At 37.4% G+C, this 144,179-nt stretch overlaps 7 protein-coding genes, 2 long non-coding RNA genes and 2 other non-coding genes across 19 annotated transcripts; 5 read left to right on the forward strand and 6 right to left on the reverse strand.

Annotated features, from left to right (window-relative positions):
* The first annotated feature begins 12,988 nt into the window (after positions 1-12,988).
* Positions 12,989-23,816, forward strand: thbs4b (thrombospondin 4b). The gene is made up of 22 exons (XM_051878349.1): positions 12,989-13,272; positions 14,962-15,159; positions 16,437-16,720; positions 16,843-16,945; positions 17,272-17,354; positions 17,468-17,519; positions 17,772-17,923; positions 18,114-18,251; positions 19,159-19,236; positions 19,352-19,504; positions 19,587-19,691; positions 19,796-19,903; positions 20,063-20,222; positions 20,358-20,476; positions 20,581-20,633; positions 20,765-20,958; positions 21,269-21,447; positions 21,528-21,576; positions 21,663-21,859; positions 21,954-22,126; positions 22,880-23,019; positions 23,325-23,816. Exons 1-22 carry the CDS (start codon positions 13,197-13,199, stop codon positions 23,381-23,383), a joined length of 2,853 nt encoding a protein of 950 aa, XP_051734309.1. The 5' UTR covers positions 12,989-13,196; the 3' UTR covers positions 23,384-23,816.
* On the reverse strand, positions 22,833-26,733 carry LOC127504032 (uncharacterized). Its single transcript, XR_007927281.1, has 4 exons — positions 25,774-26,733; positions 25,152-25,222; positions 24,730-24,765; positions 22,833-23,011 (listed from the first exon to the last, which is right to left on the reverse strand). It is a non-coding gene; the product is annotated as an uncharacterized LOC127504032 (long non-coding RNA).
* A 524-nt stretch (positions 26,734-27,257) lies between these two features.
* zgc:122979 (uncharacterized protein LOC641576 homolog) lies at positions 27,258-31,522 on the forward strand. Its single transcript, XM_051878350.1, has 4 exons — positions 27,258-27,436; positions 28,344-28,590; positions 28,817-29,316; positions 30,839-31,522. The coding sequence occupies exons 1-4, from the start codon at positions 27,344-27,346 to the stop codon at positions 31,070-31,072; spliced, it is 1,074 nt and encodes a 357-aa protein (XP_051734310.1). The 5' UTR covers positions 27,258-27,343; the 3' UTR covers positions 31,073-31,522.
* Positions 31,523-35,086: 3,564 nt separating this feature from the next.
* hwa (huluwa) lies at positions 35,087-39,331 on the forward strand. Of its 2 annotated transcripts, XM_051878333.1 has the most exons (4): positions 35,093-35,469; positions 35,557-35,815; positions 36,059-36,245; positions 38,672-39,331. In XM_051878333.1, the coding sequence occupies exons 1-4, from the start codon at positions 35,291-35,293 to the stop codon at positions 38,836-38,838; spliced, it is 792 nt and encodes a 263-aa protein (XP_051734293.1). In that variant the 5' UTR covers positions 35,093-35,290; the 3' UTR covers positions 38,839-39,331. The 2 variants fall into 2 exon arrangements, with proteins under 2 accessions (XP_051734292.1, XP_051734293.1); XM_051878332.1 differs by having other exon boundaries at positions 35,087-35,815.
* Positions 39,332-39,618: 287 nt separating this feature from the next.
* On the reverse strand, positions 39,619-42,935 carry rpl37 (ribosomal protein L37). Its single transcript, XM_051878334.1, has 4 exons — positions 42,773-42,935; positions 41,835-41,970; positions 41,195-41,279; positions 39,619-39,724 (listed from the first exon to the last, which is right to left on the reverse strand). The coding sequence occupies exons 1-4, from the start codon at positions 42,773-42,775 to the stop codon at positions 39,655-39,657; spliced, it is 294 nt and encodes a 97-aa protein (XP_051734294.1). The 5' UTR covers positions 42,776-42,935; the 3' UTR covers positions 39,619-39,654.
* On the reverse strand, positions 39,942-40,019 carry LOC127504404 (small nucleolar RNA SNORD72). The gene has a single exon (XR_007927372.1). It is a non-coding gene; the product is annotated as a small nucleolar RNA SNORD72 (small nucleolar RNA).
* LOC127504405 (small nucleolar RNA SNORD72) lies at positions 41,375-41,456 on the reverse strand. The gene has a single exon (XR_007927373.1). It is a non-coding gene; the product is annotated as a small nucleolar RNA SNORD72 (small nucleolar RNA).
* Positions 42,936-43,976: 1,041 nt separating the features above from the next.
* Positions 43,977-68,100, forward strand: st8sia5 (ST8 alpha-N-acetyl-neuraminide alpha-2,8-sialyltransferase 5). Of its 8 annotated transcripts, none has more exons than XM_051878384.1 (9): positions 43,977-44,407; positions 53,333-53,440; positions 57,836-57,934; positions 62,193-62,285; positions 62,537-62,623; positions 62,806-62,950; positions 64,684-64,796; positions 64,883-64,975; positions 66,452-68,100. In XM_051878384.1, exons 1-9 carry the CDS (start codon positions 44,277-44,279, stop codon positions 66,912-66,914), a joined length of 1,332 nt encoding a protein of 443 aa, XP_051734344.1. In that variant the 5' UTR covers positions 43,977-44,276; the 3' UTR covers positions 66,915-68,100. The 8 variants fall into 8 exon arrangements, with proteins under 8 accessions (XP_051734344.1, XP_051734345.1, XP_051734346.1 ...); XM_051878389.1 differs by lacking the exon at positions 43,977-44,407 and adding an exon at positions 50,175-50,304; XM_051878385.1 differs by lacking the exon at positions 62,193-62,285.
* On the reverse strand, positions 44,717-50,167 carry LOC127504057 (uncharacterized). Its single transcript, XR_007927284.1, has 2 exons — positions 48,856-50,167; positions 44,717-48,626 (listed from the first exon to the last, which is right to left on the reverse strand). It is a non-coding gene; the product is annotated as an uncharacterized LOC127504057 (long non-coding RNA).
* A 5,233-nt stretch (positions 68,101-73,333) lies between the features above and the next one.
* loxhd1a (lipoxygenase homology PLAT domains 1a) lies at positions 73,334-108,914 on the forward strand. The gene is made up of 42 exons (XM_051878767.1): positions 73,334-74,385; positions 77,126-77,240; positions 79,880-79,960; positions 80,052-80,236; positions 81,487-81,585; positions 81,662-81,813; positions 81,919-82,042; positions 83,166-83,416; positions 83,501-83,636; positions 85,218-85,378; positions 85,629-85,715; positions 87,773-87,908; positions 88,130-88,284; positions 88,678-88,838; positions 89,175-89,251; positions 89,553-89,749; positions 90,101-90,293; positions 90,529-90,689; positions 90,805-90,981; positions 91,219-91,360; positions 92,263-92,414; positions 92,485-92,618; positions 94,106-94,257; positions 94,337-94,441; positions 94,520-94,648; positions 95,953-96,117; positions 97,668-97,849; positions 98,225-98,341; positions 99,959-100,121; positions 100,248-100,399; positions 100,585-100,794; positions 100,902-101,025; positions 101,496-101,701; positions 102,119-102,304; positions 103,340-103,467; positions 103,745-103,862; positions 103,940-104,117; positions 104,535-104,720; positions 104,866-105,036; positions 105,346-105,484; positions 107,927-108,082; positions 108,199-108,914. Exons 1-42 carry the CDS (start codon positions 73,698-73,700, stop codon positions 108,677-108,679), a joined length of 7,212 nt encoding a protein of 2,403 aa, XP_051734727.1. The 5' UTR covers positions 73,334-73,697; the 3' UTR covers positions 108,680-108,914.
* Positions 108,915-109,979: 1,065 nt separating this feature from the next.
* Positions 109,980-118,032, reverse strand: psmd5 (proteasome 26S subunit, non-ATPase 5). The gene is made up of 10 exons (XM_051878640.1): positions 117,823-118,032; positions 117,308-117,452; positions 115,501-115,614; positions 115,281-115,409; positions 115,098-115,207; positions 114,873-115,015; positions 113,829-114,020; positions 112,901-113,010; positions 112,685-112,825; positions 109,980-110,457 (listed from the first exon to the last, which is right to left on the reverse strand). The coding sequence occupies exons 1-10, from the start codon at positions 117,993-117,995 to the stop codon at positions 110,200-110,202; spliced, it is 1,515 nt and encodes a 504-aa protein (XP_051734600.1). The 5' UTR covers positions 117,996-118,032; the 3' UTR covers positions 109,980-110,199.
* Positions 118,033-144,179: the final 26,147 nt, after the last annotated feature.

Consider the following 144,179-nt stretch of genomic DNA (forward strand, 5'->3'; position numbering starts at 1 on the left):
TTGGTTGCATCGCCTGGCAAAATTGAAATGGTACAGGTAACAGTTTTCAAAACTCTTATTTAAAAAAAAAAAGTAAGAAACAAAAACATTGTGTAAACATGAGCTGCGTCTCATTTCGAAGGACCCGGAGGTCGCATTTGAAGGCTGCATACGTCATCGAGGCGGTCTCATTTAAGAATATTAACCGTTAGATTGCAAAGTAAGAAAGAAATTACAGTATTTTACACCTCGCGAGGAATAACTGAATTTTATTACGGTTACTTTTCTTAAATAAGACATCCTTGATGAATTAGGCAGCCTACAAATGCGGCCTCCGAAATGAGACGCAGCGATAGTATTCGAACCTGGTTCTGGTTTTATGACCCTGTCGATGAGGTCACTTCAGTTCAATGTCATTTTAGGGCAGTTACGCACATTCTGCCACTAGAGACAGTCAAGTCAATCTAGTTTGTTTTTCATGTCTTTACCACCAGGTGGAGACGGTGCACTTCAGGACACTTGTGATGGCAATGTGCATTTGCTGAAAAACACAGAAGTCCTGAAGTAGCTTTTATGGTTTAGATCACTTAGGCCACATACTACTGGACAATGGCATTGCCAAATAGCTATTTGGGCATTTCTGTTCCTGATGGTTACATTTCTTTCCGCCATCTAAATACATTTACTAAAGTGGGTTGCGAACATCTGTTCATGTTAAAGAACCCAGAAACCAATACTATGATCTGAAGATCCTATATGTATCAAGAATCTCCAAAGCAGCTCTAGAACCCAATAAGATGTATGGTTCTGCTGTAAAGAACCATCGAAGAACCTTTATTTTTAGGAGCATGCACATCTACAGCATCTCTGTAAACTCACATTTGTGTGTCCTCCTATAGCCGTTTGTGTAATCTACCCCAGAAAACACACACAGACCCTCGAGCATCTGTTGACATTACATGTTGTTCTCTCCACATCTCTCATTAGAATCAAACAGCTGGATCCAATTGGTTAGCAAAATCAAAGCACAAATTCCCCTTAAAAAATCATTTTGCAAAGTCTGGAAGAACAAACGCGTAGCTTGTATCTTGGCAAGTGCGTGTCTGTGCATGTATTTATCTACACTCTAAAAAAAAAGATGGTTCTTGACATTCATACCCGCAACCCTCCAGATTTCAGCAGTGGTGTGTAACGCAGTCACTCCTACTAGCCACTTTGGCGGGTTGAATTTTATATATAATATATATACTTTTTTTTAATTGTTGTCTTTTAAAAAGGCATCTGAAATAAATAATAAACTAAGTGCAAAGTAGTGTTCTCAAAAAAAAAATAGATTTTTCAATACATATCGACACTAAAATATTGGAAACGTTTCCAATACTAATTTTCCGCAGAATAGATACACGATACCAGCTGCTCTTTCTCTCTCTCTCTCATTTCTCCGACAGCGAGTCGACACACACCCACCTCCCCTCACTCACTTGTTTCATTTGCTCAAGATGAATATTGTTGATGTTATAGGGCTTGAATTTCGGTGTGGGATTGCACGGATTAAGCATAATTTTACTCATTCCCGCAGATTTTGTGCTCACACCCAAAGTGTGCGCACATAAAGTCATCTCTCAGTACTAAACTGAGTTCTTTTTCGCTGCTGTTTGCGCTTAAACAGTCAAATACACAAAATTATGTCAAAATGCTGGTCTTGATGTAAACACAGTCAGTTATGTTTTAAGTGAACGTAAACAGTTAAGAAACAAAACGCATGTGTAACAGTATAATGGATCCGTGTGTCAGGTCTTAAAGTGACAGCAGATTAATATACCTGCTGCCAAATGATGAGATAATATTAAAAATGTCTATATGGCAGTTTTTCCCCACTGAATCGAATGTCAAAATTGCGGCCAGTGAAAATGCTGAGCAGCTAGTAACTTTGGAAAAACACTAGCTACTAGGGCTGGGAAAATAAATCGATGCATCGCAAATCGAGAAATGATTCTGGATCGATTCTGAGATTTTCTGAATGCATCGCGATTCTCTTTTGAATCGATTCTGAGCTTAGTTTTTAACAGCAGATGGCACTGCGTGCTTTAGAAACTGTACTCGTACTCTACTTGCTTCCAGTTCCTTACACACACCACTTAAACAGTCTATAAAATAATTATTCATAAAGTTCGAAAAGGTTGAAGCGAATTACAGGGGTGTTTGCAGTGTGCTGTTTACATTAATCTCGTGTCAAAAAAGCACTCTGAGGTGCAGGTACATTCTCAGACTCAGCCGAACGCACGAGCGCTCTTCTTCGTGAGCATTTGACCATGCGGTTAAAAACTAGCCTAGAGTGCCATCTGCTGTTAAAAACTAAGCTCAGAATTCGAGAGAGATTCACGATACAGTCAGAAAATCTCAGAATCGATCCACGAATAGAGAAGCATCGCTTTATTGTTGCAGCCCTACTAGCCACAGTGGCTGGTGAGCTAAAAAGTTAATGTCAAGCCTGATAGTAACATTTCTTTTTAAAACCATATCTTCCTGAAGAACCGTTTTATGCTAAAACAAATATTTGTGTTATTGTGTTTGTACCTAACAAAACTAACTAAATTCACTGTAGACCATCCTAATCTGGTAGTTTAGAACCATTTTGTCTTAAGAGTACCAATAAAGAAGCTTCAAGTGTGTATAAGTAAAGGTTCTTTATTGGCATATGGTTCCATGAAGAACCTTTAATATTCACGGAACCTTTCCATTGCACAAAAGGTTTTTTTATGGTGGAAAAGTTTCTTGAAAGTTTTTAAAATGTTCTTTTAAGAACTTTTAAACATGGTTCTTCTGTGGCATCGCTGTGAAAACCCCCGTTTGGATCCTTTATTTTTAAGAGTGTATTTATAAAAAGTTGTGCCTCTTTATTGGGCCACAGGAAACGTTATACACCAGCGGGATACTGTACAAGAGTTTATGATCACAAACACACAAGTCTGCTGATCCCCCATGTGTAAAATGCTCTGCTGCTATATTTACACATGTGTGTAAATGCTCTGGTATTATTATGTCCCATGGTAGAACTTTTTAATATCACAAACACACTCTTGGCACGAGGACTTGGAAGGTCTGATGTTGGAGTATGTATGTGTGTGTCTATAAACCAGACAGGATGCTCCAGGTCTGCTGTATGAGTGTGCGTCATTTCAGATGTGGTTAAACGGTGAATTCACGTCTGAGAATCTAGACATCAGTGTACGTGGATAAGAGAAGGTTCAGGTTTAATGAAGAGGAACAAAGAGACTCAGATATTGACTCTAGATTCTGATTGCATGAGCAGCATTCAGATATTTTGGAAAAAGCAGATATACACACAAGTGTGACTGCACACCAATTGCATTTCGTTGCATTAAGTTGTAAATGGCCTGCAAAAGAATTATTTCTTGATTATTATAATAACATTTGCCTCTGTTATTGTATTGCTGCTGCTGACATTTTAGAAAACAATTAAGCCAATAAAGGCTGTGGGTTTAAGTGATTTTATTTTTACTTAGTGAACTTATTTATATCTTACGGTTTAAAAATTCGAGGCAACTGGCTTACCCCCCAAAAAAACAGCTGGATCTAAACCCACTCCAGGAAAAACATCTTCAAAATTTAGCGAAACAAAGTCTTCTGAACCAAAGCCCATGATTGCTCGACCAACCTCTTGGAAGTTCTGCCAACTTGGTACGGTTTACAATATAGCAGACGTGGAATTGTGATCATTGTGCCATTTTTTTTGTTGTTGTTTGTTTTTTTTTGTTAGATCATTTCCTGTGTAAAATTGTGCATGTATTATGTTTAATCTGTTTGATTAAATGTTTGATGCTCTGCACACCATCACCATTCATTGTCTAAGTCTTAAAGGGTTAGTTCACCCAAAAATGAAAATTCTGTCATTAATTACTCACCCTCATGTTGTTCCAAACCCGTAAGTTCTTCGTTCATCTTCAGAACACAAATTAAGATCTTTTTGATGAAATCTGAGAGATTTCTGTCACATTGACAGCTGCACAACTACCACTTTGAAGCTTTAAAAAGTTCATAAAGAGATCGTAAAAGTAGTAGGAGTGGTTTAGTCCAAATTTTCTGAAGAGACTTGATCGCTTTATATGATGACAAGTTTTAATTTAGGCTTTTATTCACATATAAAATTGATCAGCAAACATAAACAGAAGCTCGACCGAACCTGCTTTACACGAACAAACATAGAACAAACATACTGCGTAACACAAGAATAAACCTCATTGGTTCTTGCTGAAGCTCAAACGTGCTGCGTAACACAAGAATAAACCTCATTGGTTCTTGCTGAAGCTCAAACGTGCTGCGTAACACAAGAATGAACCTCATTGGTTCTTGAGGAAGCTCAAACGTGATGCGTAACACGAGAATGAACCTCATTGGTTCTTGCGGAAGCTCAAACGTGATGCGTAACACGAGAATGAACCTCAATGGTTCTTGCTGAAGATTAAACGTGATGCGCAACACGAGAACGAACCTTATTGGTTCTTGAGGAAGCTCAAACGTGCTGCGTAACACGAGAATGAACCTCATTGGTTCTTGCGGAAGCTCAAACGTGATGCGTAACACGAGAATGAACCTCATTGGTTCTTGCGGAAGCTCAAACGTGATGCGTAACACGAGAATGAACCTCAATGGTTCTTGCTGAAGATTAAACGTGATGCGCAACACGAGAACGAACCTTATTGGTTCTTGAGGAAGCTCAAACGTGCTGCGTAACACGAGAATGAACTTCATTGGTTCTTGAGGAAGCTCGAACGTGATGCGTAACACAAGAATGAACCTCATTGGTTCTTGAGGAAGCTCGAACGTGATGCGTAACACAAGAATGAACCTCATTGGTTCTTGCTGAAGCTCAAACGTGCTGCGTAACACAAGAATGAACCTCATTGGTTCTTGCTGAAGCTCAAACGTGCTGCGTAACACACAAGAATGAACCTCATTGGTTCTTGCGGAAGCTTAAATGGGCTGCGTAACATGAGAATGAACCTCATTGGTTCTCGCACACGTCAATCAAACATGCCTGAGCTTCCGTTTTCCATAACTGATGTGTGAGTTTATGAATGTTTACATGTGAATAAAAGCCTAAATTCAGTCTTTTTATCAAATAAAGTGATTCTCTTAAGAAAATTTGGACTAAACCGCTCAATTCATATGGATTACTTTTACGATCTCTTTATGAACTTTTTGAAGCATCAAAAAGTGGTAGTTGCATAGCTGTCAATGGAGGGACAGAAAGCTCTCAGATTTCATCAGAAAGATCTTCATTCGTGTCCTGAAGATGAATGAAAGTCTTACAGGTTTGGAACGACATGAGTGTGAGTAATTAATGACAGAATTTTCATTTTTGGGTGAACTAACACTTTAAATGTAAAAGAGAAGCATGAACATTCTGCTAAACATCTCCCTATGTCTTTCACAGAAGAAAGTCACACGGCTTTGGAACGACATGAGGGTGAATGAATAATTTTCTGTTTTGTATGCAAAATATTCCTTGAAATGCCCTTTAAATGTGTTGGAGTCTAAAAAAAGGTTAGACTATTTAAAATGTGCTCTCCAGAGAGAGAAGATCATGAGAACGTTCAAAATGTTTTTAAAGAGGCCATATTTCTTGTTCTATTGCTGTTTATCGGCGAGATGAAAGCTTTGAGCGATGGAATCAGTCAGAATGGAGCAACCGTCTGGAAAACTGCTCCATTTCCTGTGTTTTTGCTTCTCGTTCTGTGAAAGCCATTATCTATGTGCCACTATACACACACATACACTATATAATACAAAACACACACACATCAGGTCATTTCCGTTCCATGGTAAAGCAAGATAATCCAGGCAAGCGTTTTGTCTAAACACGCACACAGATTATTTTTTTCTAGCGCACATCATGTGACCATTAGCTCATTACAGCGATGATGTCAGTGTTTTGAGGCTGGTTCTATTTATCTGATAGTGATTTACCTGCGCTGTGTGACCTATTCAGCCTCCATAGACTAAACCTCTCTAAATCACCAGCTTCAGTCCACCTGGCCCCCAGACACCATCTGACAGAAAGTCATGCTTATATATCCACAATATTACACCTCGTGTTGTTTATAAGAGTAGACCTTTGTACTGCTCTAGAACTTTTTCCCCCCTTGTTCATTCCAGGTAAACATACCCATCTGATTTTTTTTCTGTGTTTAGCTGCTTGACTTCCTTTAACATTCCAGGAAAGTATCGTTAGGAGTTACACGTCTTCTCTCCCGATGCCAGTGTTACAAACACTCTGATCCAGACGTCTGTGGGACTAGCTTGGATTTAAGTTGGAACTAAGTGTGGAATGAACGTCAGTGTGTTTGGGTTAAAGGATGTGAGACCTGTTCAAGGCTTCTGGGGTTTCAGCGTTGAAACTTGTTGATGGAGATAAAGATGTTTTACTTGTAATAACTGCAAAACCAGATTTCAAAAGTCACAAAACATTCTGAAAAATAAAATTATTTCCCAACTTCCTAAGACTATTTTGTAATCACAAAAACAAGAATGTTCTCATCTTTTTTTCTTACTCTGAAAAATATAGGTTCTTTGATGGTTCCATGGAACATCCATGGAAACTTTCCATTCCACAAAAGGAATATAGGGTTCTTTAGATTTTTTTTTTTTTAAATGTCTTCAAAAATATGTTTTTTTTAAGAACTGTTTACTAAAAACTTCTTTGGGGAACCAAAAATGTTTCTTCTATGGCATCACTGCAAAAACACCCTTTTGGAACCTTTATTTTTTAAGAGTGTAAGATTGTTCTACAGACAAAACCTGTCATTTTCTTCTTAAGAAAATATTTTCAGTAATCACTGAGGAATGTTTTATAAACTTTGAATCTTTTCATGAACCCTAGTTGTTTCATTTCTTTTGATCAATATTTGTTTTCCAAAATGATTAATGCACACCGATGCATTTGCTTTAAACTCGCCCTGATTTTGTCCAAGCATTTTTCCCAAACACATGCACACTATCCCTGTGTGTTTGTGCGCGAGGAGACTAAGTACCTGAGTAATAGCTTCCATGTGCAACCTACCTCACCACACACACACATGCAGTGACAAACACACAACTCTGAATGTCATCCATCACACACTCTCATCTATCTTAACTGATGTGTCTTTGAGGTTTGTAGCGTGACCGCACATTCAAGCCGCTTGTCTTCTAAAGCTTCACATTTGCCTGTTGATCCACAGCGCCGCGATTCAATCGAGCCTCCAGCATAACACACAACAGAAGCTGATAATCAAAGCCTGTTGTTGTACTTTTACCCCGTACCCTCATTTCTGAGAAAACGACAAGAATAATAGTTTTTTGAAATTACGTACATTTTCTGTTGTTGTAATCTTATGTATTAGTAATGTTCTGGGTTCAGAGAAAGTTGGCATGCTGTTGATTACCACAGGACAGATTTCCGACTCATCCATCAGTTTGTAATAACAAAAAACAATCACATTTACCGGAATTAAATCACAATGGAAATCTGTTTGGGCATGACTTCGCACTGGGATAAATGTTAAATACATGCTGTTTTGAAAATGCTGTGAAGAGTTTGAAACCAAGTTTAAATGATTTAATTAATCCATCAAATTATTTGTAATTTAAAATGTTGCACATGTTAACATGAGACTAGAGTGATGCAGTTACTAATCTTGGTTTATGCAGTTCATATCAAATCAAATATTTTACAATTCTTGTCATGACCACATATAATTACATGTATGTACATTGTAATTTTTTTTTAAAAATCTGATAAGATGAGGTAAAATTATTTTAATCTAGTTATTAGTTTATTATTATGTATTACATTTATTTTATTTGTATACATACATATATATATATCATTGCTCTAGTCAGCAGTTATCAGGATTGAAGCGCTTTAAGGCCTTTAAGCACATGCGTAAAAAGGGATTATGTTTTAATTAGCAAGCCTGTAACCATTTACAGCAAATACAGGCATATAGTTTTTAAAAGCTTTTTAGCAGTTATCGAGGTTGAGCTAAAAACCTAGGACTAGTTCGCCAAAGTTAGTTTTTGAAATTATCTCCAATGTTATATAAGAGGCAAAGTTGATAAGAATGAAGAGTTCAACCATGTGGTACGAATGTCGTGGGCGAAAAATTGCATGATACACAATCCCTTACGCACAAAAAATGCAAAAAAAAAAAAAAAATGCAAAGGCGCCCCCCGGTGGCTGATTTCTTTCAAATTTCTCACAGGCCTCTAGAGCCGTGAGTCAAACAGGCCCAGCGAGTTTCGTTCCGATCGGCCTCCGTTAACCTTGTCTGATAGCTGCTCAAAATTCATTGGCCGATGGCGGACATGTTTTTTGAGATACGTCAATGTCCTCATAGACCATCATGGTATCTTGGACAAAGACACTGCATGCCAATTTTCAAGTCAATCAGATTAACGGTGAAGTAGTTATAGCCATTTTCACATTTTTTTTCCTATTATAGTGCCACCCAAGTGGCCAGTTGCCATGTCCTTTTTCACGCGACCACAGAATGAGCTCTTACATAGGTGTGCTGAGTTTGGTGAAAATATCTTATTCCGTTCATGAGTTATAGCCATTTTAGTAAAGGTGGCTCCGGCCACTTCAAAACTTTTTTTTGATAATTACAATCGGACTCCAGAGAATCTTGCTGCACTGGCTTGGTTTTGATCGGGACGAAAACCTAGGACTAGTTCGCAAAAGTAGGTTTTTCACAAAATCCAAAATACCCGAAAATTTCACCAGAATGATGAGCAAATCTGGCATCCTTGAGCTTGAGCCAGTGATTCCAATGATATAAGACACTTGAGTCTACACCTTACGGTGTAGGAGTTATGAACGATTTCCTAGTTTTGACCACTGTAGCGCCCCCGTCAGGCCGATTGGGGTGAGCCTTGGTGACATTGTAGGCAGTGTGAGTACTACCAGCCCTCAAAGTTTCAAGTCTCTATGACTTACGGTTTGGTCTGCCTGATCACTTTTAGGGGAGAATGCTGATCCTTGGAAATTTTGACAGTTACAATAGGGTTTCAGCGCTACATGCTTAAACTCCTTATAATAATATCTTCTTTTCAAGTAAGTTCAGATCTGCTTTCAATAGAGCTCAACTTATATTGGACCTGGAAGATCCTCCTGAAAAGGCCATTTTAAATCAGTTCAAGTTGGTTTGCTGGTCTTAACCGGTTTAACTGGTCTGGTATTTAGCTGGTCTGCTCAAGTGGTCGAGTACCCAAACTCTAAACACCATCAGACTAGACCTGTGTAAAAAAGTTTGGTGGCCAGACAAGACCAGCAAACCACTTTAGGCCGGTTTTATATGTTTTCTCAGCTGAATAAAAAGCTTCAAAAGTGCCATGAGTCACCGTTTGCAACTTGTAGATGTTGAGAGTAAATCTATCAGCCCCACAGCAGGTTATGAGAACATTCCAGCATCCCGAATGAGGTCAGAAGAATACTCTGCTGCCCCGAGGGGAGGTCAGGGGAAAATTATACTTCCCCAGAGGAGTTCAAGAGAACATATCCCCCCCCCAGTTTACCCCGTCTGAACAATTACATGCTGCTAAAGCCCTGTTACACAGGTTGTTAAAAGCACGACCATAACCAGCCTCAATAAACACATTGAACACGACCTGTGCGCGAGAGGTGTAGCTCAGGTACGAACACTGTCAGGAGTCAGCAGTCTGTTGAAAGAGATTTTGGACTCGAAAACACGATTGCGGCTATTCTTACACAAACATAGATGCGGATATGTGTGCAATCGAACCCTCGTGCTCACACACATGGTAGGATCATTAGTGGGGTCGTCTTACCACAAACTAACAGCCTCTGTCAGGCCATCTCAACCTACAGTGAGAACAAAAGGACACAGTGTGAGTGTGTCTGTCTGTTTCCTGCTGCTCTACTGACAGATCCAACATAACCAGACATTCAGAGAAAGACTTAAGGCCAGATCCTGTTGTAACACACACACGCACGCCAACTGGAGGCGGTTTGAATCAGAACATTCCAGAACTTTGCCCACCTGGGTCTTAACATACCCATAATGCCTCAGAAAGCTTTAATGACAGAGTAGCTTCGGCAAAAGACTGTAATTTAGCTCCTAACACACTTACACACACCGGGCAGCATTCGCCCCTCTGATTAGGATGTGGGATTATGTCACTCACCACAACATCACGTGATTGGTCAGTGGTCAGTGTGATCGGCCAATCGGCGGTATGAATATGAGTATGTGAGCTCTATATCAGTATCAGACAAGTCTGTTATTAATGATACCAACCGCAATGAGTAACGTAGTGGAGCTCCGCCACGAGATGAGTGACAGTGTATAGATTTCTTTTCTCTGTCGTCATTGTCTATCCATATATGTGAACAAAGCATTTTTTCTTCAAAAAAAAAAAAAAAAATATCTTTATGTTCTACAGAAAATGTGCTTGCCTGTAGAAAAGTCATGCTGCTAGGATGTTGTGGGAGGTTACTAAGGTGTTGCTAGGTCTTTGCTAGGGTGTTGCTAGGTGTTTTAAGTGATTGCTGGAGCTTTGCTAGGTGGTTGGTGCGGCACTGTGGAAGGTTGCTAGGAAGATTCTGTGTTGTTGTGGATAGTTGCTTGGTTGGTTTCTATGGCATTGCTAGGTGGGTGAGAGGTTGCTAGGTGGATGCTGGTGTGTTGTGGGTGATTTCTGGGGCATTGCTAGGTGGTTGCTGGGACATTGTGGGAAGTTTCTGGGATGTTTGGGTAGTTGTTAAGTGCTTTGCTAGGTGTGATTGCTGGGGCATTGAAACATTGTGGGAAATTTCTGGGATGTTTTGGGTTGTTGCTAGGGGCTTTTGCTAGGTGGTTGCTGGGACACTGACATTGGTTTATATGGCATTGCTAGGGTGTTGTGAGAGGTTGCTAGGTGGATGCTGGTGTGTTGTGGGTGATTACTGGGGCATTGCTAGGTGGTTGCTGGAACATTGTGGGAAGTTTCTGGGATGTTTGGGTAGTTGCTAGGTGCTTTGCTAGGTCTGATTGCTGTGGCATTGCTAGGTGGTTGCTGGGACATTGTGGGAAGTTTCTGGGATGTTTTGGGTAGTTGCTAGGGGCTTTGCTAGGTGGTTGGTGGTACGCTTCTAGGTGGTTGTTGGGGCAATGTGGAAGGTTGCTAGGAAGATTCTGTGTTGTTGTGGGTAGTTGCTTGGTTGGTTTCTATGGCATTGCTAGGTGATTGCTGGGGTGTTGTAAGAGGTTGCTAGGTGGATGCTGGTGTGTTGTGGGTGATTGCTGGGGCATTGCTAGGTGGTTGCTGGAACACTGTGGGAAGTTTCTGGGATGTTTTGGGGAGTTGCTAGGGGCTTTGCTAGGTGGTTGGTGGTACGCTTCTAGGTGGTTGTAGGGGCAATGTGGAAGGTTGCTGAGAAGATTCTGTGTTGTTGTGGGTAGTTGCTTTGTTGGTTTCTATAGCATTGCTAGGTGATTGCTAGGGTATTGTGAGAGGTTGCTAGGTGGATGCTGGTGTGTTGTGGGTGATTGCTGGGGCATTGCTAGGTGGTTGCTGGAACATTGTGGGAAGTTTATGGGATGCTTTTGGTAGCTGCTATGGACTTTGCTAGGTGGTTGCTGGGACACTGTTGAAGGTTGCTAGGAAATTTCTGTTTTGTTGTGGGTAGTTGCTTAGTTGGTTTCTATGGCATTGCTAGGTGGATGCTGGTGTGTTGTAGGTGATTGCTGGGGCATTGCTAGGTGGTTGCTGGGAAGTTTCTGGGATGTTTTGGGTAGTTGCTAGGTGCCTTGCTAAGTGTGATTGCTGGGCATTGGAACATTGTAGGACATTTCTGGGATGCTTTAGATAGTTGCTATGGGCTTTGCTAGGTGGTTGCTGGGGCATTGTGGAAGGTTGCTAGGAAGTTTCTGTGTTGTGGGTAGTTGCTTGGTTGGTTTATATGGCATTGCGTGTTGTGAGAGGTTGCTGGTGTGTTGTGGTTGATTGCTGGAGAATTGCTATAGGTGGTTGCTGGAACATTGCTGGGAAGTTTCTGGGATGTTTTGGGTAGTTGCTAGGTGGTTGCTGTGCATAGTATTTTTTCAGGATTCAATTGCAGAATGTGGTTGTCATTCTCATAAATTACTGAACTTTGTGTACATAACAGGATTAAGCACTAAAAGGTAAACTGACAACTGAATTTAGCTGCAGTAAGGGTTGCCAGGTTTGTGTAACAAAACAAGCCCAATTGCTATTCAAAACCTGCCCAATCACAGCCAAAACTAGCCCAAATCCCGTTCCGAGGAAGGTGGGGGTTTCAAACCGCAGACTAAAAAAAACAACCCGTGGCAACAGTGTAAAGGTAGGAAAACTAAGGACTTGGCAACACTGGCTGCAGTGTGTACGTGGCCTAGTGTATGCCTAATAAAGGTTAGATACAACAACATCTGTACAACTCAAAGTCTTAGACGTTTCTTTGCTACTTTGTAGAGTGCTACCATGAATGTTATTAAACTGCCATTGAGTTGAGAGATGAGATAACTGGTCCCAATTGCTCCTGTATCATTAAACAGCCGTTACCAGTGTATGTACCTGCTTCACATGTGTATCTGACTTTTTAATTTATTTTTTATTACAGAATCAGACCTTCTTGCGCAAGAATCAGACCTTCACAGAACATTAGCAACTCTCCATCCAGTTATCTTTAAACAATTCCCCAGAGATCCACCCCGGCAGACGTATTTTACGGCACCTGCCAGTCAAAATGACAGGAAAATATGTGAAAACCCGAGAAAGGAATGGAGGGAAAAGGAGGATGGAGAGAAGGATGTGGAACAAATGGAACCTCATAAAAGGTACAAATAAGAGTTCAGACGTGAGCCAGGCCCGCCAATTATACGACACCACTCTTCGCTCCGCCCCCTCAGCATGGGGGCGTCTGTTAGACTCATAACTCCGCCCACCACAGCTGCTGTGAGCTGATAGACAGCCTGCTTCCCCACCAACACACACACATCATTAAAACCCGAATGCGCACAGACCTTGCTCTTTTCTTCTGTCCCTCACTGCTGTGTCCTACTCAATCACACACAGACTTTCTCTATAAAACACACTCGTAGCCAAAAGACAAGAAGGAATCAAAGATCAACTCCCATAAGACTTCTCTTTCACACACACTCCTTCTGTGGGGTGGCAGAAGGTTGTGGTAAAGGATGGCCGGCACAATGCATCTCCTCACTGCTATTTCTCTGATGTTGACTCTCAGCTCAGCAAGCGCAGAATCAACCGGTGAGTACACACAAAGTTTCCCTAATAGGTTAAAATATTTCTTTAATTCATGATTAGTTAAGTTGCCCAGTTTAACTAATATTATGACTATTTATTCTGTAGTTCTATTTAAACTCTTGCTCTTTTTCTCACGCTTCTTTGTCTGGTCTTGTAAAATCTCATGCTGAGCCTTAAATCTGACTCTAAAAGTGTCCGATTTCTTTCATAATGGCTGGTTTCTTCATTTTCTCACATTTTTGATTTTCCTATTTTTTTTGACCCTCCTTCAATGTGGATGTGTTTATCACAAAGTATCAGGCTCTAATTTTGTTTTTTGGTCACTGCCTGTGTATATGAGAGAGAGTTGAAGTAAGTGTGTGTGTGTGTGTGTGTGTGTGTGTGTGTGTGTGTGTGTGAACGGTAGTTCATTCTGGGCTATAGAAGTCATAATGTCTTTTGCAGCAAGGATGAGATTGCATTATTTTATTGAATCTGAAAGGCGGACACATAATACTTAAAGAAAACACACACACACACACACACATACACAAACACTGAGTACTTCCACCTACAGAGGACATAAACATTAATGTCAATGTAATATTTACTTTAAGACATATGACTTGGAGAATGTTTGAACATTAAAATGACAAATAATACATAAAGAAAAAAAATCACACATGTTGACCATTATGGTCGGCATGTAAATCTTTCAGCACACCATGTGTGAACAGAAATAATGCTTTTGAGCAACAAACAGCTCTTTGAAATGGGCAAATTATATTCTTCACAAGAAAGTGAAGATAAACAAGAGGCAAAACAATAGTCTTGGTTTTCGTGGGAATATCCTTAGTTGTATTGAGTCAATTGATGTGATGATTGCTAAGGCATGGAAATGATAGTCAGACCCTCTTTTTCGGTTAAAATATTGGGAAAGACGTCATTCTTGAGTCATTAACATTTTTTCATACAACATTACGTTTGCCTGTTTAGCCAATGGCACGCTTCCATCGCCATAACAACCAACATCTGTATTTGACATCCGGCAGTGACACCACAAAAAGGCTGTTCGTTCACCTGGTTTCCATGAAGTTTTCCACTGAAAATGTTCAATGGATAAGATCCAATTCGATCCCTGTCAATCTCAATTATACAAACTAAGACCAGTTGCTTCAGTTACAGGAGTTTCTGTTTAAAAACTCAAGATATTAATCTGAAATTCAAGCCTTTTCTGCTTATTCTGGAACCCAACAGAACACATTTCTATAAAGTGAAATTTCTATATCTTTGTCAAATGTTTCTCACCAAATTGTACGTCACTCAGCAAGCATGTTAGATATGCTCTGGGTTTCAGCGTTTAGACACAGACCATTATCCCATTCACAACGCCAAAACATTCAAACTTTGAATGCCATCTGCCATTATACTTGTTACAGTTGAGCTGTTATGTATATATAAAAAAAAACACAACTAATTCTTGCCATTTACAAACTTCAAAGAACTATAAATCCTTAAACATTGATTTAGCAACATTCAACTGGCTTAATAAACAGTAACAGTATTTAGTCTAACAGAAATGACATCAACCTAAAAAGACCTGGGCATCACTCCCAGCATACATTAGCCTGAGGAACAACTACATGTTTGTGAACAGTAAACTTTGTGTTTCAGTAACACTTATATAACATTTAAATAACATTCTCCCCGCAGTGTATAACCTCTTAACGTCACCGGACTGTCTACCGGATCTACTGCACGGAGGTTTGGCAGAGCAGGGAGTAACTGAACTCTTTATTCTCACAACGTTCCGTCTCCAGCCTAGAACCGGAAACACCATATTCAGCCTGTACAATCCACGAGACAACAGCAAGTACTTTGAGTTCTCTGTACTCGGAAAACTCAACAAAGGTACGTGATCTTTGACAACACCATACCTATGACTTTCTGCAGGCTTGGGCTTCATTAGTTTTTGTCATTTACTATGAAACTTTGCAGCTGATTTTAACATGGAAACAAAAGTTTTAAGCTCTAAAACAAGCAGAATTTACAGAAATGTGCTGTTAACCCTCTGGTGCTCTTTGCGTATAGGTTTATTTCAATTAAATGATGTTTTTTTATTTAATATTTTGTATTTTTAGGGGATTTTATGGTACTAAATTATATTTACGCTGTAGTTATAATCCAGACTTGAAAATGAAATTTCCAACTTAAAGGATTAGTCCACTTTTAAATTAAAATTTCCTGATAATTTACTCACCCCCATGTCATCTAAGATGCTCATGTCCTTCTTTCTTCAGTCAAAAAGAAATGAAGGTTTTTGAGGAAAACATTCCAGGATTTTTCTCCATATAGTGGACTTCAATGGTCTCCAAATGGTTGAAGGTCAAAATTACAGTTTCTGTGGAGCTTCAAAGGGCTTTAAACGATACCAGACAAGGAATAAGGGTCTTATCTAGAGAAATGATCGGTCTTTTTCTAAAAATCTTTTAAATGTATGCGCTTTATATAAACAAATGATCGCCTTCAAGTGGTTCCGCCAAAACCGCACTTCCGTATTCTTCAAAAAGCTTACGCTTAATGTCCTACGCCTTCCCTATTCTACTTTCGGAAAAAACGGAACTGGCGCCACGTTCGTTCTGTAAGTTGAATAGGGAAGGTGTAGGACATTCAGCATAAGCTTTTTGAAGAATGCAGAAGTGCGGTTTTGGCGCACTTAAAAAAGTTACAGAATTTGAATGAAATATATATTTTCAAAAACACGTTTTACTCTAAAACTGCAAGAATATCAAAGCCATAAATCTAAACAAGTTGTGTTCCAAATTTGAGCTTGATATCTCAAAAAATGAGCTTTCGGTAAGATTTTGTTTGGCCGCAGTACCAAAAGTTTTCGCTAGATGAAATTTGTCTCCCATTCATTTCCAATGTGCTCATTTTCAAGTGTGACTATTTTTTTCAGGACCATTTGACCTTTCAAATCATGTTCATGATTTTTTTGTGTGTGTGTGTTCACATAGCAAGCGCCCAAACCTTTACCAAGTTTCGATTCCGATGAAGTAAAAAAACAAAAAAAAAACAAAACGTAAAATTTTTTGGTCAAAAATGAACAAAAGAGCACCAGAGAGTTAAATGTATAAGCACAAAAGACTTAAAAATATAAAAAAACATAACTCTTTCTCTATCTGTAGCTACTTTACGATACCTGCGCAGAGATGGTAGGATGAGTACAGTTACCTTTAACAACCTGAAACTGGCTGATGGTGAGAAGCATCGGCTGCTGTTCCATCTGAAGGGACTGGAGGTGGGCCAACCAGGGGGCTTCCCGCACGGCCAGGGGGTGTTACCGGTGCCCGGGGTAGAGCTACACCTGGACTGCAGGCTGGTGGAGACGCTGAGAGATCTACCAGCTGTGTTTAATGGCCTAAACAATCACCAAGGAGTGGAGCTAAAAACCATGCAGGGGAAAGCACAAGTATAAAACCTATTAACCAGTTACACACTCACATGTTGAGAGATATATTTGGAGGTCTTTGTTGCATGCACTAATACACTAACATAAACTCCCCATTGTTCTCTTTCGGTTCTGATCGGCAGGAAGAGTTGGAGGAGCTCAAACTAGCATATGGTGATTCAATGGAAAATGTTGCATCGCTGCAGGACTGCCACACTCATCAGAGCGACTCCGTACAGACTTTAGGTAACAACTCGATTTTTACATTTCTGAAGAAAACATGAGTGGTGCTTGCATGTGCAAAAATTTGCCACCACAATGCTAGGGTGATATTGGTGGTTGCCAGGGTGTTGCTAAGAAGTTGCTAGGGTTTTCTGGTTGGTTGCTACTGCTAGAGGTTTGTTACAAACCTCAGCAAACTTTTTCCATCCAAGACGACCGTCATATTGGCCAGCAAAAAATCAGCATAATTACAGAGTGCACCTTTGGGGAAAAGATTCCAAAAGGAATAAAGAAAGAGAGAGAGTATATGTCTGCTGAGATATTAAAAAGTTTTTTTGTTGTTTATAAAGGTCTTAACACGAAACAACTTACGAATCAGATGCTGGAGCTAACAAAGGTCATTAATGAGCTGAAAGATGTTCTTATTCAGCAGGTAAAACCTTTCTGCCCATTATCCTTTTTACCCTTTTGTTTAATGTTCTTAATTTCCACGCCTTCTTTACGACCCAGATTTTTTTGTGTGTGTGTCTGCACATATGTTTACAGGTGAAGGAAACATCTTTCCTCAGAAACACCATCTCTGAGTGCCAAGCCTGTGGTAAGACATTACAATGAGCAAGAGCGTCATATGCATGAGTTTGTTGATGCAGATATTCAGATAAGAGATCCAAACAAGACATTTTTCTGTCTCTACAAATATTCATGGCAACAAATACTCCAGTCATGACTTCAAAGTCACCAAAGCTGAAGCAGATTTAAAGCAGGAGTGCAATCATGGGAGTGTTAAGTTTCAGGCATCTGAATACTTCAAACCACATCATTTATGCTAAATATGAATGGTTAATTCTAGGTCTGGGCGGAACAGAAGTGGTGAAACCAAAATGCACTCCTGGAGTGTGTTTCCGTGATAATATGTGCATAGAAACGGACGAAGGGGTGGAGTGCGGTCCATGCCCTGATGGATACACTGGAGATGGATACAGCTGTGACGACGTTGATGAGGTACGTGCCTATTCATTAAAGGGGACATATCATGACAAATTACTTTTTTCTTGATCTTCTGAAATAGCCTTAGGAAAGTCGATTGACAGAAACGGTATAGAGTTTAGACAGGTCACCCAAGTCACAGCTGCCTCATGGAGCACTAATCGTGTTTGAATGACATTGCCATGCATTTTTGTGTCATTCACAGTGTCAATTTAACCCCTGCTTCCCTGGTGTGAGGTGTGTGAACATGGCTCCAGGCTTCCGCTGTGAGGCATGTCCTCTTGGATTCACAGGCAAACCACTGGAGGGTGTTGGTGTGGCCTATGCACAAACACACAAGCAGGTATGTCTTGGTTTAACCCTTCACATGATTCATGTCAGCGTTCCCTAATGCAATAAAGGGTTGGTTCACCCAAAACTGAAAATTAGAAAGGTAGTAAAGACATTATTAAAATAGTCCATGTGACTACAGTGGTTCAACCTTAATGTTATGAAGCAAAGAGAATACTTTTTGTTCGCAAAAAACAAAAATAATGACTTTATTCAACAATTTCTTCTCTTCCTAGTCATTACCCAATGCTGTTGACTTTGTAGACACAGTGCAGCGCTTCCGGGTTGTACGTCAGAATGCCGGCTCAGTATTGGTCGATGCTGTTCACGTGAGCACCACGATGCATACGTGTGATGCTGATGCAGGAGCTGGCCAATAATGAGCCAGTGTTCTGACGTAGAATACGGAAGCGCTGCACTGCATTCACTACGTCAACAGTGTAGGAGACTGACACAGAAGAGAAGAAATTGTTGATTAAAGTCATTATTTTTGTTTGTTTTTTTTGCGCACAAAAAGTATTCTCATCACTTCCTTGAAAATGGTAATTAAATTGCTGTTTACGGAGGAGTCAGAGAGCTCTCGGATTTCATCAAAAATATCATAATTTGTGTTCCGAAGATAAACGAAGGTCTTACGGGTGTGGAACGACATGAGGGTGAGCAATTAATGACAGAAATTTTCATTTTTGGGTGAACTAACCCTTTAAATCTCTATGTAAAATGGAGTGTCAAGATATATCATTCCCCCAGCGCCACTGCACATCATATGTTGTAACGCAAAGTTTAGACAATTAAAAAAGGACCATTTGCCACTGATATTTTGATGCACAGCCACCGAGTAATGGTGTGACAAGCAAAAAGGGTGCCAAGAGTATGATTGTGTATACGTGTACGTTTCCTAATTTCTACATTTTCTTTAGGTGTGTGATGATATTGATGAGTGTAAAGGACCAGATAATGGAGGATGCACCCCCAACTCCATCTGTGTGAACTCTGTGGTGAGAACCGACATGTTCATAATGCATTTCTATTATGCAAAGTAGCATTATATGTCACACAGACATGCAAAGCAAAAGAACAGTGCCTTAAAGTGTTATGTTATGGTGTGTGTAGGGATCATATCAATGTGGCCGATGTAAGACCGGATTTACAGGTGACCAGATCAGAGGTTGTAAGCCAGAGAAAAGCTGTGGAAACCGCCTACAGAACCCTTGCGACCCCAATGCACAGTGTATAGAGGAGAGAGATGGCACCATCACATGCCAGGTAAACTTCTGAAACACACATTCACACATATGAAGGGAAAAGGGCATTTTGGGCAAATGCTAAGAGTGTATGTGTTTTTTAGTGTGGCATTGGATGGGCTGGAAATGGTTATCTCTGTGGTAAAGACACTGACATCGATGGGTACCCTGATGAGAAGCTGCGCTGCCGAGACCCAACCTGCAGAAAGGTAACTATGGCAACAATGCAATCGATATTGACTTGCTCGGGGCTCTGGTGACATCACTTGCCTGTCTCTGGGAGAGATGATTCATATTTTGTCCTCAATGCCAGGATAACTGTGTTACCGTTCCAAACTCGGGACAAGAGGACGCAGATGGCGATGGGAAAGGCGATGCATGTGACCCAGATGCAGATGGAGATGGAATAGTCAATGAGCAGGTAAACACACAAACATACACACACATTTATGCAGTGGTTGTTTATGTGTTAATCCAGTGCAGAATCTCACACTAATTATTTTAAAAATCTCTTACCTCTTGTGTTTCTATCTCTGGTTATTTAATAAACTTTGTTCCTGTGTATATGTGTGGATTTTAGGATAACTGCTGGTTGACGCCAAATATAAATCAGCTGAACAGTGATAAGGACAGTCATGGCGACGCATGTGACAACTGTGTCCGAGTGGATAACCCAGACCAGAGAGACACAGATTCTGATGGCCTCGGAGATGCATGCGATGACGACATGGATGGAGATGGTAAGAGATGACATACACACACACAAAGTGAAGTACGTCTAAAAGTCTTGATGATTGGGTTCCAACAAAAGATGTCTTTGTCTTTTTGGTACTGAGTCATTCCCATTTTTGGTGTCTGTTTTTATTGATTGTCAGGGGTGAAAAACTTCCTGGATAACTGTCAGCGAGTGAAAAATCGTGATCAGCAGGATCGTGATGGGGATGGTGTGGGAGATGCATGCGATAGCTGTCCTGACATCTCAAATCCAAATCAGGTACATTATTCAGACAGCCAAATATTCATTGTATACTGCTGTGTTCTTTTTTTTTTTTTTTTTTTACTATAATTAATATTTACATTCAATCCTCTTCTCCCCAGTCTGACATTGACAATGATCTTGTTGGAGACTCTTGCGACACAAATCAAGATAGGTATGAAAAGGTCCATCATTTAAGCAACAGAGACACTGTTTCCTTTGCATATCAGTTTCTTCACTGTTAAAACTGAATAGTCTGAATATTTCTGTGAGCATTCCTGTAATACCATTTTTTGTGTCCTTCAGCGATGGTGATGGTCACCAAGATAGCAAGGACAACTGCCCGCTGGTAATTAATAGCTCCCAACTAGACACAGATAAAGACGGACTGGGAGATGAATGTGATGATGATGATGATAATGACGGTATTCCCGATATACTGCCTCCTGGACCAGATAACTGTCGGTTGGTGCCCAACCCTGACCAGATAGATGACAACAGTGAGTACACCACTAATCCTTTCATAGACATAGTATGCACTGCACATTATTCTGTGATCATTGACTCACCCAGAATGTCCATAGAACAAAAATAGAAAATTAACAGTGGCTGTCAAGCTTTATAAAAGTAGTTGACATACAACTTTGCACTATAGTCAATGTCTTCTAAATCCGTACGATACCTTTGTGTAAGAAACAGACAGAAAATGATCCCATTATTCACAGAAAGTCTTGTATTTTTCATACAGAAATTGAACATACAGAAATCATATTACAATCATCCCTCACTCACTTGTTCATTTCTACACAGATGATGGGGTAGGCGACATATGTGAATCAGACTTTGACCAGGACAAGGTAATCGACAGGATTGATAACTGTCCAGAAAATGCAGAGATCACCCTGACAGACTTCAGAGCATATCAGACAGTTGTACTGGACCCAGAGGGTGATGCTCAGATTGACCCGAACTGGGTGGTTCTTAACCAGGTACAGAAAAAGATACACAGAATTTTCAGGAAACTATTTGGGATATACAGTTCTGACATATTCTTTGCCTTGCTGCAAAGGGAATGGAGATTGTCCAGACTATGAACAGTGATCCAGGCCTCGCTGTTGGTGAGTGGATGCATGTTTTTCCATCACGAATAATGACGTATTAAGTTATTTTTATGATTGATGCCATTCCCCTCTCCGATGACCAGGTTACACTGCATTCAGTGGTGTTGATTTCGAGGGAACGTTCCATGTGAATACGGTGACTGATGACGACTATGCCGGCTTCATCTTTGGATACCAGGACTCTTCCAGTTTCTATGTGGTGATGTGGAAGCAAACGGAGCAGACGTACTGGCAGGCCACGCCCTTCAGAGCAGTAGCTGAACCTGGCATTCAGCTGAAGGTTGATTAGCTGAACTGCCAGATATATGATCTCTAAATTTGTGAGAAAGTCTTTCATGGAATTAAAAGTACTAATTATTATCTTTCGCTCTCAGGCAGTGAAGTCCAAGTCTGGTCCAGGTGAGCATTTGAGGAACTCTCTCTGGCATACAGGTGACACTAATGATCAGGTGCGTCTCCTGTGGAAGGATCCAAGGAATGTTGGCTGGAAGGATAAGGTGTCATACCGCTGGTACCTGCAGCACCGCCCACAAGTCGGATACATCAGGTGAGCCAATCAAAATTCAGGTGACTCAAAGTTTGAAGCCAAGCTAATGTAACCCCTCAGGTCCTACTCGCCCCGCTCTGTGTGGACCTCCACATGGGAGGCAGGCGCGCTAACAATGAGGCTAAAGACTGCAGCCTTTAGTGTCAGTTGCTAGTGCACCTCTTGAGGCAAGGGAAGTGGGGTTTATCTGCACAGCTCTTATTAGCTGGCCTCCGTTACACTCACCCTCCTAAACCTGACTCCCATCCGAGTCACGGCACCAATGTTACCCCTCAGGTCCTACTTGCCCCGCTCTGTGTGGACCTCGAACCTGGGTCTCTGGTGTGGGAGGCAGGCACACTAACAAGTTGGCTAAAGACCGCAGCCTTTAGTGTCAGTTGCTAGTGCACCTCTTGAGGCAATAAGGGAAGTGAGGTTTATCTGCAGGGCTCTTACTATCTGGCCTCCGGTACACTCACTCCCCTAAACCTCATTCCCATCTGGGTCATGGCACCAGTGTTACCCCTCAGGTCCTACTCGCCCTGTGCGGGCCTCGAACCCAGGTCTTTGGCGTGGGAGGCAGGCGCGCTAACAAGTTGGCTAAGACTGCAGCCTTTACCGTCAGTCACTAGTGCACCTTTTGGGGCAAGGGAAGTGAGGTTTATCTGCACAGCTCTTACTAGCTGGCTTCTGTTACACTAGCAAAGTTGTTATTAATGAGAAAGAAGTGTTAAAAGTCAAGATGATTTAGTGTGTTTTTTTGTGTGTTCTTAGGGTTCGTTTCTATGAGGGTACAGAGCTAGTGGCAGATTCTGGGGTGACAATTGATACCACAATGAGAGGAGGAAGACTGGGAGTGTTCTGCTTCTCTCAAGAGAACATCATCTGGTCAAACTTGAAGTATCGCTGCAATGGTGAGAACACAAACATATGTTATACACTGAAACAGCAATGCAACAGCTGGAACAAGCATAAACATATACACAACCGTATATATTGAAATAAAGAAATACTTTTATTCAGCAATCATGCATTAAAAGTGACAGTAACAACATTTATAATGTTACAATATATAATTATAACATTACAATTTATGTTACCTAAACTTTTGAATGGTAGTGTTCATACAAGCAAATATAAACTCACACTATTATGTTCAAAATAAACTACAGAACCTATACACTTATCATATTGTATTTTATCATAATCTCTTTTCCAGACACCATTCCAGAGGACTTCCAGGAGTTCAGTACACAACATGGCATGGACCCCCTGTAAATAATCATCTTAATGCTATGTTTATACCAACACACCATTACACACAGTCTTATGTGTGTCTCTGAAAGTGTGAAACACATTTGTACACAATGTGTGTATAGAATTGGGATACGTGTATACACAATGTGTATGCCTTTTTTTTAATTTTTTTAAATCAACTAATTTTTCACTCTGTTTATTAGGTCAAAACACTTTAGCAAATTAGCTAGATCATATAACATTTAGATGAGATGGACTTTATTTCCTGTTATCAGTCAGTTACAAGTTATAGTTATCAGCTACCTGTCTAGGATGCAGGTAGATTTGCATCACATTCATTGTAAAGAGAACATTTACAAGAAAGGATGACACATACTACGATAAGAGATAAGAAAACCTAAACTCGGAGTCTCACATTCATGTTTGGCACTAATAAAAGAACCTATTCAAAACATGTGACAACATTTTACGTCAATCTGTCCTGTGTATAACTGTACTTACATCTGACTAAGATTTGTATGTTCTGTGGACCAGAGACAATAGCACTGTTCTAAAATCTAGTGAGCTGACTACCTAGCTAGCTGTATTCTAAGGTAACATCCTAAATAAAACCTTATAAATGATTTGGAATTGGGATACTTGACTTTGGCTAAAAGGTATCTTAATTGTGCTGCCTATCTTTTGGAACATCAGGAACATATCTATGATGCCTTAAAATGCTGTTTTGGCAGGCAGCTCACTAGGGTTTGGAACAGAGCTTATGTTCAATGAGCATATAAGTTAGTTTGTTCACATAAGAGGCTGTTTGCTCTGCAGCTTTAGTGCCAGAGTAAGTTAACAGCAAAAGTAAAGAGTCTCTCCTGCTGTTTTTGCTCTTAGCTCATGCTAACCTCAGCAGTTCTTTCCTCTGTTCACATTCCTCCTAATGTGGAAGCTGTTTTATTAGAGTTTGAAGGAGGAAAAAAAGCTTTTAAATGCTCCAACACGACTGACCAGAACATTTGCACAACATGGTCAGCAGATGGCAGTATGGCCCTAACATTCACTGACTACTGCTGCTAGGCTATTATTAGAACAGTCAGTTCTCTTTAATGTGTTCTCTCTTCTCCACCTTGCCTTATGTCTGTTTCCTGTCTATTATTTTTCAGACAATCAGTCTGTCAACCAATCTTGGTTGAATTCATTAAAGCATTTGATTATGAAAATAATTACACAACCAAATGATTCTGACTGGAGAGATGGATCTGAAGTGAGAGGTGCTGTCAAATGCCACTTTACTCATTATGAATCACCCCCGTAACCTTTACTGAGAAAGACTGAGGGAGAAAAAGTGAGCACAGAAGGAGATGGTGTAGGAAGAGCCGTACCTGTGAATATCACTCCCCCGCAACACATAGCTTATCCTACAATATGGATGAATGGGGAAAAGGTTAGACAGAAAGACTGTGTAGGATGGTAAACATTTTCTAAAATCATATATGTGGTTTCTTTTACTATTCCACTAGTAAATGATACTGTAGTAGTATTATGGTATGGTCATAGTATCATTATAATAACCCATATTCATATACCATTGCATTTACCTGTCACTTTAAGGTATGAATAACATTAAAAGAATAACATGGTTTTTACCATGGTAGTGTCCAAAAAACATGGTACCATGTCCAAATACCATGGATTTTGTATTTTTTTTTTTTTTAATTAGTTACTATTTTACAAGTGTTCATATTTAGGGTTAGTGTTTTTTTTTTTTCTAAACATGTTACTCGTTTACAAACATGAATGATACCTTAATTTTTGTGTCTTATTGAAGAGAGGTGTGCTATTACTTTTCCAAGTGATCAGATGAATGATCTTCACCTAGAGGACGATAAAAGGGTAAAAATCACAGCTAGACAAGACCATAAATGGGTACTTTTTGGATAGGTTATTTTGATATGTGACGGCAACCACCTAGCAACACGCTAAAAACAAGCACATTTTCTTCAGAAAATGTCAAACTCTAGGTGTTCAGTTAATGTTTTTATTCTAAGGGCCACTGAAGAACGCTTAATAAGTTAAAATCGACGAAACAACAATTAACTCACGGGCTCAGACCTTGTTTGATTGATGGGTTTTAATTTAGTTAGGAACTAATGAGCCATTTAGTCGACGATAATAACGGTCATCCGTCCAGTGCGCGCGAATAACAGACTTCGCCACAATGAGGGCGCGAAAATTACACGGCACAGTTGGGCATCCGCTGGTCACGAGCCGAGTTATTATTAAAAGGACGAGATCACGACTTCTTACGATCCCCTGCAGAGCTTTGTACCGCAGAAGCACAATGTTCCCTGATTGTCCTTGACACTGCGCTTTCACAATGTTCCCAGTTTCCTCACAAACATTTTCACGGCGAAACACTCACAAACCTGATTTCATATTCATCTCTCGAGTCGAGACACAACGGAAATGTCCGGCCGGTCTATAATGACAGATTTCGAGGTGTCATTCACACTACTCATCTCGGTTTTCCTGCGCTCCCTCTCTCTATTTTTCCAAAATGGACGAAATCTGGCTCAGAGATTCTCTGACGTTTCTGACAGGGACATCTACACCAAATTTGTCCAATTTTCCGGTACCAGCGGGAATCCTGAAGCATCTTTCGTCTGTGATTGGCTGAACGCGTAACGTCTGAGGAAATATGGCCATTTATGTACTGAGGAATGCGCGCCAATTCACCTGCACGTACGTTGCGTAATGCGACATTCCCCAAGGCTCCGCTTTAATTCATGGACGGTTAACGCCGAAGAGAGTTTGTGAATGTGCAAATACTTTTATTATTCATGCACAGATGGGAACATTGAACTGTCACCGTGACGAGCACAAAGAACTATTGGTCCACAAGCCACCAACGTTGACAATCACACGTTAATTGCCTGTAATTGCGTGTGTGGGTGAAGCGGTTCTGGCTGTATTTTTCCATCTGTTTTAATTGCACTTTGACACAAAGGGACATTGAAGTGTGTGTGAGAGAGGGTTTATATGCAAATTATAATAAGACTTTATTGCGAGCTCAAAGCTTCAAACATGATTTGACATTTTATAATAAAACTGACATTCAAGCATAGATCTTCCCACATGTGCCCAGGGGTCAGAGACAATAAAGCCTTTAAAACACAGGGCAGTAACCACCAGAGACAATTTCTAACTTTCTAAGTAGTAATCCATTAAACATATATAATTGCGAAAATGCTAATTTATATGAACTGTACAGCTCTATGTCAGGCAGTGAAATTTTCTGTTGAAAGCTCTCTTCAACCCAAATGACAATTACTGTTTGAGCTTCGTGGCTTCTCTATCGATTTTTTTTTTATTATTATTTTAAGTTCCATTTAAAAAAAAAAAAAAAATGTGACCAAGTGAAAATAAGGTGGCTCAGGTGGTGGTGCTTATTGTCAAACTCGCCTTGCACTTTTATTTATTAAAAAATATATATTATATGCAATTTTTTTTCGTGTTCATTTGCTGTCATTTTATATGCATACATTTTCCGTGTTCATTTACTGCCATTCTTTACTAAAATCCACTGTCATTCACAGCTTCCAACCCAAAAAGCTGGCCGACAAGCCAAAAGAACAATCTGTAACAGAAGACCAATTTAGGATGGAAGGATGGAGAGAGGAAGGGAGGGAGGGATGAGACTCATTGTGAATTCCGGAAACGCTCCTCCACATGGAGAGGTGGGCTGCCACATCCGCGTGATGCTCATCTTATTCCGCAGCAGCATCGAGCGTGGATTGGTGGGCACGCGGTATTCCCTCTCGTGTACGTGGAGAATGGGCGTGCTCGGGGAAGCTCGGTCACGCAGCGTGGGCGCCGTGAGTAGAGCGCGGGTATAAAAGCTCGAGCAGAGCGGCGGGAGATGCAGCAGACAGCAGCTCCAACAGCTCACGCGCTCGGCTCACACTCACCGGCACCAACAGCACCAGCACCAGCACCATGGTTCTCATCTGGACTCAATTCGGCGTCAAACACAAGAATGTCAAGTGCAAAGTGAAAGTGATCCACGGAGAGGAGGGATGGACCCCTGAGGTGAGATGCTGCATATAACATTTAAATCAAATATATATGCATCTATATTCTCCACTATATAATATTCAAACTTTGGTGTTTATTATATAGTGGGGAATATAGTATATATAAATTCCTAAATATATATATTCTCCACTATATAAATATATATGCATATTATATAGTGGGGAATATACAGTTATATAGAGATTTGTAAATTATTTATGCCTCTCTATTTTCCAGTATATAATATACACCCCAAAACTTTGAGGGTATTATATGAGAATACAGAGGCATATTTATATATTTATATATTGGAGAATATAGATGGTTTTTTATACATATATCTATATTCTCTACTATATAATAAATACTCAAAGTTTGTGAGTGTTATATAGTGGGGAATATAGACATGTATACATTTATAATTTGTTATATATGCCCTTATATTCTTAACTATATAATATACACCCAAAAATTTGAGTGTATATTCTATAATAGAGAATTTAGAGGCACATAAAAAAATCCCCACTATATAATATACACTCACAAACTTTATAAAGTGGAGAATATAGGTGGGGGAAAAATTTTATTTTGAGTGTAAATGCAATACTTTAGTTATATAAAATAATTGTATACTTTATACTTTAATATATCAAATTATAATAATTACATTAAAATATTATTTCAATTTTATTTTGGTTGTTTTACACCATAAAAATATAATAACCTTTTATTTTCTGCCTATCTGTACAATATTCACAAGAAGAATTGAATTGAAATCTACTCTGAATTTTAGGGGGACTCCCTTCATTGTCTGTGGTGCTTGAAACAGTGAACTTCATCTTTTATTTGGAATCACCTTGTGTAGGAGCTAGAAATGAGCATACTCTAAACTCCTGCCATCTGTCTGTGTGTGTCTATGTAGGAGGTGCGTGAAGAACCTGAGGTGTCTAGCCCCCCGTCCTCACCAGAGTGTGTGGATTACTACTCTATACTCGGTGTGTCAAGTGACTCTAATGAGGAGGAGATCAGACGGGCGTACAAGCGTCTGGCGCTTCGTTACCACCCAGACAAGAACCCAGACGCAGACGCAGAGGACAAATTCAAACAGATTGCACAAGCCCACGATGTTCTGACCGACCCAGAGAAACGCACCATCTATGATCAACAAGGTGAGAAGAAATTGCAATCACAAACATGCAATTATTGCACAAAGCAGATAGATGAACACTGAGTTCAGTGGGTTCCATCAACCTCGGCTGAACTGATTCACACACTCACAGTGCTGCAGACTGATCAATTATTTATCCATACTTTATTAACCAGAGGATGAACCCCTTGCAAAAACAGACAAGCCTAAGACATGCACACTAAAGAAAGCTTTTTATCTTCCTCCAGGTTTGACCAAAGTGGGTGTGGCTCCAGCTGGAAACAAAAGCGATCCCTCCCACAGCAGCTCAAAAGCCGACGCCCACTCCTGGCACGTGTTCTTCAACTTTGAACTTGACTCCGATGACGACCTGTTTAACCCATTCCTGAGGAACCCCCTGCCCCACCTCAGCCGTAACAAGGGCGGGCTAAAGCCATCGGGCGTGGCCGAGGTTCACGAACTCCTCGTGTCACTGGAGGACATCTTGATGGGCGTGACGAAGCGTGTGAAAGTGACACGCCTCCGGCAGGCGGACAAACACGCGTTGAGACCAGAAGAGCGCGTGTTCGACGTGGAGGTGAAGAAGGGGTGGAAGGAGGGCACCAGGATCACCTTCCCCAAGGAGGGCCATCAGATGCTCGGCCACGCCCCTAACGACCTGGCCTTCGTTATTAAGGAGAAGAAGCACGCCCATTTCAGACGAGACGGCTCGCATATTGTGTACACCTCCACCATCACTCTGCGAGAGGTGAGATGTGTACATGTGTACGTGTGCATGGCAGTACGAAATGTTCCCTCGCAGTCGCTGGTACTCAATAAGCCTCTGCAGAGAGCTGCATCTAAATTTAGCATCTCTCCCCCGCAGCCTCAGCGCACACACACTCTCACACACTCCCCCTCCCATCTCGCACACCTCCTCCTCAGCTCTCGGCATCGTCTCGCACACATTCTGTCATTCGCTCCTCTCTAGCAGTGGATTTTATATTGCCTTCACGCCCTCATGCATCTATTTTCTTAGAAAACTATGAATAGACCCATGTTAATATCTGGAGAGCAGGGTGGCCAATATAATGATGATATATACATAAGATAGAAAATTAGAATGGAATTTGCACTTATTTTACATAATTAAAAAAAAAAAAAAAAACAGAAATGGTTAATTATCCCTTATCCCTAACTAGACAAGCAAACATTGATCATTTGATGCTGATAATCTCAAAGGATTAGTTCACCCAAAAATAAAAAAATTCTGTCATCATTTACTCCCCCTCAAACCTGTACACAAAGGAAGACATTTGGAAGAATGTTCGTAACCCAGCAGATCTCAGGCAGATTTCGCCCCCCATTGATTACCATAGTATTTTTTTTTCCTACTATGGTAGTCAATGGGGGGCGAAATCTGCCTGGTTACAAACATTTTCCAAATATCTTCCTTTGTGTTTAGCAGAACAAAGAAATTCATACAGGTACAGGAACTACTTGAGGGTGAGTAAATGATGACAGAATTTTAATTTTTTGGGTAAAAAGGGCTAATTATTTGACATATTCTGCGATTATCAGCATTGATAACTGTGCCTGGGTTCCCGATATGATGGGGATATATACATAAAAATTTTGACAATGACACTTTTAGCTAACAGTTGTAAACTAGCCAAGCGGATATTGATCATTTGATGCCGATAATCTTAAAATGGCCAATTATTGGCCAATTAATTGGCCTATTTTGCCATTTTAAGATTATTGGCTGACTAACAGAAGTGGTCATTAAATCATCCATCCTGCTCTCTAGATATAAGATTTGGCATCGGCTGTTAAAAACAACTGTTTATTCTTTCATTCTTTTCATCTCATTTCCATTCTTACTTTCCACACCAAACCTCTCGCCCTCGTTTGCTCTCTCCCTCTCTCGTTTTCCACATCCACTTCATCTTTCTCTTCCCACGCGCACCCTCTCATCCCACGCAGACTGGAGCATCATTGAGAAATGAGAGCGATTAGCAGCTCTTTTCTGCCGTTGCGTAACAGTAATGTTCAATCTGTCTGGCCTATATTCCGCCCGCGTTCATACTCGCATTATGTAAAAGCATCATATATAGACAAGTGGATTAGACCTCATAACATATGCCGGAGGGGCATTATAGCTCTTCTGCAGAGTGTGATATAACAGATCGTACCTCAAGAAGACTGCTGGAGGATCGATATAGACCTTTATATCAAAGATGATCCTGTGACACAATGTTTAACAGTTTTCTTTCTTTGTTTTTCTCCAGGCTCTATGTGGGTGTACGGTTAACGTCCCTACGCTTGATGGACAGATGAAGCCCCTCCCATGCAGTGATGTCATCAAGCCCGGCTCAGTGAGAAGGCTCATAGGGGAGGGGCTTCCCCGAGCGAAAAACCCCGCCCAGCGCGGCGACCTACTGGTTGAATTCCAAGTGGTTTTCCCAGATCGAATTCCTCCAAGCAGCAAGGAGATCATCAAGCACAGCTTGGGACAGTGTTAACTTAAGACAACCCACACTAATTTCAGTGATGGACTTAACGTCAGCTGTTTGTCTCTGTGAGGCACACACACACTTAAGTGTGAGACGGGATGCTCACACAAACATATTGCACATAGGTATGTAATACCTGCGTAAGTGTGATTCGTACAGAGATGAAGTGTTTGAGGAAAACACACGAACACGGCGCACGCACTGAACACACACCTACACTCCTCTGACTGAAGCGCAGAGGTGTTACTCTGAAGTGTTAGCATACTTCTTTATCCATGACGACCTTGTACTCATGTACAGAACTGTCAGTGATTTAGTCTCTATGAGAGATCCCTGTGTCATGTTCCAATGAATTATTTGTAAAAATTATACAGAGAAAATGTGACTTTAAGATATTACCTGGCATGTAAGATGAACGCATGTTTTGTAAGCAGAAATAAAGTTTTATTATTGAAATGACTGGCATTTGGTGTTGTGGTCTTTAATGGGTTGAGTACTCAAAATGGAAGATTAAATTCAATAAAAGAGGGAGAAAAGCTGTTTAGTGAATGGCAAAACCATTGTTTTTCATCTACTGGTCCATTTTGGTCTAGTAGATAGAACACATCCAAGTGTTTATTTTATTACACATTATTTATTTGCATCTGTAGATTTTGATTACAATACATAATCAAAATGCATTTTGAAATTTCCACTTCAGGAGCACTCAGTTTTATTATATTGTAGTTTTATTATCTATATTCTGAAGGTTTTTGCAGAATTTGTTCATATATCATTTGCCTGGTTTATATAAAATTTTATTTTTATAAAATATTTAGCATTTTTTTCTGGTGTTTTGAAGTATTTTCTGATTTATAAAGTGATAAAAAGAGATATCCAAAATGAAACAAGAATTTTGCACCTTATCCAATATTTAGATTTCTGTTCTGGCAATGTATGCAAATGAGTGCATATTTAATTCGATAATGTCTCCTTTGCATATTTAAACATAATATTTCAGAGAGCTTGTAATACTATCTTAATATACTGTGATTAATCAACAGGAGGAAGTATGGTGATATATATTAGCTTAAAAAAAACTTAAAAGATTTAAAAAAGAATAAAGAAGAACTTTCTGTATTAATCATTTGAGATGCTCATATTTCTGCTCTGTGGATTTGAATACTAATAAACACAAGAGCTATACGAGGCCATGTTGTGGTTGATTAAAAGTCAGTAGCTACCACAAAGTTTTAGCTTTTAAATATTTAATCAGCATGATTTTAATAGTTTCAAAGCCTTCTGTATATTCCCTATTCCTTTCTGAAGATGGAAATAGTAACTTGTATAGCACAAAGTGCTCCACAGGAAAAACTAATGAAAAACTCATCCAAGAGTAATTAATATAGAAAAAATCGAATCTGTTGGAAATGCCCCTGTGCACAAAGTGTGGTTAATGAAGAAATTGTTTACTAAGTCTATAGTGTGGAAGGACTTGTGCAACAGCCAAACTTGAACCCTTATTGAAGACTTTTGGGATGCACCCAGGTGAAAAAAAAGTACATTTCTATAATGTATTTAAATTGCTCTATTTTCGCGCACTAATTTTGTACTTAATATACTAAAAATTCTTCTTTAGTACCTATTAAGATAATCTTAAGAACATCTAAGTGTACTCAACTGTGCTATTTTGAGACACCATGAAATATGAACTAAAATGTGCTTTTAATATACTATCTCTGTATTTAAAAAATTTATTTAGTTACCACTTGTAGTACACTATGGGTTCAAGTATACTATAAGTAGTAACTAAATACATTTTTTTAAATACAGGGATAGTATATTAAAAGCACATTTTAGTTCGTATTTCATGGTGTCTCAAAATAACACAGTTGAGTACACTTAGATGTTCTTAAGATTATCTTAATAGGTACTAAAGAAGAGCTTTTAGTATATTGAGTACAAAATTAGCGTGCGAAAAGAGAGCACTTGAAGTACATTATGGAAGTATACTTTTTTTCACCTGGGGCACTGAAACAGTGAACCAGACAGAACAACATTTCTGTTCAAAAATATAGTCCTAACCCTATCCCTACCCCTAAACCTAAGTAACCCCTAAAATCAGAGGGAAATGATAGGCAAATAACACTGATGTAGAAGCACCTAACCCTGGTTGTAAGCCTAAACTTGACATAAACTGTAAACTTGTACCTCAAATCTTATTGGTTGATTGTAATGTTGTTCCAGAATCAACAAAGATGTTGATCAAGGAACATGTTGTACTTGATGCTTGTGTGAATCCATGTTTCAGCATCCATTGTGGAAAACCTCCACTGAAGACTGGAATCTGTTATAGCAGAAAAGAAAGAACAAACACTTTTTTTCTGCGCTGCATTTTAAGGCTCAAATCTTTCTTCAAATTTGTGTGCACATTATTATTTTTCTGAGAATGTACTGTATATTTGAAAGGAGATACTTGGAAATGATTCCCTCCGGCTCAACAGACTGGGTTTCACAGGCAATGTGCAAATATATGAACTGTCTGAGTGAGAAGAACATTGTCTCGTGTCAGTCATGGCTGCGTTTGTGTCCCATGAATCATACTCACAGCTTAAAATGACACTTACACTTACTCAGGGTCAGAATGGCTGTTTTTAGAAGAGTGTGATCCTAGATATTTCTTAGAAAAGCTAAAAAGGCCAATTCTATATCTGAAGTGTAATATTTGCTCACCATTGCATCCATTTCCACTTGGAAAATCCACCGTTGTGCAGATGCAATTTTAAATTAGTTACAATTTATGCAGAAAATATGTATTTTTCATTTTCTCTAACGTCAAAGGAGGCAATTCATGACCTTTCACAACACCTACAATGATTATGTGTTTGTCCTAAGTGGTGTTCTCTGTGGAATCATTATTCATTTGTAGCCTACATCACTTTGCATAAATGCGCCTGCAAAATGAATCGACGTAAATGTAATTACTTAAGGGACCATCTAAAGAGCCTCAAGTCTACGGGATTCAAGGATAGGTTCACATTTTAATTATTTCTTTGATGGCTACAAAGAAAGAACATGTACTGTGTTTGTGATTGCATTTACATACAACTAAACTAATGGAATCAAAGACGAACAATCTTAAACTGGTCTATACTGCCCTCTCTCGGTCATAAAATGAATTATATGGTTTAAACTCAATCCAATATTTACCATACACTCTAAAAAATACTGTTGTTTTAACCCATGTTTGGGTCAAATATGGACAAACCCAACCGTTCGGTTTGTCAATTTTTGACCCAAACATGGGTTGAAACAACCCAGCATTTTTAGAGTATAATTAAGTCAGTTTTAGTTATTTTAGTAGGCCTACTTTAACTTTAACGTAGGCAAAAAAAAAAAAAAAAAATTTTAAGTTTACTTTTTAATTTAATATTAATATTTTATTTCAGCTTTATTTTAAATAAACAAAATCGCTTTTTGATAGTTTAGCCTAGCCTAGCTTAGCCTATTTCAAAACAAACGTTTCCCCAGTAAAAGTTAACCTCAGCAAAAACTGGTCAAGAAAGAATAACATGTGTCGGAATTTTAAGATTTACTGTACTTTCTTATTTAGAATAATTCGGGGAAAGTTTATATTTTAATACATTTAAAATAAATGTTTACATGTTCTGGCTACATTTAACTTTTACAAACCTGCAAATGACGTCTCGATAGAAGAAGCAAAAGCAAGTTGTGGCCTATACATTAATATTATTTACATTTTATATGGTCACCAACTGATTACTTCCTTATTCTCTGAACTTTCTTGGCGATGTTGTTTTGTTTTCCTGTCAGATATCACAACCTTACACTTGATTTCACCTCAGCTGAAAGTCTTCCAAAAAAGTGCGCGAACTGTCGCGCGACTCCCTGCATACTTGCCTTTACATTTTGAACTTTATTATTGTGCTATTTTGAGGGCTTGCGAACAAAATAGACGGCTAAACACACCAAAAACATTCTCATCTATGAGGTAAGACTGAAAAGTTGTTGTAAACTGTCGATTTCAAGCGGTGAAAAGCCAGAAAGCTCTTGACGCTCCGGCACTCTGGCGGAATTAATTGATGTCAATGGGGCGCACCTGCGGTTGAACTGTCGACTGTCAGTTTTAGTCATTTTATAGATATTATTTTACATAAAACATTAATGATCACAGGTAAAATTGAGTAAACATCAAAATCATATTATTTTATCCTGATTTGTGATGAAATGTCGCAGCTGGGATCGGCTGTGCCCTCATCAAACTTACCCGAGGGCCTCCCGGTGTCCAGTTTAGCCCTGCTGATCCTGGTGCTCATTCCCTGCGTCCTTCTGCTCCTGCTGCTCAACTGCCTGTTCGTGGGATACAAGCTGTTCCGCATGACCCGGAGGAAGAGAGACCGATGCGGGTCGGAAACCTCACTCATGCACTCATCATATTCCACCCGCCAGAGAATCACCCGCTTCTCTGATGAGCCTCTGTTCGCTCCAAACAGAAAGACCAACTATGTTTCGGTCTCGGAACCGATGCTGGCGCCACCCATCACCTCATCCCTGACCTCCTCAGCGGAGAGAAGGGCCACCGGGCAGCGCGCCAGGTTTCTACGCCCGGACACTTACGCCGGGTCCGAAACACTGCGCGTGCCGAACTGGAGGACGAGCGCCCCGGTTCTGGTGCAGTCCAGTGATTCGGACACGGAGCGAGTCAACACGGTGCCACCGAACTCACCAGCACTTCATCTGACTCCAAATGGGGTAGGGTCAAAAACACGAGTATGTTCTTAATTTGAGTATTAATCTTAATTTGAGTGGTGGTTGTGGGCCACCATGGTTCTCTCGTATTAAAACTATGTGAGGGTCATTTTCATATATTGAGGTGTTTACATGGCATTACCATGTAAACATCCCACTACACCATTCTGTACAGTTTTGGCTCCCAGTGAAATAGATGTTTGATCCTATGTAAGTAAGTTAACCATTTAACTGCACTGGTTCCAGTTCTCAATGCCGATGACTTCCATGCGTAGAAGCAGCACTATGGACCTGGAGGGCACTTCTCTGGACAAGATCCATGTGGAGTGTGAGTCCACCAGCATCATCCCGCCGGAGAACTCCTGTTTTGTGGCGTCATCAAGCCCCTCGGCTAGGGGCTCTGGACTAGACAGTGACTTTGGAGCCAGTGCAGGTGGGTTTTGTGATCTTACTAAAGGGTTAGTTCACCCAAACATTAATTACTTACTCTCATGCCGTTCCACACCCGTAAGACCTTCGTTCATCTTCGGAACACAAATTAAGGTATTTGTGATTAAATCCAAGGTTTTTTTATCCCCCATAGAAAGCAATGTAATTACCATCATTCAAGGTCAAGAAAGGTATTAAAGGGTTAGTTCACCCAAAGATGAAAATAATGTCATTAATTACTCACCCTCATGCCTGTTCCACACCTGTAAGATCTTCATTCATCTTCGGAACACAAATTAAGATATTTTTGTTGAAATCCGATGGCTCCGTGTGGCCTGCATAGCCAGCAATGACATTTCCTCTCTCAAGATCCATTAATGTACTAAAAACATATTTAACTCAGTTCATGTGAGTACAGTGGTTCAATATTAATATTATAAAGCGACAAGATTTTTTTGTGCACCAAAAAAACCAAAATAACGACTTATATAGTGATGGCCGATTTCAAAACACTGCTTCATGAAGCTTCGGAGCGTTATGAATCTTTTGTGTCGAATCAGCGGTACGGAGCACCAAAGTCACGTGATTTCAACAGTTTGGCGGTTTGACACACGATCCGAATCATGATTCGACACAAAAGATTCATAACGCTCCGAAGCTTCATGAAGCAGCGTTTTGAAATCGGCCATCACTATATAAGTTGTTTTTTTTGGGCGCACCAAAAATATTCTCGTCGCTTTATAATATTAATACTGAACCACTGTACTCACATGAACTGATTTAAATATGTTTTTAGTACATTAATGGATCTTGAGAGAGGAAATGTCATTGCTGGCTATGGAGGCCTCACTGAGCCATCGGATTTCAACAAAAATATCTTAATTTGTGTTTTGAAGATTAACGAAGGTCTTACAGGTGTGGAACGGCGTGAGTAATAAATGACATTGTTTTCATTTTTGGGTAAACTAACCCTTTAAAGACATTGTTAAAACAGTCGACATGACTGCAGTGGTTCAACCTTAATGTTATGAAGCGGCAAGAACACTTTTTGTGTGCAAAAACAAAACAAAAATAACGACTTTATTCAACAATATCCTCTCTTCTGTGTCATGGTCGGCTCCTGTGTCAGCATCACATGAATGCGTTGTGCTGCTCAGCTTTTGTCGGCGTTCTGACGTAGAACCTGGAAACGCTGAACGTAAACAGTGTATGAGAATGCACAGAAGATTTTGTTGAATAAAGTTCTTTTTGTGTTGTTTTTGCACACAAATAATATTGTCTTTGCTTCATAACATTAAGGTTGAACCACTGCAGTCACGTTGAGTGTTTTAACAATGTCTTTACTACCTTTCTGGACCTTGAATGTGGTAATTTTGTTGCTTTCTATGGGGGATAAAAAAACCTTGATTTCATCAAAAATATCTTAATTTGTGTTCCTGAAGATGAACGAAGGTCTTACAGGTGTAGAACAACATGAGGGTGAGTAATTAATGACAGAAATTTCATTTTTGGGTGAACTAAATCTTTAAGAGTATATAAATGCTCAGCACTACATATACACTAAATTTTTTAAGTTTTTGAAAAGTCTCTTGTGCTCACCAAGTATGTATGTATGTATGTATGTGATCAAAATACAGTCATATTGTGAAATATTATTAGAATTTAAAAGAACTGTTTTCTATTGTAATATACTTTAAAATGTAATTCCTGTATTGCAAAGCTGAATTTTCAGCATCATTACTCCAGTCTTCAGTCACATGATCCTTCAGAAATCATTCTAGTATGCTAATTTGTTGCTCATTCAGTTATTATTGATGCTGAATTATTAAAAATGGTTCTTATTATTATCAATGTTGAAAACATTTCATCTTAGATGAAATAGAAAGTTCAAAAGAACAGCATTTCTAAATGGAAATCTTTTGTAACATTATAAATGTCTTTACTGTCACTTTTGATCAGTTGAATGCATCCTTGCTGAATAAAAATATTAATTTCTTTTGAAAATACTTACCCCAAGCTGTTATGGGGCATAAACTGAATGGAAGCCTATCACAGTTTCCACAAAGTATAAAGCAGCACATCTGTTTCCGACACTGATAATAATAAGAAATGTTTCTTGAGCATCAAATCATCATATTAGAATGATTTCTGAAGGATCATGTGACACTGAAGAGTAATGATGCTGAAAATTCAGCTTTGATCACAGGAATAAATTACATTTTAAATATATTCAAATAGAAAACAATAAAATTGCAATAATAATTCACAATATTAGTTTTCTGGTATTTATCAGATGAATGCAGCCTTGGTGAGCAGAAGAGACTTCTTTCAAAAACATCAAAATATCTTAATTATACACTACTGATCAGTCAAAAGATTGGAATATTTGGAGTTTGTCCATTCTTTGAATTCTCCCAATTGTTCATTTAGGTGTATCTCTGCGTATCCTTTCTATGGACAGTGATGGCTTCCCGGGCTCAGCCTGGGCGTCCGCTCTGGAATGGGATTACTATGACCCAAGTTACGTCACTCAGAACCACGTCCCGAAGCACAGACCCCACGCACCTCCCATCACAACCAAACAGTACTGGGTCTAGAGCCTGTGCTCCATAGAGAGAGCGAGCCTGAAGAACTCCAGTACAAGACTCAATTCAGCCATTCTCATTCTAGAACTTCAGCTGAGCTGAGTCTAGATTTATTCTGTCTGGGTTTAGTGCACTTAATGTTCACTTGCTGTTTTAACTGCAACACATCACATCATCAAAGCACACACAATCAAAAAGATGTTCACGATCACAGCTTCTTTCTACAGCAACTCCAAACACGTTTGTTCTGTTTATAAAAGTGCGTTTACAGAATCACTTCACCATTGTTCTCACTTTCAATCACATTGACACAGTATTTGTTTTACACCCATTCGATTTCTCACTGTTTTTGTCATTTTTATGTTTCCCCACATGATTCTCAGCATGGAGTTTGAGGATTTCAGAAAAGGCTGTTTGAGTACTTTTGACACCATACACACACTTGTATTGAAAAAAAGTATTTAGATTATGCCTGAATTGAATAATAAAGTTTTAAAATATTTTATTGCTGTTGACCCAAGACTACATCCAATCCAGTTGCGGCATAAAAGAAAGTTCTTAACATATTAAAGTTCAGTTTGCAGTAGAATTTTATTCTACAAAACAGTTTAAAGTCTCAAATCTGGTTAAAACTTCCATGAAAGCTGAAAAAATTGTTAAAGACTAACACATTTCACCATGTTTCTCTTCAATGAAGCATTTGGTGTGTATGGAAGTGACAGCAATTCTGTTTTGTCAGATGGTTTGAGAAGTACTGAAAGTGTTTTTGAGAATGAACAAGGAATTCAGACAGATATTTCAAACGTTATTTTTTATTGGAAACACAGTTTACGAGGAGCTGGACGCAGCCACTGCTGCCCGACGGGGCTTGGGCACGGTTCCCTCACGGAATCCATTTCTGAAATGCACAAAAAAAAAAATTAAAGTCAACATAACAGCACACAGATAATGTAAAAAACAAACCTAATATTTAAATGGCCTCCAAGATATTTCACAAGCCCATAACATGATCAATAGATTTGAAATATGCAATCAATCCACTAGTTTGAGGAATAAAAACTGAACAGGAGCACAAGAATACTGAAAATTGAGTCCATCTATGAGTGCATGGGTCAGGCTTACCTCAGTACAAAATTAATATCACTGGACAATCAATTGTTCAGACATTTATGTTTGGACATCATTGGTAAGCCACCTAATCTAACCGGACAGGCACTCGAGTTTTGGGCAAGTATCAGTGTAGAATTAAAAGGAAGATTATATTTAACTACAATTAAATATCATGCTATCAACCTCTACCCCTAAACCCGAACCCTGCTGAGACCTTGTGTGTCAGAGTCATAATACGCAAAAGATAATTTAAGAAAGCATAATATATATAAAAAAAAAAAGATAGAAATCTGTAAAAAATAAAAATGGGCGAATACATAAAAGTTTGAAAATGCTTTATGAAATCTCTGCCCTGAACTGGGGGAAAAACAAAAAATACCCCGACGCTTAGGGGCTGTTTACATGATTGTTTTAAACTAAAAAAGGAAAAAAGCATTTTGTCCATTCGTTTATACCAGTGGTTCCCAAACCGGTCCTGGAGGACCCCCAGCCTTGCACATTTTGTATGTTTCCCCTCATATATCACACCTGATTCAACTCATGTGCTCATTAGTAGAGACAGCAAGACCTGAAATAGGTGCGTCACAAATAGGGAGACATACAAAATGTGCAGGGCTGGGGGTCCTCCAGGGCAGGTTTGGGAACCACTGGTTTATACGACAACAGCGTTTTGAGGGCCTGAAAACACACTTTTGAAAATGGGTTTCAAAGTGCAAGTTTTTGAAAACAGTTATCTCTGTGTAAACAGCAAAAACACAGAACTGTGAAAGCGCTGACGGCATGCACATCTGTATTACGTGTTCAGTCTATAGCAGGGGTTCCCAAACACATTCATGGAGCCTCCCCAACACTGCATGTTTTCCATGTCTCCTTAATCAAACACACCTGATTCAGATCATCAGCTCATTAGTCGAGACTCCAAGACCTGAAATGGGTGTCAGACAAAAGGAGGGAGGCTCCAGGAATGTGTTTGGGAACCCCTGGTCTATAGTGAGCGTTTAGCACGAGTGCTCTGTAAAAAATGCGTATATGCGGAGGCACGCAGCCTTTCCTTGCAAAGTCACATTGCCAACTACTGGCCTGGCAGCATAATAGTGTTTTTAGTCATTTTGGCAGATCCATGTGAACAGGGATCATTTTGACAGCGTTGTCAACTATACAAAGAAAAAAACGTTTCCGCTTTTTTTTTTTTTTTTACATTGTTGCGTAAATGTATCCTCAGAAGCATGAAAATCTGCATTACTCTGCGTTTACTCACCTGAACCTGCGGAAGACAACCTTCATGTGTCTCATGCGGCCAGTTCCTGTGGTGCTGCGTCTCTTGGCCTTAGCGCTCCAGTTGTCTACAAACAAAATCAATCATTACACTTCACACACATGAACACACAAAAATGCATTTCACCAGATGAGCACCGGTGTTCTGTTCATAAACATCTCAGGGTTACCTCAGTTCAAAACTCTTATCACTGGACAGTCAATTGTTCAGACATTTGTTTTTTTTCATGCATCATTGGTAAGTTTTGATATGCCAGACAGAACACAGCTGCTTTTGCAGTTCCCCTATTTTTTCTTTTTTTATTGTTACCTATAAGTACCCCTATTATGCTATTTTAAAGGTTCCTAATTTTGTTTTGAAGGTCTCCTACAATAGGTTTACATGCATTCAAAGTCAAGAAACACTTTCATACAGTATGAAAACGGTTCAATTCAAAAGATTCAGTTTCTAAATCCCTCCTTTCCGCAAGCTTTCTCTGCTCTGATTGGTCAGACAGCCTAGTCTAAATAGCATAATAGGGGGAACTTTAATGTTATCAATGCAATAAAGCTATTTGAACCTGAATCTGTGCCAAGTCACCCCAAACCCTTTGAACTGTGACAGCACATATAAAGACACTTACACTTTCTCTTGCGCTTGGCAGGGTAGCCACACTTCCCGCAGGTGGACTTCTGCAGGTGATATGCCTTGGATCCACAGCGGCGGCACAGAGTGTGCGTCTTATTACGACGCTTACCGAAAGACGACGTACCCTTCGTCTGAAAAACAAGAAATTCATTATTGATATTATTGCTTAAATGGTCTCAATCATACAGCAAGCTGCCTAAGTAGACAGCATTTATCATTATACACTATAATGCTCACTATACTGAGACTATAGTGCATAAACATTGTTTATGTAGACAGCTCACTAGATTCTGAAATAATTCCTAAAGTGCTGTTTAATTAAGTGTTGTTGTCCACAGAAAGATAAACAGGTTGAGACTATGATGCCCTACAATCATGTATAGGAAGACATTCAATGATAGTAGCTAACCAGGGACTATGACTTCCAAATAAACTGTTTAGGGAAGTAACCAAACTAGGCTGTGACACTATAATGCATAAAAATGCTATGTAAAACGCAGCTCAATAAGCTAAATAGATAGAAAGGCAGCTAATTGGCAAAAACACAACTAAACATGTTTGCACAAGCCAACCATGCAACCAGCCGCTATACAACTCGTTTCTTAACGCTGGTTTTAAAGTCTAACGATCTCAAATTTATTAAGACCCAAGACTACGTATTATTAAACAATTTAAACGAATACTGGAGATCGTTTTAAAACTAACCGGTTTATTTTCACGAGCTCGTTACAACTGTACAGGAAGGCTAAGCGTCATGCTAACCGATAAAAAAAAATCATCTATAACCTCTCATCATCGAGGAATCACAAACATAATATATGATACTGAGCCTTGGATATATATGCTTGTGATATTATTAATGGTACAGTGATTAAAAACAAGCCACGAATCAGATGTTAGAGGATTTTGAAGGCAAGGCGCTGTAAGACTCACCATCTTTCCTCAGAGCTGATTCGAAAGAGACCGGAAGAGGGTGCGGTGTACCATTAAAACACCACCGGCGCTTCTTCGGTGCAACAACTAAATACGTCCCCCTACTGTTGCACTGCGGACTTCTCCGTCTTACGGATGAACATATTACAAATATTTTGAATGACAACGACAAAACGTATTTTCACCCTAATAAGTTACTGTTCTGGACACAAAAGGATAAATTAATAAGCAATTATTCCAGAAATGTCAGCTATGATAATAAAGATAAACAAATAGGCCACACTGAAAACATTATACACATCTAAACCCGCTAAAAACATTTTAAGAAATTATGACTTTAAATATCCTAAACTGAACATTGTACGAAAGATTTCTGTTAAGGTTAGGTTTAGGGGTAGGGTTTGGTGTAGTAATTATAATTAGCATAATTTAAAGACAATAAAAGGCTAAATAGAGTGTGTTGCTTATTCTTGGGGGAACAAAGCCAGCAAGTTTTATTGATTTGTCTTTTCCAATGGTATTTTAACCGCAAGGGCTCACAGCCACCGCTGACAGCCATAAACATAAACTACAAAGCTGCCAAAAACGTCTAGACTCAAACTGTCCCTGAGACACACACACACACACACACACACACACACACACACACACACACACACACACAAATGACCTTCATTAGGTGATATCACAATCCTCTGATATCACTGCATGACAAAGCACTGATTCCTTCCCATGAAATTCCACTTTTTGACTTTTTTGTCTCATGTAGTATGATGCCATTAGAGTAAAATAGTTAAATTCTGTTTGTCAGTAAAATAAATAAATAAATAAATAAATAAACAAATAAATAAATAAATAAATAAAATACACATCACCTAAGGTGAAAACATTAAAAGGGTCTTCCCAGAAGAAATAGTTCCTAACTATTAAAAAATCAATTATGTTCTTTTGGCGTAGACTATTTTATTTATATTATTTTGTTTGTTTGTTATATTATCTGCATTATTTAGTTAGCCTATCATGAGTTATCCAAATGGCGTTTTGTGGGTAACCAAATGTCCTACTATCACTGCAAGTTTCCTCTTGTAGGCTAGCTGCAGTCATTGCAGTAAACCCCATCACGTCTATTATTAATAGTTTGATACCAGCCCGGGTCTGCAATTCCTCCCTGCCCCATTGGTGCTGATGAGAGGGAGTGGAGCGCGTCACCGACTGCGCGCGCTCCGCATTCGTGACGCGCATTCTGCAGGAGTGTCGCGTCTTTGCAGGTGATGCGAGATTACTACACTTCCACATACTGAAGATTCACCTCAGTGGGCAGTGATACTATCGCTTTAACTGACATATGCACGGGCATATTACTCAAACTCGATACTGAGGCGAAAGGCAGCTGCTATGGAGACTGAGCGCGCATCAGTGCCTGTGAGGACGGTAAACACGCGCGGGTGTGCCTCGATGTGTCTTCTGTAGGGAAAAAAGCGACCGTGGCTTTCTCTTCTGAAGGATGGGCTACTCAGATCCGACAGCTAGTAGAGATCTGCTAGGAAACAGGTCCCTCTGTTTTATTTTCATATGTGCTTTTGGACTGGTCACCTTATTGCAGCAAATCCTCTATGGCAAGAACTACATTAAAAGGTAAGATGGATTTTGCTGAGTTTATCAATGGTGCATAATGCAAAAAAAAAAAAAAAAAAAAAGTGGGTATCTGTATAATAAAGCAAAATCTGTGCTTATAATATGAAAGTCTTCAGCAATTATTCTTAGACATATTCTAGTCATACTGCACCCATATTGCTCCAAAATCTCTTTTAAACTTGAGCTCCATTAAATCATGCCATACACAGTCCCTTGAATGACTGTCTATGCAGCAAGATGCTTAAGTCTGTTTTTCTTCTTTCTCTGTTTATTTTTCTTGTCTTGATTTGTTTTTTCTATCTTCAGCCCTTTAAACAGCTCATACATCTTGCATAAACCCGTGTGACAGCAAAAAGCCATAAATTGCAGAACCTTGTCATATGCAATTATGTCTATAATATGATATATAGGCTATGAAGAAAAATAGTGCACTGGAAGACTGTGATGTAGCCTCTGTTTTTGCATGAGCACATAGCCTAGATTCAAGCACTGGAAATTAATTATGCATTTAAATCATGGTGGTGTTTCATAAGACCCAGATTTCATGCCTTTTTTGGGACCACTTACATCAAAATGACATCATACTAAGAATAAGTCCCGGAAGGTGAATCATTTTAGAGTTTTTTTGGGAGCGGAGGTAAGCAGAGGGAGATGGCTCAGCGTTACGAGGGTGTTTGAGTGCGTGTGTGTGTGTTTGTCTATGTAAAATGGCGTCTCTCTCTTAAGAAGTGCCCCCAGTGCATTATGGTTCCTGCGTCCCAGCAGATGCCCATATGCTGAATTTGAGCTTTCTCACACTCCCACCTGAACCCCCCTCCTGCGTCCACCCCTAACACACACTCAGCATTCATGACATCAGAGCCTGACGGCTGTGTTTTGATTGCATGAATGCTGTCCTGCACCCCGTATCTATTCTGCTGAAGTGGAGAAAAACAAGCGTAGGGGTGGATGATGGTTTTGGCTTTAATGTAACACGCAGACTGCAGATTCAAGCCTATGCAGCAATGGAAACTAAATGGAGACTTTTAATTTTTTTTATTATTTTTTTTTTTTTAAAAACCTTAATCTCTTGTGTGTTTTCTTAGTGTTTCAGAACAGATCTGAGAATGAAAAACTGAGCTCAGATTAACTAAGAAACCATGTCCTTTCATTATGAAAATTAACTTAAAACCAAGTAATAATGTGAATATGAAACTTTTGTCTTCCAAAACCTGGGTTGTACTATATTTTTAGTGGTGTTTTGCCAAAGCAAATGGTATTTACTATTGCTAAATGGCCAAATGGTAATTGCTATCTCTGTTTATGGCTTTGACCAAATCCCAAACCCTGGTGAATTATAAAAAAAATCCCATAGACTTAAAGAGGGTGTAAAGCCTTATTAAGGTTGATTCTAGTAGAGGTGCTCATTTGACTTGGATCAATAAACATATCTTTTGGAAAGTCATAGAAACGCTATCATGGATTTTTTCCCCCATAGATGTTTACCCTTGATGACTTCCGGTTCTGTGGATCCCTGAAAATTTCCATGGTTCTCAGAAGCGCAAATCATCATATTTGGGTGAACTTCTATAGAGGTGAATTTGAGATGATGACAGCAAATATAAATTTCCATTTGCTCCAGTAACAAAGAAAAAAAATCAATGAGCATTTCCACGACTTTCCAAAAGAGGTAAAATATCGAGAGATTGATTACAGCAGTCAGAAATGAGAAAGATGAATCTGCCATCACTCCCTTAGCTTTAGAAACACCCTCGCAGCTAGTGCTAATTTGTTTAAAAATGAAAATATGAAAAACACTAGATTTGTGATGTTGATATCTGTGGAAACGCGTCATCATGCCTATGATTGGATACCGTGTACCGCAAGATAATGGTAAGAAAACAAGTTTTTATTTTTGAGCTGCATGCAACATGAGTCCCTTTTGATTAATTAGAAAACATTCAATGCGACCGTGTTGTCTGATTCATTAACAAACAACTCTTATGAACCAATTATTTTTAGTAAATCAAAAACTGCATCCGAAATCGTATACTTCCCTACTTTATTAGTAGGCAAAAAAAGAAAAGAAAAAAAGAACAGTATGTGACAAGAGTAGCGTGTCTGAATTCATAGTACTCATAAAAGGATAGGCAAAAAGTACCAGAATGACCTACTTCTTCCGGTGAGATTCTGTAAAATCTAATTAGCTAGATTCTCTTCGTTTGAAACCACAAATAACTGTGATTTTTTGTTGCATCACCTTCATCAATATAGAGAATTATAGTAATATAAAATTATAAATGAAGTTCCAAGTGTCCAACTAAATGGAACACTGATCACCATAATGACGACTTCCAACAAACCCATTTTAGGAAATCCACATTAATTTATGATCTTATGTGTTCTTCTCTCAAAATTTTCAGTTGTATTGACAATTCAACATTCAAGATGACTTTGTATAATGAGTGAATACAATAAGGAACAGATAACTGCAGAAGTGGGGGAAATGAGTGAAAATTAGTGAATTGCCACACCTCAAAAACTCTATTTGCTTGAGAAAATTAGTCAAACCAATCAATAAATCTTAACTTAAGTAAAGTTAACTAAGTTAGAACAACATACTTTTTTAGTGGTCACAAAGTAATTATACTTATTCAAAATAAGTACCTACTCGAGAGATGCCATTTCGGATGCAGCCATATGCCCTTGAAGTATGAGTTGGATCTTTCAATGAATCACTCAAAAGACTCAAGAGGTACCGGTTTGACTCAGTTTGGAATTTGAACTGTTTACTGAATTAACTCCGTAAGAGTGGGTTCTGAATCAACATGTGAGTCATTATGAAATGCAAATTATTTGTGTTTTAGGCATTTTGTGTAATAATGACATGTAGCCTAACACTTTTTTCAATTGTGCCTTTATAAGTATGTATTTATTCTAAAAGCATTGTTTATGTAATATGAGAGAATGTAGGCTACTAGTATTCAGCCATTCTGCCCAAAACTGAACACCACTTATACATTTTCTTAAGAAAATGTCAAAAACTAGTTTTATAGACCTACTTACTGTTAATCAATTGTCTAATTTTTGTCTGTTTTTAATCCTCCAAAGAAATTTTAGAAGAAACAAGATTGAGCACACCATTAAAGGTACAGTAAGTGATTTCTGAGAAATGCTGTTGAAAGTGGATTGGACCGAGTGGAGGCCAGCTAATAGGAGCTGTGTGAGTAATCCTCACTTCCCTGATCTCTAGAGGCGACTGTCGCTAGAGGCTGTGATCTTTAGCTTCCTTGTTAGAGTGTCCGCCTCCCACGCCGGAGACCTGGGTTCGAGGCCCTCACAGAGTGTGGTGAGTAGGACCTGAGGGGTTACATTGGTGCCATGACCCGGTTGGGAGTGAGGTTTAGGGGGGTGAGTGTAACGGAGACCAGCTAATAAGAGCTGTGCAAGTAAACCTCACTCCCCTGATCTAAAGAGGCACTCTAGCGACTGACGCTAGAGGCTGTGGTCTTTAGCCTCCTTGTTAGAGCGCCCGCCTCCCACAACGAAGACCTGGGTTCGAGGCCTGCACAGAGCGGGGCGAGTAGGACCTGAGGGGTTACATTGGTGCCGTGACCCAGATGGGAGTCATTTTTAGGGGGGTGAGTGTAACGGAGACCAGCCAATAAGAGCTGCATGAGTAAACCTCACTCCCCTGATCTCAAGAGGCGCTCTGGCGACTGACGTTAGAGGCTGTGGTCTTCAACCTCCTTGTTAGAGCGCCCACCTCCCATGCCGGAGACCTGGCTTCGAGGCCCGCACAGAGCGGGGCAAGTAGGACCCGAGGGGTTACCTTAGTGCCGTGACCTGGATGGGAGCGATTTTTAGGGGGGTGAGTATAACGGAGACCAGGTAATAAGAGCTGTGTAAGTAAACCTTACTCCCCTGATCTCAAGAAATGTTCTAGCTACTGAAGCTAGAGGTTGTGGTCTTTAGCCTCCTTGTTAGAGCACCCGCCTCCCACACCGAAGACCTGGGTTTGAGGCCTGCACAGAGCAGGGCGAGTAGGACCTGAGGGGTTACACTGGTGCCATGACCCGGATGGGAGTGATTTTTAGGGGGGTGAGTGTAATGGAGACCAGCTAATAAGAGCTGTGCGAGTAAACCTCACTCCCCTGATCTCGAGGTGCTCTAGTGACTGACGCTAGAGACTATGGACTTTAGCCTTCTTGTTAGAGTGCCCACCTCCCACGCCAGAGACCTGGGTTCGAGGCCCGCACAGATCGGGGCGGGTAGGACCTGAGGGGTTAGATTGGTGCCGTGACCCGGATAGGAGTGATTTTTAGGGGGGTGAGTGTATCGAGACCAGCTAATAAGAGCTGTGCAAGTTAACCTCACTCCCCTGACCTCAAGAGGCGCTCTAGCGACTGACACTAGAGGCTGTGGTCTTTAACCTCCTTGTTAGAGTGCCCGCCTCCCACACCGGAGACCTGGGTTCGAGGCCCGCACAGAGCGGGGCGGGTAGGACCTGAGGGGTTACATTGGTGCCGTGACCCGTATGGGAGTGATTTTTAGGGGAGTGAGTGTATCGAGACCAGCTAATAAGAGCTGTACGAGTAAACCTCACTCCCCTGAAATGTCCCGCATTTTCATCTGTCTGTTGGTTTTTAATTATCATATTAAGAAAACGAGCATGCGTTCTTTTGCCTTTTTAAGAAAGCATTATATTTATTCTTTTTGCGGATTAGTTTTTCATCTATATTTAACAGCGCTTTGTCAGAAGTAACATTCCGCCTTACACAAATACAACAGCTGTTTTTTAAATCCTATCCAATGGTTGGAAAGAAAGGAGTAAATATGGTCACTAGTAGGTTGTGACGGCTATCAATCAAAATGTGGAGTGGTGATTCGTTCCATGTGTTCCCTGTCAGAAAATAAATGGATAATTCGGTAAATTAAAATTTTACAAGGCGGCATAATGGCAACAAAAAAGAGAAAATGTTCTTTTAGTAAAGACTGGGCTAGGACATATACCTGGGTGAGGCCGATAGAAGGAGTTACCGAAAGAGTGTTTTGCGGTCTATATAAAAGCAGCTTTTCTATTTCACATGGAGGAGAATATGACGTTAGGCGTCATAGCACATGCTAATCACACAAGAAAAGGGAACAACAGAAAGAAACGTCCAAGTCAATGCTGCCTTTGGGCTCAGTGATGTTGAAATTTAAATGACATGTAAAATAAAGACATATTATGTTACATTGTGATGTAATTGTGTTTTCTGGAAGGGACTAATGGACAAAGTATTTTTATCAGCTGAAAGGCAGAATACAAATGTTTTTATTAACTTAGATAGACATTATATAACAGTTTCAGGTTATGTTTTAGTTTTGGTAACATGTCCCACATTGTCCCACACAAACTTTGTAATCGCTCCACATTTGGTTTGTTTGATTTTGGTCACCCTAGTTACACGACCACTAAAACACTTGTAGCCAATCAGCAGTAAGGGGCTTATACACTCATAATTGGGGTCGTGCCTGTGATGTTTGTGAATTTATGGGTGGAGCTATCAAGATCGGGGTGTGATCCTTTTGGTAGGGGCATGTTTGTACTGGTGATTTCAAATACCAACAGAGTTTCTCAGAAATTGATTACTGCACCTTTAAGTCTTGTGCACTATGAAATAGCAACCTCTGTCAGTCCCATAGTCCTTTACATATGTCTGAGCATGTGACAGTGAGAAGTTATTGTGATATTTACAGCTCAGCATTAAAGCAGTGACAAACACATCTTTATTACATCTCTCAGATTGCTGCTCTCAGGTACACATCGTCCTGGCTGCTGCTGTGGAGACAATGACAAATGCATGCATTAATAATGCATCCACAGAACTGAATAAAGCAACTGAATAAAAAGTCATCTTAAACTCTACTGCCAGGTAAAATTACAACTTAGAATTATTTAAAGCACTTTATGGTGGAATTGGCCTTCTAATGTCATTGCAATAATTCTTAAAGCTGTCAAGTAGTGCAGAGGTTGGCGCGGAGTTATAACTAAAGATAAAATCGCATTGAACCTGGCAAGAAGCGATTGCTGTATATAGATGTTTATGCATATGAATCAATTGCAACAAGGTTTCATCCTAGCTCCGATTACACTGGTGCTAGATTTAGGATCAGCCTCTGCAGTCCTGCACCAGGCTTGAAATTTTGTCCTGGTGGTATTGATTTGCTAAGTGCAGAAAAAGTATTGACATTTAACCACTTCTTCAGCTGTGACCTCTTCATTATCTACTCAACTGCAGAATAGCATCTGTCCTTCATATCCTCCTCCTCTCTCTCTGTCTCTCTCTCTCTCCTCTTCGCATTAGCAGCTGAGTTTGCATTTCTCATCCTGGTCAGTGTTTACAGAAAATTGAATAGCTGATGTCCACATTAAACAGATACTTTAAGGATATGGCTGTGCATGTACTCTGCAAATTTTGTGGCATTTAGTCCATGCCTGTAAGCTCTGAAACTATTTTGCATGCTAGTGTGCTTTCTCTTCTGGGACAATAATGGACCAGAAATAGAGATGGCATCATGTTGTTCACAGATTTTTTTTCCAGTGAAATGCTGTCTATAAGAAACTGACTGATTGGTTTAGGAAAATTGGTACATTTTGTTCTAATACATTCACTAATACAGGTTTTATTATTTTAAAAAATCCTACAGTAGTTACATCTTCAGCTTTTTATTATGATTTTACAGTATGTTTTAAGACAGCAATGTCTTATCTCCTAAATGCCTGTAAATAATCAGGATTATTGTTTTTCTTCTAACCCAGCATATGCCTGATCTCTCTCTCTCTATTTTTGTGTTTTAATCCAAAAAGCATTGAAGCCAAAATGAGCACCAGTGAGATTAGTAAATCCAGAAATGTGCAAAATAAGACAGGGTTAGCATTTGCAACATCTGTCCTCAGTTTTAAATACTATATACATATCGTTCAAAGGTTTGGGGTCAGTAAGAATTTTTTTTTTGAAGGAAATTAATAGTTATTCTGCATGGATGCATTAAATTGATCAAAAGTGACAGTAAAGACATAAAATGTTACAAAAGATTTCTATTTCAAATAAATTCTGTTTTTTTAACCTTCTAAGAATCCTGATTAAAAAGTATCGCTATTTCCACAGAAATATTAAGCGGCACAACTGTTTTTTAAACATTGATAATAATCAGAAATGTTTCTTGAGCAGCAAATCAGTATATTAGAATGATTTCTGAAGGATCATGTGACACTGAAGACTGGAGTAATGATGCTGAAAATTCAGCTTTGATCACAGGAATAAATTACATTTTAAATGTACTCAAATAGAAAACAATTCTTTTACTGTTAAAAAAAAATTTACTCAAATTGATTTGAGTAAAAAAATATTTTACAGTATTACTGTTTTTACTTTAATTTTGATCAAATAAATGCAGCCTTCATGAGCCTAACTACTTTCAAAAGCATGAAGTAAAATCTTACGATCTTCAGATAAAATTATTCATTGTTTTCCTGAATTTATTGTGATGTTTTTAACAGTGAGAGGGTGCTAAGGTGTACAGTATATGTGTAGCCTATATCAACACTCTTGCATTTTTAAGTCACACTTAAAAGTCACACTTAAAAATGTATGAATGTTTGTGCATTATTTAATAAAATAATAAACCGAATGACCATAATTTTAAGGAAAGAAACGACAAGCACGCTTTTCAAGCAAGCAAGGTTAATTGATTGCAAAAATGGCTCAAAAATGTAGAAAAGCTTGTGCAACTTTTGTTTGCAGATGCCACTTGATTTGATACTTTTGTTATAGACATTTTGAAATGTCTATACTAGGGGTGTAACAGAACACAAAAACTGCAGAGGAAAAAAACAAACCATGTTTATTTATTTATTAAACAGTGGTTTACTGAACAAACCATGTCTGTCTTTAATAAAGTCTGTCAGTGTTGCTGCAACTGGCACTAACACTGCAGCTGTTGTAATTACGGGAAGAGAAGAGTGCTTCAACTTTTGGATGCAAAATATGTTAACAAAATATTTTAGAATTCGAATCCGCTACGTCTATTTGATGCGCATGCGCGAGCCGGCAATGTGGAAAAGCGGCTATTGAAGTCTGTGACGTTAAACATAGACCCTTGCTGTTAGGATAATCTTTATGCGCGATGGAAATACTTGCGTAAATGTGTACCATTTACAGGTAAGTATACAATCGTAAGATGTAAGCTGTGACAGTAAAAAATCGTCTCAAACGCATTAAACAACAACACATCTGACAGTAGGGCAAAACAAGCCTCAGTTTCTCATTTCGGAGGCTGCGTCCTTCGGATGGCGCATTTTAAGGCTGCATACGTCATCAAGGATGTCTTATTTAAGAAAAGTAACCGTGATATAATTGACTGTTATTCCTCGTGAGGTGTAAAATACTTTCTTACTTTGCAATCTAACGGTTGCTTTTCTTAAATAAGGCCGCATCGATGACGTATGCAGCCTTCAAATGCGACCTCCGGAGGACGCAGCTATCGAGTTCGAAATTACGTTCCGCACAGATTAAAATAACGCTGTATTCGTTTGGTACACATGAGAAAGGCCCACACCGTAAATGTTTGGTAAGAATACGTGTACCGTTACACCCCTACTAAATACTTTTGGCGCCATTGTAGGCTACATTGTGGACCGCAGCTGATCTGATGATATTTCTGTAGCTTGTTGTTTGCAGTATGTGAAGGGCTGTTCTGGACTGCATCTTTGTCATGTCACTTGTCTATTCTGAAGGATTTTCAGTGACACTCCTGACAACATACACAAACTTTTACATACTTTGATAAACCACCAATGACATACTCAAGCTAATCTTACAAATCTGTGTGTATTTGTATTTTTTGCTGCCTTGAAAGAATAAATGAAACCTTAAACGACCTGCCTCATTTTTTCACTAGTGGGCAACAGTTTTCCCGCCTCAAAGGAGAGGAGGTGGGCAACTGGAGCGGGCTCATTAGTTACCCCGATGATGGAGGGATGAAGCCGGCCAGAAATGGGAGGAAAAGGTACAAAACAGCACAGAAACCTCTTAACAACACCACCAACACTCTAGAGAGACAGTGAGAGAGAGAGAGAGAAAGTGAGAGAGAATGCCACATAGCCAATGATCAGCCTCTTGCATGTCTGGACTGGAGAAACATCTAATCCCATCAGCCAATCAGACGAGCAGAAATAACCAGCTGTGGCAACTAAAACAAATTTACAATTATCAGAGCGAATCAGAGGACCAGGAAGTATTTGTCCCATTCGCTTTCTCCAAACCAACCTGCTGTGAAATGAAATGCAACGTTAAAGGGTTAGTTCACCCAAAACTGAAAATAATGTCATTAATTACTCACCCTCATGCCGTTCCACACCCGTAAGACCTTCGTTAATCTTCAGAACTCAAATTAAGATATTTTTGTTGAAATCCGATGGCTCAGTGAGGCCTGCATAGCCGGCAATGACATTTCCTCTCTCAAGATCCATTAATGTACTAAAAACATATTTAAATCAGTTAATGTGAGTACAGTGGTTCAATATTAATATTATAAAGCAATGAGATTATTTTTGGTGCGCCCAAAAAACAAAATAATGACTTATATAGTGATGGCCGATTTCAAAACACTGCTTCAGGAAGCTTCGGAGCGTTATGAATCTTTTGTGTCGAATCATGATTCGGATCACGTGTGAAACCGCCAAACTGCTGAAATCATGTGACTTTGGCGCTCCGAACCGCTGATTCGACACAAAAGACTCATAACGCTCTGAAGCTTCATGAAGCAGTGTTTTGAAATTGGCCATCAGTATATAAGTTGTTATTTTGTTTTTTGGGCACACCAAAAATAATCTTGTCGCTTTATAATATTAATATTGAACCACTGTACTCACATGAACTGATTTAAATATGTTTTTAGTACATTAATGGATCTTGAGAGAGGAAATGTCATTGCTGGCTATGCAGGCCTCATTGAGCCATCGGATTTCAACAAATATATCTTAATTTGAGTTCTGAAGATTAACGAAGGTCTTATGGGTGTGGAACGGCATAAGGGTGAGTAATAAGTGACATTATTTTCATTTTTGGGTGAACTAACCCTTTAAAAGCTTTGATTTGAAGTTTGAACATCTGAGAAAAAAATAAGTCTGTTTTTTTTTACGGAATACTATCTTACTGTTTATTGCACAATATCAATGTATACTAGTAAATTTCTGTTAAAAATAGTAAGTGAAATCATTTGTATTATGTCATAATACACATTTCAAACAGTCACTAAATTTTATTTCATTATGTTGCATGTTTAATTTAGCAAGTAACATCCAATTATATTGGAAATGTACGGAGCCCCGCACATGACATGCAAGAAAAAAAATTAAATCATGGGCACGATTTACTAATTCGTTCCCTCGATTTAATAAATCGTGCGCACAAATTACTAATTCGTTCCCTCGATTTACTAAATCGTGTGCACGATTTACTAAAATGTGCGCACGATTTACTATTTCGTTCCCTCTATTTATAAATCATGCGCATGCTTTATAAATCGAGGGAACGAAATAGTAAATCGTGTGCATGTTTTAGTAAATCGAGGGAACGAATTAGTAAATCGTGTGGACGATTTAGCCTACTATTTTTTTCCTGCATGTCATGTCCGGGGCTCCGTAGAAATGAATGCAGTTATTTTGCATTTTAATTACATTTTGTTTAGAAATATATTTTCCAGCATAAACAAATAATGAGTAAAACATCTCAGCTGTATTTATTTGTCATACTGGAAAGGAAAGGAAAAGCTGGGCGCATTGCATTGTGGGAAACAGTATTCCATGCAGTTTGCTTTATTGTATACTGCAAGTTATTTGCATGTCGAAATAGCACGATTAGTATGTATTTCTGAACAAAGCCACTGCACTTAAATGGGAATTGACTACTTATCCCATAAAGCATTGCAATTATTGTAGTAAAATCAGATTATGGTACAAAAAAAACAACAACAAAAACAATTTATGATAAGTAATTAATTTTATGTTGAAAATACTATATATTTTAAGGTTATTGCAAAATGCAGTTTGTAAACATTATATTTATTAAATGAAGTATTAAATATGATATAAATGTTACACAGCCCTGCATCTGCTGATTTACAAAAAAGACCTAATATTACCTAATTTGATGATGCTAAGTTCAAAAATATCAAAAACTTTCCATCACATGCATTTTTTTTTTTTTTTTTCACAAAATAAGAATAAAGATTTTACAACTTAAATATATGTATCAGCTTTAATGCAAAATAACAAAAGCAGTTAAATGTCAAATGTTTAAATGGGTTTCTGCAGGTCTTATTTCAGCCTTACACAAATTAAGACCTCAAAAAGTTCTTAAATCGGAGAAGAAAGTCTTAAATTCAAAAAGTCATGGCATTAAATGTTGCATGCACTGCAAAAATTAAATATCTTCCTCAGTATTTTTGTCCTGTTTTCCAATACAAATATCTAAATATCTTTAAATCAAGATACATTTACTTGAGATGCAAATGTAAAATGAAGTCTTGAAAAATTAAGTGGGTTTATACTTAAAACAAGAACAAATATAGGTCAACGAGTTATAAAAACTTCCCCTTGAATTCAGTTAATTTTTCTGAGCCCATTGACAGATATTTGTTCTTGTCTTAAAGGGGACCTATAATGCCCCTTTTACAAGATTTAATATAAGTCACTGGTGCCTCCAGAATGAGTCTGTGAAGTTTCAGCTCAAAATACCCCACAGATCATTTATTATAGCTTGTCAAATTTGCCCCTATTTGGGTGTGTGTCCCTTTAAATGCAAATGAGCTGCTGCACCTGGCCTGCTTTCCAGAAGAGGGCGGAGCTTTAACAGCTCACGCTTCGGTTGCTCAACAACAACAAAGCTGGAGAATCTCACGCAGCCAAAATGAGGATTGTCAGTAACGGTGTTCAGCCTTACATTGTTCAAACCGGAGTCGACACTGATGGAGAGACTCAGGAAGAAGTTACAACTTTTAGAATGAAACTGGACGTTTCTGAACGGTTAGTGGATAAATTTATGTAGTTGCTGTGGAGTTGATTCAACTCATCGACTAGCATGTGCCGTCATGTTAATCTTTTGTGCAAATCCAGCGTTGAATTGACCCTCGTTTGTGAAGCAGTCCGGCGTAAAATGACGGCATGACAACAACACTCTACTACAACAACTCTTCCTCTTCTCTAAAGCAGCCCAATATGGCCTCACCCGCTTTGTTGTGTGTTCTCGGGGGCGGGGTTTATGTAAATTTTAGGGTTAGTGATACCACTAACCCGGGAGGAAGCTTGTTGTAGTCCTTAAAAAGCGATTTCTGAAAAAGAAAATCTCTCCCTTTGCATTGAACTTTGAGCGTCGTAACTTTACAGATGTTGTTTATGATCAAACAGCAACATTACACACTAACTAAAGTTACAAAAGTGAAATCATAGTCAATCAACCACCCCTTTAATCATAAAGTTGCTTCCTTTTGATCAATTTTCAAAAAAACAAGTCTTCTTATTAAGAATCTTTAGACATTTGCACTGGAAAACAAGATAAAAATACTGAGGAAGAACCACTTTTTTGCAGTGTGATCGGAAGGTACAGTAAAAGTTATTTTCGTCTTAAAAACATCTTAAATGTACCTTTATTATACCTGCAGAAACCCTGAGCATTTAAAATGCATCATTTAACTTGGTCTGCAAAGGAGTGGAAAATATGTTCAAATATGTCAAAGAACTTTACATAAACACAAGTTTATAAATAAGCTTTTTCTCACTTTTTTTTACACAGTTAGGATGTAGTAAAACACTCACAGAAGTCACAGAACTATCTATGTACATGTATGACATTATTTTATGCCTAATCCATGGTTTGAAAGTTGGAATTTTGGCCAGTGTTAGAAAATAATGATATTTTCTATTATTTCATTATTTTCTAACACTGGCCAAAATTCCAACTTTCAAACCATGGATTAGGCATAAAATAATGTCATACATGTACATAGATAGTTTGACCTGGCTCAGAGGAAGAATAAGGGAATAATACAAGACTTCTTCACCTTACAAATGGTTGTCGAAAGCAAAAATGCCACGAAATGCACATCATGTTTTGTGAGAAAGCAAAACAGCCACTATTTTTGGAATCAGCATCCCAAAATTAGTAAGAAACAAGTATTGGGTTTCATTCAGCAAATACGATGCAGGATGGTGTTATTTATAGTATTATCACTAATATTTATATAATGCCTATTTAAAGGATCATTTCTCTATGGAGAAAACGGATGGGATTTTTACCTGCTGTTGTGCTCTTTTGTGGTTTTCAGTACTTGGACAGGAACTGAAGGGTCATTGAACCACACATTTAAACTCTAAACCTAATCCACTTGTATGCATCTTGACAGATGTGTCCGTCAGAATTTTCTGCACTCTGAGGCTCAGAACTCCGTAGTTATCACGCCCTGCCTAGCAGATATTCAGAAGAAAAAAAAAGAAAAGCAAAGGTAGGCCACACTGATGGCATCTCCAGTTCACCTCCTTGCCAACCTTACGTCCCCCCTTGAGGATGTCTCTTCGTTTTTTTCCATCTGGTCTGAGAGGGTCCGACTGCTCATGCTCAGTGCTCGGCGCACCGCCAGTCCGTTTGTGCATGTTGTCTGCAACCTTCCATCCGCTCTCAACCTTTGACCTCTGACCCCCATCACCCCCTTCCCCTCTGCCTGAGGTTGGGAAGCCCTCCTTGTGTTCCTCTGGATGTCATGGGTCCCTGTTTCTATGTGTCCCATCATGCATTCCTTAACCCACCTGTGTGTGTCATGAGCACACTTGAGTGTGTGTGTGTGTGCACGCAAACGGTTTGTGTAGTGCAGTGTGAGTGTGTGTGTCATGTGACTTGATTCCCTGCTTGCACATTGCACTGCCTCTTTTTGACCTAAACAAGTATTTTTTTCTTTTACGGTTTTTCTTTTCATCAAAATGATCACAGAAGATTGTAACATGTCGTCGAGGGTGTTTGACTGATCTCACATAAGGTCGTTCATGATTACCCAGTGTGCACCTTTTCAGGCTACAGCACAGTCACATGTCATGACGTCACTCCAGTCAGAGATGTATGGAATCGCTAAATGTGTTTCTTTTTCTTCTGCCTTGCCTTCCATTGCTCCTTCACTTTATTTCTCTCTTCGTTATTTTGTCATTGCTCTTTTTTTGTCATTGCTCTCTCAATTAGCCATTATTTTAATTCTTCAGTATAACTATACCCGCATTAGCATTTAAACCACTAAACAGCATTATATTTATTTATTTATTTATTAATTATTAATATTCATTACTCAGCTTTTTATTTTACAGTATAGTAGTACTACTGCAATACAATAGTATTATTGCAATAGTAATATAATAAATAATATTAAAGTAATACAATTTAAATAATAATAAAATCTAATTATTTTGAATAATAATAATACTTATTATTGTTATCAAATACTTAGCTTTTTATTTTACAGTGCAATAGTATTATTATATGTATAATAATACAGTAATGCAATATTTTTGTTATTATAATGTAGTATTAAGTAGTATTAATAGTATTCATTATTGTTATTATTATTATTAATATATACTCATATTGAAGGGGGGGACATGTTTTCCTTTTTTATGATTTGGCTAATGCTAAGATACAACAGCTAAGACATGAGATTGAGACAACGGAAAGTATGATTTGGAACATGTTATATCACAAAGAAGAAAATATCAAGAAATGGTGTAGTGTTTGTTGCCTTTTACATAAAATAATGTGCTTGTTAGACTCATTTCAGACTGGCGTTACCAGTAGCACCCATTAGCATGGTGGTAGATAGATATATAGGAGGCATTTGGCCTTTGCAAAGACAATTAGCAGCCATTTTGGCTCTGATTTCATTTACAATATCAGTAAGTGGTCTGAAGTAGCAGGCCGTCCACCATTACAGTCCATTTAAAGCCCATTAAAATGGAAACACAAAGCACTGAGTATGTTTTCATAGACGCCATGCCTGAGGCAAGTCTAAAAATGGCAGAGACATATAATGAGAAAAACACTTCTTGACACACTCTATTTTACAGTTTATTCATTTAGTCCATGTTTTTAACGCATATTTTCTGTATTTCTGTTTCACAACCAAGGTGAGGACTCATGTTTCATCCATTCAGTCCCTGCTGCCTCTTCTCATTGTGGTGAAACTGTTATTTCTTTTATATTTCTCCTCAGAGAACATCAGAAAAGACCATTTTAAGCTGAATGTGTCTTGCATATCAGAAGGAATTTGTTTTCAAAGTTGCTTGTCAAGAATCCTCAAGGTTTTCTCATGGATTATAATTTGAAGCCAATCCATATGGGATCAAACAAGAATTCTGTTTTACACCACACAATTAGGGTACGTTTACATGACAACAATGTATTAAAAACAGAAACGTTTTTTCTTTAACGTTATTAAAACTATCCCCGTTCACACGGATTCGCAAAAATGACTAAAAACACTCCATGCCAGACGAGTAGTTGGCGATGCCACTTCAGGCTTGTTCGAGATGCATCGGCGCTGTCATACGCCGATCGGTCTGCGCAGCGCTGACGCATCTCGAACAAGCCTTTTGTAAATAAAGATCACGCGCCTGCGCATACACATTATTTTACAGACCACTCGCTCCAAACGCGCATGCCTATCCACCTTATTTTTACAGTTTAACGCTATTTGATATTCTTCTCATTATTTCCCTATATATATTCCCTGATATAATTCTATCCATGTTAAAATCCATATATTTGCAGATTCCTGAAATTGGTTGTTTTTCATGTGTTTTAATGCATTTTATTACACGGCGCTGTGGAATACTTGATTCTGATTGGTCAATGGCGCCATCCAGCGGTATGTTATTCCCCGATAACAACCGCTAAAAACAGTTAACACAGGCTCATCCGGGTTACTGAAGTCTGCAGCGTTACACGGTTGCTAGGAACGCTTTTTCCTTGTGGAAGTTTTGCCTTTGGTGAGCTAATAAAATATTTAAAAGCAGTCAGATTTTGTGTAGTTATTTAATTATGTCATCCGGTATCGTGGACTCGCTCTCTCGTTTCATACAAACGCAGCTGCTGCCATTTTGCGACTATTTTGTTCACTGTAATGGATTATAACAAACAGGTACGATTTTAAATCAGTTTAATCTCAGATCAGTATCTCTTATCCCTATAATTATTTATGTGGCGAAATGGCGTGTAATATGTTATGACTGTACCGTATCTCTTAAATGTGTTTCTGTCTAGTTTGAACTTGCCGCGTGAGCAACTGCTCTCAAATCTACTCAGATCAATATTTTGTGTCTAATTATTTACTTATGTGGCAAGTAGCCGTGTAATAAGTGGGATAATGTACATCCATCTGGTTGTTATCTCAGAATAAACCCCTTCAGTCTTTTCAGTACCGCGAGAGCGATTCAAAAGCATAAGGAGCCGTTTGCTCTCCAACCGCTCTTCCGTACTGTCATACGCCGATCGTTCTGCGCAGCGCCGACGCATCTCGAACAAGCCTTTTGTAAATAAAGATTCACATTCTTTTACAGAGCACTCGCTCCAAACGCGCATGCCTATCCACCTTATTTTTACAGTTTACCGCTATTTGATATTCTTCTCATTATTTCCCTATAGTGGCTAATAAATCAGAAGAAATGATCGTAGGCTATCTGTGGTCGCAAGACCAGGAAAATGGCCAACTTTGAAGCTCTCTCACTGTGCGACATAAGACTACCGATTAAGAGCCACGATCACAGAAATCACCACGATTGTTTCATGATGGCAATCTTTCGTCTGGGACAGCCAAAAATCGTGCAGTGTATCCCGTGCTTTAGGGAGCGCATAAGCATTTCTACTGCATTTCTAAGCATTTTCACAGGTTAATGGGAGTCAAACAGTGAGTAAATGGTTCACTCCAGTGTTTTGTTACTTAATAAAAGACTATATTGCAAAAGATTGTATTGCTAAATAAGAAAGGAATTTTACAAGTATGATCTGTAGACCTGGAAAAAGTATGGACATTCATAAAATGAATACATTTAAATAAATAACATTTTTGTGTAATTATGTCAAGCTCTAAGTTTATATGTATGTATATAAAATTATACAATATTTTGAAAATATAATATTAAAGAAAACTAATCACAAATGACTGGAAACTGGAAAATACATGTAAATTCGTAGGTAATAAAAAGTGTAAACCCTAAAGAACATTCAGTTATTAAAACTTCTGGAATTTAATTATTTCATACTGGATAAATATTATTTTATTAAACTAATTTAAATTGCCACTCCTAGTTTTCTTTAAATAAAAATGTTTGAACATGAGCAGCTTTCTCATTACAGCAGAAGTACCAGAAATATCATGGGGCTTCAGACATTGTCTTTGATAATTAGGGGCTTCGGAGTCAGAAAGTTTGAGAACCGCTGCTCTAAACTCTTAATATGCAATACACATGGAGTGTAAATAAAGAAAATATATTATTCAGTTCTTAGGGGACTCATATTTGATTCTGTTTGGATTGGTTCCAAGCTACAATTGAAATCCATGGGCATTCCTTCAGGATTGAAGGACAAGACTGTAGAAATGCAAACGTGCAACAAGGATCTTCAGTTAGGCTCTCCATGGTGGAAGCCCATTGCAGGTTGTTCCTGCAGTGTGTGCATGTGTTCAGGTGGAGGACAGGACGAGTGTTTGACTCTCTGTTTTCTGGCAGGTATCTGGAACGCTCCGAAGGCTCTTTGGAGTTCAACTCCACTTCCTGCAAGGAACTACGGCAAGAAATCACAGATGTGAAAGTACTGACCATGTACGTTTCTCTCTCAGATGTCTGTACGTAGAGAGTGAGCGTTCCAGCGGGAGTCAGATTTCCTGATGAATGTCTCATCTCGAAGGACAGACCTTGTAAAAAGAGCATCTATTTAAAGAAATATAATATCTGAGCAAGAATGCAGTTTCCTTTCCTTTCTTTAATAGTGATTTCTAAGGAAACTGCACTTGTACTATTGCTTATAGTACTGTGTCTGTATTTAATGGACTTTATGTGTGCGTGTGTTTTAGGGTAAAGACATCAGAGCTGTTTGAGCGATGGAGGAACCTGCAGGTTTGTAAGTGGGAGCAAAACAAGGAGGAGACGGATAATTTCAAGTGAGTCACACAAACACGCGTCCACTTTTTCCTTTACCGGTATCTTTTATCCCCCAAATTCAACACAGGCTTAATGGGAGTTCTTTGTCAAAAACAAAGGAATGATGTCATCTCTCTCGATGTCCAATAGGATTCTTTTGTTGTAACAAAGTGATGATGTCATCTCTCCCTCTGTCCAATAGAATGTCTCTGTCACGTTGCTGCAATGCCCCCTCCTTCCTGTTTACCACGAAGAGAAACACTCCCTCGGGCACTAAACTGCGTTACGAGGTGGATACGAGTGGACTCTTGCACATCAGCCCGGAGATTTTTAAAATGTTCCCTGATGTGAGTGAGAGTAGTGTTAAATCTCATTTACAGTGCTTGTCTTTGACTACATGAGCTTGGAAGAGCGGATTTTGCTAAAATGCATAGCTGATTCCTATTGGAATTTTAATCATAATTTTGAACTTCCTAATTGGAATTTAAATCCTAATTGGAATTTTCTTATTAGATTCCTTTTTGTAGGATAGTTTAGAATATTTAGTTCCAAGAGGATAAAATAAACATCATAAGAAAAGAAACTCATATAGCGCCTTTATCTCTTTCCTTTTTTAGTAGCAAGATATTATTCCAATATAATAGAAGTAGAGTTCTTCTTTACTTGAGGTATTCATAAAGTATGTTATCATGCTTTATATATTTTCTGATATAATTCTAACCATATATTAGCAGATTCCTGAAATTGGTCGTTTTTCATGTGTTTTAATGCATTATATTGTCTGTGTAACAATGTATTATAATTAGGGATGCACCGATAGGATTTTTTTTGGACCAATACCGATTTTAACAAACAATTATTGGCTGATTCCGATACCGATATTTGTCTCTTGATCTCTTATTTGAAGTTTTGTCATTAAAATAGATAGTGTTTTGATCATGTTTTTTATTGCTGCATCATCAAATAATTTCTAATGAACATGGATTGGATCCATTTAACATTCAGCGGGCCAGCATAAATGCATAAATACAACAGAACAAAGATACATATGAAATAAACAGTGCTTTTTAGGTTGGTTTTGGACCTAAAAAGGTCCAGACAGTTTTCAACAGTTTGGAACAGTTTTCAGGTACAGAAATAAAGTGTAAAATAACACTGCATATTCTTTACTGTATAAATTAAATACATTTTAATCCTTTTTAAAGTTACAAATATTGTTTTGTCAAAAGTAGTGAGTGAATTTTTTTGTTCTTTTGTTGCTTAATTAACATTAAAACGCAGACAGCATTGCAGCAGGAATATTAGGCTGCTGTCACTTTAAGAGCTGCACGGATCCAATATACTGTTAAACAAGTGTTTTCATTTCTCAGCTGTTTACATTCATTTAAGACATGACTATGTTTACAAGGATACTCACCAAGACAGCCAGTTCAATATAGTGCCTTCACGCAGTTAATTGATAAATATCAGCGGCTAATACATCAGTGCATCTCTAATTATAATGTATTATAACTGTGGTTACAATCATGCAATGCATTATGAGGTGCATTACAAGGCATATTTTATTAAAATACTTTTATAATGCATTATATATAAAGGCTTTAAGTGTTACCAAGTTCTGATTTAATCAGAATAACAAAATCCTGTAGAAAAGATCATTTGATTCACATACAATTCTTATTATTTGAATCAATTAGAATTCTTTAAGATTGATTCCAAATGATGATATGATTCCAATAGAAATCCTGAGCACATTCCAATTGGATTGTTTAACCAGAGGTGCAGGAGAAAAGAAGATATAGTATGATATCTGCGTATATGAAATCATTTTACACACACAGATGTCATTTTTCTTCAGTTGAATCTCCTGCATGAAGCAGCCACACCCTGCCTAACATTACGAATCAAACATCTTTAAGTATCAAGGCAAGCGTTACCTAGCAACTTCTGCAGTGATCACACCCTAGAAACTCTATGCCTGCAACAGTTGCCAGGCAACCATCTCCAAGCAATCATCTCTGTAATCCCATTTCGGTTCCTCCTGTCCTGTTTCTGAATGTATTCTCTGCTTTGACTGCAGGACATGCCCTATTCCAAATCCCAGTTTAAGAAATGTGCTGTCATCGGGAACGGCGGTATCATCAAAAACAGCAAGTGTGGACGAGAGATTGATGCCACTGACTTTGTCTTCCGGTAAAATGCAGAAGCGTTGTGTGTGTTTGTTTATATGTCATGGGAAAATTTAGAAACAATCTCATCATGTTCAATCTCTTTTTCAGATGTAATATTCCTCCAATCTCAGATATGTACAGTAAAGATGTGGGATCTAAGACTGATCTTGTAACAATAAATCCCAGCATTATAACTGAGAGGTACACACGCAAAAACACATCTATATGATCTCATTAGTATTCATATGTAAAATTTACACATACATTTAATATATTTAATATAGGATTAAATATTATATAATAAATAGGATTAAAAATTATGCAATAAATTCCAGTGTTTATGAATCTCACAAAAAATATCTCCAGGTTATATTTTAGAAATAAATTTGTATTTTGCATAAAGAAAATGAGAATTAAATACTATATATATATATATATATATATATATATATATATATATATATGTATACTGTATATATATATATATACAGTTTAACAGTTGAGCCCAAGCCTCCGTTTTATTAAGGAAGGAACGTTGAGTCGCTTCATTGAAGATTATTGTATTATGTAGAGTATTATGGTATTATGAGAGAGAGATCGACGAAACGAATGTATTACCTGCATCTGATATAGCATTCATTCTTCAGGTCGATGTCCATAATATTATATCCATTATAAAAATCAGTTTGAATGTCTGCTGAGGAAAGCAATATCTTTATCTTTGTCCTTTTAAAAGTTAAGGGGATTTCCCACAATGCTAAAACAACTTCCTTGTTATGACTCACTCATGAAGATAGTCTTTATAATCTAATAATGCATCTAATAATGCAACTTTCACTGAAGTCGATATTTCTCGATACCAAATACGGCATATTATTTATTTAAAATAATATTTATTGAACAACAGTATTTAAATTAACAGCAATAGCCATTATAAAAGACAATAGGAAATAAATAAAAGCACACAATTCAGTCAAACGGACAAAAGCAGCGCTCTAGTACAAGATTTAAGTTAAATATAAGCCTAAATATAAAGTTATGAAACTTAATTTTTCCCCTTAAACCAAATTGTTTTGCTCTGGAACAAGTAATCGATTAATGAGACCAAAGATTGCCCATTTGATATACCCCAAATAAGAGCCAGCGGCAAATTCCCGAAGGACTGTTCGAGATGAAACTGTTCTCTGCGGGTACATGAGTGCTGAACAGCCGCTGATGGCCTGGAGCTCGCATCTGTGAAAGCGTCTAAACAAATTAATAGGCGCTATGTTTATAAATTAATCACATTTTAGGTCTAAATAACTACATTCTCGCCTAAAAAAAACCTCTTAAAACTACATTTCATGACGAAACAACAAATATGGTGTGGATTTTCTTGACCGCCATGACAGTCGCCGCAAGCAGAGTGATACAAATGGTGAAACGGTTCCAGTGCTGATACTGGGAGAATATCGCACGGCTCTCAGCCAATCAGATTCGAGAATCAGAAAGAACTGTTTCATATATATATATATATATATATATAAAATCACCTGGACATATTCTTGGCAAGTACATCTAAGAAATGTGTGCTATAGCTACACTTTATGCAAAAAATACCTATGAATACTAATGAGATCAGTTTGCATTCCTGTAACACAACCATCGAGACACTAATTCTGTCTCTATTTGCACCAGGTTTCAAAAGTTGGAGAAATGGAGGAAGCCATTTTATGACGTTCTCCAGAATTACGAGAACTCTTCGTTGGTTTTGCCAGCGTTTTATAACACGCGGAACACCGACGTGTCATTCCGTGTGAAGTACATGCTGGACGACTTCGAGTCCCCCCGCGGCGTGTTCTTCTTCCACCCGCAGTACCTGATGAACGTACAGCGCTTCTGGGCCGTGCAGGGCGTGCGTGCCAAACGCCTCAGCAGCGGCCTGATGCTGGTCACCGCTGCGATGGAGTTATGCGAAGAAGTGCATCTCTACGGCTTCTGGGCGTTTCCCATGAATCCCTCTGGAATCTTCATTACGCACCATTACTATGACAACGTCAAGCCCCGCCCCGGATTCCACGCCATGCCGTATGAGATCTTTAACTTCATGCACATGCACGCTCGCGGCATTGTGCACGTGCACACAGGCCCCTGCAGGTGAAACGGACAAGGGTTGGCGCCGAACGTGCGATCTGATTGGTTCGTTTTGTAGAGCTCCTCCCATTTACTGGCGCTACGGAACTTAGACTTACGCATGTCTACTTGCGTGTGTGCAAATCGCTGCCTTAAAGGCCAGGCGTTTTATTAACGTGTTTTTACAAAATCATGTCAGGACGGTTGCAAAGTGGTATGTGTTTCCTGTTTGGTGATTTTCTGTAGTGGTGTCGTGTTTGTGTATCCGAACAGATGTCACGTTTGAAACTTTGTGAGGAGGCTTCATGCGCCAAACAATATCGCGACAAACATTTTGTTTCTACGGTTTCTTTTTCTGCAGAATAGCCCCGCCCACAGTGAAATCTCATTGGTCCTAAATCCCAGTCCACTCAATTGTATATTACCATAAAATATATTCAATTTGGCTGAGATTGTGTCATGTTGCACCTGGTTAAGACACCTCATATGAGTCCTAACACTGTTTTAAGAGCAAGTTTAACATTCATTAATAACCACATCAGTGCATAAAGTAGACTGAGTTTGACATGACGTTAAGTATTTCAGTTGAAACATGTATGTTTCATACATGTATTATATATAATGGTAAATGCTTGTACATGTTTAGCGCAGGGTCTGAAGTCATGTTTGATCATTTTCATGATACACAACTTTTTATGTTGAGGAATGTTTTTGCAGTCCATTATTTTTTCTCTCCCTCTGTCTCTCTCACACACACAATCTGTGATTGAGGTTTTAGTGTCTTTTAAATCGACTGATCATGTTTATAATGCTGAACTTTATATACTTTGTTTTCAGATTCTTGTAATATGATATTGTGATAACAACAGTGTGAACTTATCACTTTACCAAGAAATCAACTTTTTAATATCTATTGAGATCTTGATTTCATGAAGCTTGAAGACATCTTAAAGGCATCTATCTATCTATCTATCTATCTATCTATCTATCTATCTATCTATCTATCTCTCTCTCACCACTGATTTCTTAAACTGCACAGCAATATCTGTTATTCTATTTTTACTTTTTATTATTTATGCAATTTTTATTTTCATTTTTTCCATATTTATCGTGTATTGTTTTTTGTCGTCAGTTAACCTACCATTGTTTTGGTAACACATATGTACAGTTATTTGTCAAGCCAATAAAGCACACAGATCTGCTTCTCTTAAAAAGTGAGTTCTATGGTGTTTTATATTATTTTTAGTGTGAAAAGTTCTCTCTCTCTCTCTCTCTCTCTCTCTCTCAGATATCCAGGTTTGGTGTCGGATGTTGATCCAGTAATAAATAATTGATCAGTTTCAGAGGTTAATCAGTGTTAATCAGACAAACATAGTTTGATTTCTCTGGAGTTCTCCTTTACCTGCACACACACACACACACACACACACACACACACACACACACACACACACACACACACACAGAGGTTTGTTTTGCTATCTTAGTGAGGACATTGCATTGACTTCCACTGATTTCATATCAGGTCAATGATATTTTCTATCACCTAACCCAACCCCTACTTCTAAACCTACCCATCTCAGAAACATGTGCACATCACTAGATTTAAATAAAAACATCTTTTGGTTGATTTATAAGCCTTTTAAATTAGTGAGGACTAGTCAATGTCCTCACTAGTGGGTTGTGAAAGGATTTCACAATATAAGTGTATTTTTTTTCTTCCTCTAAAAACTCCTTGGTAAGTTTAAAAGATAAAGAAGTTGAAATCCACTGGACATAAATGAAATAAGAAATAAAAAAATATTATTTTTTTGAAATCTGAAAAAGAGATTAACTGGAGAAAATCTGAGGAAATAGAATATTTTTCTTATGAATAATGCCCTGGAATGATTGCGTTTGTATAAATAAAATCATTTAAAATTACTGATGGAGTGTATAACTTGACAAGCAGATTCATTTGTTAACATTGCATCAACTAACATGAACTAACGTTATTAACATTTAGGGTTATAGCAATAAAAATAAAAATGTTCATGTTGGATCACAGTGCATTAACTATTGTTAACAGATACGACATTTGACATTAAAATGTTTCATTAAATGTTATCTAAGCATAACATTATCTTAGGATAAGTATTGTTAGATCATGTAAACTAGTTAATAATGTTAACAAATGAAAACTTATTGTAAAGTTTTACCTGACAATGACAAACTTTAGGGTACTGGCTATATAGTAGATGAATGATGTCTGAAAGAAAATAAATCAAGACAGTTTTTATCTGGATTATATTATTGGATCTATACACGTTTAATTAAAATGTAAATAATTAAAATCTAATCAAAATTCAGTTTAAAGGGTTAGTTCACTTAAAAATGAAAATTCTGTCATTTATTACTCACGCTCATGTCGTTCCAGACCCGTAAGACCTTCGTTAATCTTCGGAACGCAAATTGAGATATTTTTGTTTAAATCCGATGACTCCGTGAGGCCTACATAGGGAACAATGACATTTCCTCTCTCAAGATCCATAAAGGTACTAAAAACATATTTAAATCAGTTCATGTGAGTACAGTGGTTCAATATTATAAAGCCACGAAAATATTTTTGGTGCGCCAAAAAAAAAAAAAAAAAAAAAAAAACTAATTATTTAGTGATGGCCGATTTCAAAACACTGCTTCAGGAAGCTTCGGAGCGTTATGAATCAGCGTGTCGAATCCGCAGTTCGGAGCGCCAAAGTCACGTGATTTCAGCAGTTTGGCGGTTTCACACGCGATCCGAATCATGATTCGACACGCTGATTCATTACGCTCCGAATCTTCCTGAAGCAGTATTTTGAAATCGGCCATCACTAAATAAGTCGTTATTTTATTTATTTATTTATTTTTTTTTGGCGCACCAAAAATATTCTCGTCGCTTTATAATATTAATATTGAACCACTGTACTCACATGAACTGATTTAAATATGTTTTAGTACATTAATGGATCTTGAGAGTGGAAATGTCATTGCTCCCTATGTAGGCCTCACGGAGTCATCGGATTTAAACAAAAATCTCAATTTGCGTTCCGAAGATTAACGAAGGTCTTACGGGTGTAAAACGGCACGAGGGTGAGTAATTAATGACAGAATTTTCATTTTTGGGTGAACTAACCCTTTAAGTGTAAATGTAATACTTTTTAATTTACTCATGGAGATTGGATTTATTAAAATAAATAAATAAATAATTTATTAGAGCACCTGCGAAATGTTTTCACTCTCAGCAAGAATAGTTCACCTAAAATGCATTATTCACTCATTCAGAGAACTAGATCAGAGAGCGAATCGTTCTTTTGAGTCGGTTCACTTCAATGAACCACTTGGTTTACAAAGCGGACTGGACACACACAAACACAAACACTGGCAAGAGGGTCAGATGTAAGTATATTAGCTGGTCAGCTGACCCATTTGTTGTCTCTACAACAGACTGTTTAGTGAAGAGTGAATTATTTAACATATGGTGTGTGTTCTGTATGTGTGTGCATCATGACAACGCTCTGTCGGTCATATCGCCCTCTGCTGGTCATGTCATTGCTAGTAAAAGTGGCCACAAGATGGTTCTCTACGTGTGCAAACTGAAGTAAGGTGTACGAAAAGATAGATAGACAGTTGTGAGTTATTGTCTTTAAAATGAATATGGCTGGTGTTTTATTGTGGTAAATGGTCAGGACAAGAAATGTCCTACACACAAAGCTAGCTAATCCACACACAACATCCTTGTTGAGGTAATGTGTTTGCGTCTGAGGGAGGGAGAGATAAAAACGTGTGTATGCGAGAGATATAGTGTGTAAATGAGATGTTGTGAGGTTGTGTGTGTGTGAGAGATTGTGTTTATCAGATGATAGCAGTATCAGGTGTTTGTAATAAAGCTAATGGCGGGAGTTAGAATTAGGGTGTCGTCTCAAGAGGATTTCTTATGGGTTCAAATTCTTATTCACTCGCATTAACAAAGACAAAACAATCCATACACATATAGATTATCAATTTACCTGCAGAAGAATTAGCATTAGCACTAGTTTTAAGCATTCGGGATATTACAATACAATCAGTGTGCTGTGTCAGTGCTTTCAGGCCAGTTCTGCACTCATATCTTATATTTGTTCATATGTTTATGGGTTGATTTTCTGTGACATTTGTCGATTCCTATTTGTTCGTGCGTGCGTGCGTGAGTCTGTCATATGATCATGTGATATATGATGTTTTGTAGAAATTGCAAGAATGAATTGTGATTGAATGCCTTGAAATTAAAGCTGCATTATCCAAAATCAATTTTTGAGCAAGTACACATCAGCAGAGCTGGGTAGATTACTTATGAATTGTAATCAATTACTGATTACAAATTACATGACAAAATTTGTAATCAGTAATATCATCTCTTAGATTACACATTTTTGGTAACGTAATCTGACTACTTTTGGATTACATTTGGATTACTTTTGTGCTAACCCTTATTTGATGTCACATATATTGTAGGATAATATTGTACTATTTTGACAGATACAAAAAAAAAAAAAGATTTTCCAAAAAATATATTCTATTCACCAACAAGAGCCTCAACAGAATCTTTTTAAAGTGCAATGTATGGACAGTTAATACTTCAAAATACTAACACTAATGTACCTGTTTGTGTTTGCTGATAGTAACACTGAATAAAACAAAATCACATCTTATGGTTTTAAAACATATTTACTTAAAATTAAGTAAATTTAGAAATTCACAGCAATATCACTGCTACATCAAATATTTCATCTATATTTCATATATTATTATTACATTATTATTATTTCATATATATTCATCTATATTTCCCCTTCGCTGCCGGAAAAGCTCGAAGAATCACGAACATATATAAGCGGCAGGTTTATTATGAAAAAAATATAAACGTTAAAAAAATGAAAAATTAGGAGAATCAATGAATTGTGAACCACTTACTGCCATTGTGTAAATAATATGTAATAATGTAATCCATAAAAAAGTAACTGTAGTCTGATTACGAGTATTTTAAAAAGTAGTTTACTCTAATTACAAAGTACTTGATTTTTAGAATCTGATTACGTAATCCAGATTACATGTAATCCATTATTACCCAGCTCTGCATATCAGCCAGTGTTTAAAACTATCTCCTTACCTTAGCCCGATTTACAACGGTAAGCTTGTAATAATGTTTTCTAATTTGAGTGTTACTGGTGGGTTTCCTTGGGAAATTCGAGCATGCCGCCGTTCATCTTTGCGTCATTATGTCACGTCTGTTTACATAACAAACGAGTCCCAGCTAGTAGGCTATATCATGTGAGAATGCTGCAGGTGGTGGATCATTTATAGCCTTTTCTCACAGCAGCTGGATTCCGAAGTAGTATCCACAACGGTGCGATGACTGACAGCAAACATTAGATTCATCCGCGCTGAGGAGCCGTGCCGACGCACAACCCACGTAAAGATGATAATTCCGCAAACAACTGCAATTGCAGGTTTCAAACAGAGATGGCGACAAAGAGGCAAAACTTACTGACTGCAGCTTTAACAGACATGTTTTGTTATGTATGCCATCTTTTTTCATTTTCCATAATTTTTATGAATTTATGGCTGTATTGGAGTTACATTCCATCTGTAAAATATCCAGCTATTATTGCATTTTTTTTTCTTCAAAAAGAAAACATTTGTTGTAAAAATGTATGTGTAAAAAATATAATTTTGCACACATAAGTAAAAAAAAAAACACATTTAAATTAATAAGTTTAAATTATGCATATAAATATAATTTTAATATAAGTGTATTAAACTGCTTGGCCAGCAGAAACGAACCTTAATGTTGAGCTCTGTTTGAGGGTATACGCCAATATTTTGACTTGGGCCGGCAAAATACTACTTCACAACTAATACGAACACCTAGCAACTATCTAAGAACAATTTAGCAATGTCAGGTATGCCCTGGCAACCACTCACAACACTCTAACATTGTGAAGGCGAGGTTTGTACAGTCAAGAAAATGTAAAAATCTGTCTTTGAGCTGTTCTTTGTGTTCATTTTCTTGTATGTTCACACACAAGTGTTTTAGAGCGACTTCTTCTACTTTCAGCCAGACGGCAATTTGCCTAAATTAGGAGCCCGATCTGCTTTATTGCCTAGGTTGGATAAAGCATGTTAAATAGTTTGACCACGTTAATCCAGTGGCACTAACTTATTTATCTGTGTTAATGAAATCACTGTTAATTATTTACAAGTGTTAGTGAAGCGTCTTTAATTATCTGTTCTGTAATACTCCCTCTCTACTGGTGTATCTTTTCTCTCTCTCTCTCTCTCTCTCTCTCTCTCTCTGTCTGACTTTCTTTGTTATACTCTCCTTTTCTTTTTCTCGCCATGTCCTTTTTTCTGTTGATGTGCATTTGAATTGTGCATAAAAGAGGTTATATTTCCTTTGATATTGTGTTTATGTATTTTTATAAACATATATAAAGCACGCCGTGCTTTAGTAAAGCGATCCTGAGACCATGAATAATGAACGTTATGAGGCCCAACCCCCTCTCTCTCGCTGTCCTCTCCGTTTTCATTTGCTTTCTCTCACAGATCATGTGACCACTCTGAGGCCAGTAATTATTCATGAGCTCTGCACCGCACCGCAGGACCTGCGCGAGAGAGCCTCCGGCTCTGAGCTGAGGCCCCGCTCCAGCTGCACGCAGGGGCCCATCGGCCTGCAAGGGTCAGACGGCGACACCTTACACCGCAGACGGCGAGGAAACACTCACCCTCACCCCGCCACTCTCTGGATGAATAAAAGATGCCCACAAAAGAGAAAAAACCAACAGAAACCGAAGAAAGGGATGACGAAGGAGAGGAGAAGGAGCCAACGGTGAAAGGAAAGAGTAAGAAGGATGCAAAGACAAGACAGAAGAGCTCAGAGGAGAAGACAGCAAGCACTGAGACACTTACAGAGAAGGAGAAGAGAAAAAAGAGTGACTCCGTAAAAGAGAAAAAGAAAAAGAAGAGTAAGGAAGATGTCGAGGTGACAGAGAATGACAACGGGACAGACGAACAGAACAACAATGAGCCTGTCGGCAAAGAAAAACGGACCAAAGGGAAATCCTCAAACGAGGAACGGGACGTAAAAGAGGTAAGGAAAGAGAAGAAAAAGAAGAGTAAACCATCCGAAAGCAAAGAAGGACAAGAAGACATGGGGTCCAAGGAGAAAAAGAGCAAAGACGGCAAGAAAAAGAAGAAGTCTGCCGAGGAAGAGGAGGATGAGGACGCCGTGCAGGAGGAGGCAGAGGAAGAGGAGGATAAGAAGAAGAAGAAAAAGGATAAAAAGAAAAAGAAAGGCTCCGACAGCGACGAGGACAAGAAAGCAAAGAAGGGGAAGAAGTCAAAGGTTAAACAGGTGGATTATGCCGAGATCTACCAGGAGGAGCTGCTGAACTATCACACGGAGGAATCCGATGATCAAGAAGACGAATTCAACAAAAAGAAAGGTAGACTCTGGAAGAGGATTTCCCTCTATTCTCAAGTCTGTCTATTCAAGTCTTTTCATCGAGGCAAAAGAGAAAGGGAGACTTTAAAACTAGATTTTCCTAAAGCAGTTTGTTAAAATTTAATGCATTTATTCATTCATTTAAAGTTTGCTCCAAAAGTTCTGTCATCATTTACTCACCCTCATCATGCAGTAATCATGTCTTGAGCTTCATAACGGACAAAAAAAAAAAAAAATCGTAAAAACATCATACTGAAATTTTAGAGCTTCAGTGATGGAGATTATCAATGAACGCCTTTTGGCCTGTTTCTCACACAAAGCTATTATGACTTCAGAACACTTTGAATACCGTGCACAATTCACGGACTACTTAATTTCTGTTTTTGTTGTGCTTGACAGCCATAAAATATCTCTTTTTGTGTTCAGTATGCAGGTTTGGGACAACATGAGGGCGAATAAATGACATTATTGTCATTTGTTGATGAACTATCCTTTTGTCAAACTGTCTTTTCTGAGGATAAGCTGTCTTTCTCTCTCACTGCGTCTGTCTCTTTCTCTGCTTTCACTCTCAGTCAGGCACCCCCGTCCTCGGTTTCTCACAGGTTGGATTTCTTTTAACCCTGGAACATCTCTTAATTGAATACTTGAACGCTGGAGGTTGAACAAAGACAACAGAAATAGACGAGGGAGGAATGGAGACAGAAGTCTTCAGTAGGTTTTACGAGCAAAGAATCCACCTCTTATGAACGATTTTTTTGGAGTTGCAATATGGATATTAAAATCTTCTTTATCTTAGGTCTGCAATAACTGGAACTTTCCTTTTTAAGAGTGTCAGTATCTGATTTGCAGTAAAATTCTGATCATTCCACTAACGTCCAGTCAGAGAACCTTCCGGATTTCATATTGGCAGACAGCTCTAGAGGTCTCTGTTTGGCACAGCAGAAGTATGTCTGGATTGGCTGATTATTACAGTGTCCTGGCAGCAGGGTATCATGAGAGAACGGCGGCGGGCACCGTGCCAGCGGTGGATTTGAATCAGACGGGCACCTCTCTATGGCCTGAAACATTACACTCTAATCGGCCTTTTCATGGAACCATCAAAACCTCATTCAGCACGATGGACGTCAAGCTGTCAGGTTCAGTCAGGTGTAGCACGTTCGATTGAGGTTATCACTTAGCACAGATCCAGGGGTACCTTACCTTATATCGCGACTTAAAGGATAGTTCACCCAAAAATGAAAATAGGTAACCAAACAGTTGATGGACGTCAGTGGGGTTCATCACTGTTTGGTTACCGAAATTCTTCAAAATATCTTCTTTTGTGTTCAGCAGAGGAAAGAAATTCATATAGGTTTGGAAGAACTTGAAGGTGAGTAAATGATAAAAGAATTAAAATTTTTGGGTGAACTATCCCTTTAACAACGCTTCAAACAACGTATTAAGAATAAATATAACACTTGCGACTCTCGCGAGCACTTGTGCTGTACTCGAGCTCTTTCCGTTAGAATCTGTATGGGATGTATACTGGTAAACTATAACATAAGTAATGTCATTATTTATCACTTAAATAAACATTTAGTGGTTTATTTAAAATGTCAATAAGATAGCTGACAGCTAACTGTGCAAGGGGAGGTCGCGCGAGACGTAACGTAGGTTACCTCAAATGACTGCGGTCCAAAAATTACTTACGGAAAAAGTTGACCCCACAAAAGAGTCATTATAAATGATTGAAATGTCATTATTACATTATATGAAAGAACATATCGTAAATTATACGTATTTCACGAACGGTAAGTATGCAAACAGTTGTCTGTTTATTTCGAGACGGACATAAATTAAAGTAAACGCGTTTTTCAGTGAGTAATTTGTGGATTTAGCTTCCCTTATGAATGATTAGCGAGTTCATTCAATGAAAGATTGATTCAGACCCTTTCAGTTTGTGAATATTGACTGATTAATAAAAAGAATTAGTGGCCAGTTGCATACTTATCCTCTATTAAGTCTATCTTAAGAACTAGTCTGACCAACTAGCAGTTAAGGGGTAATTAGTCTTACTTTTCAGATTAAAATTGGGCCAGTCAAATTTTTAATGAAACCGACATAAACTTTTTTACAGGCTAACCAGTTAAAAAATGACTGACTAACTTGTAAGACTAGTCTAAGCAGTTTATGCAACCGACCAGTTCACAAAAGTAATTTGTGTGTGAAATGGAGTCGCACTGGATATGTTTTTGTCTTTCCTGAAAAACGTGCCAATATAAATGGGTTTATTAATTGAAAACCCACATTGATTTGTTACTCTACCATGGTGTCCAGTTAATCCCAGTTCAGGGGGCCAGTATACATTGAGTTTGTGAACATTTTGATTAGGAAAAGCATGTTCCATATGTTTGAACTTTACTCCTACACACTGATCCTCAGGATAAAACATGCATTTGGTTGTCACAGGGTTTTGCAGTGGTTCAGAGAAAGGTAGAGGTCACACGGTGAGCATCAGGGCCATGTCGTACTCTCACTCCATTAACATGGCTAAGTTACAGAGATATTACTTACAGCAATTCAGCTTATACAAATGTGGGTGAGCTTAGAATAGCAGGTTGTTGGGTTACACGGGAAATACCTGAGCAGTCTGCATTTGAGACTACAACCCTTCTAATGTTATGCAAATGAAAACAAGATGCTTTCTTTGGTGGAGGTCAGGTATAATTGATATATAACCGAACGTTCTGCTTTCTCCTCAGTTTACGAGGTGGTGACCGTCACAGGTGATGTTAAAGGTGCTGGGACTGATGCTAATGTGTTCATCACCTTGTATGGAGAGTTTGGAGTGACTCCCAAAGTTCACCTGGCCAGCAAGTAAGTTATGCTTCTTGAGAGTTTCCAAAGTCAAGTCATTTTTCTGAAAGGGAAAGTACACATTGACGAGCTTGGTTACCGAAAAAGATCATTCCTCATTATTAGTATTATCATTTATGATTGCTGGTTAATAAAACCGGTTTGATGCATATCAAGATGTGTTTACTAACTTCTTGTAATTGTTTTGAGTCCTCAAATCTTTCAAGTGTCAGCTGAATTGTCTGGTATTTTTGAGGAAGTCTGTGGTGCAAAATAAGTAAGAATTTCTGTGGATTTTGACAGGAGAGTGCATATCTGCCATGTTAATTATTTAATTCTGTATTCTTCTTCAATCTACAGCACTGAAAAGAGGTATAACATTAACAAGGCCACCACCTCATCTGCTTGTGTGTGGCCATGTATTTCTTTTTGCGCACAATGCTGTACAAGAGAACATCCTGCATGCTTTGACCATCTCATTCACACGTACACATCTTTAAGAAACAGATATTGTTTTCTTAGTAGGGCTGTATGATTATTCATGAAATGAATTATTCATGACATGAATTTTAATCACGCTTGGCTCATGCATTACCCACGATTACATAGTGCAAAGCACAGGATTTGCTCTCCTCTATACAGCATCACCATGGACATTCATCTGAAGGTGAAGAGATTCATGTGACTTTCTCATTGAATCAATGAGATCATATGGCATCACTTCCTTTTGTGGTCTTTCAGGAAAACATGAGAAGTTTACACATATTCAACAAAAAAGGTAGGCTACTCATAAAAATCTCCATACACACATCATATCCCATGTGTGCGTGTTGATATTATATGAGTATAACGAAAGACCCTCAAAACTCTCCCTACAGTAATCAGTCACCCTGATCAGTGCTGATCGGTGATCGGTAAATGATTTAGAAACTAACTACTAATGGGAGAGTTTTTACCTGCTCAGATGAATGTCCAAACGGTTAATGTTGCATAATGACTCATAAAACGTAGAAAGGAGAAAAAAGGACAGATGCAGCTTCAGAAAAGTTTAGAAGATTGCACAATGATGAAGAACCATTCATAAGCTGGACACCTATATATGGAAACTTGTTTCCGCCATGAAATAAAAAATATAAAAGGTAATTGCGACTTTTTATCTCGCAATTGTGAGATATAAAGTCAGAATTGCGTGATATAAAGTCAGAATTGCGAGATATAAACACAATTGCGAGAAATAAAGTCAGAATTGCGCAATATAAACTCATAATTGCGAGAAATAAAGAATTGTGAGATATAAAGTCCGAATTGCGAGATATAAACTCACATTTGCGAGATATAAAGTCAGAATTGCGAGAAATAAAGTCAGAATTGTGTGATATAAAGTCAGAATTGCGAGATATAAACACAATTGCGAGAAATAAAGTCAGAATTGCGCGATATAAACTCATAATTGCGAGAAATAAAGAATTGTGAGATATAAAGTCCGAATTGCGAGATATAAACTCACATTTGCGAGATATAAAGTCAGAATTGCGAGAAATAAAGTCAGAATTGTGAGATATAAAGTCAAAATTGCGAGAAATAAAGTCAGAATTGTGTGATATAAAGTCAGAATTGCGAGATATAAAGTCAGAATTGCGAGTTATAAAGTCAGAATTGTGAGATATAAACACAATTGCGAGAAATAAAGTCAGAATTAGTGAGATATAAAGTCACAATTCTGACTTTATAACACGCAATTCTGACTTTATAACTTGCAATTGCAAGTAAAAAAGTAAAAAAGAATTGAGAGTCGCAATTACCTTTTATTTTTTTAATTTAGTGGTGGAAACAAGCTTCCATACCTATAGGCTAACAGTTTATTCATAAATCATTTGGAAGTTTAGCTTATTATGTCTCAAAATTTCAGCTTTTACAACCTATTTGAGAAACATTGTATATTTGGGTAGCTGGGTGCATCTCACGAAACTTGTCAAGCACATATTTGGGTTAAATTTCACCCCAATATCTAAAGGACGAAAAAGAAAAGTTATTTTACTTAAAGAAGAGGAGCCAAGTTTTAAGATTTTTTTGCATTGTGCCATTCCTGACATGTTTTCGTGGGATTCATCCAGTCACCAAAAGACTAATTTATTATGTGGATTTGTTCATAAAAACCTTCTCAGAGAGTTTCATCAAAATAGAATAGAAATGTTTTTGGACTTTAATTCTGTCCGATAGTCAGCATGCAACATTTTGGAATTGAGATGATATTTAACAGAATCTCAGAATCTGTCTAAATGTCATCATTTCCAAAGTTTGCTGGTGCGGTTTGAGCGTGCTGATCTCAGGTGAGATGTGTGTTGGTTCCACCGCATCGGTAAGTCTGTGTGGACGTGTGTGAGTAATTTGGCAGTGTGAGTGGATGTGTAATTCATACTGGGTGATTTTTAATTCATGCATTTTGCATTTTGATTAGAGAGATGCTTTTGCAGAAGCCAACGCAAGAGACCGTAGAATGATATGTGGGCAATGACAGTGACAGATGGTTCTCTCATGAACACACACTCATTCATAGTCAGTTTTAGATGTCGGTGCATTACAAAGTTAGAAGCTTGATTTAGTGTCACAGTAAATCGTTTAGTTTTGAGTCTATTCACAGGTTTATTTCTCTATTTCAGGAGCAGAACAGCCTTCGAAAAGAACAAGACTGATGTCTTTAGGATCAAAACTCACAATGTTGGGCCAATAAAGAAAATTAGGTACACGCATACATCCGTATACATCCAAGAGTAAATACCTTAAAGGCAAGTCTTAAAAGTTACAGCTTGTGATGTACTTCCTGTAATGCAGAATTGAGCATGATAACACAGGCATGAGCGCCAGTTGGTTCCTGGACCGAGTCATTGTGACTGACATGAATAGGCCACACCTCCGTTTCTTTTACGCCTGCAACAATTGGCTGAGCAGAGAAGAGGGGGACGGACTTACTGTCCGATATCTGTTGGGCAGCCTAAACCCCATGGACATTCCAAAACGTATGTTGTGACCTTTTATTTACAATACATACTTGCACAATAGAGAGTAAATAAATTAATCACATTACTGGAAAAACCTAAACCTAAAACTGTCAGTAAATCTAGTCAAACTTTAAATTAGATACATTTCTTACCATTATAAAACATTCTTTTAGGTTAAATCATTAGAATTTTATTTTATTTTATTTTATTTTATTTTATTTTATTTTTTATGGTTTTGTTTTATTTTATTTTACCTTATTCATTTCATTTTATTTCATTTTATTATTTTTGAACCACCTTAAAAATGTGCCGATAAATCTAGTCAAACATTAAATTAGACAAATTTCTTACCATTAGAAAAACATGCTTTTAGGTTAAACCATTTTGTTTTGTTTTGTTTTGTTTTGTTTCTGAACCACCTGAAATTTTATTTTATTTTATTTTATTTTATTTATGAACCACCTGAAAAATGTGCCAATAAATCTAGTATAACTTTAAATTAGACACAATTCCTACAATTATAAAACATGATTTTATTTTATTTTATTTTATTTTATTTTTTATTTATTTATTTTATTTTTTAATTTAATTTAATTTAATTTAATTTAATTTAATTTTATTATTTAATTTTATTTTATTGCTGGATCACCTAAAAATGTGCCAGAAATGTGTCTAGAACAATTAATTATTTATTGTTTTTGTTTTTTTTTTCTTAGATACATTTCTTAAAATTATTAAACATGCATTTAGGTTAAACCATTAGATCACCCAAAAGTGAAAATTCTGTTATTCTGTTATGTACTCACATTCATGTTGTTCCAAAACCAACCATAAAAACACTACTAATAAATACTACATAACCTACAGATATACTTCATGCAGCATTTATATCTTGTTCCATATAAACCATAGATAACATCACATAGGTCATGTGATCATGATCATAGATGATGCATGCACACAAACATCACCAGCCCAAACCAGACTCAGGTTGCATACAAAGGATTAGAAGAAATTTAGTAGTAGAGTAGAGTTTCAGGTAGGGATCACAATTTCACCAGTCCGACATTCCCATATACTGCTGACAATATAACATTACATCTCACAGAGAGAGAGAAAGACTAGATGTAACAGCCGTTTCTAAGAAAGACCTCATACCATGGTGTAATCATAGTTAATGGCCGAAAAACATGGTACATGTCCTTAAAATGATGATAACAGGTTTTACCTTGAATGTGTTAATGTGTGTGTTTGTTCATGTATTGCAGAGAACAAGTACATAGCCAGTGTCTTCACAATGGATGCTAAAGGCAGTGGGACCGATGCTGATGTCTATCTAAATATTTTTGGAGAGTTTGGGGATACAGGTCAGTACTAAAACCAGTCGATGTTCCTGTGTGTGTTAGTGTTTTATGTTGCACAGTTTTGGTGTGATGTTTGCAGGAGAACGGAAGCTGGCCAGCGAGGGAAAGGACAATTTTGAGCGCGGTAATGAAGACAAATTCACCATTGAAGCACCAAATCTTGGCAGACTCAGAAAAATCACCATCGGACACAACAACAGGGGGTCTTCTGCTGGTTGGGCGTGTCATAAAGTACACAAACGCACTTTTCAAATATAATCCTCATAAAGAACATCTTGAGTTTCTCTCCTCTGTGATTAATATGGTGTGTTTACGTATTATGGTGATGTGTTTTAGGTTGTAATAGATGACATGGGGAATAAAGAGGTTTATGAGTTTCTTGTTGACGCCTGGTTTGACATCTCAGAAGGGGACGGCAAAATACAAAGAGATGTGCTCGTCGGGGCCACACAACCAATGGGTAAGAGCTGTGTGTGTGTGTGTTAGAGTAAGTGCATCTGATTAAAATGCCTCATGCTGTCAAATGATTAAATAATTTTAGGTTAATTAACTGTACAATCAAACATTAAAGGGATAGTTCACCCAAAAATGACAATTATCCCATGATTCACTCACCCTCAAGCCATCCTAGGTGCATATCTTCTTTCAGACGAACACAGTCGGAGATATATTTAAAAATATTCGTAGTCCTCCGAAGTTTATAATGGTAGTGAATGGGGGGCGAGATTTTGAAGTCCAAAAAAAATGCATCCATCCATCATACAAGTAATCCATACGGCTCCAGGGGGTTAAAAAGCGAAACAAGACGTTTCTGAAGCGAAACAGTACGTTTTTGTAAGAAAAATATCCATATTTAAAACTTTATTGACTATAATATCCTTAATATAATATATCCTATAATGTCCAAGTCGACTTGCACAATTTGCATACAGCCGTCTGCCAGAAGCTAGTTATTTTAGTTTGTTCAGTTTTAAATATGGATAATTTTCTTACAAAAACACATCGCTTCACTTCAGAAGGCCTTTATTAACTCCCTGGAGCCGTATGGATTATTTTTATAATGGATGGATGCATTTTTTTGGGCTTCCAAATCGCACCCCCCATTCACTACCATTATAAAGCTTGGAAGAGACAGGATATTTTTAAATATATCTCCGATTGTGTTCGTCTGAAAGAAGATATACACATAGGATGGCTTGAGGGTGAGTAAATCATGGGATCATTTTCATTTTTGAGTGAAATAACCCTTTAAGTTCTACTTAATCCTGTAAAGCCTGACATAGGATATAATAGCCAGAAAGATCTAATTTTTAAAAAAAATTTAGTCCAGTAAATGTTCATCTTGAAATATTTCTAACAATATAAAAGTTATGCTTACACTTACTTTATAAAAATCAGCAAAGATTTCACAGCAAAAAGACACTGACCATGACCTGAGAGAGGGACGTTTTTACAATTATACTAAAAGGTCTTTTAGTTGCTAAAAATTGTCCTTCAGTGCAGTTTTGCTCATGTTGATAATTTAGATGCCTTAGAAATGATTCATCAGAGATTTTGAATTTGTTTGTTGTGTATGTGTGTAGCGATTGTGTATAACGTACAGGTGATGACCGGTGATATTCGTGGAGCGGGCACTGATTCTAAAATCCACCTCGTAATGTACGGTCATAAGGGAATTAAGAACAGTGGCAAGTTGTTCCTGGAGGGCGGCACGTTTGAGCGCGCCCAGATCGACATCTTTAACGTTGAGCTGCTGGAACTGCTCAGTCCGCTCAGTAGAGTCACGATCGGACAGGACAACGCTGGGATTGGCTGCGGCTGGTATTGCGAAAAGGTGCGTGTTGGGGCTATAAGGTGTATTGAAGCTTTCATTACTTATTCATACATACAACGTGCGGTCTCTCTCTTTCTCTCACAGGTGACTGTATACTGCCCATTCACAGGCTTAGAGCAGGTATTTCCCTGCGGAAGGTGGTTGGATGAAGATGAGGGCGATGGACTGGTGGAGCGAGAACTGTACGAGATGGTCTCACTCAGACAGAAAAAGCAAAAGAGTGAGCAAATTATCAAAATATTGCTCTGTCGAAACAGTCAGGCAAAAATTTATATATACATTTTGTCATTTAGCACACACTTTTATCCGAAGAGTCTTACAGATTCGCTAAACATGATGTATTTCGGTGTAAAGATCTGCATCTTATTTACTAACCACATGTAATCCAATGTAACCAGGCAATTAATGTGCTGAAATAGTGCTGTGTTGTATATATAAACTTTTTTTTATATTTATATTTTATATTTAAAGTTATTGTGCATCTTTCAGTGCAAACATGCAGTCAATGACCTATTATTTCAAAATGAAAACCCAAATCAATAAAATAAAGTTATATTCATAAACAATTTAAAAAATAAATGATAAAATAAAATTGAGTTCATAAAAAAATGTATAATCAATTTAAAAAGAATAATAAATAATAAAATTAAATTATATTCATACAAAAATATCAGCAATAATAAAATAAAAAATTCATATCAGCAATAGTAAAATAAAATAATATTGATAGAAAATAATAACATCAATAATAAAAAATGTATTCATTAAAATAATAAAAACTAACGATAAAACAAAATTATATTCATACAAATACATAATCAGTAATAAAATAAAATAATATTCATAAAATAATTAAATCAATGATAAAATTATAATCATAAAAAATCAAAAAACAATGACAAAATAAAATTACATTAATTAAAAATAATAAAATCAATAGTAAAATACAATTATTTTCATATAAATAATAAAATGAATTAAAAATAAAAATATATTTGTTAAAAAAAAATTATATTCATAAAGAATTACTTAAATAATAATAAAATACAATCAATCAATACAATCAATAATAAAAATCATAAAAAAATAAAATCAATAAAATAAAATGATATTCATAGAAAATAATAACATCAATAATAAAAAAGTATTCATAAAAATAATAAAATCAATGATAAAACAAATTATATTCATACAAGTAACATTAATAATAAAATAAAATTATATCCATAAAAATAATAATTAAATCAATAATAAAATTATAATAATAAAAAATGTACAGAAAATAAATGATAAAATAAATAAAATTACATTAATAAAAAGAATAAAATAAATTGTGTTCATAAAAATAATAAAATCAATTAAATAAAAATAAATTTATGATATAAATATATTTATACCAATAATAAAATAAAATTACATTCATTCAAAATAACATTAATGAAACAATACAATTATATTCATAGAAAATAATAATATCAATAATAAAAACAGTAATCATAAAAATAATAAAATCAGTTCAAGTGCATTAACTAATGTTAACAAGATTTTAATAATGTGTTAGTAAATGTTGAAATTAACATTAACAAAGATTAATAAATGCTATAGAAGTGCAGTTCATTATTAGTTTATGTTAACTAATGTTAACTAATGAACCTGATTGTAAAGTGTTACCAACAAAATTATATTCATAAAAAGAATTAAATCAATGATAAAATTATAATCATAAAAATATTGTTTCATTGACTCTTAAACCATCAAGACACACAAATTCATCTTTTCTGTGTGTTTGTGTGTTTCACAGAATTCCCCTGGTCTCTGTGGGTCTGGACGTCGGAGATTAAAGGTTCCGGCACAGATGCACAGGTTTTTCTGCAGGTGTACGGAGAGAATGGCAAGAGTGATGAGATGAAACTCGAGAGCAAATCTGACAGTTTTGAACAGGGACAGTGCGACAAGTTCATTGTATGTCTGCATGTCTCTTTACCTTTGTGTCTCATTCTATGAATAAACAGTGGTCCCAAAACATATTTGTACACTTAAATGTCAATTTATGAGTGTCATTATAGTAGATAAGAATACATCAAAGTTTACTATTTCTAATACAGTGTCCAGATATTTTTCAGGGCCACTGTGATTTTGAAAATGTTGAATTGTGTAAAACACAAATATTCAAAAAATGTATTTATGTTTTACATCTTTGCTGGTGCTCTAGATTGAGATGCCCGATATCGGGAAGATACGCAAGCTGAGAATCTGGCACGAAAAGAGGCATCCTTTCTCTGGCTGGCATCTTGGCAGGGTGAGAGACCTGCACTACAGGCTCGTGCACTATTACACAGAACCAATTTGTCCATTTCACACTGTAATCATGACTTAAGGAAGCAAGCGTCACGTTTTCTCAGCTACCGGTACCATTTAAAATGACTTGTGCACTTCACTGCTAAAAATAAAAATATCAGTGTTTCACAAATGAGTCTGCAACCAAAAAAGCTCAATATGAACTCAAACATTTCCCATCAAATTCTTCCAAATGATCTGGGCTATGCAAAATGCAATATTTTTTTAAAGCCCCCCTGTGGTGAAAATCAAGTTTTTAATGTTGTTTATATGTCTGTGTGGTGTTTTAATGTTCTTTAAGTCAAACCATGTGCAAAATCATCAGTCAACACCATTGCAAGTATTTTCTCTTAAAAACTGCAGTGTCGCAAAGACACGGCTTGAAACAGCCCCTGTTTCCTACCGTCACAAACACGTGCAGGGTGGGGCTTTTCTATCATCGTTTTTAAGGATGCTGATTTTTAGAAGGAAGCTGTCTGACTCTGAGATGGGGAACATGGTTTGTGTAACATTAGCAACACATTATTAGCTGTTTGATAACACAGTCAAGCCAAAAGCTAATCATATCAATTACCATTATGTGTCCAGCGTTGTAGAGAGCGATACATAAAATGCATTACCATTCTGATACATTGACTTGTAGACGAGCCTGTATAATTCACTCTTCCTTGTCTTCTTCTGAATCAGTTTCTAGTTCAAACAGATACAGCTGAATTAAACCAATATTTCCACTTGCCATTGTGTAGCGTTTACTACAGTGGCTAATTTGCCTATTCATGGCTTCACATATACTAAATGAAGCAAGGGTGTGGAGTTACATTCAAGCTATTTTAGGACATGAAGAAACTATTTTTACCAGAAAAAAATGTTTAAATATGTAATTTTAATGATCAAGGATGAGTTTTAACTCTCTGGTCCTCTTCGTTTAGGGGTCACACTTGGCTCCTTCGCGATCAAAAGTGACTGAAGCCTTGAAATGTAACTTTTTTGTTTTCAGGAAAACCTATGTAAAATTTTGAGGGTATTTTATGATAGTATGCAATATTTATACAATTTAGCTATTTTTCCCCGATGAAAATAATGCACTTTTTTTCTAATATATTTTTAAATTATTTATTCCATGTCCCCATAGAGACAAGGCATTTAAAATCCAATTTTTTTGAAGGTAGATTAGTGCCATCTGGTGGACGTAAAAAAAGAAAAACTAAATTCCTGTCTAAATTCCTGGTGTAAATTCCTGTCTAGTTCTATATAAAGTGGCTTATAAATTCTTTAGTGGTTTTTAGACATAAATACTTATTTTTATTAGGTTGTGGATTTGAATTTATACTTTCTCATTCTCAAAGACTTTTTGTCAAGGTTTAGATTTTTTTTGTTTGAAGTGTTGATTTAAAGTGTCAGTTTTTGCATTATTTTTACTACAGTTAAACCAGAATACAGAGGAGGACATTTTGTTACAATTAACATCAAAATTCAATAAAAATGTAACAAAAATGGACAGGTATGTTTTATCACAACTTAATAAATCTAGGTCTGATCTGATTTCAACCTCTTATTTGAGTCTTTTTGCTCAATTTTACCATATTATTACAGCCACACCAGTTCATTTGTGTGAATAATAGTGTGTTGTGTATGTATTGAAATTTGTACCACCAAAAGATTCTCTGTGTTTTCGTATTTTTTTGTATTTCCCATTCATTTTCTACGTCAGTCATTTTTGACCGTAAAGGAGCCAAGTGTGACTATTTTTTTTCCCCTCGACCCTTTAACATATCCGAATCATGTCCATTTTTTTTTTTTGGTGTATTCACATAGCTAATGCTACAAAAGTCAACAAGTGTCATCCCATTCTGATGAAGCAAAAAAAATTTAATTTCAGAACGTCATTTTAAAATGCAGGGGGACTTTAAATTATAACTTTACATTCTTTCTGAATTTTGTCTCATCTGTTTCTATTATGTTGCCTGAGCTCTAAGCACTAACATTTTCTTCTGATTTACTGTGTTTGTCTGCATGAAGGTGACACTGATGAAGACCCTTACTAGAGAGAAATACTCATTTATTTGTAACCGTTGGTTGGACATCAATGAAGACGACAATGAGATAGTTAGAGAACTGCCAGCTACTGGAAAACTTGTGCCAGAACCTTTACCACGTGAGAGAACTACAAAACACATCTGTCCACTCTTAAAGATAAAGGTTCTAGTAAGAGCCTAAACCATTTTCAGTGGACTAATAGAAGATATAATCCCAGTTGCAGTCATGCGTTAAATTAATAGTTTACAGTTGGAAAGCAAATTTTACAAACAAAGATAAAGATTTATTTGATTTTTACTTTCATATTGCTGTTTTTTTTTTTTTTTTGCCAATCAATAGTTATTAAGTATCGCGTGACGATTTGCACGGGAAACATCAGTGGAAGTGGAACAGATGCCAGTGTTTATTTAAACATCATTGGTGACTTAGGAGACACCGGAGAGCGTCTGATGTTCATGAGCAAAAACAACGTCAACAAGTTTGAGAAAGGAAATGTGAGTAATGACATTTAACATGTTGTTATTAAACGTTATGCATATGCACTACCATTCATAAGTTTGGCCATATCAGCATATTAGTATGATTTCTGAAGGAGTAATGATGCTGAAAATTCAGCATTGCATCACAGGAATAAATTACATAATAAAATATATTTATATATTTAAATTCTAATAATATACCATAATTTTTTATCAGATAAATGCAGACTTAAATTTAACATTGAAAATGTATATATATAAATAAATAGCATTATTAATAGCATATTTCTGTCTCATTTTGAAAATGAAGTCTAAAGATAAACACATTGCATTGTGGAATACAGAACCTAGTACACAGAATGCATACTATATACTACAGGAATAGTAAGTCTTTTACTCTATTCTCAGGCTGATGAGTTCCTGGTAGAGGCGGTTACACTGGGACAGATCAGGAGGATTCGGATTGGTCATGATGGACGAGGCGGAGGCTGTGGTTGGTTCCTGGATAAGGTGATGATCAGAGAGGAGGGGCAACCTGAGGCATCATCCATCGAGTTCCCATGTTTCAGGCAAGACAGTCTGACAAACACCATGTATAATATGTTTATGAGCTGTAGGAAAGCATATTCCAAGCTTACACAGCAGTATAAGTATGTACCCATATGTGCGTGTGTCTGGCTGGGTAAAGAACATGGGAGAGTGCTGTTTAAGCCAATTATGTAGTTGAGAAAATGGACTCTGGTTACTAATAGACACTAAAGAGTGCAGAGGAAACCCTACCTACACCAACGAGAGAGTTTTGTTACACACGCCTATAACACACATACACGCACAAATACACACTCATCCCACATGCTCACTTACTGTATCTCTCTCTCTCTCTCTCTCTCTCTCTGTCATCTCAGGTGGTTGGATCGTAACGAAGACGACGGACAGATTGTGAGAGAGTTAGTCCCTACTGATGATGGTCAACGTTTGTTCAGTGAGTGCACACACATAGAAGAATAATCACATACAAAAATGTCAAATATGTGCAATAATGAAACAAAAAAGTGCAAATAGGTTACACACATCCCTCCTCAACAAGCTGCACGATTTAATGCATCATCTCTGTAGCACAAACAGGGTTTACTCAAATCACTAGTATGAGCAACATGAGTAGTGATGCATACATGACCAAAATTAACATGTATTTCTGTCTACATAAATATAAGCAAGATACAATACAATTCGACATAGAAGGTCATAAGAAAAAACTGAAATAGTTTGTGTGTTTCTTCCAGCTGTTGGCTATCACATTGCGATAAAGACAGGCAGTATTAATGGTGCCAGCTCAGATTCAAAGGTGTTCGTAAAGCTGTACGGAGAGAAAGGCGACACCAACAAGATGCTGCTGGTCGTCTCCGATAACGACCTGGGGAACTATTTTGAGACGGGACAGACGGACATCTTCACAATAGAGACCTTTGACATTGGCAAGGTATGCTACCTGATCAGGTTAGTCCTATTCACTCAGTCTGAGGTTAAAATTCTATTCTATTCTATTCTATTCTATTCTATTCTATTCTATTCATTCTCATTTGTTCTTTTGTGTTCTGTTCTGTTGTTCAAATTCTCTTAAACTCATTCTGTTCTATTCTATTCTTTCTAATGTTCAATTATGTTCTCTTTTATATCTCATATTATGAAATATCATGGATAAAATACACAACAAATAATATCATCCATTCATACACAACAGCATTCACACTTTGTATTCATATAATAAAATGAATCTGCTGAATTGTGTATTTATCATGACTGCCCTCCGCTCTGTGGGAGGGTCCTGTAGATAAACAGGTTGCTGATTGGCCACACTAATGAGGGCCTGCGAGCTGGTTGGTTTCTGGACAGCGTTCAGATCTGGGTGCCGGTGCATGGGCTGCAGTACATGTTCCCGAGTCACCGCTGGCTCTGTAAGGATGAGGCTGATGGGAAAGTAGAGGTGGAAATCTACCCAAGTGAGACGCTGGAGATAGAGAAATGTAAGTATTTAATTTGCATTTATACATTTTATAAATGCTTTTCCCCCCCCTAAAGCGTTATATACATTTCTATTAGTTCTTGCATTCAATGGGAATCAAACCCATGACATAGGCGTTGCAGGTACTATGCTATTTCAATATATGCACTCAAAATTTGACTGTTAATAGTGAAATTAATGCTCAGATCAGCTACTGTGAATTAAAAATGATTAATCAGTGTTTTTCTAATCGGCAGTGATCAATTATGAGGTTACCGTAGTGACAGGAGACGTGTGGGTCGGAGGGACAAATGCAAATGTATTCCTGCAGATTTATGGTGAGGAAGGAAAAACTGAACTAATACAGCTCAAGAGCCGATCAAACAACTTTGAGAGAGGAACCACTGAGATCTTTAGGGTGAGTTAATGGAGTTTTACATGAAAATATTACTGTATATTTTAAAAGCTAAATGATGTTTCTGGAATCTGATTGGTTGTGTCTGAATAGAATGCTCTCTCATTGGTTGATTAAGATTGAGGCCCTAGATGTGGGGCGGATCTATAAGATCCGGATCGGCCATGACGGCTCGGGAATAGGAGCTGGATGGTTCCTGGAGAAAGTGGACGTTAAACGGCTGGTCATGGCAATGGTGAAACCAGAGAAGAAAGAGGAGGACAAGAAAGACAAGAAGAAGAAAAAGAAGAAAAAGGTCAGTTTGGGGAAAATCAAATTTGAAAGCTCTTTGCTTTTTTTAAAAAAAAGGTGTATTTTCTCATTGAGACCTTAATTTAGACTTAAATTAAGTCTAAAGTAACTTTAGTCCAGTCCAGCAACTAATTGTTTAATATTGTGAGGGACCAAATACAACATTTTGAGAATCAGCTATTGAAAAACTAATATTGATCGACTACTAGTCTGAATATTTACTTTTTACAATCATGTGTAGGAGGAAGAAGAGGAATCTCCAGGTGAATTGAAGGAGGTTGTTCGAAGTTACAGTTTCCCATGTGGCCGATGGCTCGCTCGTGATGAAGAGGATGGAGAGATACTCGTAGAGCTGTGTGCTGAGGATTATGAAGATCTAGAGGGTAAAATGAGCGATTCAATGCTTCAAAAGTCATGAATAAAAACAGTATAAAAAGTTTATATACGTAAAAGCTATTTTTATTTTGACAAAATACAATAATTTGTTTGCTCTATTGTTATCTATTGCATTTAGATTACAATTCTATGTGTGGCTGAAAAGTGCCCCCAATATGCTTTCTTGAATATTACCTTTCATGCAGTGCATAATATAGCTGTTTATGAATGTGAAATGCCTGCAAAGTTTTAAAGATCAAAGTGCATGACAAATAACGTTATTGTCTCCTAAAAGAAAGGATCTATTCTGAACTGCTGAAACGAGTCGTCAGCAATTCCAGTCTCACTTCCTGTTACATAACTACGTTACAACATAACAAATTTGCATTGTCTTCATTAGCTGCCCACGAACAACGTCTACTTTGACCCTCAAACACTGTAGTTGTAGCTGAGACTGGAAGAGTTTGGTTTGTGTTGTTGACATGTTTAGAAGGCACTGTTTTCAGCACTGCAAATCCACTTTGATGCAGTTCAAAAAGATGAGGACTCGTGCTGGAATTGATACGGAAAAACCGACACCATTGTTACTGTTCATATCACTGTGTATCAATGCTGAGGAAGATCGAAGCTGAAATTCAGATATGGTAATAGATGTTTCATTTCCAATCACAACAGACTGGGCGCTCTGACCAATCAGAGCAGAGAAAGCTTGTGGAAAGGAAGGGTTTAGAGAGACTGAATCTTCAAACTCTTTGAGAAATGAAAGTGTTTTTTGACCTTGGATGCATGTGAACCTATTGTAGGAGACCTCTAAATCAAAAAGTAGGAACCTTTAAAATAGCATAATAGGGCCACTTTAAAATTCAACAGAAGTGCATTTTGAGAAGACTTTTGTGTTCATGTGTTTTAGACAACTCATATGAAGTTCATGTGTTCACTGGGAATATGCTGGGGGCTGGAACCGATGCAGGTGTTTACATCAACATCTATGGAGAAATGGGCGACACGGGCGAGAGAAAACTACGCAAGTCAAACCATCTTAACAAGTTTGAGCGTGGGCAGGTGAGTGGAACGCAGCCACCCACACATTCATGCTGTATACAGAATGCATCTGAATGTGGATAATTTTCAGGAGGACATATTCACAATCACGGGGATGGATCTGGGGCAGTTGAAGAAACTGAGGATTCGTCATGACAACAAGCAGGCAAATGCTTCGTGGTACTTGGACCGCGTTGAGATCTTTGATACAAAAGATGAAACCATGTAAGTGTCATGCACTTACCTCAAAACACTCAAAACACAATGTATTTCTCAGTTACGCCTCATTTAAGTATCAACTTGGTCTCAGATGTTTCTTGTACAATGCCTTAGGAGAAATGAAAATAGATGGTTGAACTTCCTGGTTAAACATTAATACACGCTAGTGTGATAAACAGTGCATATTTTTTCATATTTTATTGAATATTGACAAAATTATCCACAAATACTGCTTTTTTCACTCAATAATTGAGTTGCATAAGTTTAGATCAATGAGGCCTACGATCACTTAGTTCCAAAAAGAAATATAAAAAATTGAAAGAAAACAAGTTGACAAAAAGGTTGAATTGAATATTTAAAGACTTCAGATGCAAAAGCCTCTAAGTGCCATCTGAATTTTTCTTCTAAAATGATCATTTTTATCAAGCTTGTATGTTTAGAGTCAGTAATTTCACTCTAACGGTAATGAAAAGGACCTATTAATTCCCATTAGAATGAAATTACTCTCCCTAAACATACAAGCTTGATAAAAATGCTAATTTTAGAAGAAAATTTCAGATGGCACTTAGAGACTTTTGCATCTAAAGTCTTCATTTGGTGATAATATCGTAACGAGAGATTTATAAGCAAATTTTTTGTAGGCCGGTCATTTTTGACCGGGAACACCACAAGTGTAACAAGGTGAGAAAAAATCCCAAAGAAGTACAAAAAATATCCCCAAAATTTTGGGAAGTAGATATACCCTGTGTGAGCAAAGTCAGTAAGTTTTAGTCCAGTGTGATAACATTAACATTTTTAGGAAAAAGAAAATCCTCTCCGGGTCAAAATGACCCAAACACAACATTAGCTTGTTTCCGCCGCTGAATAAAAAATAAAAAAAATGTAATTGCAACTTTTTGTCCCACAATTCTGACTTTTTTCTCACAATTATGAGTTTACATCTCAGAATTTCATGATATAAAGTCGCAATTGCATTATAAAGTCAGAATTGTGAGATATAAACTCACAATTGCGTGATATAAAGGCGCAATTTTGAGAAAAAAGTCTGTCTTTTTTCCTCAGAATTGGACTTTATAACTCTCAATTGCAAGTTTATACCTCACATTTGTGAGAAAAGAAGTCGAAATTGTGAGATAAAAAGTCGCAATTACCGTTTATTTTTAATTCAGTGGTGGAAAAAAGCTTCCATACTTGGCAACTACCTGTAGATAAATAAAATAAAATGTTAATAAAATTTTTAAAATTTTTATTTGAGTTAATGATTATTTTATTTCCAGTAATGATTTTTTTTATAGTTTTAGTTTTAGTGTTAGTTTTAGTTAACTCTGTTACTGAGGTCTTTTTTTCTCAAATGTAAAATCTGATACTTAAGTCTCAATTTTCTTAATCTAATCTCATTACTGTTCATAGAGAAACAATTGAGACATTAAATAGATCTCATTTGTGATTTCTCTTTCCTCTGGGCAGTATTGACCATGTTTGTGTGCGTTCAGGTATTTTTTTCCATGTCAGCGCTGGTTGGCAGTTGACGAAGACGACGGGCAGCTGTGCCGTGAGTTAGTGCCTGTGGACGAGGCTTTCATGAAGAGGGATGAAGATGAAGAAGAGGAGTCGTCGCCTGCTCAACTTGGACTAGAGCAAAAAGGTTTTGAATGATACGCAAACATTCTGCTTTAAACTATTAGCATTTGTTCCTAGCACTGATTATGTGTGTGTGTGTGCAGCCATGTCAACCACATTCACAATGAGAGTAAAAACAGGGGAGAAGAAGAACGCCGGGACAGATGCAAACGTTTTCGCTGTTCTTTACGGAACCAAAGATGACACAGGTAACCACTGCATTTCATTAGTACTATTAGTACTTTAAGCCCTTCAACTACGGAAAAGTGTGTTTGTGTTTGTGTCAGGTATCATTAATCTAAAGGCTTCTAAGAACCATAAGAACAAGTTTGAGTTGGGAATGATCGATGAGTTCACCATTGAGGCTGTGGACATCGGAAAACTCAAGAGAATCCGCATTGGACACGACAACGCAGGTGCGCACACTCACATCAAATATCACTCTATTAATGTGTACGTTATTGAAAACATTTATACAAATACACTGAATCTACATTCTGAGGATTGGTTGAGTTAAAATCTAAGCACTGATGACTGACCTGTGTGTGCGTGTGCTCGTTTGTGTGTTTACACTGTAACGAATCGCTGTTCTTTTTACAGCAAAAAACAAAAGTAATGTACAACCATTCCTAATTTACAAACTTATTGTGTTAGAACAGTGATGTTATTTACAGATAATATAAAGACAGGCTATAAACTGTATTTTTACTACAACATAATCGTGAAGATGTTTCTGCAAGAAAGGTTCATTTCAAAGTATACACTAATGTGTAATTGCCCTAAAAATGCTTCATTATGAAGTAAAAATCATTTATTGAGCATCATAAAACACAGCTATTTAAAAGTTTGTGGTCAGTAATATTTTTTGTAATAAATAAATGAATATTTTTATTCAGCAAGGACACATTAGATTTTTCAAAAGTGAGAATAAAGACATTTATAATGTTAAAAAAGATTCAATTTCAGGTAAATTATGTTCTTTTTCTATTCATCAGAGAATACTGGGGAAAAAAAGTATCACAATTTCCACAAAAATATGAAGCAACATTTTCACTGATAATAACAATATAAAATGTTTCTTGAGCAGCAAATCAGCATATTAGAATGATTTCTGAAGGATCATGTGACACTGAAGACTGGAGTAATGATGCTGAAAATTCAGCTTTGATCACAGGAATGAATTATATATTCAGATATTTCAAACTGTAATAATATTTCACAATATTACTGTTTCTACTGTATTTTTAATCAAATTAAATGCAGCCTTGGTGAACATTTTAGACTTTCCAAAACAATAAAGAAACCAAACCGACCCCAAACTTTTGAACGGTAGTGTAAAATGACATATAAATGTGTTTCCTTTTATTGTAAAATATGTTTAAAGGGAAAACATTTGGCAAAAATGAACTTTTGTGCATGCATAATTAATTCATTAAGGTTTATGCATGCATGACGAAAATGAAGGTTTATTTATGTCCGTATAAATCTGTGTTTCGTCATTTTTTTGTATTAAATTGTCGCTTCATTTGTGATAATTTAATATCAGTGGCTCTCTTCTGAATCTTCAGTAAGGCAGCATTGGTGTAAATCCTACAGACAATTACTTACAGTGTACATTTGTGTATGTGGATGTGTGCATGTGTCTCTGTGGATGTATATGTGTTTGTATGTGGATTTGTTGTGTGTATGTGTGTGTGGGGGGGTTGTCCTGTTTTCTCAGGTGGGTCTCCGGGCTGGTTTCTGGACTGGGTGGAGATTGACGCTCCGTCTCTCGGTCAGCTGCTGCGGTTTCCATGTGGCCGCTGGTTGGATAAAGGAGAAGATGATGGTGCCATTGTCAGAGACCTGTACCCTAATGAACTGCAGACAAAACTATACACTCCCTGTATGACACACACCTACACACGATTCTACAGATATACCTTACAGATGTTAGAGTTTATACAAAGCTAATTATAATGATTACAGACCATAGGCTGTAAAAAAATATGGACGACGCACCTACACTCTCTTCCATTGTAGAGAAGTAAAGTCGGCAATGTCCCAATATGGCGCTGACATCTTATTGACCTGATTCTGCACAGTAGTAAGCATGAATTGGAGCCACACAGTATCAAAGCCCCGCCCACACTCCCGCAGAATCGTTTAGTACAGTTTACTGCAGAACAACTCATTATGTTGGTTATGGAAATGTAGAAATTAAAGTTATAGTTCCAATCTCCTCCCAAAAAACCTGAAAAAAACTCAGTTGGTGCTTCAGTGACTACTTTCCTCAGAGAAGCTGTCAATCACAGCTGTCAATCATGACATCACACCCCCATCAGCATGATAAAATCTACATAAAATGACAGAAACCATCATTGGAAAAAAAAATTGAAGTGTAAATTAAAGTTAATTTGTCTCACATTCCATTAAATTACATGGAGAGGGCGGGATTTATGACCTAAACTGGGACCAGCCACCTGGGGGCGACCGAAACGCTTTTGCTTCACTTTTCAGGACTCGTGCCACACGCTTGTTACAGACTAATACTAAATCTTATTTACTTTATATATTAATCATTTTCATTTTATCTTTGAGGAACAAACACTTGTTTACCTAAATGGAGACATTTCAATTACTTTTTTTGCTCAAGCGGAAGCGGCGACTGTGGCATAATAAAAGTCCCGCTGCGCTCGAGACGTGTGTCGCGCTCGTCTCTCATTAGCAATCGCTCCAGCGGCCTCATTCCGCCCCAACAACACTCGCCCTGCTCTGTTTCATACTACAGTAACGTTAATAATCTTATTACCCATGAACATGATTTCTGTCCGATTCCTGTCGGATTTTTTTCCCCTGGTTGTGAGGTGAAGACGACACCTCCCATATTTCTGCCCTCAATCTCGATGTCATCAAGCTTTGAATAGATGACCTCTAGTGGCGAAAAGTTACATATCGTGCCTTTAAACTGATTTTATTTCACTTAGATGCCCAGGTAACATTTAAAATCTGTTTTAAATGTTACGTATCTGTTAAAGATTTTTTTTAATCTAATATTTATATTTTATTTTAGGTTTACTTTAATTAACAAAATTGATTTGTAATAGTTTTAGTCTTAGTTAACGATAATAAGTCTAAACACAATTTGTTAAAAGTGATTAAAACCCTTATTTTGTATGTTTTGGGGAGATTGTATCTCTAGAAGGAGATTTTAGAAATTAGCTAACTAGCTAACTGGGGACATTTTATTTTTGCAGTTTTGTCCCCAAAAGTTTAATTAGGTCAGAATCACACACATACAGATACACTTAAAGCAGTCATATGTACAGCTGTATCCTAATAACACAAAAACTATATTTGCATGCTTCATAAATACAGACGGATGCAAATTTGTGCCAAAACATAGTCATAGACAGAACGTTTGTGATTTATGTGCATTCCTCTTTTGTGTTGCAGTTGTTCCCTATGAAATTAAAATCTTCACCAGTGATATATTTGCTGCGGGAACAGACGCAGACGTCTTCATCATTCTGTACGGGCAGAATGGAGTGTGTACATCTCAGAAATCTCTCTGCGTCAACAAGAGAGAGAGGAGGATGTATTTTGAACGGGGGGCGGAGGACATGTTCATTGTAGAGGTATTTGAGTAGACTGTCTGAAGTCATTTGTGTGCTGGTCATCGTTAGTATATGTTGTGTTTTGAAAGCTAGTGTGCTTGAAAAACAATGCTGTTTGTCCTGCTTCAGTTTCATCATAATTTTTTCTCGGCATGAAAATAGCCACAGAAGCTGGCATGGCATTAAAAAACAAACAAACAAACCTGCTTTATTTGCTAAGTTTTACTGGTGAAGTTTTTGTTGCTGAACCAGCTCCAGAGCAGTACAAACTGGCATAAACCAGCCTGGACGAAATTCACCTTGGTCTTTTCATCTTAACTTTTTACTTTTCTATTAATAATTCAAAGACGGGCTTACACTGACAACAATGATGATGATGATTCTGGGCTTCTGCAGTTGGAGGACATCGGAGATATCATTGAGAAAATCCGTATCGGTCACGATAATCGTGGGGTGAATCCTGGCTGGCATTTAGATCGTGTGGAAATTCGCAGACTGCTCCGGAAAGGGAAGGTATCGAGCCTTTTTGTACCATACTTTATCTGATTATGTGTACAGATATGTATCTACTGTACAGCTAAATGTGACAGACTTCTTGAAATGCAGCTGGTTTTCTCTAATCTCAGGCTTTAAATCCAAAAACAACATATCCTGCCAATTTCAGCCCCTAAATGTCCCAGACAACAGCAAACTGTGGTTGATCCTTTCACATGTTGGTTAGACATTCCCTTCCTGTCTAAGTAGGCGTTTTGGTCAGACTAAGCTACAGTGTGGACCAGATACTGTACATTGGTCTTAATTCTGGCAACGTGAAACTAGGTTGAGTCTAGAATGTTCCCGTCTGGCTGTGGAAAACCTTCTTTTCCTCTCCACTGTCTGTCGTACACCCATTTCATTGACCCACATCTGCTCTCTGTTGCCTTGTGTATAATTAGTTCCAGTGACTAATCTTCTCTGACCTGTAGCTCCACTCCAGCGCTATCTGTGTACAGTAGAAGAGTGAAACGCTGTAGTGCCGTCAAGCACATCACACCAGTGTGAAACTCACCTGATATCGACACAGCTTTGATCACAGGAATAAATTACATCTCAAAATGTATTCAAATAGTAAACAGTTATTTTAAATTGTAATAATATTTCATACATTCCTGTTTTACTGTATTTGTGATCCAATAAATGCAGCCTTGGCGAGCAAAAGAGACTACAATAAAGAGAAAACAATAAAGAAGCTTGAGCTTGACCCCAAACTTATGAACCGTAACTGTTTGTAAAACATATTTTAAGGGCAAAGCTTAAAACTTGAGAAAAATTAAACATGCATTTGGCAAAAATGAGTGTTGTGCATGTATAATGAATTCATTAAGGTTTATGCATACTTAATGACAAATTAAAGTTTTTTTATGTCCGTATAAATCTGTTTCTTTGTCATTTGTCATTCTGACTTATTTTCTCGCAGTTGTGAGTTTGCATCTCACAATTCTGACTTTTTTTCTCAGAATTGCAAGATTTAAACTCACAATTGCGAGTTATAAAGTCATAATTGCGAGATATAAACTGTCTTATTTTCTTGCAATTGTGAGTTATCACGCAATTCTAACTTTATAACTCGCAATTCTGACTTTTTTCTCAGAATTGTAAGATATAAACTCTCAATTGCGTCTTATAAAGTCAGAATTGCGAGATATAAACTGACTTTTTTTCTCAGAAATGTGAGTTTATAACTCGAAATTCTGACTTTATATCATGCAATTCTGACTTTATAACTCACAATTGCAGGTTTAAATCTCACAATTCTGACTTTTTGTGAGTTATAAAGTCAGAATTGCGTGATATATAGTCAATTGTGAGATATAAACTTTTTTTATATAGACTTTTTTTCTCGCAATTATGAGTTTAAATCACGAAATTCTGACTTTATAACTCGCAATTGCGAGAAAAAAGTCAGAATTGTGAGTTTAAAAGTCGCAATTACCTTTTTTATTTTTATTTCATGGTGGAAACAAGCTTCCATAGAATGTAGGGTTACATTTTAAGCGAAAAATTGAACATTTAACCTTTGAATAAACACTTCATAGTATTAAAGACTAATATTCAACATGCCAAGACTAGAAAATGTGTGTGTACATGCAGGGCTCTGAGACGGCAATATTCCCGTGTGAGGGATGGTTGGCTCGCTCGGAGGAGGACGGCGAGACAATTCGAGAGCTGGTGCCGTCTGACATCATCGTAGAGAAACTATCACGAGACGGAACCCTCAAAGTCATCGAGACAGAGGTGGACGACGCGCTGGAGAGTAAGTCAGACTATACATTTTTTAATTCATGCATTCCCTGTGAATTCCCTTAGCGTTGCTAGTGCCAGGCTCTACTGTTTGAGCTACAGGAATGCTTTTGTGTGTCTGTGTGTGTGTGTGTTGCAGTACACACATATACAGTGACAGTAACCACAGGGGATGTGTATGGAGCGGGCACTGATGCAAACGTGTTCATCACTCTTTATGGAGACATGGGCGACACAGGAGAACGCAAACTAAGCAAGTCTGAGAACAGCAACAAGTTTGAGAGAGGATCGGTGAGACACAAACTCAAATACAGAAGTATTTCTGTCTTTATGAGGATATCATCCTAATGCATCTCAATTTTAGGTCAATTTGGATCTTTATTATTGCTGAATAAAAGTACTGACCCCAAACTTTTGAACAGTATTGTTATCTTACTTCCGAATGGCTGCTGACAACAACTGCTCTGATTGGTCAGGTGGATACATTCACAATGGAGGCAGTGGATCTGGGCCAGGTGTTCAAGATCCGTGTTCGCCATGACAACAGCATGCTGAGTGCTGATTGGTACCTGGACCAGGTGGAAGTGCTGGACCAAGACACAGAGGAAGTGTTTCTCTTTTTGTGTGAGCGTTGGCTCTCGAGAAAGAAGGAGGACAAACGGATCGACAGGGTGTTCTACGTTAAGGTCTGCCTGCATGTGTGCATGCGTGCGCCCGTGCATGCATGCGTTAACAATGTTGCGTTACAGACTAGTCCAGAGTGCATCTACATATTCTGTGTGTGTGTATGTAGGGGTATGAGGGAGAGCGAGAGACCGCCTTCTGTCCAATTAAAAAAGTGACAAATCTCGACAGCAACATGAACAAGAAAAACAAGAAACGTCATTCAGAGGAAGATGAGGAAGAGGAAGGATCACGTATGTACAAACATATAGAGTCCCACTCCAGAACATATAGTGGGCTTCAAAATTCTAAGACCACCAGTTAGAATTGTTCTATTTTTATATTATTTCATCTATAATTTTCATTACGATTTATATGATCAGCATAACAACTTGAGTGAAATGAATTTGAGAATTGTATATTTGATTTTTTGCCCTTTGAACAGAGCAGAATCTGAAATATTTAATCATATTTTTTTTTTTAGCTTTCAAAATGTTCAAATATTCTGTTATTATTGTTTATTCAACATACAAATTTAAATATTCTGTTAAATTATTTTTAATTTTTTAATAATTTCATTTCATTTCATTTCATTTCATTTCATTTCATTCAGTGCAATGCCCTGGCAACCACCCTTAACTGCATTGTGGAAGCAAGTTTTGCATGATTAAACACCACTATTTTCTAGTTGAAAATTAAATAGTGTGTGTGTGTGTGTGTGTAGTGATTCCCTACCACTTTTCGGTAACGACGGGTTCAGATCGGGATGCTGGGACGAGTAGCCGAGTGTATGTCATCATCATAGGAAAGAAGAACAAGAGTACAGACCGCCTCTGGCTCGACTTAGATGGGAAAAACGCATTCCTGCCTGGATCCCTGGATTACTTCACCTGTTATGGATCTGATGTTGGCGAGATCAAGACAGTGCAAGTGAGGAAACACACACACACACACACACACACACACACACACACACACGTTTGTTTTTGTGGGGACATTCCATAGGCATAATGGTTTTTATACTGTACAAACCGTATTTTCTATCCCCCTACACTACCCCTACCCCTAAACCTACCCATCACAGGAAACTGCACATTTTTACTTTCTCAAAAAAACTCATTCTGTATGACTTATAAGCCTTTTGAAAAATGGGGACATGGGGTAATGTCCTCATAAGTCACCCTCTCCTTGTAATACCTGTGTCATACCCATGTCATCATACAAATTTGTGTCCTGATATGTCACAAAAACACGCACACAGATTCTGCAGTTTTGTATTTCATAAGCTCACTGTACAGTACATATAGGTACTGTAGATGTCAGATTGGTGGTTTGTGTTGTGTGTAGTTGGGTCATGATGGGGCGACCCCAGAGAGCTGCTGGTTAGTGGAGGAGTTGTCCGTTGAGGTGCCGACTAAAGCAGTGCGGTACGTGTTCCACTGTAAATGCTGGTTGGCTAAAGACAGAGGAGACGGACTCACCGCCCGCTTCCTAAATGTGCAGGATGCAGAAATTGTCAACATCTCACAGAAGGTACACCATTTCATTTCAATAGCTCATGTAATGTGATTACAGTATACACTACCGTTCCAAAGTTTTTGGGTAGGTAAGATTTTTTTAATGTTATGTTTATCAAGGCTGCATATATTTAATCAAAACAGTTAAAACAGTAATATTGTGAAATATTATTGCAAGTTAAAATAACTGTATTCTATGGAAGCTTGTTTCCACCATGAAATAAAAAATAAGGTAATTGCAACTTTTTTTCTCGCAATTGCGAGTTTATATCTCACAATTGCGAGTTATGAAGTCAGAATTGCGTAATATAAACTCGCAATTGCAAGAAAAAAGTCAGAATTGCAAGTTTATATCTCGCAATTCTTACTTTTTTCTCAGAATTGTGAGATATAAACTCGCAATTGCGTGTTATGTCCATTTGTGAGGGGAAAAAAGATTTTTTCTCAGAATTGTAAGTTTATATCTCTCAATTCAGAGAAAAAAAGTCAGAATTGCGAGTTATAAAGACAGAAATGCGAGATATAAACTTTTTCTTGCAATTGCGGATTTTTATCCCACAATTCTGACTTTATATCATGCAATTCTGAGAAAAAAAAGTCAGAATTATGAGATAAAGTCACAATTACCTTTTTTATTTTTTTATTTAGTGGCGGAAACAAACTTCCATAGTTTTCTATTTGAATATATTGTAAAATGTAATTTATTCCTGTGATCAAAGCTGAATTTTCAGCATCATTACTCCAGTCTTCAGTCACATGATCCTTCAGAAATCATTCTAATATGCTGATTTGCTGCTCAAGAAACATTTTTGATTATTATTATTAATGTTGAAAACAGTTGTGATGCTAAATATTTTTGTGGAAACTTTGATACATATTTTTTCTGGATTCCTTGATGAATAGAAAGTTCAAAAGAACAGCATTTATTTGAAATAGAAATCTTTAAGTATTAATTTATTAAAAACATATATATATATATTACTGACCCCAAACTTTTAAATGATGTGTATAGTACAGAAAGTGTACTTCATGAAAGGTCTTTTTCTGCAAGGTGATCTATGAGGCAACCGTGATAACAGGAGATGTCCAGCATGCCGGTACGGACACACAGATCTATATGACTGTGTTTGGAGTCTACGGCACATCAGAGGAAATGCTGCTGCCAAAATTAGAGGACAGGTACATATGTACATGCAAACAAAGAAACACAAGGGATTATGTACAGTCAGCTGGTCAATACTGCAAGATAAATGTAATGTTTTATGCATTTTATTTAGCAAAAATATTAAATTGAGTTGAAATTATTTTAATATTTAAGAAAAAAGAAGGAAATTAGAATGTACTATTAACAAATAGGTTACCACAGTTTCTTAAAAATGATTGTTATACATACATTACATGTTTAAATTGTCTAATTTTTATTTTTAATGTTTAAAGTGTTTGTGTATGTGTGCAGGTTTGAACGAGGGCAGAAAGACACATTCAATCTGGAGATTGAGGATATCGCTCCTTTGAGAAAGATGAGAGTGCGTATAGATGGTTCTGGAAGCAGACCTGACTGGTTCCTGGATAAGGTTTGTAAGAGAAAGATACAAACAGTATACTGTACCTTCCAAAGCCCTTGAGCGTATTAATGTGCGTATCTATGTAGATTGAACTGCATAACCTGCAGTCAGATGAAGTGGCATTATTTACGTACGAGGAATGGCTGTCTCGCTCATACGGGCCCAAGCGAACCCTCATATGTGAAATGCCTGCTGTGATAAATGACGAGGAAATGGTGGAGCTCACCACCTACACGGTTTCTGTGAAGACCAGCGATGCAACTGGTACACAATTTTCTCATAACTGTCTACAACCATTTTGAGGGTTTGTTCACACTTGGCAGGTTTGGTTCAATTAAAACGAACTCTGGTGCGATTGCTCTGTTAGTGCGGTTCATTTGAATAAGTGTGAACTCTGCCATCCGAACTCTGCCATGGATGTTAGGTAAGTTCCATTGCAAAATGTCATTAGAAGCTGTTTTTTTTGTATCATTAAGTTCAGTGTTAAAAATGACAGTGTGAATACTAAGCGAACCAGGACTAAATATAAATAATTTTCTTTTTGGTCCGGACTAAAAGAACCCAGAAAACCAAATTGCAAGTGTGAACACACCCTGAAAGACTTTTCATACTGTCAAAAGCTTGATTTGTTGTTTTTATAGTCACAGATAGACTGTAACCTATGATTGGCTGTTTTTTTAGCGGCTGGAACCGATGCTAATGTGTGGATGATTATTTTCGGCGAGAATGGTGACACTGGAACACTAGCTTTGAAAGAAAGCAACAACACCAACAAGTTTGAACGCAAGCAGATGGACACATTCCGTTTCCAAGACATCCTCAGCCTGGGCGAGCTCTCGAAAGTGCGCATTTGGCATGACAACTCAGGTGAGCCAATCAGAGCACTCAGCACAACACTACTGAGCCAATGAAATTAGTGATTAGCAAATTAGCCAGTTAAACTCAGGGTAGGTCTGACATAAAACCTTTATACGTTAATATGCTCAAAACAAGTGTGTGTTTGTGTTGACAGGTCTGGCTCCTGGTTGGCACCTGGAGTATGTGGATGTGCATGATGACATCATGGGGAAGAAGTTTCGTTTCCAGTGTGACCGCTGGCTCGCCAAGAACGAGGATGATGGACAGATAATGAGAGAGCTGGCATGTGCCAACAATGATGCTGTGGATTTCGATGAAAAAACCAGTGAGACAGACACATTCTTAAGCCAAATTACATTATTTCATTATTATTGACATTATTTCTGTGGAATAACATGCACATTTGATTTTTTTTTTAGCATAAATTACCTGTAAAAATATTCAAATAGAAAAGTTATTTTAAATTGTAATAATATTTCACACTATTACTGTTTTTACTGTATTTTTGATTTATTTTTTTATTATTATTTTTTTAAATGCAGCCTTTTTGAGCAAAAGAGGCTTCTTTCAAAAACATTAACAAATCTTACCGATCCCAAACTCCACCATGTGTTTTGCCTTCTGTCTCGTACAGAATATGAGATTCTGGTCATGACAGCAGATACAGATGATGCTGAAACCAAAGAGAATGCCTGGATCGTTCTAGAAGGGAAGAAGGGACGTTCCAAAGAGTTTGTGTTGGAGAACTCGACTAAGAAGAAGCGTTTTTTACGGTAGGTGTACACATAGGGGCTGCAAAGTACTGTATGCCAGAAATATGTGCCCACCAGGACTCTAGGGGGCCCCAAATCACCACTTTGGAATTATTTTTAATTGTTTATTTTTGTATCTTATATACTAGAACAAGTAGTGATTAAGAGGTGAAAGGGATGAAAATTTACCACACAAAGGTATTACAAAATCAGAATAAACAGAATATTGGTTGGGATGATTCCAGTTACAGACAGGGAAAGAGTAGTGATACTTATGGGGATGGCGGTTAAAACTACAGGTGGTTTCAAGAGTGCATATGTTTGCTTTTTTGATTATTTTATTTTACTGCCTTCTGGAATGTAATGCTTACAATAAGAATGACATGTTAACTATGAACGTTAAGTCAGGGAGATTTTACTTTTGAATAAAAAGACAATGAATTATATTGTTGTGTAACGCTTGTATGCTGTTTGGATGAACGCAGTAGCCCATAAAAAGACATTGAGCGACTCAATATTTGATATTCTTGATGCTGCTCTACTGCACTCTATTGCTCTCTATGTTATGACAAAAAGTTTTTTTTAGGCTGCTTCCACCTCTGATACAATCTACTGTTGCCATTTTGAACTCATAATTTCTAATTGAATGTGACGAGACAAGAAACATTAACAGAGTCATTTTTGGCATATTATAAATTTGATTAAGAGTAATTGTTTGCATTTTTTTTTTTTATATTTTTCCAAATATTTGAAATACAAAGTTCTGTCATGAAACTCTAGATAGCACAGGCTGATAGGTCCTTAACTCAGTCTTCTTGCAATCACATCATTCTCTATAGGGCACAGCTGACTGGTTCCTGCTATATCAGTAGCCAATGAGCTCACTGCTCAACCTTCAAATACTTGGTCAGCATTTGCTGTAGCAGCTGCAGCACGCTTTCAAAAACCCTCCACCTTCCCCAGCTCCACTTGTATAGATTTGCTACGGGGGTGATTCACGTGTGCTATATTGTATAGCAGCAGCAGCATGGCTTACTTTCTTACAGCAGCGTGTTGTGTATGTATTGGTAGTAGCAAGTTCTGTAATTACTCTGTAGCAGCAGCAGCTGTAACAGCAACAGCAGCAGCAGTGGAAACAAATAACAGCAGCAGCCATAACCAACAGCAGCAACAGTAACAGCAGCAGCAGCAGCAGCAATAACCAACAGCAGCAACAATAACAGCAGCAGCAGCAATAACCAACAGCAGCAACAGTAACAGCAGCAGCAGCAACAATAACAGCAGCAGCAGCAATAACCAACAGCAGCAACAATAACAGCAGCAGCAGCAGCAATAACTAACAGCAGCAACAATAACAGCATCAGCAGCAATAACTAACAGCAGCAGCAATAACCAACAGCAGCAACAGTAACAGCAGCGGCAATAACTAACAGCAGCAGCAATAACAGCAGCAGCAATAACCAACAGCAGCAGCAATAACCAACAGAAGCAACAATATCAGCAGCAGCAGCAATAACCAACAGCAGCAACAATAACAGCAGCAGCAATAACTAACAGCAGCAGCAATAACCAACAGCAGCAACAGTAACAGCAGCGGCAATAACTAACAGCAGCAGCAATAACCAACAGCAGCAACAGTAACAGCAGCGGCAATAACTAACAGCAGCAGCAATAACCAACAGCAGCAACAGTAACAGCAGCGGCAATAACCAACAGCAGCAACAGTAACAGCAGCGGCAATAACTAACAGCAGCAGCAATAGCAGCAGCAATAACCAACAGCAGCAACAGTAACAGCAGCGGCAATAACTAACAGCAGCAGCAATAACAGCAGCAGCAATAACCAACAGCAGCAGCAATAACCAACAGAAGCAACAATATCAGCAGCAGCAGCAATAACCAACAGCAGCAACAATAACAGCAGCAGCAATAACTAACAGCAGCAGCAATAACCAACAGCAGCAACAGTAACAGCAGCGGCAATAACTAACAGCAGCAGCAATAACCAACAGCAGCAACAGTAACAGCAGCGGCAATAACTAACAGCAGCAGCAATAGCAGCAGCAATAACCAACAGCAGCAACAATAACAGCAGCAGCAGAAATAAAAAGCAGCAACAATAACAGCAGCAGCAGCAACAACCAACAGCAATGCAATTACCAACAGCAGCAGCAATAACAACAGCAGAAATAACCAACAGCAGCAGCGTAGCAGATCTATTCCGCCAAGACCAAACAGATCAACATTGTCATATCCATTACCATGCCAAACACTCTGAGAGTTGTCATGACAGAAATGTATTACTTTACAGAATTCTTTTTCTTTTTTCCTTTAAATCCCTTTAAATGCTTTAAATTTTTATTTTGTTCAAATTACCCTTCTCCTCATCTGAATGGAGGGGGTCCATGATTCTTTCTTGAACATTTGTTGCTCAGTTGCTATTATTTTTTATGTGTGATTTCAGAGGCTGTACGGACCGCTTTGAGTTCTCCTCCAAGGAGTTGGGAGACATCGCTAGTATCTGTCTGGGACACATCCCTAAAGATGGCAAGAAAGTCAAAGTTGAAGCCTCCTGGTGGGTGGAGGAGGTTGTTGTCACAGAGAAGGAGCTAGGCAATAAGTGAGTGACCACTGATCTTAAGATTAATGTTAAATTATGATTTAAACCTCAGGACTGAGATATTGGCTAGTAAATGCATACTCTTTACCATCCCTATCCTGTCCTTTTTCACTCAGGTATATCTTCCGATGTGACGCCGCCATCCCTCTTTCCTCAAAACGAGACGAGTTCCAGACATTCGAGTGCAGCAAATTCATTGAGAGCTTCACCAGCAAGGCCCAAAGCCTCGTACCTGTAAAATACGAGGCCATCGTTATCACAGGCGACGAGAAGGGTGCAGGCACCGACGCCAACGTCTTCATCACCATCTTCGGCTCTAACGGCGACTCCGGCCGGAGGCAGCTCTGCCAGAAGTTCCGGAACCTGTTTGAGCGCGGTCAGACGAACCGGTTTATTCTAGAACTGCTGGACATGGGCGACCTGCTCCGAGTGTGTGTGGAACACGATAACTCCGGACTCAGTCCTGGTTGGCTTCTGAGCAGGATCGAGATTACAAACACGGCCAATGGTGTGACGACGATATTCATTTGTGGGAAATGGCTGGACAAGAACAAAGCAGACGGGAGGATAAAGCGTGTGATCTATCCAAAGTATTGATTGACATTTAATCAACCAGTCAATGATTAAATCAGTATTAGTAGTGATTTTTCATTACAAGAAATTCTCATATCAACAATCCTCCATCATTTACTTCCTCTCAAGTAGTTCCAAACCTGTATGAATTTGTTTGTTCTGCTGAACACAAAGGAAGATATTTGGAAGAATGTGTGTAACCAAGCAGATCTCGCCTCCATTTACTAGCATAGTATTTATTTTTCCTACTATGGTAGTCAATGGGCGCGAGATCTGTTTGGTTACTGACTTTCTTCCAAATATCTTCCTTTGTGTAGAGCAGAACAAAGAAATTCATACAGGTTTGGAACTACTTAAGTGTGAGTAAATGATGACAGAATTTTCATTTTTGGGTGAAATATCCTTTTGACAGTGTGTCAGATAATACTGATATTTGGTTTGATATTTTTTCCCACTGAAGTGAACTGGATGAACCAGCCTTTATCTTAATGGCAGCTGATTTTTTTTTGTTGTCTCAGGAACAGTTTGAGCAGGTGAATGAAGGAGTGTTGAAGGAGTAACTGTATTTACACCTTCACTTTTAACTGGCCAATCAAATACACTCTGCATTCGGACCATATGCATTGCTCAGACTGTTATAGAAAATAGCAGGATTTTGTTTTCATGATCACCCAGTCTGCTTGAGATTCACCCTCAGCTCTTCTCAAATCATTGGTAAAACTTTGGAAACATTTGAAATGGAACATTCCAGTCTCTCTCCCATCTTCCAGAGTGCCACTGCCCTGTACATGTCACCAATGTGCCTCTAAAGAGTTTGTATGATTTTATGGATGTGTGAAAGAATACTTTTTTGTTTGTATTTTTAATGTTATTATTTTGTACATTTACCTCTGTGAGGCTGTAAGGAGTGCATGTGTGTGCAACAAGGTTTGTCCAGTAAAACTCAACCCTGAATCCACTGCTTCACTTTGATTTTTGTTTTTGAAAGAAGTCTTTTCTGCTCAACAAGGTTAAATTCATTTGATAAAAAATACAGTAATATTGTGAAATATTACAATTTTAAATACCTGTTTTCTATTTGAACATGTTTAAAAATGTAATTTATTCCTGTAATGCAAAGCTGAATTTTCAGCATCATTACACCAGTCTTCAGTGTCACATGATCCTTCAGAAATCATTCTAATATGATGATTTGCTGCTCAAGAAACATTTCTTATTAAACTTTTGTAACATACAGAATGGTTTTACTTTCACTATAAATGCATCCTTGCTCAATAATAGTATACAAAGCTAGTGTGTATATATGAACAAAACACCATCAATAAACCACTCAAATGTAATTTTTATTGGCACAACAAGATACAAACCAAACCAAATTCAACATCTGGAAGTATAAACAGTTGAACAGCTGTGTGTGTGTTTGTGTTAAGTGCTATAAACTCAAACTGCTCCAGAAGAAGCTGCTTAAAGAGCTTTTGGTCACATTTAATCTTCTCTCAATAGAAAAACAAACATTTGACATTAGAAAAATGTGTGTGTCTCTCTCAGTCGGCTCCCTCTGTGGTGACTGAAGACACAGCATTGATGTAATAGGGTCCCTCGTTCAGGTAGGTTTTTAGCTTTAAGTAATTGTGTGCTCCAAAGATCTCCTGAGCGCTTGAGGAGCTCAACATCGCCCCCACCAGCTCAAACTTACAGTCCTTGACTTCTTTTCCTGTCCCCACTGAGCGATCCATCACCCACTCCAGGAAACCAGGAGTGTCCATCATCAGCTGCTGACCCCACGGCTGACAGCCAATGGCCTGAACACAAAACAGTGGAGAAAATAACTTAAGCATGCATTTTACGAGATCACCATCCACACGAAAGGTGTTTACTTCCAAACGCAGCTGCGTTTGGATTAACCGATTGGTAAGATTGGTGCTTCCTGCAGTGACAGTCGAGAGGAGTTTGTGTACTTTATCACACATGAAGTGGATTAGATGCAACTTTTCATGTAGCAACAGAAGCACTTTTTATTCAATATGTACTGCTTAAAGTCACCATGAAATCAAATCACTGCAGTGTTTATTATAAATGATTTATCCGTGCATATAATTTTTTTTTTTTAATTCATGTACCCTCATAATCTTTAATCAAAATAACTCCAATTCCCTTTCGCATCGACATCTCTTCTCTGATGATGTTTACTGACGTGAAGGCGGGGCAACTTGTCACTTACATGAGATCCACCAATAGCAGACCACAACCATCCAATCAATTCTCATGGACAAAATCAAGTCCCGCCCTACATTTGTTCTTGTTCGAGAAGCCATTTCACACGGACATTCATCACAATTGGGAAGAAAAGACTAGCGCAACTTCCATTTCATGCCGACTTTTAAAGTAGATCATAAGCTACCCATGACGGAGCAGTTCACGTCCTCAGACTTGGATTGATTATCAATGCCGAAATCAATCAGGTGGTACAAGTCAGTGCTCTTTAAGTTGTTTATGTTCATTTTTATTGTAATGTTATGTGCTTCGAGACATGAGGTAATTAAATGCCATCTCTTGTGACGCTTTACAGACTCTGCTCTGGCTGTGTGCGTTCATGTGTTTTAGAGCAGGTGTGGCTTTGGAAAGCTCCCAAAGCTAGTTTGCTATTGCTAGCCTCTCCGAAATTGCCTACCCTAGCTTTTATTATACCTTTTAAGATATTTAAAGGGGTCCTTGATTATGATTTCACTTTTTTTAAATTTAGTTAGTGTGTGATGTTGCTGTTAGAACATAAACAACATCTGCAAAGTTACGATGCTCAAAGTCCAATGCGAAGGGAGATATTTTCTTTTACAGAAATTGTTTATTAAGGACTACAACAAATGGCTGGTAGGGACTACAACAAGATTCTTCTCGGTTAGGTGACATCACAAACCCTAAAACGTACATAAACCCCGCCCCCGAGAACACACAACAAAGGGTGTGAGGCCATGTTGGGCTGCTTTAGAGAAGAGGAAGAATTGTTGTAGTAGAGTGTTGTTGTCATGCCGTCATTTTACGCCGGACTGCTTCACAAACGAGGGTCAATTCAACACTGGATTTGCACAAAAGATTAACATGACGGCACATGCTAGTCGATGAGTTGATTCAACTCCACAGCAACTACATAAATTTATCCACTAACCATTCAGAAACGTCCAGTTTCATTCTAAAAGTTGTAACTTCTTCCTGAGTCTCTCCATCAGTGTCGACTCCGGTTTGAACAATGTAAGGCTGAACACCGTTACTGACAATCCTCATTTTGGCTGCGTGAGATTCTCCAGCTTTGCTGTTGTTGAACACGAGCTGTTAAAGCTCCGCCCTCTTCTGGAAAGCGGCCAGGAGCAGCAGCTCATTTACATTTAAAGGGACACACACAAAAACGGTGTGTTTTTGCTCACACCCAAATAGGGGGAAAATTGACAAGCCATAATAAATGATCTGTGGGGTAACTTCACAGATTTATATTACATCTTGTGAAAAGGGGCATATTAGGTCCTTTTTATGCACCTTTTTATAAAACCTTTTATGGTCTTAAATTTGATAAAACTGAATTGAAGACTTTTTGATGGACCCTGTTTGATGGCATACACCACAACGACGCGGCGTCGACGGAAATTTCAAACCAGCATGCAGTGCTTCAAGTCAGTCACTGACTGGTCTGTGCAGCACACACTCTTAACATCGTCCCAATTCACCTATTTATGCACTATTCTATGCCATTTTGTAGTATAAATAGTGCAATTTGCGTGTTCACACTGAAAATGGTCAAAAAAATAAAAAGTGCACTTAAAAACCCAAATGATGCACTTTAATTAACCAAAGAAATTATGTGTGGAATGTTGGACACTTCATGCACTCAACTGTCAAAGATTTAATGATGTAGTGGAGGGGGAGGGGCATCAGAGTCCGATGATGAATGACAAAATAACCTTTTAAAATGTATACACTATACAGTTGATTATGCAGTGTATAGTGCGACATTTGGAACACAACTTCTGTGTCTCTTACAGTGAAGATTCGTAGTGCGCTGCAGTGGAGCTCTGGGAAGGGCTGCGTGCTTATGTTCCGGATCATCGCCATGGGCTGAGAGCTCAGACAGTTAAACCACGACTCGGTCAACAGTAACAGGTCATCCGTCTGTTGCTCCACCTACACAAACCACAAATATTTCAGACCAAAAAAAGCTTCAAAGGAACATTTGAAGATCAACCCACACACACTTACAGGTAACGTGAGCAGCTGCACCAGAGCCTCCAAACATCTGACTCTGGGTTCAGTGGCTCCATCAGAGGCCACTTTACTGATTCTCTTCAACACCGACGTGAACTTCTCACCTGTGATAGACAGCGGAGTTAGAAATATTTCAAAAGTGTCAAAAAAGTCAAGGTATCAATGCAGATTTACAGATTCAATTCAGTAAGATTCTGATTCGCAAGCTTTAGATTTGGTTCATTTACATTTATGCATTTAGCAGACACTGATTCGGTTCGATTTGATTCTGATTCTTTTGAGAGTTTATGTCTCTTTTGCTTACATATGAGAGTAGGCCCTGTTTCCGCCTGGTATTAAGATGTGTTTTGGTCGATCAAATCACATGTAGACGAGGGAGACACATTCCTGTTTCCACCTGGTGTTTTAATCCGTCTCTTTTGTCCACTTTCAACCACTTCTGTCCTGATTTCTTCAAGGGGAGGGTCTATGAGGGTCTTCAGCTGACAAAGTTTAAATCCTGTCTGTCTAGCGCGCTTCCCATAATGTTTACTCATTAAGTCAGTAGGTGGAGAGTGGGCGGTCTTTTGTGGCTGTTTGAACACATTCGACCACATGAGCGTTTATACTACGATAGCAATCCAGTCAAATGCATTTTCGACTACCTCTGGAAGTGGTCGAAAGTGGACAAGCTCAAAACATTTTAGACCAGTTTACACCTGTATTTAGCATCGTCCACTTGTGATCCGATTGACCAAAATGCATCTTAATACCAGGTGGAAACAGGGCCTTTGAAGTTTGTGTCCTTCGAAGGATGCAGCCTCTGAATTGGGACACAGCTATTGTGTGTTGTAACTTTACTGACCTATTGAAAGCAGCTCTGAAACATAAACATGACTCGCTCTGAATGGCCTATTCTGTGGATGTGTTCACAAACAGTTACCTGTTTTATGCAGGACCTGTTTACCCTCCACGGTACTGCCAAGCACTCCGAGCGTATCCAAGGCAACAGGAGTCAGTGTGGGGTCAAGGTTCATTGCCATGGAGAAGACCACCTCAAGGAATACTGGGTACTTCTCGCAGACCTGCTGAGGGCTATCCACGATCGCCAGACTGCCAAAGAACTTTACAAGCCCTGAAATAACAACAACAATAATGATAATAATAAAACATAAAAAAGAATATTTACTATTTGTTTTATTATTATAACTATTATTATTAATTTTAAAATCTTTTTACAGAAATCATTGAAAATTGTTGAATATAAATGTATGAATATAAATTGTTTATATTCAAATAGCTAAAAACGTAAATATTATTATTATACGTTATAAATCATTATATTATTGAAAAAGTTATGTAAATTGATTATTATAATTGTTTAATATTGTTTAATAAATTGTCTATATTTAAAATGCTGAAAATGTAAATATTCTTTTTTTTCTTCTTACATTTTCAGCATTTTAAACAGAAAATTTATATTAAAAAAATGTACATAGGTCCAAGAATATAATATTATATAATATTAAAATATATAATAAAAATATAATATTATTTAAAATATACAGCATAATAATAATATTGACATTTTTTAGCATTTATATTCAACAATTTTTACTGGATCTAAGGATCTAAAAATACATAATAATATTAATAACAGCAGCAACTAAAACAATATTATTATTATTATTATTATTATTAATAATAATAATAATAATAATAATAATAATAATAATAACAACAATTCAGCAATTTGAATATAAACAATTTATACTGATCAATTTCCATGATATTTCCAATGATTACAGTATAAGGATTTATAAAACAAACAAATAAATATATAAATAAATAAATAAAATCATTGTTACATTTTCAGCAATCTGAATTTTAACAATTTATATTCAACAATTCATGACTTTTCCATGGCTTCTGAAGATTTCTAGACCTGGAAATTAAATTTCCCTCATATTTTCATTCATACACACACCTGGAAGGTAAAGGCTTGAGAAGGCGTCGGATTCTGCAGCGATTATCATGTTGGAGATTTTATCCATGATGCCTTGCTGTGCCAGATACTGGCGGCCATGCTGACTCTGAGCCAGACTGGTCACCATCTCTATAGCAGTTGCTCTGGAAAGAGAGGTGAGAAAGTTTACCTCTGCAGGAATAAATGTGTCTTATATTGCATTGTGTGTGTGAGAGAGATCATTACCTGACCAAAATATCATCTCCGGTCAGTTCTTCCAGCAGCTGTGAGATTAAACTGCTGTTGGCGCAGTAACCCAGAGACACTGGAGACACCGAGGACACCTCCACTATCAACTGGACACACACACACAATTAAGCTCAAATCTCTCATAAAGTTCACTCCTTTCATCCGTCGATTATCACGCACCTCATAAACTCTGTATCTGATGATGTCATTGGTGAGCATCACATCCTTGAGCTTGTTCAGCAAATCAGAGCGGAACAAAGCATCAAGCCCCGCCTTCGTGTTGCTGAGTTTACTAAGGGCAGCTATCGCCTGACAAAAAAAACAAAAGGAAAAAAAACCCGCTTCAATATAATTCATGCAGGAAAATAGTGTTGTTGCATTGCAGTGTGGGTCTCTGTACCTCTTTGGCCACAGCGATACGTTCAACGCTGATGCACTGAATCACATCACACAGGATTTCTGTGTTGTTCAGCATCTGGGTCACTCCATCAGCGTGAGCAGCCACACGGCCGATCTGTGGATGGATGGATGAATGACATGAAAGATCAGGCCATATTTAGAGTAAACTTGTATACAGTTCAACAGGAAAAATCCCATTCATTTACTCCATAGGGGAATTGGTTCTGAATAATAACTTTTAAAGACAGACTTGAGCTACGAGGTTGTTCATCAATGTTGTTGAAGACACTTTAGCCTGCATGTTTTTTTTTTTTTAAATAATCATGTGTAACAGCAGAATTCCTAGTCAAAAACAACATTACCCATGATTTTGCAGAGAAATCTCCACCAATGGAGTGCCACAGTCGGGTTCTGGAAGTAAAAACACCCTTTTTCTCCATAGGGAAACTGATTTTTAATGATATCTTATATATACCTTTAAAGATATCCTTACTGTGAGCTACAAGGTTGTTAATTGATATATTTGCTTCTGTTGAAACCGTCATCCTTTATCATTTCAACTTAATTATAGTCTTTTAACAGTGGAATTCAGGGTGAAAAACTACATTACCCATGATGCTGTACAGAAAATTCCACCAATCAGAGTAGTGACAAAAGAGCTCTTTAGCTCCACCCACTCCCATGAAGCGCTGTTAATGACGTAATCGAGTCAATCTCCCTATGCTCTCAAAATATTTGTGTGTGTGTGTGTATATATCTATATATATATATATATCTATCTATATCTATATATATATATATATATATATATAATTGCCATTTTTAAATCAGTAGTTTTGTATTTCTTCATCATTTTTAATTCAGTTATGCTTCATGGGACTGTAGTTCTTTCCCTCACTAAAGCCGTTAAGTACACAATCTTGTACCCAATGTTAGGTGTAATTAATTTACTAATTAATCTACATCTACTTTTCCCTTGAAAAAGTAAAGTATGGGATTACTCTTACTTTTTCTGTTACAGTTACTTCTGATGTAATTGCATTAAATACTGCATAGACTATAGGTTTAGACTATGGAACAATTCCACATAAAACAATAGAGGATTTAACATCAAAATTTTATGTTAAAATGTATATTTTTTTTATTTTATTTTTTTTATTTTTTTTACACACTTTGTTCCATTAAGAATAATTTATGCAATTGTATATTGTTTATTTGAAAGAATCAAAAGTGCAGTTTCATGTCTATCCTTGTACTGTTCAGCTGCTCAAGGTTGATATGGGATTTAGAAAGTAATTAGTAATAATTAATCCAATACTTTTTAGAGAGAGTAATTAGTACAGTACTCTAATTACACTGTTGAAGACGTAATTAGTAGATAATTATTAATTACTTTTTTAGAGTAACTTACCCAACACTGCTTGTACCTTTGTATTTCTGATTTTCAAACACTTTTTTGCTTCAAATCAAAGTTTGTAATGCTTATTAAGACTTTTTAAAAATACCTATATGAGAAAAAATGAAAGCGAGTATTGAACAAACACCCAGAGCAGTGGGCAGCCATTTTTGCAGCGCCCGGGGAGTGATTGGGGGTTAGGTGCCTTGTCAAGGGCACCTCAGTTGTAATGAGAGTGGAAGTGAGTGCTGTTCATTCACTCCCTCCACCTACATTTCCTGCCGGTACTGAGACTCGAACCCGTGACCTACAAGTCCGACTCTAACCATTAGGCCACAACTGCCCCTTAAAATGAATGGGAAATGGTAGCTGAAAAAGTGAGTGGGAACTATTGCACACCTGTACCACTGACCTGTGTGAGGGTGAGCACTTTGACTGAGTCGTCGGGATGGCTCAATCCACTCTGGAGTGCCGTCTTGTAGTTCTGAGCCAGCTGGATGGGCTCTAAAGCCTGCAGAACACGACTCAGGATTTCCACACACACCTCGATCTGCTCTCTGCAGCCAAAACAGTCAGAACATGACATTTTCCACCCTTTCCATTTTTTGCAACTTATTTTAAAAAGAATACTCCTGAATCTAATTAATATACATAAAAAGTAAATGTATAATGCAAATGTACAGCCTCAAACTCTTGCTTTTATGCAAAACAAAGTGGTTGAATTTGTGTGTAACAGTATATGGATTAGGTAAATTTTATTTCAACAAACGTAGATTCAGAGTAAATGTAAAAATTACTCCAAGTTTTGTGGTATTTAAAAATAATCGGATTTTACTTAAATCGGATGAAATCTGTTAATTTATATAAGTATCAGTGTGCAGTCTGCAGTATTATTGTGCCTGTTGACTCAGCAGTATCAACACTCACTTGTCATTTGTATTTAAAAGGCTGAATATGATCTCCAGTTGAGCTCCAGACACCGCCTGCCTCAAACCGCTCACGGGCGTCGAAAAAACGGCGGTCCGGAGGGTCTTGAGCTCCTCGATAGGATCTTCTGATGCACAGATTTCATTCAACAGACTCTGTATAGGCGCCGCCATCTTGCTTCAATGTTTGCGTCACGTGACCGAGGGGCGGGAAAAATGCGCCTGAGCTCATTTGCATAACGTTTTGTACAGAATGTGAATGAGAAATAAACGCTTACAAAAATGACCATAATATAATATAAATTCTTAATTTAATAATTATATATCCACATTTTAAAATGGTGGTAACTGGTATTTTGGCGGAAACTACAGATAACATGACAGCCGTGTAAAGGACGTGCAACAATGGACGATGTATAAATGCGTAGTTTGATATGTAAATCAGCTTGTTTCTAATTTTGATAAAATTAAATTTTTAATGTTTTTTTACACAAGTAGTTTTGATAAATACATCTCATATTTGAGCAGTCACGCACCAGTTTCCACAGGTGGGCGTTCAGGTAACGTATAAACGCTCTGTATTTTATTATATTGTATAAAAATGTGTTCGTACAACTATACAGATTTAATTCGTTTGCTTTAATGGCGTCTGTGAAGAGTCTGTGTGCCTTGTTTTCTATATAAACACCATCTCCAGCACTAATTATGGATTTGATTGTGAGGAGAGACTCTGTACGTCCCTCTACTGGCCGCTAGATGACGCCATTGGGGCTTGTTGTTGTCTGTCCTTTATCTTCATTAATTGATTATTATTTGCGACTGTTAATTAACTGAGAGTTTTCACTCTTTGTGTGAGCAAGTGCACCTTACTGTGAAGGTATCAGGTGGTAATACCACGCTGCTTTCATATACTGATTGGTTTCCATATTTATATACTACATCATTGCCATAAACTTAATACACCTACATAAAAGCTCCATATAGTATAATCTGGAACCATACAGTACTTTTGTGTTAGTGAAGGCTCTAACAAAAGTCTGTCTATAGTCGATTAAGCCAGTTCTTTATCTTCAGATAACAGAACATCCTCATATCTGGTGTTGGGACTGAAGTGTATGTGAATGTGTGCGTTTCTCTTTGGCAGTGTGTATTTGTATCTGTATGTCTCTTCATATCAGTGTTTGTGGACTCTGTGAGTGTGTGAGGTGGGTGCTGACCTGTTGCTGAGTATTGAGCAGTAATCCCTGTTAAGCAATGGGAATGTAGGCGGAATGCCAGTGGATAATTTCAGGATCATTCTGGATTATTCCACACCGGCAGCTCCATTTAATGCCAGCCACGCAAGTGCCCATCCATAGAGCTTCTACAGCTGGAGAAAAATGTCTTGGTGATTCCTTACTGGCCCAAGTCAGTAAGGAATCAGGCTTTGCCGTGTCCATACAGGCTGCATTTGTGAGTCTGCATGTGACCTCCTGACTGTGCATTAATTATGGGTGGGATACTCCTGTTTACACACACGGATCAAACCATCTCAACCGTGTTTGTGGAAGAGACTTAAATCAATGGCCTTACTGATGAACATCACTCTCAGCCTTTACAAAGAGTCTGTTTGTCCACGATCAAAGTGGATTCGGTGGAGCTTTCTGTCTTTTTCTGTCCTCATGCATTCAATGCTCTTTCGACGTTCAAGTGTTAAAATTTCAGCTGCTTTAGTTTCACTGTGTGTGTGAGTTCACTATCAGAGCATCACACCATTTTTTTTTTAGAAATAGAGAGGAGAAGGTACTCATATATACACACACACACACACACACACACACACACAAATAGTTCTGCCTAAATAGACCTTCACTTCTGAGAGTGTTTCAGAGCAGGTCATCAATAGCCTCCCTGTTCCTCTGAGGTAAAATGAGATCCTACACACACAGATACACACCAGTTTAACCTCAATCCAAGAGCAAAAATAAAACGGCAAAGACCCACCTTCTTTTCTGAAAGACATTACAGTCACAGTGGCACACACACACACACACACACACACACACACACACATATTATGGTAATAGAACTAAAATAGTTGCCATTGTTCACGTCTCATTTCTTTTGGATTACAGCTGTAGTGTCATTTCAGTGTACGGTCATACTATCATTACCATAATGACTCAATTAAGGCATTCGCTGATTCGTTTTTACAGTTTTTGGATAGCATATGTTTCACTAAACACACAGTAAGTTGTTTAAACCTTTAAAAAAACAAACAAACCAAATAGTAGGCTAAGCAGATAAGACTTCATGGCGTTCTCAGTTATATTTTATCCAAGTGTCAGCTTTGTCTCAGATGTTTGTTTCAGACATTTTATATATATAATATATATATATATATATATACATACACAATCAAACCAAAAATTATTCAGACATGTTTGATATTTTTTATATATTTTTACTAGTGGGTGCAGGACACTATAGTTCATTTATGTAAGTGAGGATTGCAAAATAAAGTAAACTGTGACATATTATACCCAAAAATTATTCATACAGTGGACTACCAGTAAAATTGATAAAAATTTGGGACCAAAAATTATTCAGACATTTTGACCTGACCATGTTTTGCTTAAGTATTATCTGACATAATTAAGATTATTTTTTTCTGACACAGTTTAACTCTAAGATCTTGTCATATTTTATTACCATTTTTTTTTAAACTAGTGAATAAACTGTATTAATGAATGAAATGTTCAAGGTGTCTGAATAAATTTTGGTTTGACTGTATATGTAATGTCTGAAACAAACATCTGAGACGTTTATATATATATATATATATATATATATATATATATATATATATATATATATAAAACAATTTTTATTCATCATTCACCAAAATTGACAGTAAAGACATTTATAACATTAAAAAAGATTTATATTACTTTAAATAACTAAATTGTTTGAACTTTCTATTCATCGAAGAATCCTGAAAAAAAAAAAAAAAAAATCACGGTTTCTATAAAAAATATTAAACTGTTTTCAACACTGATAATAATCAGAAATGTTTCTTGAGCATCAAATCATCATATTAGAATGATTTCTGAAGGATCATGTGACACTGAAGATTGGAGTAATGATGCTGAAAATTCAGCTTTGATCACAGGAATAAATTACATTTTAACATATATTAAAATAGAAAGTTATTATTTTAAATTGTAATAATATTTCACAACATTACTGTGTTTACTGTATTTTTCATCAAAAAAATGCAGCCCTGATGAGCATATAAGAAAAAAACCAAACCTGAACTTTTGAACTGCAGTGTAAATAGACTAAAATGAGACAATTATATATATCACACAGTATGCTACAAAAAAATGTGGATTTGAGTTCATATTGACTTTTAATTGTAGGCTTTCGTATCTTGGCAAAAAAAAGAGTCTGCATTGTAGAAAAATGTTTTCATGATTTGTTATCACAACATTTTTTCTTTTGTCAAATCAACTTAGACAATTAATGTAGTTCAGATAACATAATATTTTGAGTTTCCATTGATTAAACCAATCACCTTCATTGTATTAACTCAATTTTTTTAATTTCAATGAACTCAAAATTTTAAGGCAACAGGTATCTGGAAATCTGAGAAGGAGACTTTGTGCTCCATTTGATCTCATCCTTGTCATTGTTTCTTTCGTATGGGATGTCCTGACATGTTGAAGTGCCCTTAGAGCCTATACACCAGTTTCTCATCTTCCATTTCCTCTCTGTGGAGTCACAGTCGCCCGTTGTGAACCTCTACACAGCACACGCGTGTGTGTATTTGTCTGTCTCTTTTGGGTGGACTCATTTCTTGCTCTGGGACGGGCAGTTATTTTGGGCTCACAGACTGAGGCGCACTGTGTCACTGCTGAATCTGTATTTACGCTTCTCCGATTGGCCAGTTTTATTTGTGTTTCTCTCACTGGTCAGCTTTATTTGTCGATGTTTAGCCGGCTGTGTTTTTGTGTTGGTTTGGCATGTTGTGTTAGCTTGATTTGTGTTTCCTGCCATACGGCGAAGAGAAAAAGAGTCTGCCTATTCGGTTTAAAAAGGCAATTATTTTTCAGTCCTAAATGAGTTTAGATTCATGAATGTTTATTTGTTAATTCAGATTGATCAAGCGCTTCAGAGTCGTTGCATGTTTTGGAGCGAGCAGAACAGACAAAGACATGAAATACTGATGTGTGTGAGGAAAAACATGAGACTTAAATGAGCTGAAATTAAATGTTCAATGCATTTAAGAAATAATTCACCCAAAAATGTAAATTCACTCTAGTGTTATTTCTTTTATGGAATGCAAAATGAGTAAGCAAGACTTTCTTTTCATTCAATGACAGCTCCAAAATGACTATATATATATAGCAATTGGGTTTGGATATGAAAGGGGTGTATTATTTTGTGTATTTAGTTTTTTAGGAAAGCTACAAGTTTGAGGAGAAAAATAAAGTCTTAGTCAGAGGAGAAAAGAGAGGTGTGTTTTACCATTTCATTTACTCTAGGGTGTGTTCACACTTGCTGTTCGGTCCTCTTGGTTCTTTTGGTCCGGACCAAAAAACGAAAATGATACATTTAGGCCCGATTTCACAGACAGGCCTTAGCCTAAGCCAGGATTAGGCCTTAGTTCAATAAGGGCATTTAAGTAGCTTTCATAAATGTTCACTAGAAAAAAGATACATTACTGGTGTGCATCTTGAGACGAAACAATGGCACTGACATAATGCACGCCTTGTAAGGTATACTTCACATGACTCGTACGCATGCACAGTTTTGAGCAATCTCTCACCACAAGTTACAACACATGTAAACTTTCATGCTAGAGTTGTACAAATAGGGGTACTTACTAACCTCTTCACACAATCTGTTGTCCCTCCATTGTCGCTGTAGCTTGCATGTGTTCCGGTGTAGTGACAAATTGGGTCCCCCCTGAAATTGGGCCTCCTTTAGGTCCCCAAGCGATCCTATTGGTTCAAATTGCTTTTAATAGGTACTCTCTTTATTGCCTGATTACAATTCCTACAGAATCATGTTATGTTATGTAATCATGTTTCAACTACATTATAATGACCATTTATGTCCGGCGGTGCGCATACACACAAAGTCCGGCGGTGCGCATACACTGCACGCTGACCCTCGCATACACGTAAAAAATGAAGTATACTTTGGGCTTTAGCGTTCACAATTTTTTAAATCAGTTTAATCACCAAACCTGAACATCCTAAACAATGCTGCACAACGCTGTAATGTGCAACATCGCGACTGATGAGAAAAAAACAGGTATGCATTAGCATTGTTTTCTTTTAAGTTTGCATCTTGTGATGTCACATCCTGTTTTTGGTTCGTTTAGATGTCTTTGGTCCATGTTGCATTCGTATATCAGTCGAACCGCACCAGAGTTTGTTTGGTGCGCACCAGGGTTCAGATGGCAGCGTTCACACTTATGTAAATGAACCGCGCTAAGAGAGCAATCGCACCAGAGCTCGTTTTAATTGAACCGAACCTTCCAAGTGTGAACAAACCCTTAGTCTCAGACAGATGAATGCTAACAAAGTAGGTAAAGGAGATCAGTAGAAGCTACAATATATTTTCACATAAAAAGTAAATGATGCACCAGTACTATGAAAACAATTGAGTGGCTCAACTGAATCGGTGAATCTGTTTGTTTGAACCAGTTCTTAAAAATGCACCAATTCAGTAAATTGAGACTTCTGTTTGAGAAGACAGACAGACAGATAGATAGATAGACAGATAGATCGATATAGATCTATTTTTTGAACCATTTCTTTGAAATGAACCACCAGAACCCTTTGATTCGCTGAAATGAATCAGACTTCCATCTGAGAGAGAAAAAATTTAGATTGATAGATAGATTGATTGATTGATTGATTGATTGATTCAGATGACTCTGTGAATCTATTTTTGAACCATTTCTTTGAAATAACCCACCAGAACCCTTTGATTCACTGAAATGAATCAGACTTCTATCTGAGAGAGTAGACAATTAGATAGATGGATGGATGGATAGATAGATAGATAGATATCATCGAGACTATGTGTTTCATGGTTCTGAAAAATATTGATATCATTGTGTGATTGTGGGTCAGAATATGACCAGATGTTATTAGAGACTGAGGATGATTTGTTTGGTTTGTTTTGTTAATTTGTTAAATCCAGCCAAGGAGAGTCTTCAGAGCGTATGTCCATACAAATAAACACAACTTATGCACAAATAAACGTACACATAGCACTTCACATTTTAGAAATATTTCACATTTATCAATCTCCGTGTGGGAGGAAACATCAGGTTTACACACACACACACACACACACACACACACACACACACACACACACACACACACACACACACACACACACAGTGTTATGTAAGTGAGCACAGTGGTACTTTTCTCTGCAGCAGAGTTTCCCGTTGGTAAACCACACACCCATACACACATATATGAAGTGAATGAGTGTTAAGAATAAGAAACACACTCAGTTTTTCATGTGTGTTCAGTCACAGAGAGGAAAGACTATAGATCTCACTTTAGATCCACATGAAAAGCTTCATTCAATGAGTTTACTGAAAAGAGCAATTCTAAAAAAAGTGTCTTAGAAGCAGCCTTAAAATGCTCCCGACTTTGGATTATACCATAGTACAGTTTGATTACCACATTCATATACCATGTTATTTAAATTGTATTATAAGGAACTTCAGTAAATACTACATTATTATTGCAGTGCTTTGTGCAGTTCAAATGTAAATCACTTAAATGGTACCGTAGGTTACTTCAAAGAATAATCTGGTAATACCATGGTACTTTGATATAGACTGTACCATAATTCTGAACAATTACCATGGCACCTTGTCCAAAAACATGGTAATATCAGGGTATTTAAATCATACTGAAGAAGAAAAATACTATGGTATTACCTATCAAGGTAGTGTCCAAAAACATGGTATTACCATGGTACCACATCCAGAAAGCTCTGGTACTTTTCTCTCTCTCTTTCTCTCTCTTTCTCTCTCTCTCTCTCTCTCTCTCTCTGTGGCTGTAGTCTGTCATTAGGGTTTTTAAGGGAAGCGTGTGGTTGTTTCCGTAGCGATGGTCATCTGGAGACGGGAGTGAGCGGTCAGTAATATAGCAGGAGTACAGAGGAGACATGCGTATATATAAACATAATTACTACATACGCACCCAGCAAAATATACATCTCACAGCCTACAATTACGCCTCCCTCCCTCCTTCTATTCAGCTCCGCTCCTCCATTTCTCTCTCAGAGCAGCTGCCAGCACGTAACAGGAGGGATATTTTCGAGGTTTGATTTAATTTATGAAAGCTGATCCAGTATTTGTGGATTTGTGGGAGGACTAGTTCATTTTGCGGAGTTTATTTTTCCTAGTAACACCTGACACAGTTCGGCCCGAAGACCACAGATAAAAATACAGTAATACACTAACAAAAAAATCCCGCAAAGCACCATCCTGTTACCACAGCTTTTTGAACTTGATTCATCTTAATACTATGTTTTTTAATGTACCATGGTAATACTATGTTTTTTAAATGTTGTTTAAAGTAGAACTAAAACTGTTAAAATACAAATATTAGATGAAAAATTAGAAATGTGGCCTTGGCAACTAATTGAAAAAAAGTTTAAACTGTTTAAAGTACTAAAATGACTAAAACTGAAATAAAAATAAATTCAAGTTTATATAGAAATATATATAAAAAAAAATAAAAAAAAAATGACAAAAGCACATAACAAAATTACCAAATCCTAAACTAAAATTAAAATGAATACTGAAGATATATAAAAATAAACTATACTAAATAGACATTAACTTTTTTGTGCACCAGCCACTGTGGCTCATGGTTTTCCAAAGTTACTAGCCATTCAGCATTTTCACTGGCCACAGTTTTGACATAGATACCATGGGGAAAAACTGCCATATAGATATTTTTAATATTATGTAATAATTTGGCAGCAGGTATATTAGGTTGCTGTCACTTTAAGACCTGACACACGGATCCATTATACTGTTACACACGCGTTTTGTTTCTCAACTGTTTATGTTCACTTAAAACATAACCGACTGTGTTGACGTGAATACTCACCAAGACCAGCATTTTGACATTATCTTGTGTGTGTTTGAAGCTCAATAAGCAGCGAAAAAGAACTCAATTTAGTACTGAGAGGCGGCTTTATGTGTGCGCACTTTGGGTGTGAGCACTAAATCTGCAGGAATAAGTAAAATTATGCACAATTCGCACAATCCCATGCTGAAATTCAAACCCTGTGACACCAACAATATTCATCCGGAGCAAATGAAACAAGTGATTAAGGGAGGCGGGTTTGTGTGTCGACTCGTCGGAGAGATGAGAGAGAGAGAAAGCGCAGTAGCTGACCCTATTCTGCGCAAAATGAGTATCGGAAGCGCTTCAAATATTTCAGTATTGATGTGTATTGAAAAATCAATATTTTTTACAACACTACATTGCACTTTTATTATTTCAATGTTGAAAGTTCAAAATGTATATATTATATGAAATTCAACCCACCAAAGTGGCTAGTAGTAGTGACTGTGTTACACGCCACTGCTGAAATCACCCACATTTGGTGGGTTGGTGGGTGTTAAACTATATAAACAATAAAATATTATTATAATAAAATATAATAATATATTATTATTAAATAACATGTTTTTTACATGCATCACAGTAATGCCATATATATTTTTATTTACCATGCTATGTATTTTTGGATGAATACCATGGCCATTCTGTAGGCTAATTGCATGTATCATGATAATCCCATGTTGTTGATGTTGTTATTGTTTTTACACAATCCTATTGTAATTCCATGCTTTTTTTGCATATGTCCCATAGTAATATTAAAATTTTTTGGGCCATGTACTATGGTAACACATTGTTTTGTACATGTACCATACTAATCTTTGCTCTTTTTTTAAGTACCATTGTTTTCTCTGCGTATTGCTTTTAATGCAGTGTGCTTTTTTGTTTGAATATCTGCCATTTAATATTTTTACCACATTTTACATAATCAAGGTACTTTGGAGTACCATGTAAATACCATATATGAATATGGCAATCATTCAGTACCATGGTATTCATCAAAGTACCATTGTATTATCATGTGTCTGATACCATCACTGCACCATGGTGCTGCTAAAGTACTTGTTTTTATAAGGGTGATGGGGTTTGACAAGGCTAAAATATTTGTGTTATTATTGTGTGATATCTATTTCTATCTCTAGATATATTTCTGTCTCTATATTTCTTACATATTTCTAAACAGTACTGAATTCACCTTCATAAAATGCATTTACACTTTTTGGCCAGAGAGGGCAGCAGCACTCACTATCCCCATTTACGCAGACAGACTGCATGTTTGTATTTGATTATTTGTGTCCTGTGAAAGAAAGGTGTGTAGGTGTGTTAGATTACAGCTGTCATCGTGGTGACTGAGGGTGAATGAATCCTCACAGACATAACATATCCTATTTTTTTTTTTTTTTCTCCCTGAGCCAGAAGATTTCAGAGATTGTGGAACTGTGGGCAAACTGTGGCAAACCACAGAGACATCCTTCACCTGACCGAGAGAGAGAGAGAGAGAGAGAGAGAGAGAGAGAGAGAGAGAGAGCGACTGAAGGCTGAAGTATTAGAGAGAAAGAGAAAAAGAGCAGGACACATGCAGGTATGAAGAGAGACTGCAACAAGAAAATCAAATGTTTAGGACAAATTTACATGTGCAATTATATATTATTCATATATTTGTAGTAACTGTTAAAAATATCTCCAAAAATAACAAAAATGCACCATAGAAGTAGTCGATTCAACTTGTATGCTAGGTCTCAAGTCTTCTTAAATCTTTTGATATCTTTTGAGGAACAGGACAAAATGTTCACAATTTAGGTCACTTTAATTGTAATTATTCACTGAAAACCATATTCATTTATTCACATTTACATCTATGCTTTAAAGATATTCAATTAGTTCATGCATTACCTGGGAATCAAACCCATGACCTTGGATTTGCTAGCGCCATGTTTGACGTTCCTGACTTTGGATAAAAGCATCTATTAAATGAATGAATGAAATATAAATGAAGTCTAAATGAGACGTGCAAATGAGATTTGAGAGCTAGAGTGAAGGGTGATATACATTTGCAGTTAATCATAACCTAAATATCTTTGAATATAGTGTGCAAGTTGTATTGGAAGGACATGAAGGTTAGTAAATGATGACAGAATATTAATTTTATTACCGATCTGTAGGGTTTGGGACTGTATGTTTGTGATAAAGAAAGCTTTTCATATTTAGCACTAATCGTACTTGGCAGTGAACGTGAAAGAGTCTGGTGCACAGATTTAGTCAAAATGCAGTGATTATCTGTTGTGTCATACAACATCAAAGATGCCTGTAACCAATTAACATCATGCAGCAGCCATACTGAACACACTAGAAAACTGCATTATTGTTCATTACAGAGTTCATATCGGTGTCAATCACATCTAAAACTCTATAAAACAAAACCGTGTTCACTCACATAACAAACCATATTAATTCAGAGCCATACAACCACGAAACAGATTCTGTCATATAGTGTAATTTCAAGGAGAATTAATTCACAATAGTCTGCATGTGTGTAGCCTGTGTGTAGTTCACTAAAAACTAAAATTGTGCCATTTAGTCAGATTTTTCTTTTTTTTTTTTTTTTTTTTTTTTTTACAAATTTTTGATTATTTGTATCACTCATTTTTATTTGTATTTTTTACATTTTTTTTAATGTAAAATATTTTACTTATTTGTAACTTATTTATTATTTACTATTTTTTTAACACATTATTTATTCCTTTTTTTTTAAGTTTTTTGTTATTTATTTACTTTTTAAATAACCATACTCTTTGTGACACATCTGGTTTGATATATATATATATATATATATATATATATATATATATATGCTGGGTTAAAAACAACCCAGGTTGGGTTAAAAATGGACAACCCAGCGATTGGGTTGTTTTGACCCAACGGTTGAGTTAAATGTTTGCCAAACCTGCTGGGCAGTTTTATTTAACCCAACCATTGTTTAAAAATTACTATATAACTGGCTTAAAATGAACCCAAAATAGGTTGAAAATTAAAAATCAGACACATAATCACTAGAGGCAACAATAATAATCAAAAGGTGAACATTTATTAATAAGCAATTTAATAAATGTTTATTGTTTAATTATTATTCATTAAACTTATTAATAAATGTTAATTTCTAACATAATTTGGGTTCATTTTAAGCAAGCAATAGCCATTTTTAAACAATAGTTGAGTTAAGTAAAACTATCCAGCACGTTGATCAAACATTTAACCCAACCGCTGGGTTAAAACAACCCAATTACTGGGTTTGTTCTTTTTCAACCCAACTTGGGTCGTTTTTTTAACCCAGCATTTTTTAGAGTGCATGTGTGTATATATATTTAGTGGCCAAACGTGATATCTGGAGGGGATTGATTTGGGGATTTGTTTTTAATGACTCTACAAGTTTAATTAAACCATCAAAATATGAGGAAAACAAGAATGTTTTGAAGAACAAAACATTAAACTTTGTTAAGGTATTTATCTGACCAAATTATTTGCAAAAAAGGAAGATAAACTACAGCTACAGATTTTATTTTACTATTCAATAAAACAAACAAACAAACAAAAAAAAATAGAAATATATATATACTTTCTAAGGTATGTGTGTGCATGTGTGTGAGAAAGTAGAATCTGTTTAGCATGTATTCCTAAAGGTCAGACTCTAATCCATCATTATCTTTTATGTGCAACGAGTGTGTGTGTGTGTGTGTGTGTGTGTGTGTGTGTGTGTGTGTGTGTGTTTGCCTCATTCAAATTCCTCTGTGTGAATGACAATCGCTCCTTTTTATCACAAACAACCAAAGGAGGAGTTCAGACTCTTAAATGTATATGAGGTCAACTTTCTCCCTGTCTCTTAACCCCCCACCCAGCTCATTCCTGTCTCTGATTCTGTCTGTCTCTCTCTCTCTCAGTCTGTACTTAAGAGATTTCTGAGGCGCAGCTAATGGTTTGCTGTTGCTTTTTACAGACTACAGCAGCCACAATCACACAGCAGTAACTGCACTGGAGACAGCGAGAGATAATCATGGAAATGTCTGACATACTAGAACAAGAGAGTTAGGATAGAATAGAATAAAAACATGCAGAATAAACAGAGCGAGCAAAGGAAAGGGAGATACATAGAGAGGTAAAGGAAAGTGGTGTAAGAAGTGAGCATGATCCTATCAAAACTGCTTAGATACACATAAATACCAAGCTTTTTAAAGGAGACCTATTATGCCCCTTTTCACAAGATGTAATATAAGTCTCTGCTGTCCCCAGAATATGTCTGTGAAGTTTCAGCTCAAAATTCCCCACAGATCATTTATTATAGCTTGTCAAATTTGCCCCTATTTGGGTGTGAGCAAAAACACGCCGTTTTTGTGTGTCCCTTTAAATGCAAATGAGCTGCTGCTCCCGGCCCCCTTTCCAGAAGAGGGCGGAGCTTTATCAGCTCACGCTTCGGTTGCTCAACAACAACAAAGCTGGAGAATCTCACGCAGCCAAAATGAGGATTGTCCGTAACGGTGTTCAGCCTTACATTGTTCAAACTGGAGTCGAGACTCAGGAAGAAGTTACAACTTTTAGAATGAAACTGGACGTTTCTGAATGGTTAGTGGATAAATTTATGTAGTTGCTGTGGAGTTGATTCAACTCATCGACTAGCATGTGCCGTCATGTTAATCTTTTGTACAAATCCAGTGTTGAATTGACCCTTGTTTGTGAAGCAGTCTGGCGTAAAATGACGGCATGACAACAACACTCTACTACAACAACTCTTCCTCTTCTCTAAAGCAGCCCAACATGGCCTCACCCGTTTTGTTGCGTGTTCTCGGGGGCAGGGTTTATGTAAATTTTAGGGTTTGTGATGTCACTAACCCTGGAAGAAGCTCGTTGTAGTCCTTAAAAAGCGATTTCTGTAAAAGAAAATATCTCCTTTAGCATTGAACTTTGAGTGTTGCAACTTTGCAGATGTTGTTTATGATCAAACAGCAACATTACACACTAATGGCGCACTAATTTGTCCATTTTCGACCCAACTTGGGTTGTTTTTAACCCAGCTTTTTTTAGAGTGTATGTATGTTCTTAAACCTCAGTGAGTAATTAGAACCCGGTTTGTGCTACAAAAAAGTCATACATGAATGTTGGCTTGTTTACAACACCCTAGCAACTTCTTTACAACACCCCAGTGATCGGCCACAACACCTTGGCATCAGCATAGTGAGGCACCGATCACATTCCTCTTCATAAAATGTAAAATCCAGTTTAATTTAGGTTTTATTTGAACCTTTTTCCTAAAAGAAGCTTATATTTAGCAACCTTCTGGAGACATTTTTCAGCAAAATTATCCCCAAAGTATAACTAGCTTAAACATACACACATAAACATAAGCTATGATAATTACACAGGCTAAACATCTCCGTCTGAAACACCTTTTTTCATAATCCAAATATGGGCCATGACAGATGTCCCACAGACACACTCGCACACACACTAAATACAGCTTTCTGCAAACAAAACGGTTATTTTTTTGTTTACAAGGTTGACTTCATTTAAATATGTGTATACAAATATAATATTTGCATGCCTGCTGTGTATCCATTCGTGCCCAGTTTTTGCCAAAAACGTAGGAGGATGGCACCGAGACCTGGCCTGAAACATTTCACCAAACCACAAGAAAACATGAGCTGCATACAAGCAGAATAGCTGTAGCGACATGAGACATAGCACGTAATGCTGCCATTTATGTGTTTGTGTGTGTGTGTTTGTGAGTGAATGAGTGCTGCTGGATACGAAGGCCTTAGGTACTTCATTTCCTGTATAAATGTATGGAATGGGTAAACATTCCTCTTTGCTGCATACTGACCAGCTGTGATAGTCTAATGCCAGCGGAGAGACTGCTTGGTTTGACCAACCTAAAGGCCTCCTTTCAATTCACCATGCAAAATCTGCACCTCCTTCCTGCATTGCTGCACTGCAGCTCCAGAGCTCAGTCTAGTTTCCCTACACAGTTATGGCCCTACACTTATGGCACTCTATATACTGTAAGCATTATTACAGTTACTAGAAAACAGCTGTTACAATGAGTACATATAATCTAATTTAAATGCACATAATAAAAGAAAATGCACTTTTTTAATTTAGTAATAAGTATGAAAGCTTGTTTCCGCCTTGAAATAAAAAATAAAAAACCTAAATTGTGACTTTTTATAAAAAAGTCAGAATTTTTTTTATAAAAGTCAGAATTGCTAGTTTATATCTCACAATTCTGAGAAAAAAAAAGTCAGAATTGTGAGATATAAACTAGCAATTCTGACTTTTTATCTCACAATTCTGACTTTATAACTCGCAATTCTGACTTTATAACTTGAAACTCGCAATTCTGACTTTATAACTTGCAACTCGCAATTCTGACTTTATAACTCGCAATTCTGACTTTATAACTCGCAACTCGCAATTCTGACTTTATAACTCGCAATTCTGACTTTATAACTCGCAACTCGCAATTCTGACTTTATAACTCACAATTCTGACTTTATAACTCACAATTCTGACTTTATAATTCGAAACTCGCAATTCTAACTTTATAACTCGCAATTCTGACTTTATAACTCGAAACTCGCAATTCTGACTTTATAACTCGCAATTCTGACTTTATAACTCGAAACTCGCAATTCTGACTTTATAACTCGCAATTCTGACTTTATATCTCGCAATTCTGACTTTATAACTTGCAATTCTGACTTAATAACTCCCAATTCTGACTTTATAACTCCCAATTCTGACTTTATAACTCAAGATGACTTTATAACTCGCAATTCTGACTTTATAACTCCCAATTCTGACTTTGTACCTCTCAATTCTGACTTAATAACTCCCAATTCTGACTTTATAACTCCCAATTCTGAATTTATAACTCGCAATTCCGTCTTTATATCATGCAATTCTTACTTTATAATGTGCAATTGCAAATTTAAATCTCACAATTCTGAGAAAAAAAGTCAGAAGTTGCAATTACCATTTTTTTTTATTTATTTATTTTTTTTATTTAGTGGCGGAAACAAGCTTCCATAAAGAAGTGCATGAACTGTAATGAAATAAATGTATTTAATACATTTCTAGAAAAAACAAATCATGTGACTTATGAATAATTCGCTTAGAGAATTGGCATTTCCAGTGGCTATAATTTAAGGGTGCAAGATTTGAAGGGGAAAAAAAAAATCCAATTGCAATTATAATTTTTATAATAATATCTTTTATAATAATAAAAATTGTGATGCTGCACTTGTTTGTATGGCTGCACAATTTGGCCAAAAATACTGTGATTATATCAATATGACTATAAAAGAATAATAATAATAATAATAACTGCTGCCTATAAAATAAATAAATGAATATTCAAGGAAAAATAGTATAAATATAGAAATAATAATAAAAGCCAACAACTGTAAATTACAATACTAATATTTATGGCTGTCTTCATTTTCAAACATTAAACCATTGAGCTTTTATTTTGGTGCGAAACCGCAGGGAGGGTTAGTTCACCCAAAAATGAAAATGATCCCATAATTTACTCACCCTCAAGGCACCCTAGGTGTATATGACTATCTTCTTTCAGACAAACACAGTTGGAGTTACATTAAAAAATATTCTTGCTCTTCCATGCTTTATAATGGAAGTGAACAGTAAGATTTTGAAGCCCAATAAAGCACATCCATCCATCCATCATAAAAGTAATCTATACCACTCCAGGGGGTTAAAAAGGCCTTCTGAAGTGAAGCAATATGTTTTTGTAAGAAAACTATCCATATTTTTAACTTTATAGACTATAATCACTAGTTTCCAGTAACGTCCATCATGTGTCTGGTCAGGGGTTACTCTTCTGCCACAAATTGACAGAGATTCTAGTTTATAAAGTTATAAATATGGATGTTTTTCTTACAACAATGTATTGCTTAACTTCAGAAGGCCTTAGACAACACTTAAAATGGAGTTGGACGACTCCCTGATCAGTGCCCTGACTAGTGAACTAAGGAGCTGATTGAGACACACCCTATGTGGTTTGTTTTCATAACACTAAGCCATATTGGGATTTCAGTTTTGGTTAATCATTATAATTTCTATTTTGCATTTCTATTTTTAAACCTTTTTTATTAATTGTTTTTGCGATATTCAGGCTTTTCACATTAATGGCAACTTGCAATGATCAAAAACATTGATAGTCACCAAAATATCATTGTTACCAAGGTACCAAAACACTGCAAAAAACACTTTTGCTAGAAAAGGTTTTTGCTAAAAACGCGTTTTGCCCTGTTTGCTGTATCCTGCAAGAAAGTGCCAGGTCTATAGAAAGTTGTAACAGGAATGTATGGCTAAAGTTGCTGATATGTAAAAGTGCCTGAAACCAACATGTATTTTATTGCTAGTATTAAACCACAGAGCAGCAGCCTTATTAATGAGAGCGGAGGATGACTTCAGTGTTTTGCCTGGAAATAGGGCCAAATCTTCCTCATGCAGCTCTGCAGAGGGCCCTTAAATTCAACGTTTAGAGGTAATTATCCTAAACATGATGCTTTCAAAGATTACTATATATATATATATATATATTTTTTTTTTTTTTTTAAATTGTACTGTTAAAAATACACTATTAAAAATGAAAGGTTCTTTATTGGCATTGATGGTTTCATGAAGAACCTTTAACATCCATGGAAACATTCCATTCACAAAAGGTTCTTTTTGTATAAAAAGGTTCTTCGGATTATTTAAATATTTTAAATAAAATATTCTAAAATGGTTCTTCTATGTCATTGCTGTGAAAACCTTTATTTTTAAGAGTGTAGGTCACACTTCTGTCAAAAATATTTTATCTAGTAGGTTATGTATTTTTGATGTTTATTTGAAATGTTATATTCTTAGCTGAGCAGCATAGATCAATTATCAGTTGAGTCATTTGTGTGCTTGATGTGAGAAACTCTGTTCTTGTAGTGTTAATATGGTGTTCAAAATCCACAAGGTAGCTCACTAGGTTTTTGGTAACAAAGCTAATTTATGCAGTTTTGCCTGCATTATAATTGCTTTATTTAAGAGATCTACATTGCATTAGCAATATGAATGTCAATAGTTATACTGATGGAGTTTTATTGAAAAGAATACAAGACTTCTGTGCCTCTTACGTAAGAACCAATGAAACAGCGCGCTTAGTGTGCCAACGGTATAATCACCTAATCTCTGTCCAGCCCCACCTTGGATACACTCACTCTTTCTTACATCATATAAAACGTCCTGTATGCTGGCCAGGGGAAATGAAATGTTTATTCCTTCTTCCCCAGGGGCAGGAGTGTGTGTGTGTGTGTGTGTGTGTGTGTGTGTGTGTGTGTGTGTGTGAGAGAGAGAGAGAGAGAGATAGAGAGATATTAGTCCGTCCCTTCTCTCTGTCACTCATTTATTAGTGAAATGAAGTGTTGTAAGGTTAGAAGGGTGATTATAGACACGCATGTGTGTGTGTGTGCGCATATACTGTATGTGTGTGTACATGTATAGAATTTAGAGGGCTGTAAATCACATGGTTTAAAGGGAAATCTACCAATTTCCTGCTGCCACAAGACAGATGAAGAGAACTGGCCAGAACATTACACACACACACACACACACACACACACACACACACACACACACACACACACACACACACACACACACCAGAATCACCATGTAACTCTTCAATTGTCACCAAAGGTCAGGAGAATAACTGATAAACCACACAGGACACAGAAATCCTCATTATATTGTAATATTTGTATTTTATGGGTCAATGAAAAGAATGTCCAAGATGATTAGAAAGAAATATCTTTAAAAGTCTCATTTAAAACAAGAAATGTAACTTTGTATTTAAGCTGGTTGCATAAAAACACTGCAACTTACTATTTAAAACAAAAGTTTTGATTATTGACTCTAAAAGGGAGATTCTCAAAAACATAAAAGAACTATATTTCACCTCAAAATGAAAATGAAAATAAGAAATTGCATTCTGATTAAAAAAAAAAAAAAAAAGATATTTTAGGAATTTTTATAATTAAAATGTACCTCAAGAATAAAATGTGGAAATGTGCTTAATAGTCATGAAAACAATGTCACAATGCAGATAAATCTTAATGGTCCCAAAATAGGCTTCTTTAGCCTATTTTAATTTTAGCCTTATTTTATTTTTAGCCTTTTTTATTTTATTTTATTTTATTTTATTTTATTTTATTTTTTTTGTTTTGTTTTGTGAGCTGGACTATGTTTCTGTGACATTTACCTAAAATAGTTTTCACCCAAAAGTATTATTATTATTAAATATTATTATTATTATTATTATTATTTATTTATTTTTTTGCGTTAAACATAAATCCAAACCATGGTTATCACTGAATATGCTGAATATGTTAATAGTCATAAAAACAATGTCACAATGCAGATAAATCTCAATGGTCCTAAAATAGGCTGCTTTAGCCTATTTTATTTTTAGCCTTATTTTATTTTATTTTATATATTTTATTTTATTTTATATTTTTTATTATTTTATTTTACAAATATTATTATTTATTTATTTTTTTTATTTTTTTTTTTACATTAAACATAAATCCAAACCATGTTCATCACTGAAGAGGTTTATTCAGGTTATTGAACATATATAAATCAGATTTTTACAGTCTTAGCATCATGTCACTGACCCATATTTGAATTTTTTATTTTTAGAATTTGTCAGATATGAGTAGTACATTCTGATTATTTAATTCTGATTATTATAAAATGCCGTAATGTCCTCTAAAACCACACTTTTCTTCACAATGTCCCCTTGTGCTGCACTGATTTTCTAAAGTGTGTGTGTTTCTGTGTGTTGAAGAGAGAGACAGAGGTAAGATTATGGTGATTTAGGGTCATAATGACGAAGGCAAATATTTGTTCGGTCTGTATGAAAAGAGCTGAATGAAGTCTTACACTGCTGGCATTACAGGAATCTAGGAAGAGAGAAAACGAGGGAAGAAGCAATAGGAAAGAGGGAAATGTGGGCAGGAGGAACCAATAGAAGGGTGTGGAGAAAGGAGAGATATTCATCAAGGCATAGAGAGGGATAAAATGTATGTTTTATTATTAATTAATATAGGATGAATCCCCCTAGTGGCCCGTCATGTAATTGCATATGCCAATCGTTCACTTTTACACTGGATCACTGCTAGACATTTTCCTATTTGCAGAGAAAATGTTTACTGTGTGTGTTCATGAATATTCAAAAATTCCTCTTGAATACTTCCATCCACGACAGGAATCACTGTCATACTGCTTTCCTCATAATACAAAATACTATTTCAGTCTTTCTGCTTCAAAATTTCATGTTTAATTCAGTGTGTTACTAGCAATTTCTGAAAGAAAAAGTTGTTTCAAAGTAAATTCTACACCATTTTTTTCAGTGTACATACATAGTGAGTGTTTCAAACCTCAATATTGCCACATTTGCATTTTTAATTCAGCAAGTGGAATAAATATCATCTCATGAATAAATAATTACTTATTTTGCATATGCGCTCCAATTTAGTATAAAATGTCTTAACTAATGGCAGTCCAAGCAAATAATGTGTCAAGAATATAATGACTGATGATATTTCTTCCAATTTAGTCCAATTCAAACTGGCAAAGTCTATTGCATTGCATTGTGGGATACAGCATGCACATACTTGCCTTCAAAAAGATGCATGTGCAGTTGTGTGTATGTTGTTTCTTTATTGTGTGTGTGTGTGTGTGTGTGTTGGTGCTGAGAGATTAGCGTGACTGGACTTCACGAAGCTCCGCCTCTTGCACGTCACGCTTCCCAGCATGCCTCACTGTGGCTGTTTTTTATAGCATAGTAAATGAACATATAGAAGTTTAAAGCATGTGAAAATCTCTAAATGAGAGACTACGCTCATGCCGGTCCGAGCATTCTCTCATCTTTCCTGCGTACAGTGTTAAACGTTTTATTATCTGGTGCCTGAGCACTTAAAAAGCTGTTATGTGTGACCCAAAACAAGGAGTTTATAGTGGAGAATGTCTATCTGATCTGGCCTTTAAGCTGGGCTTTAAAACTTCCAGTTTAGACCAAACATGAGGTCTGTAATTCAGCAACAATAAAATCAAGAATTTCCAATGACGTCCAGAGTTTGGATGGAAGTTAGTCAGTTTATCTAATCGATTTATTCTGGGTGCTTATTCTGGTAAATTATTTATATCCAGTTAAACTTCAGCATGTACATTAGAGTTCAAAAGTTTGCGGTCGTTAAGGTGTTTTTTATTTTTATTTTTTTAAACCCTATTGTAACTGTTAAAATTTCCAAGGATCAGCATTCTCCCCTAAAAGTGATCAGGCAGACCAAAGCGTAAGTCGTAGAGACTTGAAACTTTGAGAGCTGGTAGTACTCCCACCGTCTACAACGTCACCAAGGCTCGCCCTAATCGGCCTGATGGGGGCGCTACAGCAGTCAAAAGTACGAAACCATTCATAACTCCTAAATCATTAGACGTAGACTCAAGTGTCTTGGAATCCTTGGCGGAATCCTTCTGGCAAAATTTTGGGGTATTTTGGATTTTTTGAAAAACCTACTTTTTTTCAATCTAGTCCTAGGTTTTTGGCCTGATTGGAACCAAACCAGTGCAGAAAGATTCTTTCGAGTCTGATTGTCAATAATTATAAAAAAAAACCTGAAATTTTGATTCACGGTCCCTAAGGGCATCCAAAATGCTAGAAGTGGGTGGAGCCATTTTTACTAAAATAGCTATAACTCGTAAATGGAATGAGATATTTTCACCAAACTCAGCACACCTATGTAAGAGCTCATTCTGTGGTCACGTGAAAAGGCGACTGCCCACTTGGTGGCGCTATAACATGAAAAAAAACATGAAAATGACTATAACTACTTCACCGTGATTGTCTGAGGACATTCGCGTATCTCAAAAAACACGTCCTCCATCGGCCAATGAAGTTTGAGCAGCTATCATTGCTCATTCTGAGCAACTTTGCCTCTAGGACCGCTGCTGTCCATCGAATTGTTCGTAAAATATTGGAGATTATTTAAAAAACCAACTTTGGCGAAGTAGTCCTAGGTTTTTGGCTCAACCTCGATAACTGTTAAAAAGCTTTAAAAACCATATATTTCCCATGGTAAATTGTCTGTATTGGCTGTAAATGCTCTTTTCTATCTATGATCGAGATGGTTACAGGCTTGCTAAATAAAACATGATCCCTTTTTACGCATGTGCTTAAAGGCCTTAAAGCGCTTGAACCCCAATAACTGCTGCTCGCAGCTATAAGTCTCTTATGCTCAACAAGGCTGTATTTTTTTGGTCAAAAATACAGTAAAACCTTTAATATTGTGAAATATTATTAAAATTTAATATAACTGTTTTGTCTTTAAATATATTTTAAAATGTGATTTATTCCTGTGATGCAAAGCTGAATTTTCAGCATCATTACTCCAGTCTTTAATGTCACATGATCCTTCAGAAATCATTCTAATATGCTGATTTGCTGCTCAGAAACATTTCTGATTATTATAAGTTGAAAAAAGTTGTGCTGATTAATATTTTTGTGAAAAATTCTGATTTTCATGATCCTTTGATGAATAGAAAGTTCAAAAGAACAGTATTGATTTGAAATAGAAATATTTTTTAACATTATGAATGACTTTACTATCAATTTAATGTGTCCTTGCTGATTAAAAGTATTTATTTCTTAAAAAAAGATAAGAAAAGACCCCAAACTTATCCCGCACCAGAAATTCCCATAGACTTTCGTTGCACATGCAAACACCGCCTACATTTGTTTCAGAAAATGTATACTATGTGTGTGTTTAACAGGCGGAATTTCACAGCATACAAGTTATCCTATGATCCTCTCTCACAGGCAAGTGAAAGCAAATTTCAGCATGTTAAGTACATACACACACAGGCCTACGTGCAAACACACACGTATCTCTGCACAGGTGAGTTTTACATTCATAAGCATATAATAATTAATGTGTTTCTTTGATCTAACTGCAGTATAAAATGTGGAAGTGCGCACTTCAGTGATAATGTTAGTTATTTTATTTCTAATTATGTCTCTGTCTCTCTCAGACACTTATTTTTGTCCATACTGGAACGCATACTGTTAAATGCTGGTTTGTGTTTCTTTGTCTACCAAGAAAAACATTAAATTGCTATGTGACAGACACACACAAACACACACCCATGAATCCAAGAAAACTCGCAAAGAAAAATAATATCACAATTGTTTCTCCTAGACAGCATTGGATGTTTCCTAAAAACTTTTGAATGTTAGTGTACATGAAATCTCCTGATTTATGAATGTGCAACTTCCGAGCAATAAAACCGTCTTAGAAAACTCTCCCCTAGAAATGTGAGGTATCTTTATAGTGAAACAGCACATGAACAAATATAAATATACACATATGAATCTGTGAACACCCATCTATCTGGGCTGCTTTCAGATGGTGCGTTTGCTCTGTTTACCAAATAACAGTATGATTACAATAATCATAAACCTTGTTATGATGTGATATCACATTACAGTGAGGTTTGCATTTCCGCCTTCAGCTCAAAAAATAGGACAGTGTTTATACTTGTGTGTCTGCACTGACGATATTCATAGAACTAGGATTGAGGACAACATTACATGCCTGCAGTGCATGTGTGTTATGTGTGTCTTGGTTATTCTAGTGCTGTTAAGACAGAGTAAATCATGTGTGTAGGTTATTCTGGTGTAGATGTGAGAGAGCAGGTTAGTGATTATTGCTGTACACGCGACCACACTTTGGTTTAGAGCGCCACACTTGGAAATGCCTGTGGGAGTATGTGCATGTATGTGTTTAAGTGTGTGTGTGTGTGTGTGTGTGTGTGTATATACAGTAAATGATGGTTTTTAGCCAGCATTTACGGATTACAGTATGGAAACATCTATATGTGTGTGTTTGTCAGGGAGGGGTATAGCATGTGTTTTTGGAGTGAAAGTGTGTGTTCTTTTGTGGTTATTTGTGCTTCTGCACATGTGTGTCTCTCTCTTAAACACTAGAAACCAATGTTAGGGGTGGAGGCCCTGCTATCTAATCTACAACACTACTTTCTTTTGCTTTTACTATATTTCCCTTTTCCTTTCCCTTTCTTCTTTAGTGTATTCATTTTTATTAGTGGACTTTTCTAAAGTAAGCACAAGTAATATTCCTCATCTTATGATTTTTGCTATGAATGACACCTCAAATATTTTACGTCTGGTTAATAATGAAAAGAAAATCTTGACTTGGGCCAGCAAGAAAACTAAACTTGACACCTTTCGGTAAAAATTAATTGAGGTCATTTGTATTATTTGTGTAGATTGATAGTTTGTTAAGTTATGTAATGAGAATAATTTTTTCACATCTTAGTCACCTTTTTCACCCCTGATGAATTTGCATTCTTGACGCTAGCAACTGTATAGCAACACTTTGGCAACCAGCCAGAACACCCTAGAAACTGCTCAGCAACAGACTAAAAAAAGCTCTCGGACTGTCTTAGCAACTGCATAGCAATGCCTTAGCAACCAGCCAGAACACCCTAGAAACTGCACAGCAACGGACTAAAATAAAGGCTCTCTGACTGTCTTAGCAACTGCATAGTAATGCCTTGGCAACCAGCCAGAGCACCCTAGAAACTACTCAGCAACGAACTAAAAAAAGCTCTCGGACTGTCTTAGCAACTGCATAGCAATGCCTTGGCAACCAGCCAGAACACTCTGGAAACTGCATAGCAACGGACTAAAAAAAGCTCTCGGACTGTCTTAGCAACTGCATAGCAATGCCTTAGCAACCAGCCAGAACACCCTAGAAACTGCACAGCAACGGACTAAAATAAAGGCTCTCTGACTGTCTTAGCAACTGCATAGTAATGCCTTGGCAACCAGCCAGAGCACCCTAGAAACTGCACAGCAACGGACTAAAAAAAAGCTTTCGGACTGTCTTAGCAACTGCATAGTAATGCCTTGGCAACCAGCCAGAACACCCTAGAAACTGCACAGCAACGGACTAAAAAAAGCTCTCGGACTGTCTCAGCAACGCTTTGGCAACCAGCCAGAACACCCTAGAAACTGCACAGCAACGGACTAAAACATCGGAGAACATCTTAGCAACTGCATAGAAACGCTTTGGCAACCAGCAAGAACACCCTAGAAACTGCACAGCAACGGACTAAAAACACCTCAGAGCACCTTAGCAACTGCATAGCAACATTTTAGCAACCAGCTAGAACAACCTATTATTTTATTGCTCAGAGATGCTCGTTTACAGCTCAGAGGCATCATGGAGTTTTCAGTTATGTCTCATTTAGGTGTCAACTTTGTCTCATGTTTCCACTAGAAAAAAATATGAAAAAACAAAATAGAAGTAAATAAGACAATAGTTGACAAACAGTAATAGTATAGAGCTATAAACTTGATGTCGACTGCATTGAGATTCTAATTGGTTTGAGTTCATATTGAGACTTTTGATCGCAGAGCTTCATATCGTAACAAATCCTGGCACAGTTCGAGACACTTTTGGGATCTCTTCTGAAACTCTAGAGGAGTTACATGTGAGATTATTGGGATCTTTATCTTAGAAGAAACATCTGAGAAGCAGGAGTCCTTCAGCAAGAGTCTCTACTTCATCTCGCTACTGTCTTGGAGACACAGTTTTGTTGATTCATATTTTTTCTTTCCCATTTCAGGCTTTTTATAGTCTTTAGATTAATGAGATCATTCCAGCTCCATGTTCATTTTGGCACTCACTGATTTTGCTGTGTGCTTTAATCAAGTCATTTACCTGCAGGAGGAGCTGCTACTGAACCCACTGAAGGATCTATTTGTGTTCGCTACTATAAGAATAGTCGAAAAGCATCTGCCAGACCAATTTATATAATTCATACCGCTATTATCCTGATGATCTGTGGTCAGCACTGAAACACAGAACAGCTGATAAAACACAGTATACACACAAATCCATTGCGAAGAGATAACTGACCAAAGCTGCGGTCAACAAGCTGTTTCCTGCTGCCGCCTTTCATTTATTAACTTACTCAGTAAAAGCTGTTACTATTTTGCATGGGCAAACACCATGAACTATTAATTATTTCTTTCTCTCGCTGTAATTAACTTTGTTTTTGCACATATTGAATTTTTAAAACACTTAAAATGGTCACATTTATCATTAGCTGATTGTATTTAGATGATTAAGACGCTTGGAGCCATTTGAGGCCGCTTTTTGCTGAGTATGGATCATTATTTGGTCGTTTGTGGAAAAGACTTTCCATCATTTGTAAGTCAGTGAGTATTATGAGTTATTTGATGTTTTCTTTTCTTCGTATGCAGCGAGGCCCTGTAGATCGGCTCGGGCCGCTCTGCGATTGGCTCAGGGCGTGGCACAGCAGACTTGGGGGCGTGTCCTGCTTAATGATGGTGTGTGAGCTCGTTGAGCGTTTGATCTGGTCTGGATGGGTTATTTGTGGAGTGTTGGGATCATTTGGTTTGGACTGTAATTAAAGCTTTGGGTCAGCATGAGCATAATCAAAGCAGTCTGGGTGGTACACTAAAGTACACTAAAGCACACACACACACACTCACAATGGTACACACAAGCTAATCTGTAATTTTAGTGCAACGCTGAAACACAGGAGGAGGAACTAAAGTGTACAGCACACAATTTAGAGACACCAAGTAGGTGTCATGGACAACAGGGTGTGTGTATCTGCTTTCAAAGTGTGTGTAGCTTGAGGCAGAGTGTGTGGAGATGAGATACAGGTTGATTTTATGCTCAAAATACAATATTATATACAATATTAGTTATTGACAGTCTATTTAAAGGGGACTTATTATGACTTTTTTCAAAGTCTTGATTTTTTTGGCCATCTACTAGAATATGTTTTTATGCTTGAATGTTCAAGAAACATTAAAATATTTGACATTGTTGCAGCTTCTCTCTTCCCAGTCTGTCAGTAATGCTCCATTTAGTTTTTGTCTCTATGAAGCCCCTCCTTCCAAAAAGCACAGTGTGCTCTGATTGGTCGGCTGGACCAATGTGTTGTGATTGAGCGTGTTTGGGAAATGTCATGCCCCTTACCATAACCATCAGTTTCAACACACCACTAACGCAGCAAACCATGTCCCGCCCCTTTATTTTGC

This window comes from Ctenopharyngodon idella, chromosome 21, assembly GCF_019924925.1.
Source record: "Ctenopharyngodon idella isolate HZGC_01 chromosome 21, HZGC01, whole genome shotgun sequence".
In the NCBI taxonomy this organism is placed as follows: Eukaryota; Metazoa; Chordata; class Actinopteri; order Cypriniformes; family Xenocyprididae; genus Ctenopharyngodon; species Ctenopharyngodon idella.

Bases quoted from the DNA above. Each gene is read 5' to 3' on its own strand.
- thbs4b (XM_051878349.1), top strand. From the start codon at position 13,197: ATGGCCGGCACAATGCATCTCCTCACTGCTATTTCTCTGATGTTGACT. The intron at 19,904-20,062 runs GTAAACACACAA...TGTGGATTTTAG, and splicing joins ATGGAATAGTCAATGAGCAG to GATAACTGCTGGTTGACGCC. The intron at 20,477-20,580 runs GTACATTATTCA...TCTTCTCCCCAG, and splicing joins ACATCTCAAATCCAAATCAG to TCTGACATTGACAATGATCT.
- zgc:122979 (XM_051878350.1), top strand. From the start codon at position 27,344: ATGGTTCTCATCTGGACTCAATTCGGCGTCAAACACAAGAATGTCAAG. The intron at 28,591-28,816 runs GTGAGAAGAAAT...ATCTTCCTCCAG, and splicing joins CACCATCTATGATCAACAAG to GTTTGACCAAAGTGGGTGTG. The intron at 29,317-30,838 runs GTGAGATGTGTA...GTTTTTCTCCAG, and splicing joins CCACCATCACTCTGCGAGAG to GCTCTATGTGGGTGTACGGT.
- hwa (XM_051878332.1), top strand. From the start codon at position 35,291: ATGTCGCAGCTGGGATCGGCTGTGCCCTCATCAAACTTACCCGAGGGC. The intron at 35,816-36,058 runs GTAGGGTCAAAA...CACTGGTTCCAG, and splicing joins TTCATCTGACTCCAAATGGG to TTCTCAATGCCGATGACTTC. The intron at 36,246-38,671 runs GTGGGTTTTGTG...TTGTTCATTTAG, and splicing joins TGACTTTGGAGCCAGTGCAG to GTGTATCTCTGCGTATCCTT.
- rpl37 (XM_051878334.1), bottom strand. The intron at 41,280-41,834 runs GTAAGTGTCTTT...TTTTGTTTGTAG, and splicing joins TGCCAAGCGCAAGAGAAAGT to ACAACTGGAGCGCTAAGGCC. The intron at 39,725-41,194 runs GTGAGTAAACGC...TGTGCATTTCAG, and splicing joins GTTGTCTTCCGCAGGTTCAG to AAATGGATTCCGTGAGGGAA.
- st8sia5 (XM_051878384.1), top strand. From the start codon at position 44,277: ATGGGCTACTCAGATCCGACAGCTAGTAGAGATCTGCTAGGAAACAGG. The intron at 57,935-62,192 runs GTAGGCCACACT...GTTTTCTGGCAG, and splicing joins AAAAAAAAAGAAAAGCAAAG to GTATCTGGAACGCTCCGAAG. The intron at 62,951-64,683 runs GTGAGTGAGAGT...CTTTGACTGCAG, and splicing joins TTTTTAAAATGTTCCCTGAT to GACATGCCCTATTCCAAATC.
- loxhd1a (XM_051878767.1), top strand. From the start codon at position 73,698: ATGCCCACAAAAGAGAAAAAACCAACAGAAACCGAAGAAAGGGATGAC. The intron at 82,043-83,165 runs GTAAGAGCTGTG...GTATGTGTGTAG, and splicing joins CGGGGCCACACAACCAATGG to CGATTGTGTATAACGTACAG. The intron at 104,118-104,534 runs GTACACAATTTT...CTGTTTTTTTAG, and splicing joins GAAGACCAGCGATGCAACTG to CGGCTGGAACCGATGCTAAT.
- psmd5 (XM_051878640.1), bottom strand. From the start codon at position 117,995: ATGGCGGCGCCTATACAGAGTCTGTTGAATGAAATCTGTGCATCAGAA. The intron at 115,410-115,500 runs GTACAGAGACCC...TTTTTTTGTCAG, and splicing joins GTATCGCTGTGGCCAAAGAG to GCGATAGCTGCCCTTAGTAA. The intron at 113,011-113,828 runs GTAACTGTTTGT...TGTCTATCACAG, and splicing joins ACAGGTCCTGCATAAAACAG to GTGAGAAGTTCACGTCGGTG.